The sequence below is a fragment of the Microchirus variegatus genome (genome assembly GCF_963457635.1).
Source record: "Microchirus variegatus genome assembly, chromosome: 14".
Classification (NCBI taxonomy): Eukaryota; Metazoa; Chordata; class Actinopteri; order Pleuronectiformes; family Soleidae; genus Microchirus; species Microchirus variegatus.
The window spans coordinates 24,624,155-24,735,494 of record NC_139815.1 but is presented as its reverse complement, the minus strand read 5'-3'; the positions used below and the strand labels follow the sequence as shown (position 1 = coordinate 24,735,494).

Sequence of the window (111,340 nt, the reverse complement as noted above, 5' to 3'; positions counted from 1 at the left end):
TCTGGAGGCAGTTTTTACTGTTTCTAAGAAGTTTTAAAGGTACATTCCCGTCTGTGTGTGTAGGCAAAGGACGTAAGTCATGTGGTTGTGACGTTACTCTGTGCAACTGAGTCACATATAATGAGGAGGGAGAGTGTTTTTATACATTTACTCAAGTTACTGTATTGGATACTTTTTTTGTGTATTTTGTATTTTTTAAGTACAATTTAAAATCAGGATTTTGTATTTTACTCGAGCACGTATTGACTCGTACGATTGTACTTAGTTACTTTATAAATCCTATCCGTTGCTGAGTGAAAATAAACATTCAAGCACAATGAAGACCTACAGGCAGAGGCGCAGTTTGTGAACAGGCAAGGCAGGGCCCCCCCGACACTCGGCGCCTGAGGGCTGTTTTTACTGAAATATGCATTGACCAGGCGCATCCCAGTCCCCCTTTAAAAAACAATGGGCGATTTGCAATGACATCTCAGTAGGAAACCTCCCTAAAGAGGCCCCACCTCACTTTAACCTGTGTGAAGTTATCGTTCTGCAAGTTGGAAAATGAAGAGGATTATTTGCAGTGTATTGCATATCTTTTTTTATTCAGTTTATATGTTGTTTTCAGTTATTTACAGTATTTTATTGTTCTATATATTTATATTGTTTTATAATGTGGGTTCTTTACAGTATAATGTATTTTTTTACTAAGTTTTTTAAAAGCTATTTACAGTATTTTATTGTTCTTTACATTTATAGTTTCACATACTTTTTAATTACAAGGTTTTTCCACGTTATTTCATTCATTTCGAAAAAATAAATACATTTTGAACTGATACATTTTTCGTTGGTGTCAGATTATTTATAACATAATGGTGATGAACATTGGTTGGAAGGAAGGGCCCCCTGGGAATTTTTCCTTAAGGCCCCTACAGGCTCTAGAATCGCCTCTGCCTACAGGGGGTAAATATACAGCAAAACCAGACGAATGATATAGTTTTAGATTTCTGACCCCTTGTCATATTTCTACTACCCTCACACCCCACGCAAAGTAACTAAGTAGCTTTTACTTAAAGTACATTTCAAATGAACTACTTTTTATTTCTACTTGAGTAATATTTCATCAAAGTATTGGTACTTTTACTTCCACCTCTGTATATATCAGCAGCATGAGCATGTGGACTTTTTAAAGCTCAAAAACCCTGACTTTAGTGAGAGAGTAACGGCCTCTTCAAATAGCACGATTTAATAAATGATGTTTAGGTTCAGAGGGGAAAAAAGGGCGATCTCGTATATCACATATGATCCATTATCATCCAATAAGTGACATCTTAGAACTTATCGAAAAGGATTCTAAGTGTCTTGTTCAAAGGAATCCAGGAACTGAACCGACAACAAAACCCAGAAGAAGCACAAACGTGCTTGTGGGGGAAACACAACGTTTTTCCTGCTCTGCAAAAAGCCGCCAGTGGCATTTGCATTTGCCAACGCCTGCTTTTTTTTAAAAAAGAAAATGCCTGCAGATATTTGGTGAGAGGTTTCAGGATGTTTTAAGTAAACACAAGTCATCAGTTGACTGTAAAACCTGCTGGTGACCACTAAAAACAGCGATCTCTATAAACTGTATGCACATACGTCCTGAAGACTTTTGAAAAGTCTGACATAGGGCGGAAACTATTTATTAATTATTAATTAATTAATTAATTTTTCTCGCTCTTACGTGACAATAAACGGGATATCTTTAGCGTTTGAACAAGACATTTGTGGAGGCTGTTGTTTGTGGTTGGGGAATTTCTGATCAACATTTACCACCATTTTCTGATCATTTATGTATTTGAGAAAATGACTGACAGATTACAGTCTTTAATGCAGGAGTCACTGAGTGTCTTGTCTGGTCAGGAGGGGGCGATGAAGAGGGAAAAAAAGTCCCAACTTTTGTGGGGAAAAAACAGCAATAATGATAATTCATAGAATTTCAAAATAAAAGTGTTCACTTTGATAGAATAGTTTGCAATAAAAATGTATTTATGATGTAAAAATGAACCCGTACATAAAAAAAATGACAGAAATAATTATGACTTAATATTAAGTGGAGGGTTGCATGAAATTGATTGAAATTGAAATTGAAATTGGCCTCTGCTTTAATGGAAATAATCAGTAGTCTGAAGTTACCTGTTCTTGCAACAAAGCATTTGCAACCCTTTACGAGGTTTATTTAAAGGTGCATTATGTAATAAATCAAAAGCAACTGGCGATAAAATCCTCCTAATATGTCACAGAGGAATAATGTTCATATAACAAACTGAACTCACCAATAACAGCAGTACAGCCAAAATATTCGCATTAAAAAAATCTTTTGCAGACTGCAAATCATGTTTATGTTTTGAAATCATGTTTTGGCGTCATGTGGCGCCACCTACCGCCGTCTACCAGTCATTGCAGTCAGTAGAGTTGCCAGTTACGTCTGAGCTACAACGGCGGAGAAAACGAAACCTAAAAAGACCTTGGTATTTTGAATTTGAGTGTAGTAACCGTTTTTGGCCACATTCTTACATATGGCGCCTTTAATAGATTTACATGAAGGACATACACCTCAAAAAAGCTCTGAATAGGATTAAAGAAAATCCCTGATAAATATTTACTTACCTCAAATAATGAAAATGTTCCGTGATCCTCAGGAGATGGAACCCAGCGCTTGTCACCATCGTCACGTTTTGAGCCGCTGCGATGTTTCTCTCTTCTGCTGAACACTTCAGCCACTAGAGGTTCCAATCCCAACTTCAGGCTTTGATTCATTTTGTCCTAAATTTAAACAACAACAACAACAGCCTCTCAGTAACAAACCACAGAGCTCGTCTTGAAGAAGCAACGTCTCCACTCGGTGACTATTTCAGTGTTTGTGTGTGTGTCAAAGCCTTTATTGTTGATTCACAGGGGAGACAAAGACACACATATTCATGGACATTTAGTCACTCACACACACAGAGAAACTGAATTAACAGTAAAATAACACACTCGCACACCTTGGTCTCTGAGGAATGCTTACTCTGAGGAGAACGTGAGGGGGGATTTGATGTTACTCATGATGTAACTATAAAAGGGAATCATAAATGTACAGTGAACAGTTTTAGTTGACACAGGATGGGAAATATAAAATGCGTAAATCGAGAGTTAAAAAAAAGGGATGTGCAGAGTTAGAACCCGCGAGGAAAAGAAAGCATTGCATCTTCTGCATCAGCCTCACAGTGCGTGTGTGTGTGTTCTTGTACTTGCAGCATACTGAGGACCAGTGAGGGTTTTTAACCAACAAAGTGAGGACATTTTGGCCGGTCCTCACTTTGTTTTCATTGAAATCACTTCCTTAGGTCGTACACATGCTATACTCAATTTGTCAAAAAAAAAAAAATCAAATTTTGGACGACATAGGATGTTTTTGTCAAATTTTTGGCCAAAAATTTTGGGTAAATTTTTTTTTTCAAATTTTGGGTCAAATTTTTTTTTTCAAATGTTGGGTCAAATTTTTTTTTCAAATTTTGGGTCAATTTTTTTATTTTTTATTTTGGGTCAAATTTTTTTTTCAAATTTTGGACAACATGACGTTTTTGTCAAATTTTTAACTAAACATTTTTGTTGATGTATGATGTTGTAAAATTTTGGACCAAAAATAAAAAAAATAAAAAAATAATCGAAAGAAAATGTCCAGCCCTTTTTGCTCTGGGGCTCCACCTGAAGACATTTTATGGTACTGCAACCAGTAGTTCTTTGTAGATGTCATTCATGAAGTAGATATTTGTAATTATGTTGATTTATAAAGTGGAAATGCTGGTCCTCAGTATGCAGTAAGTACAAGAATGCGTGTGTGTGTGTGTGTGTGTGTGTAGCAGAGTCAGCAGCTCAGCTCCTCGAAGCTGCCGCGTCAGTGTAGTTCATCTGTGAAGCTGCAGCTACCACTGTAGGTCAGCAGTGTGGGATTACTGTGTGTACTGTGCTGTGTGTGAGTGAGTGACGTAGCATTTATCTGGTATAGCATTGATAATAATCCCTGACAGATTATCAACTGTTTCACTCTTCCTTGCACATACCCTCATCATGATTTCCTTCCTTCCTTTAATCCCTTCTAAAATGTGCTTCCTTCGCGCTGTCATTCTTTCTTAATTTTGTTTCTATGATTTCCTTTCATCCTTTCATCTTCTTTCACGTCATGTAATCTGGATTGGCACTGATGATAATGCACTGATTAATGCATCCATCCGCCTCAGGTGTCCTCAGATTAGCAGTTCGACTGGAATTATAATGATAATAAATGCATTAGTTGAAAAAAAATAGTGTGATTCAGGTGAGAAATGTGTAGAAAAATCTGTTTTTCTTGCGTTTCTTCATGTGGTGTCACTGCAGGATGGAGCGAACATACCGACAGATTGAATGGGCAACGTTTCAGACAAACAGATTAACCACACTGAATCGCTCAAAAAGGTACAGACAGACAGACACACACACACAGAGAGAGAGAAAACACACCCAAAGACAGACAGACAGACAGACAGCAAGTAGAGAGACAGGACATCACAAGGAAACTGAGTCACACAGACGGAACAGAACATCAGTTGTTTTTTGGGGGTGGAGCAAATATGATCAGCAGCATTCCTATCCTCCTCCTGTCCTTCATATCAATATTACACACACACACATTCTTGTACTTGCTGCATACTGAGGACTGGGTTAAAAAATGCTGACAGAGTGTGAGGACCACCATTTCCACTTTATAAATCAACACAATTACAAATATCTACTTCGTGAATTACATCTATATAGAACTACTGGGTGCAGTACCATAACATGTCTGCAGGTAGAGGCCCAGAGCAAAAAGGGCTGGAAAACTTTTTAGATTTTTTAAAATTTTTGGTCCAAAATTTGACAAAAACATCATACTTGTACTGTCGACCAACATTAAAAAAAAAATTGACCAACAATTTTTGGTCCAAAATTTGACAAAAACGTCATACTATGCTATGTTGTCCAAAATGTGAAAAAAAAATTTACCTAAAATTTTTGGTCCAAAATTTGACAAAAACGTCATACTATACTATGTCGTCCAAAATGTAAAAAAAAAATTGACCAAACATTTTTGGTCCAAAATTTGACAAAATGTCATACTATACTATGTTGTCCAAAATTTTTAAAAAAAATTGACCCAAAATGTTTGGTCCAAAATTTGACAAAAACGTCATACTATACTATGTTGTCCAAAATTAAAAAAAAATATTGACCCAAAATTTTTGGTCCAAAATTTGACAAAAACGTCATACTATACTATGTGGTCCAAAATTAAAAAAAAATATTTACCCAAAATTTTTGGTCCAAAATTTGACAAAAACGTCATACTATACTATGTGGTCCAAAATTAAAAAAAAATATTGACCCAAAATTTTTGGTCCAAAATTTGACAAAAACGTCATACTATACTATTTCGTCCAAAATTAAAAAAATTTTTTTTACCCAAAATGTTTGGTCCAAAATTTGACAAAAACGTCATACTATACTATTTCGTCCAAAATTAAAAAAAAATTTTTTACCCAAAATGTTTGGTCCAAAATTTGACAAAAACATCATACTATACTATGTTGTCCAAAATTTGAAAAAAAAAAATACCCAAAATTTTTGGTCCAAAATTTGACAAAAACGTCATACTATACTATGTGGTCCAAAATTTAAAAAAAAAAATTACCCAAAATGTTTCTAACCTCTTACCTTAATTTTAACCCTTAAACCAAGGTTTAACCATCGAAAAAGGACTTTGAAGTTAGAAGACAGCCTAATAAAGACGTGTAACTCTCTATGACAGGGGTGTCAAACTGATTTTAGTTCAGCAGGCAGAACAATTTGATTACAAGTGAACCAGACCAGTAAAATAATAACATAATAATAACCTATAAAAAAATAACAACTCCCATGTTTTTCCCTTTGTTTTACATTTAATGAAATATCTTTTTTATATAATAAACAACCTGAAATATCTTGAGTTGCTTTACAACTTACAGATCACAGTGGATCTTTAAAGGCACAAAACATTTAGTCTGAAAATGTAGTAGTTTGTATAGTATACATTTTGACAAATTCATCCTGGGGACCGGATTGGACACTGGTGGGCCATTTCGGCCACTTGATACCCCTGCTATATGGGTTTGTACAATTATTTCTTTTGGGACACACCGTCCTTAATCCTCACCAGAGCCTCAGAAATCAGGTTCTGTTTGAGCAGGACCAGGTTTGGGTCCCAGGACAAGGTCAGTGTCGACACCACAAAGAGTTCAGAAAAGAGTTTAAAATAAACAAAAATATATTTAATCACTGCCATCTGAAATCAAATGTCAGCAAAACAGTTGAATGGAGTGACAGTAGTTTTTGTAAACACACACAGAAGCACAGCAACAACATCAAGAAGACAACAGCAATACAGTGTGTAGTGCGGCGACAGTTCCAGCTATAAAGGAAGATCTTTCTAACTGACAAATTATAAACATTTTCTTTAAGCGAGTCTTTTGATTTTGTTTGAATTAGATTCTTAAATCATTATGAAGGACGGAGGATTAATCCCTGGTAAGCAGTAAACTTTGAGGTATGCTTGATTTTCCATAAAGAAAACGACTGGTAAAGTTCCTTAGTGTCAGGTAAAAAATGCTTCACAAATTGACTTATTTCAGAAACAGGTGAAAGTAACTTTACTGTGATATATATATGTATATATATATACATATATATATAAAGGGAACTTTGGTTTAAAAAAGTATATATATTTTTCCCCATGATGTGACGTTACATCATCTGTTTCACTGCAGCTGTGACGAGGGCAGCACCCTTCATTCTGCCTTCCTCTGATGGGAGGAAGGTCACCAAACACTGAGGAGACAACACTCTGACCGTCTCCTGGACGACTCTCGAGAAACTAGGAACGACAAGAAGAAGAATTTATGCCTTTTAGAAAGTTCGTTCAAGACAAGGCAATGTACACGGACACTTTGAACACTTTGATTTTTTAAAAACAAGAAATAACTAAAAAAAATAACTTACTGTGGATGTAGTTTGTAGAGCTTCCCCTCTACCCCTACGGTGACGTCGAGGTGGTCCAGTCCTCGGTTTTCTCTGATTTTATCGACCACGGCTGAGATTCCTGCCCCGCACAGCTGAGCTGCCCGATGTGACACTGCTCCACATACCTAACAATGGAAATCAGTACCCTATCATTGTATTATCAATATTTTATGTAACTAAATGTAACCAAATATAATGTAAAATAAAGGTACCTACTCTGTAACATATTGCTTAATAACTTTCTGTATTAATTACTTATTCAATTTCACTCGTCGCATGATGCATATACCACGATACACTGCGATCTAGTGACGGTGCCGTCGCTTTGCGGGTAACGCAGTCGCCATGCATTGTGGGAAATGTAATTTATGGTCAACTCATGCCTTAAAGCAACATAGACCTATTTTAACACAGATTTTTAAAACCAATTAATCACTCGTGAGCCACATAAAATGACGTGGTGGGCCACATCTGGGCCCCCGGGCCTTGAGTTTGACACATGTACTTTAAGACAGAGTGGTGAAAATCAACCAAAGATGACTTCTTGAAACGTATATATATTTTGTACTTCACAGTCAAGGTACAACTGACACCGTAATTCAGCTCAAACATCATTTTATCTTTAAATTTTAAATAAAGTCCGTGTTCTTGACACGTGTACCAGGAAAAACCTGAGCACTGACTCGTGACGTACGAGTCTTTTCTTCTACAGTACCTCTTTCACGATGATGCTGTCATCACAGGTGGAGTCCAGGCCCAGACGCTGGAGAATAGATCTGACCTGCAGTAGAGCCAGACGGTCACTAGAGGGGGACAAAGGGAAAACAAAACGATGGTTTACAGATTGAATACTGTGGAGTTCACATCCTCAAAAAGTTAAAGGTCCTCACAAAGATGGTTACATCACACTGTTCCCTTACCTCTCTATTTGTGACAGATATTTGGTTTGGATGATTCCAGGTGTCTTTAGAGCGTCAGTGACGCGTCCTCTGAACAGCAAACCTCTCCTGGTTAAATCCAACAACGTGTGACGCACAACTTCACCTAAATACATACCACTGGTCAGCTTTTCAAACCTAAACACATACACACACACACAAACAATGTTGGTTTTTAGCCCACTTTGACATAATTGCATGATCACCCGAGTAAGATTTTTTTGGACATGAGCTTCCCTCACCTTTGTTTTTCAGGGTTGACTGAGTTTTGATCCACCTCCACATCAGAAGGAGTGACGATATCATCCAGAGAACCAGCCTCACCCAGACCTCCCCACTCTGTGTTTATACACATCCTCTCCACCGCAGCGCCCCCTGTTGTTTTCTCTTCTCTTTCTGTTCCACCTTCCTGTTGAGCGGAGACACAAATGAGGGCAATCATTAAATATGAGTTGGAAGAGTTCATTCATTCATTCATTCATTCATTTCCCCCACGTGTCCTCGGGCATCACCTCATGTCTCTCAGTCTTGATGTTCCTCAGTTCCTCCATGTAACAAACATTACTTCCAGCTCCTGTTAAAACAATCACACCGTTGCTTTTAATAAAACGTTACACGTATAGCATTTTCTATATTGTAAAATCAGTATATTGTTTGGTGTTTAGAAAGTAAATCCATTTTAAACTGTGACACAGTTGTGGTGTCAGACCACAAACCGGACCACAAATGCATTTTCAGAATGGTAAATACTATACTATACTATATTATTCTACATTTTGCTATACTATACAATAAAGTACATTCAATTCATGTAATTATGTGCCTCCAGATCAGCCAGTAGCAAAATGCAATAACTGGATTCCCACCAGTAGAGGGCAGCCAATATACTAACATTTACCTCCACCAAGAAGAGAACTGGAATTGTAATAATAATAAATAAATGCATTCGTTGAAAAAAAATAAACATCACAGCCGCAAAGATGTGTAATTCAGGTGAAAAATGTGTAGAAAAAAAAATGTTTTTCTTGTGGTGTGACTGTAGTATGGTAAATACTATACTATACTATAATATACTACATTTTACTATACTATACAATAAAGTACATTCAATTCATGTAATTATGTGCCTCCAGATCAGCCAGTAGCAAAATGCAATCGCAATAACTGGATTCCCACCAGTAGAGGGCAGCCAATATACTAACATTTACCTCCACCAAGAAGAGAACGTTGATACGTGATAGTTTGCTTGTGAGCAGCATAACTTGAAAAACAGGGATAATTTAAATGAAAGTTTCTGACAAAGTTGAACATGGCCCCGTGAATAAATAATCCAATTTTATCACGACATTATAATAATAATGGTAAATCTTGCAGAGTGAATGGTTGTTTGTCTCTATGTGGCCCTGGCCTGTGATGGACTAGTGACCTGTCCAGAGTGTTCCCCCTCTTTTTTGCCCTATGTCAACTGGGATTGGCACCGTGTGGAGGATAAAGTGGTAAAAGACAGGTGGATGGTTATTCTTCCAAACTGGTAGAGTGTTACTTACTGATGCTGTAGGAAACTGAGCATGAGTTTTTACCCTGAGAACTGTCTTTAATTTCCCCGTATTTACCACAGAGAGTGCGGTGAATGTGTCAGTTTCTCTTCAAGGCCACATACCAACAATCAGTCCAACTTCACACCGAGGGTCTTCGTAGGCGCAGCTCATCATGGTCCCGACTGTGTCGTTGACGACAGCGGCTACGTCCAACTCAAAGTCCTGTAAAAGGTTAAAGGTGTTCGGCACATAAGTCGTCAAAGGAAATAAAGTGGAATGTGAATGTTTTGTAGAGCAGCTGCATTGTCCTTGTTTACATAACAAAGGAAAAGAGTGTGGAATTATTCCAACACCACTCCATCCTGCTCTTTTGATTTTTTTTTTTTTTTTTTTTTACTTACGTTGCGTCTCTTAATGGCCTCCTGCAGCATTTTAACAACATCGTGTCCTTCACAGTCTGTGGCCTTGAAGCCTTTGGTCCAACACACCAATGTGCCCTGTACAGACACACACAACTCTCCTTAGTGTCATTCTACTTTTGTACATATGATAATTAAATAAAAACAAAGACATGTAAGACAGGTCCAAAGAAAAGAAAGGAGGAAAAAACAGACATAGAACTTTCAAAATATGACAGTGTCCAGATTGTAATTATTCCAGTGGTTTTCTCCACTTCTACAGAAAAAGATGTTTCATTGCCAGTTATTGAAAATTATTTAACCACTTCTGTATGTTCTGTGTACAAAATAAGTCCGTTGCATTCCCACAGGGAGCAATTTGGTGAAGTTCCGCCCTTTATTTATAATATTTCATCTGTATATCACTTACTATTGTCACATAAATTAAAGTCAATCAAGCCCAGGATCCACGTTTTGACACTTACTGCATCAATGGCCGTCTGCTTGCAGGGGAAAGGGAAGATAAATCCTGCAGGAAGTCCAAGGTTTTTAATCCCCATGTAATCCAGAAAGTCACCGACACACTCTGCAATGTGATCAAACAACTAGAAACACACACAGAGAGAGAAAGAGAGAATGGTTTGAATGGTTTGTTTGACAGCGTATTTCTCTCTATATATTATTATTCATACGTGCTGACAGTAAACGTGAGGCTCACCTCTGCTCCAGGTCCCTGCGTCGTCTCCGCTGGTATAGCGTAGATCTTGCTGTAGAGCTCTGCCTTTTGCAGACCGTTTTTAAAGTTCACCAGCAGAGCTTTGAAGTTGGCTCCTCTCAGATCGAGGGCAAGATATCTGCCGTGTTCTTGAAAAAAGAAAAAACGTTTAACGTGAACTTCCATAACGAACAGAGTTGTAAGTGTAATTCCAGGTGTTTTCTCTGACCTGTGCCGTCAGACGTGTGACACACAAAGGAAGGAAGCATCTTGAGTTCAGCGCCACCTTCTCTCCTCAGCCCGGCCTCCATCCCTGCTCTCATCCTGGCCTTCACCACCTGGAGCTGCTGGCAGCTCAGTCTGAAGGGAGACAGAGTCTCATCCACCTGGAGGTGGAAGTGGACACACAAGTGGTCAAATGTAACCCGTATTCATGGAGATAAGACGATCGGAGAAACACACACACTGAGCGTCTGTACCTTCTGCTTCTGCGATGCCAGTCTTTGGGCGACTGCCGTGACCAACGCTGCTCCTTTGCTGCTGCCACCGTTTGACAAGATGAATCGGACCTGACACTCGGGAAGTAAGCGCTTCAGCACTTTGTGAAGACGTTTCGGATACCTGGAATAGAACGTTCGTGATGTTCATTCGTTACGACCTCTATTGGTAACCTGCAGCAACTACACAACGTCTGACACGTGATGGAAGGACGATTTAGAATCAGTGTAACATTTAGCATTTAAGTTTATTGGCAGAAATTAAACAGAATACCATAAATACGTTTGTATAAGTGTACAATTGCTGCAAAATTTTAATATTTTTTCTGTTTTTGTAACTTTAGAATAAGCATTATGTGTGAGAAATCACCCACAGAGTATTATTATGTAATTTATAGGAATCTCAAAGTATTTTATCATGGGAAAATGATAATAATGAAAATTAATGATAATGATGGGTCACACAATTACTAGCAAATGTCAATAAATCAACATATCAGTTACTTTACGTTAAGGGTGTCGACTGCTTTTGGAGTAAAAGACAGTCCTGGTGAGTCTGAACAGTAAAAAAAAATTATTTATATTAGAGGATCTGTGCAAATTTCTGGTCTGTAGTGATTTTGGATAAAAAATAAAGTGATCTTTTGAAAATATTAATCTCTTTACTTCTCAAATAGATCTTTTCACCTTAAAAATGAAGCAGCTAAGCTAAAGTCCGTCATCATTCATTTCATTTGTACACCTGTCAGAATGTCTTTCATGAAAGTGTTCAGTAACTCACTGAGGGTGGGTCTTGTACACGGTTCCGTCCACGCCGACAGAGACCCGGAATGTCCTCAACTTGCGGTTTCGCTTGATTTGAGTCAAGATGGCCGCCAGACCTGCGGCCACCAGATTGGAGGACCTGAAGGACACGACGGTGGCGACGTGCTGAACGGCAACGCAGTCGTTTTGTGAAGGGGACAAGTTGAGACCCGTGAGGATGGATCTGGTGTTTTTCAAACCATTTTTGTTCCTGAGTAAGATGGACATTTATTATTATAATAATAATGATAATAATAATAATAATATGTTGTGTGGAAAAGGTAGAATGACACAAAGAGAAAGAGGACTCACTCCTCCATGGCTGTCACGTGTGCGGTGGTTATTTTTCCTTTGGTCTTCAGCGCATCAGAGACGTGTCCGTCAAACAATAGTGCCATTCTCGCCATCTTCAACAGCGCCAGTCTCACCAGCTCGCCCAGATACATCCCACTCACCATCTTCTCAAAGCTGCAATGAGGAGTTTGTTGCTTAAAGTAGACATAGTATACCCTATTTCACCAAGTTAACCTAGTTCCCTGGTGTCCTAATGAACATGTCTGTGACATGCTTTGGTCAAAACACCTTAAGAATGAAGCACCACAGCAGTTCAATCACCCTGCAAAAAACAGCCCTGTTCAGAACACTCTGTTTTGAGTGTCTGTCTCTTTAAATGCAAATGAGACACAGGAAACTACGTCAGCATCACTGAGGCTCCAGCAGCTAACAGCAGTTAGCGTTTGGAAAAGCCATCATTTGCCGACTCGAGCCGCCACATTGCCGTCGTATCCACCGGACACGTAAATCCTCTGACGCTGGAAGTTTGTGTAGAACTCTGTGCTGCACTGTGCAGCCAAGAATAGAACACTTCACAGACTTCCGCTCTTCCGGATACTATTGCCCTCGCCTGCACTCTCGCGTTTTTTAAGGGACAAAGCGGAGCTCCAGTAATGTCTCATTGTGACGTAACAATGAATACGGAAGTCAACATCACATGTTTTATCTCCTGTACTTGACTCGCTTATGTTTTTGGGGCCACAAAAACACGAGTGAGTCGTCTTTTTTCACACTTTGCCTACTCATAGGGCCTCCAGAGTCCCAAATATTAAAACGATTAAAAAGTGGATTTTGCATAATATGTCTCGACCTTTACACGCATCATCGTCACTATAAAAATTCCAATAGCTGCGCTCCTTACATCTGCCTCCCGGCGTTGTTGGAGGCTGCATCGACCTCCCTGTCATACTCGGTGATGAAATCCTTCAGAGCCCCGTCGTCTCCGAACGCTCCCCACTCTGTGTTCACGCACATCCTGCCCTCGTCTCCCTCCGCCAGGTCAATGTGACGCAGCTCCTCCATGTAGCACGCATTGGTGCCCGTGCCTGCACAGAGAAACACGGGTAGTGAACGGCAGTGTATAAACTTTCACCGGTTTCTTTTTTATACTACTCTCGGTGCTTAGTGCTTACCAACAATGAGTCCCACTTCACAGTGCCTGTCCTCAACGCCACAGGTCATCATGGTCGCCACGGTGTCATTAACCATCGCCAACACCTCTACGTTCATTCCCTACAGAGAGAGAGCGACATATATGTACCATTAGAGCTGCGACTAACGTCGTTAAATCGTTTGGTCCATAAAATGTCAAAAAACGTTGATCAGTGTTTGTCAAACCCCGGAAATGACGATGTTCTCGAACGTTCTTGTTTTTTGTCCACAAACCAAAATGATTCAGTTTGAATGATTTCTCTGTTATGTGGAGCAAAGAAACTATAGAAAATATTCACATTTAGGAAGCTAAAACAATCAGAAATCTTGTTTTACTGATGAAAAAAGCTTCTAACTGATTAATCGATGAATTGTTTCAGCTCTATGCCTCATTACAGGATAGTTTCCACTCTGACTTTTGTACCAAAACTGACAAGAATCCCTGGACGTATTCATTTACATCAAGTCATTTGGCAGACGCTGTTATCCATAGAGACTTACAATGATCAACCTGTCAAGGTTAGAATGTAAAAGGAAACATTTTATAAAAACGAGATATTGTTGTCCACATAGCAAATTATAATCCCTTCCTTCTGATGTCAAACTCAACATTTGTAAAAAAAAAAGGAATGGAGAGGAAATTTGCTTTGGAGAGCCTCAGCCCTGAGGCTTAAAATAGTTCCTACCCCAGTTCTGTCAATGGCTTCTCTGAGGGCCTGGACCACATCCTTCCCCAGAACGCCTCGAGCGCGGCAGTTTTTACTCCAACTCAACAACGATCCCTGCAAAAGAGAGGAGAGCGGAGGTTTTTTATGAAAGAAAATCTAAAAAATAAATGAAAGCGGAAACACACACAGCAGGTTCAGGTTCATGAAAACATGTAACGAGTGACATAAACCTTGCCGAGGCAGGATTGTTCACAGGGGAAAGAGAAAGTGAAGGCCAGAGGATGTTTCTTCTCCAAACTGATGTTCTTCTCGTGCAGGAAGTCCTTAAGAGACTCGGACACGTGGTCGAATAACTAAATAAAGCAAAGACAAGAACAATCTGAAGTGGATACAGCAGTGTTTCCCAAACTAATTATGTTTGGATTCAACATTTAAAAGGTGACAAAACCCATTTCACAATAAGACTAGATCAGAGTTGTATGACTATTTTCTTACCTCTGATCCTCTCCCCTCAAGTAGCCCCTTAGGTATGGGGTAAGTCTTCTCCTCCATCTCGACTTCTCCTCTCCTAATCCCCATTTCCTCTCTCACTTTAACATGGAGAACCTTAAACGTGGAGCCTCCGAGATCCAGAGTCAGAAACTGACCCTTTTCTGGAGGAGACAGGAGGACAGATATAGAAAATGCATTGCATCTGCATTGTACTGTACATGCACACTGCACAATGTATTATGTGCACTATATGGACAAAAGTTGTATATATATATATGTTAATTCATATGTGTAACCTGATCCATCAGGAGTGGAGCGGACGTGCGTCGGCAGCATCTTCACCACGGCGGCAGCGCTGCTTTGCGCCGAAAGACCCTTCTTCATTTCAGACAGGAAACGGGCCGAGATGTCCTTCAGCTGGTCGTCATGGAGACGCATGGCATGCAGAAATCTGTCCACCTGGAAATACATATGAACAAGTGAGATAAAAAAAAATGTTGTCTACATTACAAAGAATAGCTGCTCGAGATGCACAGTCACGCTCAGGTCTGATAGTATTGCTTGACAAATCCGGATTTGCATGATACAAATAATGGAACATTACTTCTATTCATAAAGACCAAACAGAGGTAGAATAATAGCAACAACAACAACATCACCTACAATTGCACACTGTGTAGCTTAAAGGATATTTATTTATTATATAAATGAATTAAATTTAAGTACATGTGACTCTGGTTTGAAGTCAATTTAAATATAAATGCCTCTGTGCTCAGCCAAATGATCACTGTGACGACATGTCCATGTCCATCGGGGCGTACGTGCATCAAAGCTGCCTGTCACTTTGTTTGTGTCAATATTTTGTACCCGTGTGTGTGTGTGTGTGTGCGCGCGTGCGAGAGAGGACAACGAGCGTGACATGATCATGAAAGTGTGTTAATCATTTTCCAGCCAAAGACAAAGGGTGACACAGTTAACTTCAGATTAAACGGACCTTGATCATGTTAGCACTGAGCTATCTTTATTTTAGTGTGTTTTACTGGTTTTATATTCTGTTTTTATTGTTTTATATCTTTTTGCAACAACAGAATAAACCCAAAATTAAACGTGGAATATCACGAAACTGCAGAATCGGCTTTTGAATAAATGACTATGAAGTTTAACACTGTAACACACCAGTCTTACCTTCTTGGTGGGATCCTCCTGGAGTTTGGAGAACAGGAAGGAGACGAGGTGAACAGCCAACATCTTGCTTGTAAAAACCACACCAACATTTAACAAAAACTGCTCCAAGCTGGTTCGTTAACCAGTTCGTATGTTTTTATGTTACGTTGCACAACACAGTGCATATAACTTGAATAAAGAAACCGTGTCCAGTTTGTACAGATGTTCAGATTCACAGAATGATCCCGTGTCGCTCCCAATCTGATTATTTTGTTGTTTGGCTGTGACTGACTGAGTCCACAGAGCAGAGACCAGCCTCTGTACTTACTCAATCATTAACAAGACAAATCCCCCGTTTACAATCGCCTCCTCCTCACAGCCATGCTGCCGTCTTCTTATTTTTCTGTCCCTATGTTCATTGTTTCTAACCAATATACTTTGGTTTCAATAGGTCCATATGGTTTAAGATCAAGACCAGTCAATAACACTGTCATATAAAGGCTGGGAGGGAGGTAATAAGGAAGGAAGGAAGGAAGGAACCATGCTGTACACTATGAAGGGCCCAATATGTGATAAAATTATGGATAATTTCCATTTTTAGAATGATCATAATAGGTAAAAAAATCATTAGAATTTTACAAGAGTGATTTGGAAAAATACACAAACATACAAAAGAGCTCGTTACTCAGGTTCCCTGAATTATAAAAAAAGGTTATTATTGTTCTTAGAACTTAGAATCCTCGTGATTAAGTTTGAAATGCGAGAACATCTTTCCTCTCATTCCAAAATCTCAAGATTTATAAGGATGTAATCAGAGATTCTTGTTTGTCACTTGAAAATATTCTCTAAACATATTGATCCTTGGCAACTTGAGCAATTTTTGGTTAGTTCTCTGCTTTTTAGTTTTTTTTTTTGGTTACAATTTCCTAAAAAGAGGATAAATATGATGGGAGAATATTATATCATTAGATTATTGTGTTGCCATTAGAAGAGTTCCTACACCTTTGTTGACATCAAATTCACAAACTTAGTGAAGGACCTGTGAGGGCCCTGTGTGCTGTATTTGTTCCTATCAAAGAAACATGTTATGTAAATAACTTTTTAGCTCTCCGTTACTTAAATTTTTTACTGAAAATCAACTCCTTTAAAATTAAAAAAGGATCATGCCAACTACTATTTACTAAAGGTGGTGACCCACCTTTACATGACACATTAAATGCTATGTCTGTTTATGTCACATAAATAAAGATAGTTAAAAGAACACGCGTTTCATGACTATTGTCATGGACTTTAATATACAAACAAGGAAAATATAGCATCTCATCTGTGTACAGACACACAGTCCAGTTTTTTTTCCGTTCACAGAGAATGGAATTGATTAGAGAGCAGTATTCACTGAATGCTTCATAATTGACCCAAATACACTCAATCTATTGTCTGATGTGCAACTGTGCATCTCACCTACGCAATGCACTGCTCACAGTAATGCTGCATTTTTCACAGTGTAGCACAGGACTGTGGTAAATCTGATAAAGGTCATGATTTCTACCTCAAAGATTCCAAGACAAATGGATGTATTCCTTGTTTCCTGATGGTTAATATTCATGATCGTTGGGGGGGATAGGGGAGAATTCATCACCAGATATCTGATTCACGGACCACATAGTTCAAAAGATCCTGAACGACTTCTTTATCCTCCATGTGAGGGTCGGGGGGGACGCTGGTGCCAATCCCAGCTGACATGGGGGCTTAAGGTGGGGTACAGTCAGTCCTTCACAGGGTCACAACCACACACCTACGGTCAATTGTCCAGTGTCCGATTTGCCTAATCCCCAAATCTGCATGTTTTTGGACGATGGGAGGAAGCTCAGTTTTAGCCTACTAAAATCAAGTGGAATGCAGACGGACATAAAGAGAACTGTTGTTGTTGTTGTTGACTCCAGCTCAAGCTACAAGCTTTTTATGGCCCAGGAAAGTTCCCAGACTTGCTTAAAATCCCAAATTATATCAAACAATCAGATATCGTCCAAGGCTTGTATTGGTTGTTGATCACCACGGGACCAGTTGAGAGTTTGTGCGACCATGAACGCGACTTCATATCTTCTTCTTTTTGCTTTTCCCTTTGTTGTTAATGTGATGCTGTTCTGTGTGATCCTGCTTCTGATCGTTGGACCACTCCCTCTGCAGCTGCCGCAGCAAATCTGGAGTCAGCAGCCCGTCTCTTACCAGGCGACCGGCGAGAGAAGTGTTCATCGTCTCGCCTTTCTGTCCACTCGGTCCTCTCTGTCCACTTTGACCTCTGCTGCCGGTCAAATCGTAACTAGCAGCAGTTCCGCTTTTGACGGCGGCTTGGCCCGGAGCGACCGTGTCAGTGGCCTTGATGAGACGAGTGATGTTTCGGACGCCCTGTTCGATGATGCCGTCGAGCTCCTGCTGGATTTGTCGAACCAAGGCGGTTTCTGGAAACATGTCCATGAAACGGTAGCTGCAGAGGGAACAGCAGCAATTAGAGTGGGAGGTGGTCTTTCACAGAGATGCAAATAGTAAAACACCTTGAAGTAAATACTGATTTTTGAAATTCCCCTTTTCTACTGTCCAGATTCACAACTCTTGTTTGGCTGTTTTGAACTCCACTCATCACATCAAGCTACTTTTCTTATTTACCAGCCTGTTCTTCTTCCCCTCACCTCTGACTGCGTTTGTCTCACACAAACGTACATTAGAATCCACTGATGTGATTGGCTTGTCCAAGTGTCGTCGTGTTATGATTTAAAGGGCATCTTTTTAGTCTGAATTTGCCGAATTTCGGTGTAAAACCTAGAAAAATATTTTGAGTTCTGACTTTAAACGTTTAAATAAAGTTAGAACTCAAATATTTTTTTCCTGTGTGGCCCTAATCCTCTTCCATATGAAATAAATACTGCATGTGCAGTCAAAATTTGGAAATTCCAATGATTTATTAGATTTTCTTTTAGGTCCAAGTCTAGATAGGACACCAGCTGGTGGTCCACCACATAATGACATCTGGTGTAGCGAATGAAGATTATTTATTACACACTTTTTTTAAATCACATTCTTTCCTGGACTAAAATGCAAAAGTAAATGAACTATAAGAAGCCAAAGAAAATCATTTGTGAGGCCAGTGTGAACTTGACTTTGGACGAGCAAAACTTAAACGCTTCATATTTGAAGTCCAAGCAAACATTTGTACCAATTTTTAAAAACAAACCACAAAGACAGAAACACATTTTTGTAGCGTCACGGTGACCTTTGACTAACAAAGTCTACACAATTCATCTGTGGAAGTTTGTATAAAGTTTTGTATAAAGACGCTGTGCGCGTCCAAGTGTGTGTGTGTGTGTGTGCGTGCAGTGCGAACGAGGTTGCGCTTAAGTTTAGGACGGGGGTGGGGGACATAACACAAGCGCTACACAAACGAAGACGGCATCACACCCAGTCAGGATCACTGTACTTCACTCTGGTGGACACCTAACGAGCGCAGGTTCAAAAACCTGAGCCGTCTGGCGAGTGGCGATGCGTTTCAACGGAGAGTCCGGTTTTTTTTTCGCCCCTCATATTTATTACCGCTGTTCTGATGGTCAATAATGGACATTACAGCCATGTTTTTGAGCCTAAAATGAAGTAGTACAGTGTAGAATAATTCCCACCCCCGCATTGTTGCCGTTACTGCTGCTGTAAAAAAAATAAATAAATAAAAAAATAAAAAATTCGACACGTGGACCTCGACAATCGACTCTCTAAAAATGTGTGAAATTCCCAACCCTACTCATGAGTCCAATTAAAAATGTGTACCAAATTGGACAGAATATATCAGCATTGCAGGTTTTCTTTATATACCATCATCATGAAAACGGAAGGGATGGACAAAACCCAGAAACATAAAGCATCCAAATGCAGAGACATAAAAAAAAGAGCTTAAAGACAGTGGAATGACCAAACTATTACCTTAACCATAGGTAAAGGTCCAACACGTCATGAACCGCTTCCAAGTGAACCAGGTCTTTGATGTTTTTGGGTTGAGCCAGAGGCCAGCTGATGTGGCGACGGATCCAGTCAAAAGTCAGCGGCTCGTCGCGACTGAACTGACGTGCAAACTGACATGAGAAATAAAAGCTGTAAGTGGTGGGCAGTTTACAACACTGGACAATGCTGAATCCTATAAAATTATTAAAGAAAACCTGTTGTTTTTCATATATTTATCATCATTTCGCAATTCTACCATTAAAATGAATGTGAGAAAGTTAGTATATGTAAAAATCATCATTTATATCACAACACTACAAACAGCAACAACAGTTCACAACCCTGAACGACAAAGGTGCCTTACTGACGAGCATTTTATCATAAGCTATCTCATTTTATGTGTTATATAACCATAAAGTAAGATAATGTTTTTTTTAATCCCTCCCTTACCCTCTCATAAACTGACCTAATAAAGGAAAGTAGTGTGTCCCAAAGATAACAACATATTCAATGTTCTCTTTGCTTTAAACCTTACTTCCTTTAATCTCATCAGCTTCCTGTCCCTTGTTCACTTCCACTCCTCCTTACCTTGAGGAAGGAGGTGCAAACGAACGTTTGCTTCTTGTTGATGGGAGCGGTGCAGAAGACGTAGCGTGACCTCAGGTTGAGCGGGATGTGCTGAATCATGTCAGCCAGAAACTTGAAGTCGTCGATGTTGCAGACGAAATACAGACCGTCCACTTGAGACAGGCTGACAAATATGTCCTGAGAAAAAGACACAAACGGAGGAGTTTTTCTGGATGAGAAGATGGAAAAAGAACTATTCATGTGACCCGCCCTCACTGTCACTTGGTGCTTTTGTTGAAAAAAATCACTTTGAGGGTCAGAAAAGCCATCAAGTCGTTGACTGTAGATCAATCTTTGTCGTCACACTTTTACAGGTACATGAAAATATGACTTTACTCACAACAAGATTGGAGAGTGTAGCATCAGGCAGATGATACGCAAACATCTCCAGCTGCTCTGCTGTGGGATGAAGACCGGCAGTCTGAGAGAAAAGAGGAGAGATACTGTAAGTCCTGGTCAGGACTAGTAGTCCTCATGGAGACCAAAACCTCAAAAGTCCTAGTGAGGTGGAAACTGATTTTTGAGGAATCGATTAAGTCTGTGTGTGTGTGTGTGTGTGTGTGTGTGTGTGTGTGTGTGTGTGTGTGTGTGTGTGTGTGTGTGTGTGTGTGTGTGTGTGTGTGTGTGTGTGTTCTTGTACTTGCGGCATACTGAGGACCAGTGAGCAACAAAGTGAGGTCATTTTTACGGAGTGAGGACATTTTGGCCGGTCCTCACTTTGTTTTCATTGAAATCACTTCCTTAGGTTGTAAACATGCTATACTCAATTTGTCAAAAATAAATAAATTACAATTTTGGACGACATAGTATAGTATGACGTTTTTGTCAAATTTTGGGTCAAAAATTTTGGCTCAAATTTTTTTTTCCAAATTTTGGACGACATAATATAGTATGATGTTTTTGTCAAATTTTGGGTCCAAAATTTTTGGTCCAAAATTCTGGGTCAAATTTTTTTTTTCAAATTTTGGACAACATAATATAGTATGACGTTTGTGTCAAATTTTGGACCAAAGATTTTGGGTCAATTTTTTTTTTTTAATTTTGTCGACATGGTATAAGTATGATGTTTTTTGTAAAATTTTGGACCAAAAATAATAATAAAAAATAAAAATAAAAAAAGTTTTCCAGCCCTTTTTGCTCTGGGGCTCCACCTGCAGACATTTTATGGTACTGCAACCAGTAGTTCTTTGTAGATGTCATTCATGAAGTAGATATTTGTAATTGTGTTGATTTATAAAGTGGAAATGCTGGTCCTCACTTTGTCAGCAACCCAGTCCTCAGTATGCAGCAAGTACAAGAATGTGTGTGTGTGTGTGTGTGAATGTGCATGCGTGTGTGAATGTGCATTACCTTTATGGGGTCAACAGAGTGGCTGAGTATTTCCTTTAGGACAGGCAGATCATCTCTGTGCATAGTGGTAACTTCTCCTTCTTTAAACTTGGATGAGAACCTGCAACAGCAAAAAAAAAAAAAATCAGGAAAATAAATCTTACATGACTTCTTTGTCATTTTAACTGACCTCAGTTCAACATTACACTAATTTTGAGTCTGTTTTTCTATCGACAAGTCAGTGACCATCAAAATGACTGCGAAGCTGTAATTTCAAAAGATCCGGGGTGAAAGAATTAGCGACATCTTATGGTGGGACTGCAGATTGCAGCAAAATGGAGGACTCCACTGCTCACACCTCCCTTTCCCAAGCAGATCGGGGAACTACGGTGGCATTCTTCGTGGTTTGCGTGGGAAGCTTCTGCTTGAAATTACAGAACACGCGATCTGGCTGGTGTGTCCATTCTAGCTGCTGTAGACCAGGCCTTGCATAAAATATATATTTACGTAATAGCTCATTCTACAACAAATTAGACTATACAGTTACACAAACACTAGGCGTAGTATATGCAGTCCCTGCTAATAAATCCTCCGCAAAGTTACACACAACTGAGCAGACTGACCTCCCAGCTCGACCAGATATCTGCAGAGCCTGTGACGTGCTGATGGTCTCCATCTGTTTCTCCCCTTTCTCATTAATACTGGGCTTCATCAGACTGTTGAAGATGATTCGTTTTATACTCCTAGAGGGGAAAAGCGGAAGCCACGCAGACCATTGACCATTAAAATGAAATAGTGAAATATTATAGAATGTTACTGTTGGAAAAAAAAAGAGACCCTGTTGTTATTAATACGATGTGTATGATGGTACTTACAGGTTGAGGCCCATTCCAATGGCATCTGTAGCAACCATGATCTTACAGGGGTCATCGGGGTCATTGAACTTCTTGGCTTGAGACAGTTTGGTGCCTGTTAACACATTAATTCTCTGTTAATCAGCAGAGTCATATACTCAATGTGTCTGACATGTTTTACTGTATTTGAATTCTTTTGAATTAAACCCCTCAAAATGTTTCAATACATTTTAAATATGTTTTTAAATATAAAAAAAAACCTCCAGGTTTACAATAATCAACTAATGATATGATATAGTATATTCAACATTGGGGTGACAGTTGGTGTTGATTGGCTGAATGTTCTGAATCGATTGCTTTTCCTTGGCATCACACATGTTTATTCAGTTTTTAAACAAAGACCTTTTTTTTAATATTGGGATGTGAATTTGGTCTCCCAAATTAGAGAAAATACTGTAAATGATTTCATTACAAATAAATAAATCTTGAATTTTTAACTCAAGTTTTGGAAAACACAGAAAAATAAATGTATCACTGATAATTAAACATCAAAAATTAACGTAATCAACGTATTGAGTTGAATTCCAAGGAAAAAACCCATTTGGGACCAAACATTTCAAAGGCTTTTTAAAATCTGGTGAGACAGCTTCACTTCAATATACCCATCTTTTTATACTTTTAGTCATAATAAGGACATGTCTCAAGCCATTCCCCTATGCCAAAGAGGCATACAGTATTCACATCTATGGTCACCACACAGAAGAGTCCAACTGGGATTTAAACTGAGTCCCATCATTCTGCGAGGCACCGTTGCTAAACCACCTTACGAGGAGCAGGATGTGAAATTTTGTCAAAAACCTTTCAATCAATTACTCACTCACTCACCTGGAGGTAGGCTCCCATAAATCACAGCACACTCCAGTCCTCTGGCCTCAATCTGTCTGCTTATGGAGTAGATGTCATTTTTGCTGAAGCAGACAATACAATCTCCCGGTCTCAGGTTGTCTAACGACTCCACGGCCTGATCCAAGATCGAGAACGGAGTCAAACGCTCGTAGGTGTGCACCTTAACAGGAAAGAAGGGACAAAGAGAGTTAAGTGGACATTGCATATTTGATGTCTGAGCAAAAAGAGCTGGACAACAGCCTCACCTCCACCTCCTCTCCAGTGGTGAACATCAGCTCTTTGACAAAGTCTATAGCTGCAGGTTCTCCACATATGTGGATCTCCTCTGCACAGAGACCTACACAAATACACAGGGGGGGAAAAAGAGTTCAGTTCAATAAAAGTGTGTTTTGTTGGCACAGCAAAAACAAAAAATATAATTAAAACAAAATTTAATTAGGACAACACAATACAACTAAACTGAACTTAAAACGATCCCAATCAAATTTCAAGTTTATAAAAAACGTCAATAAAGTGCAATAAGAATTGTACTTTATATCTTATAATATAATATTGTGCAAAGTGGTAGCATTGTTTGTACAAAAGAATATTGTAATTCAAAAGAAATTATATTAAAAAAAAAAAAAAAAAAATTAGAGCAGAGTGTTTCCTATCAAACAACCTTTTATTCACAGATATTTACAAAAAAAAAAAAAAGAGTATTACAAACCCAGTAGTGCTCTGGTCCAGGCCCAGCCTCGTGCAGGATCTCTGATCATCTGAATCTCGTCAATTACAGCCACTTCGTCTGAAGGAGGAAATCAAATCAAATCTGTGGTTAATCACGGGGGTGATGTTCAAAATAATAATAATAAAAAGCTATTTCATTATCTCGCTACACACTGGTGCCCCTGTTGTGTGTTACGTTTTACTCACAGGGTGTATTGACACTGCACATCTCAATGGTGCAGGCCACGTGATCAGAAGCTCGACCCTCCGCGTTAACAAACGTCCTCTCCTCTCCTGTGACCAAGTCACATGGCACACCCTGGGAAGTACACACACACACACACACACACACACCCATTAGATACAAACATTACAAGAAGAAAACAACAGAGTGCTCCATAACGTCGTGTTGCAATTGTGATTTATTGTGATTTTATTATAAGTATTGTGATTCAATACTATCAATATTTTTCTTTTCCTCTGATCACAACCTGATGCCGACTCTTGGGCGTTGCTTAGGCAATCAGATTTGCAGCAGCACTTTCTTCAACATTCTTCGTACAGTATAAACACTATCCCTCCTCTTCACATGCACAACCATCACAACCTTGATTCTCATACTTTATCTCCAAAGCTCTCAACCGGAGCTATTTCTCAAACATGCTCGTTCTAATCGTGTCCATCCTGGTCACTCCCAACAAAAATCTCAGCATCTTCAGCTCTGCCACCTCCAGCTCCCCCTCCTGTCTTTTAGACAGTGCCACTGTCTCCAAGCCACACATCACAGCAGGTCTTGTAGACCTTCACTTTCACTTTTGCTGCTCTTCTTCTGTCACACATCACCCACTCCAGCACCCAGCCTGTACTCTTCTTCTTCACATCTCTAGTGCACTGTCCATTGCTTTGGATGGTTGACCCCATGCAACAGTACCACCTATAACATGTAAAAGATCATGATCAGATGATACTCACAGCATTATTGCTCTTCTCAAAGATCTCGTGGGCCAGAAGTTTCAGTGGACCACAGTAGACTCCAGATTTAGCAGCCAGGTATCGCTGGATGGCATGATAGGTTTTTCCACTGTTTGTGGGACCGGCATGAAAAATCACTTTCCTCTCTATGACACGGGCCTCAGGATACCTAATAAACAAAACAGAGGGACAGAGACAGAATAGAGTGTGAAACTCAGAACAAATGCAACCATTTAAATGACTGGAGTAATTATACAAACCAGTTGGCAGGGACTCTGAGGTCGGAGATCTTTCTCAGGTCATCCATACAGTCCAGCATGGGAAAGATTTGCTTGGCATGGCGCATAAAGTATGGGTAGATGTCATCTATGTGACCTAAAGAGCAGCAGAAAATAAAATAAATAAGTAAACTGTACTGTGATAAGTTACTACTACATATGAACTCTTTCTTACAGAAACTCTGTGCACTGCTCCACAAATTCCTCTGAAGGTGCCCTCACAAAATCCTCTACTCCTGCCATGATAACAGACGTGCAAAGACAAACTCACCAAGGAAACGAAAAAGAAGACACGATTATGGCCTCAATCCCAGCGGATGAACCCCCCCTAACTGCCTATCCATTTCTACCTAAACTCAACCCTAGTCTTCAGGGGATACTGATGGCGGGTACTTACGCACTTTCTACCACTAGTGTGACCAAGCGACCAGCAAGCTGGCAACCCGTCCGCACTATGGACGTGCTCCCGAGACAATCGCTCTAACCACTTTCACCCCACACTACAGTGGCACCACGAAACCCAAAGGGGAAACGCGCTTATCCTGCCGGGGAGACACCACACTGATTGCGAAAACCGAGGCCAACACGCAACTTCTCCCTGTATCCTCCTACACAAACACACTCACGTCTATCACAGCCACATACTTAGCCCAAAACAATTCCTCTCGTACAATCCTCACCTACGAGCGTTCCGACGGGGAATCCCTCACGGAACCCCCAGAATGACGTCACAGCAATCAACGCGCGAACATCAAACAAAGCGCTTCGCAAACATCAGTCATCAATCTCCGCAGAAGCAACATTACGCAACAACTTACACCAATAGGACGAGCCCCCATTTGTTATGGTCTGGCTCACAAGACCACAACAAAAACGACCAAGGGAGGACGGAGGAACGATAATTAAAGATATAATTTATTTACAACTAATAGAATGTGCAACATAACCATGACCAAACAGAAACCAAACGAAAAAAGGAAACGGTGGCTCGGACGGAGCTTCGCTGGCGGCAGGCAGAGAGAGACCGAGCAGACTGCAACCCTCTAATATAGACACAGGTCACAGGTGTTTCCCATCAGGGTACCGCCCCGCCATCAGCCACTGCAGGGGGGGAAGGGAGAATACAGAAGGAGAACACCTAGACCGGCCTGGGCCGTCACACCAGTTTCAGGGTCTGATCCATTTTAAGCACATTCTGCCAGGAAATTTGACTTAATGATCAAAGCGAAGATTTATGTAGCTTTCAGTTCATTAGGAGTTTACAAACTCCTGAACTAGCAACTGGACATACATTTTCCTTCTTGACAAAAGCCACAAAAATGTGGTTTGTTGAAAGAGAAGTTGTTTTTTTTGCACATCGATTATCTGTTTTGTGACGCACTTTATCGAGGCTGGGGAAGCAAAATACATACAGGAAAAGTATGAGAACCTCTGATGTGATAAAAAAAAAAATGAGAAACCTGCGCCGCAGCAGATGTCGCTGAAGATGATGTGCAGATCAGCAGGGAGTCCTGTCACTTCCAGGGCATATTTTCTGAAACTGATGAAGGCCTGGTGAAAGAGGCGAGCTGTGTACACACACACAAAATCATACTGTAAAGACCTAAACTTACCATAATTTGTATTATGACGGCTTAGTCTGCTAACAGGACAAATTGTGCTACACTGCTAGTTCTCTTCTGTCAACAAAAGTTGCACAAACAATGCAGTGAAAACAATGAAATGATCAGCAGCTGGTGTGACAGTTTGTTTGTTTTTTTACGCACCATCCAGGCCTTGATCTGATGCCAGCTTCTGCATCTCCTTCCTCTTGTAAAAGCGGTTCAAAATTTTCAGTAGATCATCTGAATCAAAGAGACACAGAGAAACTATTATTAACAAGTAACAACAACAACAAAGCATAATGCCCCCTTTAAGCATGTTCTGCTTAAATGGTAGAATAAAAACAATTTGAGGGAAGACTACAAAATATAAAATAAAGCAACTACAACGTTAAAAGTTATATAAAAGTTATTTGACAACCAAAACTAGCACGAGAAACAATCGACATTGTTTGTGTATATATTTATACCTTAAACGATACGTACACCGCGTTTGGTGATATCGCGATGACAATTTATTTACTGTTCCGATTACCGTTCTGATTATTTGAAAGTGAATGTTCTGACCTTTGTTGAGCTGCTGGGTCAGTTCTGCTCCCACACTACCATCCAGTGCGAGGTCTGTCTTCAGAGACACGGGGACAAACAGAGACGTGTCCGGGGCTTTGGGAGGAGAATGGTCGGATGAGATATTTCTGCTACAAACCACCACAGAACCAGCCGGACGTTGTCCTCGTAACAAACCAGAGCCAGCAGACACATGACAGCTTCCAGCAGCAGCCCTGATGCAAGGAGTCCGGTGTTGAAAGTGTCGCTGAAGCCGGGAAAACAGAGGTAAACACCGGTTTACAGACATGCTTAAACCCCCAGTGGTGGCCCCGTCTCTCGGTTACAAGCAAACACGCCCTAGTGTCGCACCATACCGCTCCACGGAACAAAAATGTACGGGTTATTACTACAACTTCAGCTGAGGAGGTCAACCATGAATGTGTCTTCCTGCTAACACAACGTGGAAAAGGACCAGTAGCCGCCGTGTGGCTGCCCGTTAATGTGCCGGTCATAAATTCAAACAGAAAATAGCTTTTGTTCAAAACGTAACCAGAAACAAGCACTTCTATGATTAATTAAAAGTCAGCACTTTGTAGGGGATCAAACGTTGGGGCTAGAATTAATGACACCACGAGAAGACATTTCAATTTAACTATTTATAAACAGGGAAAACCAAAGACGTTGCAATAGCTTAGCGCGAAGATCGTACGAACGACAAGATGACTGCTCCGAGAATGTCGCTCGTTCGAGCTCCACTTTTGTGACGTCTGAAATTAGTGTACGGTTTTACTTCTTAGAAATAAATGATATTGACTACAATATATGTTTGTCAGGCCAAACTGTCAACACTGAAGTGATACTGTCAACAAGCAACAACAACAACAAAAAGAAAACAGAGCCAGTCCAAGACATAAGTGAACTAAGCAGCAGCTGCTTGATGCTTAGTCTGCTGTAAACCAAATTATATATACTATTCTAATATTTGAAAGAAATCTAAATATCTTTGGATACATGTATACATATGAATAGTGTTAACCATGTTATTTGTTTATATTTTGTAGTTGAAGAAGTTTTTCAAAGCCAAGCCTATTAAACTGGTTTACTAGTTTGCATCCAAATGCAACGTCTGCTGTTGTACTTTGTTTTTAATTCATGTACAGTAACCCCACACTTTGTGATTGGAAGTGCAAATTAAAAACTAGACCATTGTTTGCGATTTTACCACCATCTAATGTTAAAAAGTAACACTGGTTAGGAGTAAATAACATTATATGGTGGAAGGGGGTCCCCAGCTTAGGGCCCCATTAAGGTTTCGGTAAGCCCTGAGAAAACTGAAAATCAACAAGTTTGAGGCAAAGAATAAGCTGAATGTATCAAAGTTAAAGTGGTAGCATTACAACGTGTGGAAATGTTTCATCTGGTGTAGATTTTTTTTTTTTTAGCCTATTGTGATTGAGTAATAATATACAAGTTAATCTATGACCCTTCTCTCCACAAATGGGAAAATAATATGAAAATGCTGGACACAGACATATGACCTCTTCTGAACATGTTTTTCCTTAAAATGACAGTTTCACAAGATATTCAGTATAAATTTGCTTTATTCACTATTTGCTTAAGCTCTATATTTGGGTTCGGTGTATATATACACATTTCTCTCTCATACATACAAAGACACACACACAAACACACAGGTGATGTGATAAGAATTCATAAAGAATAACATGCAATAGAGAAGGAGATGGCCGGGAGAGTTTTGGCATGTAAGTGTTTCTTCATTAACTCGTAACTTTTTCTTCTTTTTTTCTGTAAGTACACCAAATAATCTCCACCTGTGCAGTTTGGAGAAAGGCAGAAAATATCAAGATTGCATCTCACAGGCAGAGAGATACAACGCATTACTAGCAAATAAATTACAATTTCCAGACAAAAGGACGAGGAAGACCAGTCAGCATTTGCATGGAATAGCAAAGACAGTAAATCCGAGCGCTCGGACATTTAAGAAATCAAACGCATAACACGGCAGCATGATGAAACAAACAAAAAAAAAAGCTCGAGTCAAATTAAAATAGGTAGCGACATATACATGACAGTATCATTTCTATTACAGACGAGAGATCTGAGGCGACGTCTTCTTTTAGTGATGTTTCATTTCAGCTTCCATGCCGATTTGTACAAAGTTTATTGAAAGGAAAAAAAAAAACGTGCAAACCTGACGCACAGATTAGAGCCGGCAGCACACAGGACCGGGTAACATCACTGCACTGTGTGTGTGTGTGAGTGTGTGAGAGAGTGAGACCTAAACTGCTGGTCTGAGCATCACAGTGGCAGATGATAGGATTTTTACAGTATGTCAATGTCTTCCAGTGCGTTCAACAGCAGACGTGAGCCGTTTGTTTACATGAGGATTCTACATCTAACCAAAACCAACAGGTAAAAGAAGTAAACCGTGTTTAAAAAAAAAACAAGATGACAGTGACCTGAACAGAGGATGTACAGTGAGCCAACATCATTTCATTGTTCCATTAAATCAGTGAAAATTGCATTCAAAGTTTGTAAACCAGCCTGAATATGAGAACTTTGACTCACACAAATTACACATCAATGTTTTTGTTTTTGTTTTTTGTTTTTTTAAATATATATATATCCCAGCTTTCTTCCTCAGAGGTCAGCAGAAATTCATAATTTCATTTCAGGGAACTCAAAGCACTGAAATGTCATTCCTGCTCTTTCCACACAACGTTTTTAGGTATTTCTCGTGAGCAAACGCGAAGATAACTTTGGAGGACAAACAATATATCTATTATTTATAACAAAATAGCACCTTAACTCTAACCATTGTCATGATAAATTAATAATTTCAGTCATATTTTAATAAAAATGTTTGCCAAGTGTTGATATCTTGTAGGTTTTAATTCTCACCCCAAAAAAAATGATTTGTCATATCTCTATCCATTTTAATTCCTAACAATATTATGAAATGAACAATGTCGACATTATGCCTGTGTTGAGTAGTGTTGCATTAAGAAAGAAAAAGTAATTTTAGGTTGTTAAGGTTGTTTCTTGCGTGAAACTCAAGTTGACATTTTACTTGAAATGAGCAGTTTCCAGACTGAGGAACACTTGGGAACGGCTGCACGGACAAATGAAAAAGCACAGTGTGTAACAACAGAGAGTAGCTGTGACTCAAAGCTTATCCTGTCATCCGTCTTTTCTTTGACGATGATTCCCCCACTACTTTTCTTTAGTAACTCGTTATCCCACACAGATTTTAAAAACCAAAATGTCCAGGAAAGTATTAACCGTAAAGAAGCTCCTGTTTCTGGGTACATCCATAGAGGTTGTGGTGGTGGTGGTGGTGATGGTGGTAGAGCCGTCTCTTCTTTTCCATCTCTGCTCCCGTTTAATTACACATTCAGCAAGCTGAGATTGTACGGCTTCACTTGTGTGTGTCTGAGTGTGTGTTATCAATTTGAGACGCTCAAATCAAACAGGCTAAGTTGGTTTGCTCTGCACAGACTTGTGCGCCACAGACGTATGTGTTTCAGTCTTGGGGGGGGGGAGGGGGGGGAGAGAGAGTGATGGTGGCTGAACAGCTGTTATCAGAAGCTGTAAAGTGAAAAGGAAGGACAGGGTGGTGTTGTATCTGAGGGGTACGTTATAGTGTATTCATGTATAGTGACATTTCTCAGTCCAGGAAGATAGTGGGGGGGTAGCTCTCACACTTCTGGCTGTTCTGCTATGAAGAGTTGGGGGGTTTGTCTATGTGTAGTTAAGAGTTTATAGCGTCACCCTCACATCTCTGGCTGCTCAGCGTTAACCGGCTGGGTTCGGGGCTCGGGCGACTCGTAGCGCTGATGGAAGTTTCTTTTCCGCAGCTTCTCCGGGGCTTTTCTCCACAAAACAATCTCCTACACACACAGGGATCACAGGGGTGAACGCAAGAGAAAAGGACAATTAAGAATCTGGAGGTAGACGAATCAGGAAGTGATAAAGATGTCATCGGTCTCACATATATTAATGTGGCTAGAAGGAACAATGCATGTGGCCAATTTAACTGTTCGGCAGCAGTGTCTCATCTCAACAGCTTTAATTGATATTAAAGAGTTTAAACCTTAGTTTCAACGAGGGCTGCAAAGAACGATCATTTTCATAACCTATTAATACTTTCTCAATTAATAGATTAGTTGTTTGGGCCATAGTTATCCAGTTTTAATGGTTTCTTTGTTATTATATGGAGCAAAGATAGCAGAACATTTAGTGGTTCATTAACTGCTGTAGGAGGATTTATTGGCAGATATTCTAAAGTCAGAAAAAGTGTTTCGAACCTTTCTGTTATGCTAAGGCCACCGTATTTCCCTGGCCTGTTTGAAAAGCAGTGATGAGCAGAGGAGTTTGTTGCACTCTGCAGTCCTACCATTAGGTGTCACTAATTCCCGTTTCACAGAATTCACAGAATTTGACTCCAAAAATCGATTATTTCTAGTAAAGGCAACATTATTTCAAAGATTTAGCAAACAAGACTATCAACATATCGATACAGTAGGAAATCTGAGCAAACACACAGATCTTGGTGTAAAAATATTACTTCTACTTGTGCGAGTGTGTTACCTGTTGTTTAAAGTATCTTCTGTCCTCTTCATCCACCAGCACCAGATTGAGGAAGAAGCGCACAGAGAATTTCTTGTTGACGTCCCTCATAGTGGGCGTTAAGTCATATCCTGGGAGAAAACAGAAGGTTTAATGGGGCTGTGGCTCAAAGCTTGAGAAGAAAAGTGCCTATTTAGGGAAAGCGGGAAACCGACACCACTGTTGATGAAGAAAGAGAGAAGAGCTCTTACCAGCCAGGAACAGTCTGATGGGGATTGACTCTCCTTTAACCGGAGCTCCATCCATGATCTCATATTTTGCAACCGTCTCTGTCTCAGTGGCAGTGCTGGGACCTAAAAAGGACGACATTATTTAGGTGAAGAGGCTGGAATAAGTTCAAGTGGAGCAAAACTGAAAAAATGGCTCATCAGCCTCATTCACACACACCACACAGTTTTCAATAGTTAGTTTTTACACATGTTGCCCTGGATTCTTACCGATGCCCGTTATCTCCTTCTTGATGAGCTGTAGTTCCATGTGCTGGATCTTGATCCTGACCAGCAGGAAGTAGATTTTCCCAACAATTACGTCTTTAAGGTGGTATCTAGCAAAGAGAAACGCGAAGAGAAGCTGAACGGCAGGTCTTATTTGGACTGAATTTTTTCTGCACTTTCGATACTTGAAAAGTTGAACGTTAAAAACCGATCTCACTTGGATTTATTGTACTCAAACTCGATGTGAAGACAGTCTTCTATGCCGACCTCCATCTTGATTGAGTTGTTGACATCTGGGTAGGTGGCTAACTGGTGGACAATTAACTCATATTCTTTCACTAAGTCGGACAGACGGCGGACTATTGTCACCCTGAGGAAATACCTGCAAGAACACGAGCGAGACAAAAACAGTCAATACAATAACAATGATAACAGTCTTGACCTTATTGCTGTTCATTAAATTGTATTCAGTTTACTGTTGTTTATTTAAATTCTATCAGAATTGGGGTTATTTATAACCCCAATAATAATAAAAATAAGACTTTACTTTAATTGTTCATTAATAGATTGATTATTTTATTGGCTTATTGTAAAAGCTGTGAAAGTCAAGTGTCCAGTCCATAGCAAAAACACCAGATCAGTTAAAAATATTCAGCCTATTAACAGATTACTTTATTAATTTGGCTCATTTATAAGAAAGTGCATTTAATATGTGTCAACCCAAATGTATAATTTAGGCATTTACTTGTGAATACATGTGATCGAAATAAACTAACTAATCGACGGTTGGTTGATTGATTGATTATGAAAATAACTGTTAGTTGTAGCCCTAAAATAACAAATGCATTTCCTGGAAAACAAGGCAGTCCTGCAACCGCTCAGTGCCATGAGACTGAACTTGGTCTAATATTGAATTTCTTTGCCCACCCAGTCATACATTATGTATAATAAATACACCCCCGTGTGACTGGAAACAGAAGCTGCAGCTTGCCTCGTGCGGAGCTATACCTTAGCCTGACGTTGGCTCCAGTGTACGACTCGTAGGGCTTCTCCACCTGCATGAACTCAAAGTCGTAGCTTCTGTTCTGAGCGAGCTCTCCGGGTAAAGCCAACTCTTTCACGAGGTCCACAAACTCATGGGTGTTGCTCTTATCGGAGAACAACTCTGAAATAAAGCAGAGATGAAGAACTTAAAGAGATGAAGCAGGAAACAGGGTGGTTGTTTTACTCCTTTAAAAGCTGTATATACACAGAGTGTTTCATGGGATCAGCTCTCCTATAGCAGGCTGCACATGATGACCACATGCTCTGCTAAACCTTTTTGTCACATGAGAAAATCCGACCGTCCTAAAGCTGCTAAAAATCCTTCCATTAGCATTGAATGCACTTGCTTCAGAAATGTATATTACACATAATAAAACCAACCAAAAAAACAACGGAAGATGTTTAAGAGATGACTTTAATCATGCTCACCTATCTGTCCGACAAACTCGATGCGGATGCCCTGATGTTCGAGTCGTTTTCCTCCCTGCTTCACATTTAGATTCACCTGCACAGAAAGTATTTGATGCCTTTAAGTGAGATTCGTCACAGATTTGACATTAGAACCACTGTGTGTGCCAAGTTACTGCATATCAATATTGAAAGAAAAAATGTAATCCTTATTTTGGGAGTAAATAGCACCATATTAAAGACATCTAAATGCTCACAAAGCCTTGTTGACTTCCAATGTTTTTATATAATGCCATTTCAAAAATGAAAACAATCTCCGACTACAAGAGAGCTACATATTATCATCTCCGTTCATATTATATAACGAGCCAGAAAAAATACAAATCATGTGACCAAAGCTACACAACAAGTAGTTTAGGCCTGTAATTTGTTGTTCTTGTTGTTCATTTACGACTGGAATTTGATACTGGTGTTAGTCATCCATTTCCAGAAGTGGGTCAATTTAAGGCAGTGTGAAGACTCAAGGAAATCTGTGAATGATAAGCCCTTATCAGGAACCAATGCTGGATGTCTGTGTTGTTGTGCATCGAAAGGTCTCAGTTTGTTCCTATCCAGAAGCAAACACAATCCTGGAGTTTTCAAAAATCAAACTAAAGTAACTTTTTTTATGGGCTTATATATAGTTCAATTAGCCACTACATAAAATATGGCACCAACACCATGTTCCAAATATCAAGGATCCCTATACTGAAGCCATTGTTTATTAATAATGTGAGCTTACCTTGCCAGACACAGACTCTCCATCATAGAACAGGTAGTGTTTTTCCACTTTCCCGTCTTCCGTCTTCAACTCGGCCGTCTTTCTGCTCTCTGCATCGTTCAGCAGTACATCTATCTCACATACCGGCCCAAATAAACCTCCCAGGAAACTCTGGAAAACAGAATTACATCAGTAAACACACACACAGGTCACGTGAAAAAGCCTGTTTCAAAACTGTTAGATAACTAACAAAGCTTTAATGTGTTTTGTAAAATGATACAATAAATATTTTCATATTAATCTCTAAAACAAATACCTAAAAGTTCATGTTCACCCTTGTTGGAGATGCTTTGAGTCAAGTGACTTTATTTATACCCGTGGACAGATTTGTTTAGCAATTTTCAGACAGAAGCATCCTTTGGCGCTTTACACACAATCGACTTGATGAACATAATTTGAAAACATTGTAAAACTACATCAAAAGAGGGAGTTGTAGGTACACGTGAAAGAAGCTGAAAAGTCAAGGAGATTTTTGGGCTATTGACAAAGCGATTAATCAATTATCAAAAGTGGAAATTAATTTGGTAATTGTTCAATAATCAGCCCTAATACGTCCCATCCCTGGTCACGTGTGGGTGTGCCAATCACAGTCCAACGTAAGACCTATCAAAACCTCTGTAAGCTTTCACTGTCTCTGCACAGAGAGGAAGAGAACATCTGCTATTTCCACACACTAATTCAACAATCAATCACAGCTGGACAGCAACTATTCTCCCCACAAGCTCCCTCATTCACTCACTCACACACACACAAGCTCCATCATGCAGGAGCAGCAAATCTGGAGAATATTGCTCAGTCATGGAGTTGTCAGGAGAGACCCATCACCAGCTGGACACGTGCAAAAGATGCTTTAATTGACAACATCCTACGGCTATTTTCAGTCACACTGCTGGCTCGTGGCACAAATCTGTGACTCATTTCTTTTCTTTCCCTTCTTCGTGACAGTGTGAACCACACAAGTCATATGATCTTTTCCCAATTTTGATTGTGGGGATTCTAGATTTCTTCGGAAATCGCAAAGGCATAATATCTTTGCCCACTATAATGGTTGTTTGGACATCAGGATGCACACAACAAGATTTGCCGATATCACTAATTTAGAGCTGAAACGATTAATCGATTACTAAATTAATCGGCAACTATTTTGATAATCGATAATCGGTTTGAAGCTTTTTTCATGATTAAAACAAGATTTCAGATTGTTTTAGCTTCTTAAATGTGAATATTTTCTTGCTCCACATAACAAAGAAATCATTAAAACTGAATCATTTTGTTTTGTGGACAAAACAAGACATTCAAGAACATCGTCATTTCAGGTTTGACAAACACTGATCAGCGTTTTTTAACATTTTCTGACATTTTATGGACCAACCGATTCATCGATTAATCGAGAAAATAATCAACAGATTAATCGATTACGGAAATAATCGTTAGTTGCAGCTCTACACTAATTACTGTTTTATTTTTACATGTATTTATTTTGTCTAATGACAAATACATATCTACATCTGCTGCAACATGAGGCAAAAATATTCTGTTAGCATAAATACAGTAAATATCGGTATTGGTACATATCAGAAGAAGCACTGTTTTGTTGGTTTTAATTTTTTCTCTCTCTCCATCTGTGAAAAAGTTGACATTTGATAAAAGCTATTTATAGACAAAACTGTTTAATCTACATACAGTGAATGTGTCTCGATCTCCTGTCTCTGCATTTTGAGGTGTACTTTCATATTTTTATTTATAAATATAAGAAATCACAAAACAAGGTAGGTATATTATACAGTCATCACAATATGAAACTCTGGCAAATAAGTTTTTTTCACAACAATTTATTGAAAAAGCATTAAAGACCAAATTGAATTTGCTGTTCACACTATTTCATATGAAACTGTCCCAAATCAGAACGGAAAGATCCGATTCCAGATCCGATTCCAGCTTCTTAGGCTTGTGTCTCTTGTGGAAAACAAACGTAACGAGTCACAGTAACGCTGCCTCACACTCACTAGTCAAGTTTTTTTAAATCAATGCGTTTCATTTGAAGCCAAGCTGCATGTCCTTTAATCCTTAAATCACTTCTGAAAACCAAGATCTGTTGCTCTTGCAACTTTACTAAAACATTACACCGCGCTAACAAGCAACGTTAGCAAAACAACGTAGAATTATCTCCCGTGTTCCATCAACACGAACATGTTACTTATGTAAATTATGGCCTCACTTTTATTTAGTGGCGCACTGTTAGTAACCGCGAGCACAGCTGTTCGGCGGCTCAACAGTCAAAACACACCCGCAAAAAAAACACGGAGCACGGCCTCGCACAACGTTAGTTACTGGTGCTAACTCCAGCGAGCCTGTTAGCCTTTCCCCTGACAGCTGTGAACGTGGAGCGGCTCCTGTCCGCCAACGCTGTCACGCAAACTAAAATAAACAAAAATAAACACAGCCATTTACTTTTGTCGAGTCAGAAAAGACTCGTGGTTGTTTGTTTAGTTTTCCACTCACCATCTCGGCCGTCGGGACAGTTGAAGCTAACAGCTAGCTTCGCTCCGAGTAGCTTGTCTGACCGAACATGAACCAGGAGGTAGTAGCGAGGCTTCAGCGTCATGTGACCCGGGTCATGTGCGCGAAGGGTGGGGTAGTGTGTGTAAGGGGCTGGGCCCGGCCGGACGGAGCTAAACCCATGGCGCATCATCACCATAATCAAACTATTTCCTCACTTGATTTAGCCGATCACGAGACAGAAAATATAATATATATATATATTATATATAATATAATATATAATATATGCAGCTGTTTGGGGGCCCCTGATAACCAAGGGCCCCCCAATATTTTATCATTAATGCAATCCAATTCACCTTAGGGCCCCATAAAGGCTTGGGCCGGCCCCTGTTTACAAGTACATTTGTATAAAATGCTTGTAAACATATTCACAAACGTGCAAAGTTCAACGGCCAACACCAACAATGATATATTAGAATAAAGAACCAAATATATTCTAATAATAAGTGTCACTCCTCCTCCTCCTACTACTACTACTACTACTACTTATAATAATATATTTTGGCAATATGCAAACACTATAAGCCAAATACATTATGAATGAGTCTGACATCATAGTCTGGGACAAGCCAATGCAAACAGTAAGTCAACAGACAAGAAGACAAGGACAATAATCTGTCTGTTTGTCTCTGTATAAAAAGATCTACTGGAAATTCAGAGAATCTTGGTCACCTCCCAGAACCAACAGGGTGATCATACATCCAGACCATTTTCAAAAGGCCTGAAGCTCAGCACTGCCCTCTGGCGGAAAGATATCACTAGTGCAGTTTATTTTGTTTGTTCTTATTTTTTTTTATTCTTCATTTTTGTTGTCTCGGTTCTGCTGCTGTCCTAGAAAAACACATTATTTATGTATTGTTGGATAAACACTGCAATACAGAAAACACTTTCCATTTTTCCTTCAAAAACCTTTTAGTTCCAGAAGAAGCAAACCAAAAAAAACACAAAAGTCTGTTCAGACCCAACAAGTCGCCCGGATGACTAATAAAATATTATTGACAATTTACAACAATCGATAACAGCGAACGCAGGATGAATACTGTTGTAAATCTTTATTAAAAGAAGTCTTATAAACCAGACAACACTGAGCATGTTGAAATGAGTACATGTGCACGATAGATATTTTTCTTTTTTTGCATATGTTCCAGCTCACAGTGGTTAATCCTGAGGGGTTTGGGTTTTTTACAAGACACCTCCTGTTGAACTTTTGCAGACCAGGAAGTTCCCGAGACAGGTCTGCAAAACACTAACCTGATGTTAAGTGTCTCCATGTTTGAGCCAAAAGAGATCAGATAATATAAACAAGTCTGCATAGATTGAGCGATACATTGATAAAGGTGTCATCTTATTGCACTGGTATTACAATCATTTAAAAAATTATATCTCAAATTTTATATTTAAAAAAAAAAACATATCCCAATTTACAAAAGAAAGACATAGGCCACTGTCCACTGAAACTGTACGGGACACAACACAGTATGTCTCATTTACTTTACTTTTGGCAGATGCTTTTTATATTGTGAACCGGTGCAGCGCTGAGAATAATACAGAATTACATTTAGCCTTGAAGAGTCTCTGCCCAGCCAAGTTTTCCCACCACCAGGTGGTGACGCAATCCGTGCTTTTGCGAATTGAATGGACAAGATTGAGATAAAAATGGATGCTCTCCTTGTGTGTGTGTGTGTGTGTGTGTGTGGGTGAGCAGGAGTCGGGGGGGCCTACAGCTGCAGAAGGTCGTCTTCTCTCAGTTCCTGCTCTGCTGGTTTTGCCGCACCGGCCATGGACCTGAGCCACCACCGTCTCAGGTCCTTCCTATTCACACCTGCAGAAGAACAGAAGCAGAAGAACACAGACACGTCAGGACGACATGGGGGTAAAGAAAAGAGGGAGCCTGGATTTAAACGGAGGAAGAGGGGAATATAAACCCACCTTTGTTTAGATCCTTGTCTGTCACGGTCCACGACTCCCCAGAGCCTATGTCACTTTCAGTGGCCACGGAACCCTGATCTTCAATGAATGGACCTTCAAATCCAGAGCCTTCATAATCTCCAGAACTTTCAGGTGACTCCCCCTCTTCACCAGCCATTATCACGTCCTCCTCCTCTTCCTCCTCTTCCTCCTCTATTGGTGCACGTTCGTCCTCCACAGGCTCTGCCTCTCTGGAAACAGAAGGAGACAAAGATTTTAAGAGTTTAACAGATCATGTCTGTAAGGCTGCAACCCTGGATTATTTTCATTGTCAATTCACTTGTTGCTTATTTGGTTTATTTTTTAAGTTATTTGGTGCATATCTGTGCAGAAAAATGTTGGTTTGTGTCTTGTTTTGTCAAAAAAAAAATCAAGGATATTCTATTTACTGTCATCGAGAAGCAAAGAAACCATAACATATTTATAATTAAGAAGCTGAAATCAGGAGTTTTACCTCTCTCTCTCTCAAATGAATGAATGTATTAATCTAAAGAAGTAGTGCATAACTTTAGGTGATTTTTGTTGTTAATGTTATTATTCTGTCTCTGAAACAATATTAATGTTTGCTGCATCCTTCATGTGAAAACTGTCTCTGTCAAACAATACTATATATCAGACTGGACTGAGGGAGCGTTTGTGTGTATACACCAGTAGCTCAGGGGTGGGCAGGTACAAGCATTTGAACTTTATATTTAAAAGTTATGAACGACAGTAGGATTTATTTTCTGTGTAATTTCAACGTCTGATAGGTTCACCTCTTTCTCTCCACCTCCAGACCTTTAAAATACAAGTGTTAACCTTGTCTAGACTTGATCAAGAATTTACAGACACAGCATTGGCTCAACCAGACAATAATATTATTCAGCTTTTCTTTTCTTTTTTTTTTATCTTTCTATCAGGGATAACTGGAATACAAATAAATCAAGTTTTATTTACACGTTACCGTGTAACGTGGAATTTCTCATACATCACACCAGTGTGGCACATAGTTCACCACAGAACAATAGACCAGAAGTAGCAGACCACCGGGCGTCACAGCCCTCTTCCGCTTAACGCTTCCCTCTGGCTTCCTGTTGGAGCTGCAAAAGCTGCTGCTGCTGCTGCTGCTGCTGTCGTGGTGTTTTTAAAAAAAGCTCAAGGCGATGTAGGAGCCCAGATATAAGGATTATCTTCCTTTTCGCAGCTACCCATTCCACTACGTCACCCAACATCCTCACATGTCAGCTTTCTGCCATTATAACACCCTTGCTAATTGTATATTAAAGCTTTATATCAGTACAAATATCTCTATAGATAGATAGATAGATAGATAGATAGATAGATAGATAGATAGATAGATAGATAGATAGATAGATAGATAGATAGATAGATAGATAGATAGATAGATAGATAGATAGATAGATAGATAGATAGATAGATAGATAGATAGATAGATAGAAGCTTAACACATTCAAGTGAATCAGTGTGACTTCATTAAAAGGCACACAATCTGATCGTTGCTGATTGGAGATCTTTGGTTTTGGTTCTACAATTTTTCTTAGAAAAACACGGTCATTATCTGATGTGAGACTTAAGAGGAACTCTCAAAGAGGAAGCTGAAGGTTAAGACCAAGAGTGTGAAACACGCCATCTCAGCAGCCACGCACTCGGCAAACGCACATACTCGTGTTCCATTTTATAAACTAAATTAAACGATTCCCCGCGTGTGACCGTGTGTGTGTGTGCGTGGGTTTTCTCCGGGTTCTCCAGTTTCCTCCCACAGTCCAAAATTAGGCAAATTGGACGCTCTAAATTGACGGTGAGTGCGAGAGTGGATTGTTATTTCTCTCTATATGTGGCCCTGCGATGGACTATAGTTCAAACATAACAAAAAGTCGAATCCCTTCACAATTCTCGCCTCCTACTGAAGAAGAGTTGGACGTGACGTTGATGGTTACGTTTGATCACAGGCAAACGGAAACTGTTCACAGCTGAGGCTAAATGTGGTGCATATGTGGTGCGTAATGCAGTTTCCGAGTGGGTTACGCTTAGTACGGTCAAGGACAGACAAAAAACCCCCCAAAAACATTTAGTAGAATTCAACAACAGTGGAGCAAAGGCTGCCATAACTGCTGCTTAGACATCCAGTTACTTAAACTACAGAAGTTCATATATGAACAACGAGAAAAAGACGAATACACTTTAATGTGTCAGTTTTGCACCTGATTGCATAACTAAATGTGGCTCAGCAACTTGATTTAACGCTCAAAGCTGCTTGTTTCTGAGAATTTCTTTGCAAAATATATTGCAAATGAATCATTAAACATGAATAATTCATATTCATAGAGGACAGCATACGCTTGAAAATAATAAAGCTGCTGTTAGTGAGGTGACAAATTACCGAAAATATAAATTTCTAAAAGCAACAGTGTGCAATGTATGGTCAGGGGAAAACACATTTGCAGAATTTTCCCAACGTTTTAGTTCAAATCTAAGTGTATATACTTCAAATGGAAGTCTTACAGATATGGCTGTAAATTTACTCAATCTCATCACGATTTATATTGGGATTTTGGAAAAAAAAAACGTGTTCAGACCACAAGCAGAAAGTTTGAGAAACTGATGCAGAACACAATAAGAAAAAAAACAAAAAAAAAAGAATGTGGCAGAAACATCACCAGCGCGTCACACAACGAGAAAATATGCACACCCTCGTTTGAGTCCGCTCTTCTCGACGCAATAATCTGAGCTGAATTATCCCACGTTTTCAGTGCACTGTGCTTCCAGAGAGCACTTTAACACTGAAGCGGTCGCTTTATCTTCAATGCACAGATGCACACACACACACAGTGACAATAATAGGAAATGAGCGTCAGTGAACGTGTTGATACGAATGCCCCCCAAAGTATCATTATTCTGCTCTTTCAAGTCAATCTTGTTTTTAGTTTATTTTCCTAATTTTCTCACCATACTTCCTTGTATTAAAGGTGAAGTAAGTAGTTTATAGTGACATCTAGAGGAGTGGCTGAAATTTACAGCAAAGAACTGCTCCTCTGCTCACCCCCTCCCTTCCCTGAGCGCTACGGTGTCCTCAGCCGGTCAAATGTCGTCCTCGTCGTCTTTCTCCGTGTCAGCAGATGAGGTTCGTGAGGTGAGGGAGAGGGCGGAGCTACCGCGGCCGTAGCAGACGAAGCGGAGAGAGAGGAGGCGGGACTTCAGCTACAAGTAAAGAGACGCTTGATTTGTTCTCTCGCGTTTGTCCTTACAGGCTCCGGTAGAAACATGGCGTCTCTCTGCTAACAGTGGCTATGCAACCACGGCCCGCGACCATGTTATTTTAAATGACTTTTTGAAACACTACGAAAATGAAACAAAGAATATTATACAGCGACTAGACAATGCAGGAGCACATAATATGTATAAAAAAGTCGATTTTGTGTTATATAAACCCATAAATACTACATATTGTCCCTTTAAATGCTTATAACACACAGAGAAGTTGAGTAAAATAAAACTGAAATAATCTACATACATCTTTAAATTTAGACGGGGATTTTTTTTTTTATCACAGAGGGATTTTTTTTCAACTCACACTGACTGACTCAAAGTCAAAATACTGGGAAGTGAAAATGGCCACAGATCGACTATCCACTGCTTTCATTTTCATATACTCCGATGCAAAAAAACACCACAAACTCCTCACGTCTCTCTACCCTCCCTGTCCTCTCTCTCTCTCTCTCGTCGTCTATTTTGGCTTTTCTTGGCCACCTACCTCACACTTACACATTCTCTCTAAAAAAAAAACACAAACCCGGGGCGAGAGAGAGGGAGAGATGCTGCGTCGACTTGATTTGTGTCAGCCAAAAACTCAGAGATTCCGAAATCTGCATGTCTATATTTAACCTCTGCACTTATCTGACGGCAGTAGACGGCGTCGCTGCTGTCACAGAGGCAAAGCCTCTTTTGTTTTTTTCCCAGACATCAGAGTGAACTCTCTGCTACCAGGACGCAAATAAACCATCATCCCCGTCCCCGAGCGACACAACCGCTTTAGCGACGCTCACGACACGTGAATACTAACAGATATTGTGCAGTTGAAGCCGGCAGCTTGGCCGGTAGATCTGGACTCCACGCCATCAATGGGGTTTGGTGAGTCACGCAGTTCGCCCGGTCGCCCTCGGGGTTACATCTCACAAACTGGTACTTAGCAGTGCTTGGTGCTCCTGGAGAAAAGAGCCAGAAGAGAAAAGTTGTTTTAAATTAGTTACATTTGAGCAACAAGACATTTCAGTTATGGACAGTTTTCTTGGGCAACATCTGGATCAGTTCAGTGTGCAATTTGTTTTTTGGGGGCTGTACGAGTTCCACGTTCAGGGTGTTACTGAGGATTACAACATTACAGTGTTCTGCAACAGAGTAATGAAACACCCAGTCTCGTGACAGGAACCCAAAGCCCTTCTCTCAACACAGTGATTCATTAAAAACTTCATCATGGAGCTGAAATGATTTAAGCCTTAAGTAAAAAAAAACAACCCACAAATCCATGGTAACCATCTGATTATGGGATTTTAATGATTTATGTTGTCTCAAAGTGTGGCCTGCGGACCCCTAGTGGGTCCTGAGGGTACTGCAGGTGATTTACACGCTTGTTTGTGATAAATACGATGGATCGAAAATTATTTTTAGAATTGGCTGCGATAGTTTTGGGAATAATCTGTTATAGATTAACCCGATGAGCCACATCAATGAAACTGGTAACTAAGTTTTATGATCAGTTTATATCTGTGTCATCACGTTATAAAAAGAGCTCTGACATTTATACCTTACTGCATATTCAACTTTCAACACTTTTCGTTATTGGTTTTGAGGCAAAGTCAAAACAGCCAAAAAAAAACAGTCTCAACGTTACATTAATCAAACTTGATACAATCTAAATCTCAAATTGTTGCCTCTTGGAAAATCTTCAACAAACCGATGACACGTGTTATAATGTTACAGAAGTCACTTTATTAAACCCCCGATTAAAAGAAAAGTAGGCAGGGGTTTTTTTCTTTGATGGAACAGCACATCTTCACTTCCTCCACGCTCTGTTTCACCTACATCTGTCAAGTCACGGGAGATTTGACCAGTTCAGAGCGTGTTCCACTACTGTGCACAAACACAGAGCTCAAAGGAAAAAAGAGTCTAAAAGAGACAATAAACGCAATAAACTCAAAGTCAATATTGGAAGAGAGTTTCAGAGGTGGAGAAAAAACTGTGTCCAACACTTTTCCAGCTATGTTGCCTACTGTAGCTTTAATATGTGTCATTTGGAAACTTTAAAAAAAGATGTCAGATGTCAACATTTATTTGCTGTTTGTTTTTGCGCATATGAAATGCACTTTGTGAGCTCTCACTCTGTGTTTATTATGCTCTCTGATGTTGCTAATAACCGTTAAGTCCCTGCTCTGTTGTCTTTTAAAACGACGTAGCTCGACTCAGGCGGCACTTAGGCCCCGAGCTGAATTCTCCCCAAAGGGACATTTAAGTTTATTTGGTTGAGTGAGTGACTTTGATTTCAGTGTCCTGTGTATTTATAGACTTCTGTAACTCTCAGTGTTAAAGTCCATGTATGATTTGACACCTGAATTAAGTTAACCCTTTAAAGGTACTGCTCAACCGTTTGGTCGAACAATAATTTAAGTCGCTACATCTCGTTGAAAAATGGATCAAGCTGAACTCACTAACACTTAATGTCACTTAAGTTCTGAATGTTGTACTTTATGAATTATGCAAACCAGGTTTATTATGAACAGACGTCTCTACCGTTTGGTAGAGGCCTGTATCTGTAATAATGTAGGGTCTAATTAAAATATAAATAATTCATTAATTAAATAAATAAATATTAATTGTCGTTATTGTTATCATAAGGAAATATTTTTTCCTTAGCTTTTTTCTTGGTGAGTACCTTAAAGGGTTAAGGTTGTTTTAAAATGACGGTCCAAGTGATTCAACCCTACAGTAAACTATGAAAATATATTGTTTGAAAAAAAAATTTTTATTTAATAGTTTATTAGTTTAAATATAAACATTGTAATGAGTTAAAATGAACACATCACAGACGAAGATCTCTAGGTTAATTTGCAATCTGTTTCCCTTGTGAGGCTTTTCTATACGTCACTGTGTCAGTAAAACATTTACATATATAAACACATCAAAGAGCAGGTGTGTATATATATATATATATAAGTACATATTTCACAGTCCGTGATCACAAATTTGGTTTTGTTTCAGCCAGTTTTTCATTTCTGTTGTTATAGGGCATTCCAATCAAAAAAATGAAAAATAAAAGTTGTCACATTATGAAGTTTTTGTTTTTTGTTTTTTTAAATAATTCTACTGTAAAAAAAACAACAACAACAACAACACTACAATTAGAATATATCACAGTTGGCTTTCGAATTCCATTCCAAATGTTATTGTGGAGTTTCCCCACCTTTCTCTATTAATAACAAGCATGACGACACTGTTGTACTTTGTGTCGTGGTGAAAGTTGAAGAAAAATCCCTCTTTCATGTACAAGGACAAAAAAAAACCACATCGAAACTTAACTCAGGAAACTGAAACACTGTTGATGTCTTTCCTCTGGTAAAAAAACAAAAAAAAAAAAACGAACCAAACCGACAGACAGACATTTTCCACCTCCTCCTTTACAACACAATCTAATCTGTATAAGTGTTATCATAATAACGATTATGTGTAATTATTCTTAAAGACTTAGTGCAGGCTGTCACAGGTGAGGAGGAGGATGTCGATGTCCCATCATCATCATCATCATCATCATCATCCTCACCAGCCCGAGGACAGAGAAACCTGACGTCCACAAAAAATGAGTCACACAAGTGTCGGTAATCACCATCTTGTGCTGACACACACTCAAATGTCAGCGGAGGTAGAGGAACACAAAAACCTTATTTTTGACAGCAGCTCTGTAAGGATCTCCTCACTGGAGTGACTTTGTAAACACTTTACTTGATCTTCATTATTCCCAAACAACAACAACAACAACAACAACAACAACACGACACGAGACTGTGTCAAAGTTACGCACAGACAGACCGAAGACGCACAAAGTGCACACATACCTTTCCCGTTATGTAAGGCGAGGCAGGAGATAACGAGGAGCAGGAGCAGTTTCATCCTCCGACGAGTCTTTGTTTACGAATATTGGCGAAGATTAAACGTCTTTTCTCTGTGTGTGTGTGTGTGTGTGTGTAGTGTGATGTTGTGCGCGCGCTGAAGAGTCAGTAACAGAGTAACGCGTGAAGTGTCTTTTAAGTCAAAGTGCTGAAGGAGCTCAGCCCCTCTGACTGACTGCGTCATTGTTTCCTGCAGCAGCAGCAGCAGCAGCAGACTTCTTCTTCTTCTTCTGCTGCTGCTGCTGCTGAACACCAACACACTATCACTGGAAACTTTTGCATTAGCCCACCACACACACACACACACACACAATATCAGATTTCATGTTTGCGTAACACACTGCACAGCACACTGCAGCCGAGGAAATACCAGAAGATTCAAAAACTGTCTTTGTGGTGAGATCGACCGAGGAAGAAGTAGAGGCGATATATTATACAAATATTTATCACACATAATGGCAGTAGTCTTGTAGAAAGTACCTAAAAGTACAAGTGTCTTACCAGAAAATGTCACTTTTTTTTATAATAAGTTAAAGTCTTAAAGTATATGACATTTGCTTTACACTTAAAGGGACACTGTGTAGTATTCTGTGTAGTAAAATCCACTTTTTTATACATATTATGTGCTCCTGCATTGTCTAGTCGTTGTATAATAGTTTTTGTTTCATTTTCGTAGTGTTTCAAAAAGTCATGTAAAATAACACGGTCTCGGGCCGCGGTTGCATAGCCACTGTTAGCAGCGAGACGCCATGTTTCTACCGGAGCCTGTAAGGACAAACGGGAGAGAACAAAACAAGCGTCTCTTTACTTGTAGCGGAAGTCCCGCCTCCTCTCTCTCTGCTTCGTCTGCTACGGCCGTGGTAGCTCGCCCTCTCCCTCGCCTCAAAATGTTGGGTCAAATTTTGGACCAAAAATTGTGGGTCAAATTTTGGACCCACAATTTTGGGTCAAATTTTGGACCAAACATTTTGGGTCAAATTTTGGACCAAAAATTGTGGGTCAAATTTTGGACCAAAAATGTTGGGTCAAATTTTGGACGACAGTATAGTATGAAGTTTTTGTCAAATTTTTGTACCAAAATTTTTTTGTCAAAGATTTTTTCAAATTTTGGACGACATTGTATAGTATGATATTTTTGTCAAATTTTGGACAAAAAATGTTGGGTCAAATTTTTGTCAAATTTTGGACCAAAAATATTGGATCAAATTTTTTTTCATTTGTAATTGTGTTGATTTATAAACCCAGTCCTCAGTATGCAGCAACTTCATTGATCCCCTCAGGACAAGTCATTTGCAGTTCAGCCATAACAATTTAACAAAAGTCTGTACCAACGGATTGACAGACAGTGAAGTAATGACTGGGATTAAAAGTGTTCAAAATGACATGTATCTGAGTTCAGCAGCCTCATAGCTCAAGGAATAAAATCATTCAAAAAGTGATTTGCTTCACACACACCTGGGTGCATGGCATCATACCAGCGACCTGAAGGCATCACCTCAAACTCATCAGCCACAGTGTGCTGACGATGGAGATTTGAAGGTTTTTTATTGGGTTAGAATTGGGTTTTAGGTTGGGATTAGGGTCAGGCATTTAGTTGTGATAGATAAGATTAAGGTAATTATGTCTGAGTGAGTTTGCTCACTACAAATGCTGCCCAAACGTGTGTGTGTGTGTGTTTCTGTGGTGTAATGTAAGACTGCTGGTAAACACATGCTGAGACACTTCAAGTGTCGACATGTACTGTACTCTCTTGGTCTTGAAGCCTCGGGCAGCTGAAGCACATCATTAAGATCAACTGCAGTGATAATGCTTTTTAGATATTAGTCCGGATGCTGCTGCTGCTGCTGCTGGTCTGCTGAGGAAGACGGATTAAAAAAATGTCGCTAAAATTCGATGACTTGATGTCACGCATACATGCATGTGATTGTAAGGAAGTTTAAACGACGGGCTGGATATTTGAAGAAAGGGGGGAAGTCTGCGAGGGAATGCCCTACAACCAGATATACTTTCTGGTTAAATAGTTCAAATATAAAACTATATTCTGCTCCAAAACTCGTAGATAGCATCAATGCACTACCCTTAAAATATTTTTTTCTTGTGTTTTATGTCCCCTTTATGTCCAGAAGGTCTTCTTCCCTGACTCTGATGAGGAAAAGAGAGTATTCACCCCTGTTATGTTTAAGTTTTTTTGCATCCAGTGTACCTGATCCATGTATCATAAACATACACTGCTTTTCCTTTGAGGGCAGGCAGGACACTGGGTAAATCCTGGACAGGTCAACAGTCTATACAGAAACAAACAATCGTCCACATTATTCACACAATAGCACCCGTCGTCGTGGCCGTTCAGTATATTCTCACTTCCTGTTTGGATTCAGGAAGAACCCAGAAGACCATGGCCATTATATATATATATATAATCTACAGTCACTAAGTTCAGTGCTCTTTTACATTTATTTTGTTCCATATGTGTGTTGAAAAAAAAAAAGAGCTGTACCCCAAAGGAAACCACAACCACCACCGTGTTGTGTGTGTGGCCTTTTTTCTCGCTGTATGACCTCTCAGCGTATGTGTGTGTGATGTTGTTTACACAGTCACATTAAGGGTTACAAAAATGAAAGTCCCCATTACTTAAATTACTACATGTTTTAAAGTTAGGTTATGGTTCGGGTTCGTGGTTAGGATTAGGCCAGTAGTCTCCCCCGGAAATGAATGTAAGTCAATGTAATGTCCTCTGAAGTCATGGAAACCAGTGTGTGTGTGTGTGTGTGTGTGTGTGTGTGTGTGTGTGTGTGTGTGTGTGTGTGTGTGTGTGTGTGTGTGTGTGTGTGTGTGTGTGTGAGTGTGTGGAGGCGGGGTTGGGCAGACTAATGTGTCATTTCCTGAAGGATGATGAGGATGATGATAGGAACTGATGTTTTACCACTTCCACAGAATTATTATGATACACTGTGTCTATACTCAATCTCTCTCTCTCTCTCTCTCTCTCTCTATAATCTGACTTTAAAAAAGTAAAAAAAACATGAAAATTATGACGATTAGAGAGAAATAGAGAAAGAGACAGAAGCGGAAACATAGTAAGAAAAATAGACACAGACGGTATTCAGACTACAGAGTAAATGAACCAGAACATAACAACACAATATTTGATGCAGCGCTGCCAGTAACACACACACTCACGCACGCACGTACACACACACAGCAAGTGACATATTTATGCTACATACTGAATGTTGTTACAGTCGTTACTTCACTGGTCTCCTCCACACTACAATTAAAACACATTTTAAGCGTTTAAAGAGAAATTTAATGTGCTTTAAATTTAGGCACAATTTAAATCAATTTAAGGGGCAAAAAATGACAAAACGGCAATTTAAGATGACAATGGCAACCCAGCTCACGCTGTAAATTGTGACAAGAGCGAGCAAGTGCATGAAATAGCATTCCATTCCTGACTATTTTTACAGCCAGTTCTGTAAAACCAGATGGTAACACAAAAGGTATAGGTTTAATACATAAAATAGTCACATCTTCTGTTTATGCACGTGTTATTTAACATATCGCAGTATCTCTATATGTTTATCCATCTGTTTAAAAAAAAAAAGAAGTAATTTTTTTGTCTGTCCGGTTGGTGTCCATTCTCATGCCTGTGGGATTACGTGGGTTTGTCGTCTATTGTCTGAGAAACCACAGTTTACGGCAGTATAGTGTGAGAGAGACGGAGCAGATTTTCACACAGAAAGAGAGACAATAAACACACAAACACTCGCACAAACAACATGTGTGCAAACAACAAAATAGAATAATCTTACCAGTCTGGGCCAGTCTTTGTATTTACTATATTACCAGAAAATAAAAGTATTTTTCCGATATAAAATGTACTACTGTAGAAGTAAAAGTAAAAGTAAAGGGTTAGAATTGAACGACAGTAGCTCAGTGGTAGTGTGAGTGACTTTTCTTTCAACTGGAAGGTGTGGGTTTGATTCCTGTCCTTGGGCAAGACATTTAACCCCAACGCTGCTGCTGGCAGCTGTGTCGACAGTGTGTGAAGGAGTATGAATTTGATGACGTCTGATAGAAAATGTGCTGTACAGAACGAGTGAGAGTGAATGGGGTGAATGGCAAAACTGTGGTGTAAAGCAGCTAGAAAAGCTTCCTTATAAAGGGGTCGTACCTATGTTCCCCGGGTCCTATGTTCCCCGTTTTTCCCAAAAAAGGTCCACTAATTGAAAATATTCAATTAGGGGTAATCCTCAAACACAAAAAGACTGAGTTTTTGGTGAATAATCTCATTATTATCACAAAATTTTACATACACAAATATCGATATGCCAAATCCCCCCCCCTTCTTAAGAATGAACTTTCCCTGTTACAAAAAATAGTCCCCAGGCAATTAAACTGTATATACGTTTTTAGCAGAATTTAACCTTTCATAAACCCCTTGTATGTAATTGTTTTTGTATTTACTGGTCTTTTTTACTTTTATGTTATTTATTTACTTATTTATTTTCTATTCTGTTTGTTTGTTTGTTTTTTCTTTTCTTTTTTTATCTCTCTATTTTGCCCTTATTTCTTTCCTTATTCTTGAATATGTTATATGTCTGATTTAGACTTTGAGATTGTCACTGTCAGAATTCCTCTTATTGGTTCCTCATAGGAGGTGTGATGTACTGTGGAGATATGTAGAATGTTGTCGTTTTGTAGGAAAGTTTGTCGTCATCCTTGTTTTGTTAATAAAGCATTTAAAGGTGAAGTAAATAGTTTATAGTGCCATCTAGAGGAGGGGCTGAAATTTACTGCTCACCCCCTCCCTTCCCTGAGCGCTACGGTGTCCTCAGCAGGTCAAATGTCGTCCTCGTCGTCTTTCTCCGTGTCAGCAGATGAGGTTCGTGAGGCGAGGGAGAGGGCGGAGCTACCGCGGCCGTAGCAGACGAAGAGGAGAGAGTGGAGGCGGGACTTCAGCTACAAGTAAAGAGACGCTTGATTTGTTCTCTCGCATTTGTCCTTACAGGCTCCGGTAGAAACATGGCGTCTCGCTGCTAACAGTGGCTATGCAACCGCGGCCCGCGACCATGTTATTTTACACGACTTTTTGAAACACTACGAAAATGAAACAAAAACTATTATACAGCGACTAGACAACGCAGGAGCACATAATATGTATAAAAAAAAGTAGATTTTGGGTTATATAAACCCATAAATACTACACAGTGTCCCTTTAAAAACCAAAAAAAAAAAAAAAAAAGTATGTGACAGGGGAACATAGGACCCTTTTTTATGAAAAAGGGTCCTATGTTCCCCGGTCACATACAAAGCGGGGAACATAGGTACGGTCCCCTTATAACCATTAGTAACGCTTCTTTTTCTTCTATTTTTATTTGGTAGTAACGAGTAACAAAGTTAGTTATGGGAAATGTAGTGGAGTAAAAGTAAAAAGTTGCTCGAAATAACAAAGTAAAGTACTTACGTACTGGGTAACAACGTACTTAGCTATAGCTATTAAGCTAACTCTGGTGTAGACATGGTTCCCTGTCAACTAATCTGTTACATTATTATAACCCAGGTCTGTTCAAAGACCTAAAAGAGGAACGAGGCTCGTCATAGACACAGTGGAGCAGTGACTCATAACCACAATAATTTGCTGTCATCGCTTTTTCTTTTCGAGAATCATGGGTTTAAGATCGGTTGCGCAAGCTAGGTCGTTTGATCATCTCACAAACATGGAGACAAGCTAACCCTTTTACTAATACGGGAGGAGGTTGTTAGAGATAATTATGAAGCCCGTAATGCTAATGATTAGTTTAAACAGAAACATGATGATTTAGTTATGTTTCCATCACAGCCATTTAAACACAAATTAGCACACAGGTGTTGATAATGACATTAATTTAGCCTGTAAAAATCAGCTTTTTCCCCTGTGCTATTGTATCCCTTTATTGTTATTAAAGCATGTATATTATTTATTATATCATATTTTTGAATTATGGTGTCATGAATAGAAAACACCTAAGACATGCAGGACAGTGGCTCCTCAGGACCAGAGGCGCAGCTTGTGAACAGGCAAGGCAGGCAACTGCTTGGGGCCCCGAGCTGATAGGGGGCCCCCCCGACACTTGGAGCCCGAGGGCTGATTTTACTGAAATATGCAGTGACCAGGCGCATCCCAGTCCCCCTTTAAAAAACTATGGGCGATTTGCAATGACATCTCGGTAGTAAACGCCCCTTAAAGGGGCCCCACCTCACGTTAACCTGTGTGAAGTTATCGTTCTGCAAGTTGGAAAATGAAGAGGATTATTTGCAGTGTAATGCATATCTTTTTTTACTCAGTTTATATATGTTTTTTTCAGTTATTTACAGTATATATTTATATTGTGTTTATATAATGTGGGTTCTTTACAGTATAATGGTTTTTTTTTACTTTATATAGTTTTTTAAAAGCTTTTACAATATTTTATTGTTCTTTACATTTATATTTTCACATACTTTTTAATTACAAGGTTTTTCCACGTTATTTCATTCATTTCCAAAAAAAAATATATTTTGAACTCATACATTTTTTTTCGTTGGTGTCATATTATTTGTAACATAATGGTGATGAACGCTGGTTGGAAGGAAGGGCCCCCTGGGAATTTTTGCTTAGGGCCCCTACAGACTCTAGAATCGCCTTTGCTCAGGACCAGGAGTGAGAAAAACCTGGTCTAGACACAGAAGAAGCTGTAGCTGTAGCTTTAAACCAGGAGACGATGTCATCAGGTGGTATCCAACTTTTGATCGGGCGTTTCGACCCCGAACCACAACGCCCTCAAGTTGGCAGTGATGGCCAGTGAGTGCCCACCCTCTCCTGGTCCCCAGCTTAACTCCTCCTTCTTATTCCAAAGCCAACACCCAGGCCTCACCCAGCCTATACGGACAGCTGCCTTACTCTCCCTCCCTGTTATTCCCAGAGCTGAGAGCAAGTTCCAGACTGTGCTTATATTTAAGTTTAGTTGAGACACACGGATGTCAAATATGAAGAGCCATAAAATGACTGTGAGTCTTCATGTCTGTTGTGTGTGTGTGTGGGTGTGTGTTTTCCAGTAAACCTGGGCATATTAGTTTGCAGCGCATCAGTGCCGAGCACGTTTGGACAAGCAGCAGAAAGGTTACTGACTGAGGCTGAGGGCACAAATTAAAGCAGGAATAACAGGTTTTTTTTTCCTTTGCACAGGCCACAAACACACTTATACAATAAACTGTCGCACAGAAGCCATTTATTTTATTTAACCATTATTTCACAAGGTAAATACCCATTGAGATCAAGATCTCTTTGAAGCACGTGTTACTAAATCACGTTAACGACGGTGCCGTCCTGTTCATGTAAGTGAGGACAACGTGAATATTTACACCTGTGATTTTGCCACGGTGACCTCTCAAAAATAAGAACAAGATGGTGCAGATGGTGTTACAGTGGATAGCATTGTTACCTCACAGCATGGAGGTCACCAGGTTGGATCCTGGACCGACTGAGCGCACTTCCTGTTCAGAGTTTTTATCTCTGGGTTCTCCAGTTTCGTGCCACTGTCCAAAAACATGCAGAGGTTATTTGGACCCTCTAAATGACCTCATAATACAGTGTATGAGGGGTGAACCTCACCTTTCATCTATTGGATTAATTTAGGGCCCATGTGACCCTGATGTCAAGGGTAAAGCCGTAAAAAAAATTAATGAATAAGAAAAAGATTTACACTAAGTAACTTGGTTACCACCTCAAAATAGTAATAGTACTTTATGTAGCACATACCTTTCAAAACAAAATTATTCTACTATAGTAAAAATAAAAACATGGTAATATAAAAGGTAACAGCGATAAAATAGAATAAACCGAGCCACTATTTCGATTGGTCACTTAGAGAATGGAGTCTCTTTTTTTCCACCCCACGCGACACCTGAACCTCTGTCCTCGTGAGTTTGGTGAGCAGGAAGGAAAACCGCAATCAGACTCAGCAGGTTACAGTAACGCTGCACTGAGGTCAGCTAAAAAGACTGGAGAGTCATCAAACATCTGCTGCCATTGCTACGCGTTCGCCACAGCAACGACAAAACAAAACATCCACTCACGTAACTCGCATGGTGTTGCTGTAATGAAGCCATCTTCGTTTAATGTTTGAGCAAATTTGTGTTCGCAAGTAATTTCATTAAGTTCTCGCAGAAAGAAAATGTACTGCAATTAAGGCTAAATTAAGAATATGGCGACACTTTTAAGTGCACACTATTAGCATGAGTTAAGCATTAGTTACCAAGAATGGTTTAGTTTGTGTGACCTGTTTTTGTGCTAATAAACAAATATTATAGTTGGATAACAAACGTGGAGGGAGGATGATTCATGAGGTGTGATGAGCCCTCTGTATAAACCATCACTATACTTTTCATCCGTTGGCCATTATATCTGTAATCTGTATGTCCATGACGAGATTACCAATAAATTGTGTGGATTTTGTCGTTGAAGGCGATGTTAGGAAGGCTGTGATGACGAACTTAACGGATCAGAAAAGCGGACCTACACCAGTTTCAAGCGTCGGTATTTCATCAGAGAGGAAACTTCAGAGTGAGCTTCAGTGACATGACCTCATTCTGCATCAGCCCACGCATCTGTTCTCCATCGTAAACGCTTCCCGTAACGAAAACAACAAAGTTTCTAATTCTTCTAATAAAATCTTCTTAATAAAATGTGAAATCAAATACCTCACATGGACAGAGACAAGATGCTTATACTAACATGTGCCTTTATTTTTTGTCACTAATGTGTACATGAACCTCATGTGCAGTGTTAACACTTTAGTATAAATGCACGGGGAAAGATGTAGAGATAATATGCAGCTTCTACAAGGCCTCACCACAAGATTTAGTTTTAATGGACACAATTTGACAGTGTTTTTGTATGCATTAAGCAGTTTAATAGCCCGGAAAAAACAAGCTCTTCAACTCATCTTGGGACCAGACTGAGTTATATTTAGACTTTTACTCACAGACTCAGTCATTAAATCCACTTCTGTTAAAGAAAAAAGACTGAGGACCATTTCCAGAACAAAGTTTGTCACTGCAATTGAAAAAACAACAACAACAACACATATCAGTACAAGTGTATATATTACTCCATTGGTTTAATATCATTACATACATTATCTGCTGTACATTTAACAGGATGACAGTGCAACTTCTGAAAGGCAGAAAGAAAAGGAGGATCAGCTACAATCAAAGCAACCTGTACAAAATGACTACTATCAGAGTATTGTTATTAGGATGGATTAAACATTTGCTTTTTTTTTTAACCGGAGACATTTTTAACTGAATATATTTTCTGTCCTAGTAAAAGGTCGATTGACCACATTTTACTATACAAAGGCAAGCACGTAGACATTAGTGAGTGATTTCTTTTAGTGTGGCCTTGTAAAGGCAGCATGCTCACTGGAAGAACAACATGAAGCCACCGCGATACAATACAGGAGGAGGCATGAAAGTGTCCTTGGACGAAAAGGTGGCACAAACGGACGACGACGACGAAGGGTACGTCAGTGAACAACGGCGTCGTTGTCCGTGTTGTTGGTGGCCATCCTCGCTTTGAGGCGGTTGATTTTGAGAGGCAGAAGTCCGACCATCTCCTTACTCAGCTCCAGCTCCGTCTCCATGGTGGCCGACGCCTCGGGGTGAGCCTCACAATAGTCCACCACGTATCTACGTCACAGGTGCAAAGTCAAAAATATGGTCAACACAAATGGACAACAATGCAGCACAGGCAGCATTTAGAGAAAAGAGCACGTCCTCATGTTTTAGCTGATAAGTTTAGGGTCACTTAGAAATGTCCTTATTTTTGAAGGAAAAACACTTTTTTTCAATGAATATAACTAATAATTAAATGAATCAGAAATACACTCTATACATTGTTAATGTGGTAAACGACTATTCTAGCTGCAAATGTCTGGTTTTTAATGGAATATGTACATAGTTGTATAGAGGCCCATTTCCAGTGTTCTAATGGTACATTGTGTTTGCTAATCGCGTTAGAAGATTATTGGATGATTAGAAAACCCTTGAAAACCCTTGTGCACAGCTGAAAAATTGTTTTTCTATCATTATTTCTCATCTTGTCAATGTTTTGACTATATGTTATATTCATTTTGCAACTCTTTAGATGAAAAAAAAAGTATGACTTTTAATGGAAAACACCAAAAAATTGTATAGGTGACAAACTTTCGAACAGTAGTGTACATTCTGGTCCATCCGAGTATACTAGGTTTCTTTGTTTCACGGACTATCCAGCCTTCTTTTACCGTTTTGTTAAGGTGTTGAAGTTCAATAACTCCTGGCACCTTATTCTGTATCTTGGTTACTTGGCACCTGGTACACATGTCTGGCTGTGAATGCTGCTAAAGGGTTGTTTATGTGATGTACTGTATGCTTTTATTGTCTGCTTAATTCAACCTAGTGGGACCCAAGGAGTTGTTAGCATTTAACACTCTATATTTTATCTGTCTCTTAATACCTATCACTGTAATCCTACATATTCAATATGCTATGCCAGGGTTTCTCACTCCTGGTACTGGGGGAGCCACTGTGCTGCATGTTTTAGGTGTTTCCCTGCTCAAACACACCTGATTCGAATACTCAGGTTGTGTTTGGAGCAGGGGAAAATCAGAATCATGCAGGACAGTGGCTCCCCCAGGACCAGGACTGAGAAACCCTGTGCTACGCATACAGTTTTTGGATGTATATAAAAAAAACAAGAATAAGAAACATAAATATTTGTCATACTTGTAGTTTTCTAGAGAGTTGTTGATGTTCTCGAGCTGAACAGAGGGTGAAGAGCTGATCAGTCGGCTGTGTAGCCGCCCCACTCTGAAGCGAGCCACCAGAGCTGGTCTAAGCACCTCCTCCTCCAGGTGCTCCGGGATTTTCCCGTCTGGAGAACGTAGAGAGTCCAGGAACATCTGGAAGTACCTGGAGAGAAAGAGGAGCACAGCTCACGCACTGATCCACACTGACAGAAACTCCACACACACACACACACACACACAGTAAAATAGACTCACTTTGCAGAAGCAGAGCAGAGGTGGTTGAACTTCTTAATGGTGTGGCTATCGAGTGACTGTGCGTCTGCTTGTCTGTTCGCCAGCGTCAGTTTCAGGTCCATCATTTCACTGTAGGTCTCTGCCAGCTCAAACATCATCTGTCTGCGGATCATTAGGTAGTACTGAGAGTTCAAGTCTACAGAGAAGAAAGTGTCAGAGTTTAAATCACGTGTTGGGTAAATGATAGCATATGTTAATCACACAGAAAGAGCCCGGCACCTTGGCAGACTGGCTCGAGCATGTCGACTCTTCGTTTGTGCATCTTGCAGCGTCGCTCCAGATCCTCTTCAAAGAAAGCTAGAGACCTGAAGAGGGAGCTGTGATCCTGCAAGATCTCTATGTGGTCCGTCACGTAACCGTCCATCACAAAGTATTCCTTGGCCTGCGAGAGAAAATGACAGTTTTCAGAGCACATACATCTCAGCTTCATCTTATAAGAGTTAAAAATGTCAGTAGCTGTTTTTTAATAAGGACAAAAGGTGCAAAATGTGAATTTTTCAACTATGTCGATCAACGTTCAGGGAAACATCAGCACAACACATGATGAAAAGGGAAAATGTGTCTTGTGCAATGACCTGCGAGGGGAACAAAGGAATATTCTGGAGGTTTTTTTTAGGCAAACACAGGATACACATCTCATAAATATGTTTGTGTGGGTGTATAATTGGTATAAAAACACAATTTATCTATTTAATGGTTCACTTGACAGGTTTCAGACTTTGCAGGTGACTTACAGAGGTGCCAACTTTGACGTTCATTAGAATTTTTGTCATTGGCTGTAAATAGAATATGTGTCAAATCTGACATGACTACCATGTGCTTTGTGGTGAAACTGTGTCACGACTTCTGACGCTCTGGTTCTGTGGAGGATTCTGCTCGTAACTGTGCTTTCATCACTATGAATGACCTGTATAATTGAATCTGCGTGTGTGTGTGTGTGTGTGTGTGTGTACCTGCGTGACATTATTCTGTCCCACCAGAAACACAGCTCTGGCCTCAGTGAAGTCCAATGTAAACAAACACTGCACCTGGAAAACAAAGCAACCATTTTGAGATCACTTGGGTCTGTATTTATTTACACAATGGCGCCATCTAGTGATACAGCAATCTGGATCCTTCATTTTACTGCCAGTTAGGACCGCATCAATCATAAAGGTGACACTTTAAGGTTACAGTGCATTATCAGTAATGGAGAACAGTTCTACTTCTGAAATAGAACCGTTCCATGTCAAGCAAGCGTGTAAAATATTCTCTAACAGAGCTGTACAGTTAATCGCAAAACAAAACCGTAATATGACGAGAGCTACATCAAAACACAGCCAGATAAAAGGTAAAATGTGTGTGAAAAAGCATTTTGCAGGAATTGACTGAACCTAAAGTCTTGCTCTTAAACTGAGAAAAAAAGTTTTGTTCGTTGATGATGATAAAAAATTACACAAAAGATAAATTATGAACCATACTGATGTACAACACAGCACAGTGCACCGACCTTTTCTTCCACACTAGCGATGGAGTCAAATGTGTCCTCGGAGCCAAACAGCAGAGCGTTTTTCCTGCCCTTCTCTTCCTCCTCCTCCTCGCGTCTTCTTGCTCTCTTCAGCTCTTCTTGACGATCCGTATCAAGCTCCCCGATGTTGTCCTGGTTAAAAACACAGGTTCACGCACATTTCAGGACAGGACACACACCAAGTATGTACTCGGGTGCAGATATACAGATGATCTCAATGGCTACACATGCACAACAAGGTTAACAGTGGCTATCATTGTTCATAAGACTGGAGTGCAAGTCACATGACTTGTGCTCAAGTCATGAGTCAAATGATAAAAATAAAACCCTGCAGGCATGAACACACACACACACACAACTTCTGTCATGCTGTACCTCCAGTACTTTCTTTGCATCCTGCAGGAGGTTGAGACAGTATTTGATCCAGCATCTTGCGATCTCAGCTCTCTGCTGTCTGAGCTTTTCCCTACGCTCACTCTCTAGCTCACCTAAAGAGTATAAGACATTGAGGTGAGTCAGGAGAGATTGGGAGGGATTACAGCAACAACAACTTATATACAGTGGCAAGAAAATTAATGTTTAAAGTTTGCCTTAAAATCTGGTCAGATTACAGACAACTAATGGGTTAATTAAGAAATAATTGGCTTTATTAAGATGTGGTTTGCAGTAGGGATGGGACTTTTTTGTCGACAAATCGATCGACAATCGACACGTGCGCACCTCGAAAAAAATAAAATAAAAAAAAGTTGACCAACGAGGTTAAAGAAGCCGTGCACGAAAAGGTGAGCCTGTTGTCCAGGGTCCCTGCGCTCTCACGTGATGGTAGGCGCATTGAGGAGGACGAATCACCGGCCCGTTTTTGTGAATGGAATAGGTGAGGACGGGTCGGTAAGGTGTGTGTGTGTGCGTGCATGCAGTGCGATCGAGCTTGCGCTAACGTTTAGGACGGGGGTGGGGGTCACAACAATAAGCCGTCTACACAAATTAAGAGACAGCATCTCACCCAGTCAAGATCCTGCACTCTGCTGGACACAACAAGCACAGGTTCATAAACCTGAGCTGTCTGGCGACACACCTGTGCTTTTTTTTAACCCCTCATTTTTTATTATCGCTGCTTTGATTGTCAATAATGGACATTACAGGTATGTTTTTGAGCCTAAAACGACGTAGTACACTGTAGAACAGTTTCCGACCCCGCATTGCTGCAGGTGTGAAAAAAAAAAAAAACGACAAAAAATCGACTCTCAAAATGTCTGAAATTCCCATCCCTAGTTTGCAGCTCTGTTTAAAATATTTGGACAGACACTTACTTTCCTGTGCTGCAGCCTCAGAAGGAACCTCTCCTGCCAAACCGGATATGACGGTAGCTGCTGACAGGCAATGTCTGCCCAACATGAATTGGCCCTTGAAAAAAAAGAAGGACACACCTCAGCTGACTCGTTTGTTTTTACAACTTTTGGTAAAACTAATTAACATGCAAGGAAAAACACCTATCATCTGTGTTGGTTGTCATTGTTTTTACTGTATTTGAATTAAATAGTAGGCCTACCTTAGTGATATAATACTGTGATAGTGTAGCAGCATTCAGTGCCCACTCCATCGGACTGAACTGATTCAACTGTAACTGTCTCTGCAGCGTGCTGTGACAATAGGTGGCGGAACGCTCGTTTTGACCTTCAAGTTGAAGTAAAATAGTAATTACCACAAAATAATGCATTATATCAACATAAAAATCTGGATTTTATTGGATAAAAAAAAAAGATAAATGTCAAAATATGTTATGCATAAGCTTTATAATACTGGGACTGTAAAAAATGACACATCAGACTTACCAAGGTTTTTGTAGATTTGAGCAAGGTAATACATGGTATGTGTGTAAGCCAACTCAAACCTGGCAATTACAAAAGAAAATATGGCAGGAAGTGAGAAAGTGGGGTAAGTGGTATATGTGGAAACAAAACGTAGTAAAAAGGACATTATTCAGGTAGAATATCATATGAAACATGTATCCATGTCTGCATGTGGGCAATAGAGGTTAGAGGATACCTTTTGTTCCTTTCCTGATGTGTCAGCAGGTTCTCCTCAGTCGTAAAGTATTCTGTCATATCAGTGGGAGGAGTCCCATCCTGGGGAAAAAAAACAGAAAACAAAACACTACAGTTTAAGATGAAGATAAAGAGCATGTGGTCAGTCCACATCTCAGATGCAGCCATGTTGGCTCCTCGGTCCTTGATTGTTGTTTGCTTGACTGTGGTCACTGTCAAGTTGTCTTCTGAACGCCGCTGTTAAGCTGTCACTACAAACACTTAAAGGGGAAATAAGTAGTTTATAGTGCCATCTAGAGGAGAGGCTGAAATTTACAACAAAGAACTGCTCCTCTGCTCACCCCCTCCCTTCCCTGAGCGCTACAGTATCCGCAGCTGGTCAAATGTCGTCCTCGTTGTCTTTCTCCGTGTCAGCAGATGAGGTTCGTGAGGTGAGGGAGAGGGCGAGCTACCGCGGCCGTAGCAGACAAAGCGGAGAGAGAGGAGGCGGGACTTCCGCTACAAGTAAAGAGACGCTTGTTTTGTTCTCTCGCGTTTGTCCTTACAGGCTCCGGTAGAAACATGGCGTCTCGCTGCTAACAGTGGCTATGCAACCGCGGTCCGCGGTCATGTTATTTAACATGACTTTTTGAAACACTACGAAAATGAAACAAAAACTATTATACAGCGACTAGACAATGCAGGAGCACATAATATGTATAAAAAAAGTGGATTTTGGGTAATATAAACCCATAAATACTACATATTGTACCTTAAATACAACGGACATGCTGGCTCGCTTTCATCTTTACAAATCTACAATCAAATTAATGACAAGTGAATGTATAATTAATTTGATCAGGAAATCAACTTTACCTCCTTTATGTAACGTTGGTAAAGGGCTTCTGCTGTTTCTAGGAAACCCTGAGCCGTCTCTGTCTCGTCCAGGGACGCCCACAAGATGCCCAACTGGTTCTGATAACACACACACACACACACACACACACACATCTTGATTTGGAAAGTCGCATCTTCTCTATATATTATGGGCCACTTCATTAAGAACACAGGTTCAACTGCTTAATAACGCCATTATCAAATTGGAGAGTATTTCCAGGTGGATCATGAGCCACGTCACAAAGACCAAACCATCTCAAGGTAGTTTCTTGAAGATGATAAAGAGCTCGCTGTATTCAAATGACCTCCACAGTCATCATCACACCTCAATGAAGCATCACTGGGATGTAGTGGCACAGGAGATTCACATCACTGAGGTGCAGGTGACCAATATGGACCAAACTCTCTGGGGATGGTTTCCAGAATGTACCTAATAATTGGGGTACAGCAATGTGTACCTAATAAAGTGGCCCTTACATGTAAATAGTCAGTTACTGGAAGAGAGACTCATCACGTGAGTCACATGACATCAACACTATTATAAGATCAATCTGGTAAAACAGCTAACCATGGAAATAGCTAGTTGTTGGTAAACACATCCACAGTTAAATGTTTTTAAAAACATTATAGTTATTTACCCTAACATGGATAAACAGTGACACATTCTCGGGGGAGGCGCTGCATTTCTCCAGCAGCTTCATGGAGTTCATCAGATGCTCCTGTCCGGCAGACAGCTCCTCCGTGTCGACATGGTTGACGCCCAAATAGTACTCCACTGCCCCGAGTTTAGCGGCCCGCAGCCCGGCTGCCGAGTCGCCGCTGAAGCCCCGACCGCACTCGTCCCCTCTCTGTCCGTCCACCGGCTCCTCTGGCGGCCGCTGGTCCGCGCTCTCCTCCCTGCTCTCCTCCTCACCTTCGGCGGCATCAAAACACTTGAGCGAGGAGTATATCTCCCTAAGGAGCTCCCTGGCCTTGTATTTGGAGCGGAACGGCTCATTTTCGGGGTCATTTCGTGACTCTACCTCGGTGAGATTTTGGGCGTTGGTGAATTTGTCGCAGATAGCTCTCCACTCATCACTGTTGATCGACGCCATGTTGGTCTTGCCTTCTTTTTCGTGCGGACGAAACGGGGTCGTTCTAACTGCACGACTGCATTACTGCCACCTGCTGGAGTTAAACAGCTATTGCAGTCAAAAAAAGTCACCCACAACACAACAAATTACATTGTAAATACAGTATTTTGCAGTTTATTGGTTACACAGCCACAACTTATGTGGTGTAATGAGACACTGCAGATATTATACTGAATCTTATTTTTCAGCACGATGTCCCATTCATATATAATGCATTATCATTATTATTATTATTATGATAAATGTGTCCCAAGCCTGTCCCTGCATGGGAAGAGTGTGGTACCAGGATGAAATGACTGAGGTTTTTTTCCCCCTACTATTCACCGTATTGTTTTTCTATTTTGTTGGTTCTGTACAGCACTAAAACCAGCAAAGTTGAAGGACAGTGCCATCCTATAATCACATATTTTGTTTTCTAAAAATGTGTCCCGTCTGTCACGGTGAGTCGCAAAAAAATCCACAGATCACTTCAAAATCAGCGCTGCTTTAACGTCACTTTCAACATCAGTTGACCTGCTTTATGGTAATAAAAAGGCAGTACAATGTCACTTTGTGTTACATGGAACCAATAGCAAATCATCTCATCCCTCCCATTAATAATTGACATACAAGTTTAAAGCGCATGTTTATATGAAACTTTAAAAAAAGAAAACATTGACGTCGAGTGAGTTTGACGTTTGTGTTTTTAAGGTTGAATTTTTTTTATTTTTTTTTTTTAAACTTCATGTTCATTTAGGTGTATGGCAACCTGTCGAATGTAAACGCAGAGCAGTGACCTCTTTAAAACATCGCTATGGTGAAACATCGGACATGTTACATGTTACAAGATCCCACGATCATGACCTCATATGAAAAACCACACGTCCAATCGCTGCACTGGGTTCAAGTTGGTTATTGCCAGTTTATTATAACAAACCAAGATAATCAAATTTTCAAACAGGAAAGGAATAATGTGAAGTTTAACAGTGACAATAAATTAATGTGAACAACACACAGTGTGTTTAGTCAGCACTGAAAGTATAAGCTCATCTCTCGCAGGCCTGTAGGATTATAAGCTCGGCCGATCCAGTCCAATTACACAGATTTACACAGCACACGTCTTTGCCACATAAAACAAACTCAGTAGTTATTCATTATGATTTTAAAAAATTGGTTGAAAAATCCTGATTCCTCATACACACTTTTCAATATATATCGTGCTCCAGGGAACAACAAACATAAAGCCTTGTGTGGGGTCAGTGTTTCAGTAAAGGTTAATGAATAAAAGTCCACATTCTAAGCCTGGGGACAGTAATAAAGATGTTAATACTCATGATTGGTGACTATTGACAATTTTTTTTGCCTACTTTGAAAATGTTTAATGTTGCCAAGTTCATTCAAAATGCAAATCATGTAGTAATTGTGAGGCTGGTTAGCTCAGAGTACTTTCACCTACATCATTTTTTGTGCGTCTCGCTGAATGTTACATTCATTAAAATAAATCACAGCAGTTGACCTTAAATCACTGAAGAAAACATCTGCTTTAAATCTGTCTGTACAATAAAAAGTGACTAAAACTTCATGAGAATGATTCATTGTGGTGATGTCGAGGCATAAGTGCCAGGGTTTCAATGATTAGATAAAACATTGATGGTTTAGTTGGCTTTTTTTTTTATCAACAGCATGGTGCAACTTTGCAGTGTATATGTTGTTCTCCATCATCTTCTCGCCGTCACTGAGATCCCACCTTCTTCTCGATGCTGAAATAATACAGAAACGGTCAGAATTCACACACACACAAGTCTGTCTTATCTTGTGTAAAATATAAAGTTATTTGCACTTTTCAAAACAATGTGATTTTCATTTAAAAAAAACAAAACAACAACAAAAAACTCAAAGCAATAAAAGACAAGAGAGGGAGTTCCAAAACTTGATGTTTGGGGTAAAAACTAAAAGATCTCCACCTGAAGATCTCAGGTTAAGTCTTGATATTATTATATATATTATAATATTTTTTATTATTATCATTTTATTACTCACAGACAATTAATTTTGGTAAATGTGTAAAAACACTGTGACAAATGTGTAACTTATTGATTGAGTCAGTGAATCAAACTGCAAGAATCAGGGCCAGCAACTGTAAACTGTGTTGAAGAACTTTGAACTGCGAACAGAAGATTTCTTTCCTGTCAAGAGCAGCATTGCACCTCTCTTGTACTGCAGTGTTAAAATAAAGTGCGAATTTGGACATTTTAACCCTAACTAACAGAGAACATGCAAGACAGAAAGACAATGATGTGACACAAAGCATGTGTAACGATTCTTGAAGTGAATCTTGAGAGGATAGCTGACACTTTTAATAATATCACTAAGTTTTCTATTTTGAAAAATCACACAAAACACCAGTTTGTGTTACTTGTGTGCAGTTTATTTTTGTTACTGCTGGGAAAAAAGCCAGCTTGTCTAAGCTTTTATTTATGCAAGTTATTTTTTTTTGTACAGTAAGTAAGTTTTTATTTGTTTTGAATGAGTAAATATTAACTTTTGTCTTAAGTTTGCCTTTGTGTGATCACATTATCACATCATCTTATACAAACTGTATTGTTTTGATGCCATAACACACTATGCATTGTATCAATTTTCGAAGCGAGAGTCGCTTGAATCGAGAATCAGTTGAATCTAATCGGTTGAATAGAGAATCGGTTTTGAATCAAATCGTGACCCTAAGAATTGGAATCGAATCGAACCGCGAGCCACCCAAATATTCACATCCCTGACATTAAGCATGGGTGAGACAAGTGGTTCATTATAATGTACACCCACCACGTTTACAGTGATAACAAAATAACAGATGAGAGAATGTGACTTACTTATGTTTGAGGAGACGACTTCCCTGTATTAGCTGTGCAGACTCATTGGTCAAATGACAGGCAAAAAGTAGCCAGTTGCGTGGCTGCACCTTGTAGGCAAACCTCATGAAGACCAGTGAATAGCAGCACAGAGCTGAGAGGGAGAAAAAAAAAAGAGACCTTAAGCAACAAAAACTTAACCCACCATTAATTGTGAACGCTTCTTACCACTTTTCAAACATGCAAAATGAACAGCTAATCTTAATTAGCCATTAAAAAAAAGGATACAGTTGTAGAGGAAATGGTCCTCTATAAACAAGCTTTAAGTTACACATAGATAAAAGGACAAAACCACAACCCTAACAAGATGAATGAGACAATGACGTGTGTAATTGTGTGCAGAGTATTTGTGTTTCTATGGATGAGTCTGTTTGTCTTACCAAAGGTCATCCTGCCACTGATAATTTCCGGGCTCTTCTTCATATCTGCGATGGCAGCTATGGGGAGACCCCAATTTGCTACAGGACCCCAGAAATGCTGAATACACACACACACAAAGTAGAATGTTATATTACTGGATATTCATTTCATATAAAACCAGTATAGACAAACCAAACAAGTATAATTAATCCCAATGGTAGAAAGGCATCACAGTAAAGAGTTGAAAGTGACAAGTGAACCCAGGTTAATAAGTATGGATGCATTACAATTAACAACAGCATGAAGTTAAAGTCTAAGGATGGAGATCGGCGTCACAGCTGAGATATGAAAAGGACATGAACTCAGTTTGATAGGTATGGATATATATTACAATTAACCACAGCACAAGAATGAGGGTAGACAAGATAAGAGTAACAGACAGCAATACAAACACAAACCGACAGACATGTGAAGGGACACCAATAATGTGTGCTTACCGTGCTGTTGGATTTGTTTTTTCAGGGCCACAGAAAGTAGAAAAGAAAAAGGTATTGATGAATCGTTTTGATATTAACAAGAACACACAAGACAATACTGCCACTTTAAACAGGTCACATGTCTGTTTCAGGAAATCCAAAATCACAAGAGAACTACTAGTTTGGTGCCATTTAGTTGCTCTGTTGCTTAACTAGGTTATGATGAATAAAGTCACAATGTAGTCTCTCTACTATATATTAATAAACTAATACTTGTTTATGTAGTATGGCAATCAAGGTAGTAAAGGATGTTTAGAGTAGCAGGGGATGATCAATGCACTGCATAATACTCATATGAAAATACATTTTCTAGTGTTGTACTGAAGTATGTGTTAAGATGTACCCAGTTTAAACTCTGCTTTTCCAGCCAAAACACATGCATGTGATACTGTGTTGTTGTTTTTTAAACTCCTCATATGTTCAGATGAGGGTTACTGTGTACAAGAACCAGAGGATGGTGTTTGTACTAGCAACAGATTGAAAGTAAAGGCTAAAATATGTGTCTGTGATGCAAGGGGTGTTTTCTATTAACATGGACCCTGGCATGAGTACCACAGTGAGCATATATTTAGTCATAAATAAATTAAAACAAACAAGGTAAGCTATTAGTTTGAGGGCTGCAGTGATTATTAGACAATTAAAATAAAATATAATACATATATATAAATTTAAAATAACAATTGAAACAAGGTTTCTGATTTTTCAGCTTCTTAAATGTAAAAATGGCCTGGTTTAATTTATCCATTTAAGAAGGAAATCATTAAAATTGAAAAATATTGGTTTTGTAAGCTCGTCTACATTCTCACTGAGCTTCATAAACTGGAGTGACAAGTTCTACAGAAGAAAAATAAACACGACAGTCCTTTTAAGCTGAAAGAAAAAAATATAAAATCCCAAATACAACAAACTATATGCACAAATGAAATATATGAATGTTTTAGCTCTACAATTCAGCTGGCTGCGGAATATTATTCAACTAAACAGAACATTTCTGTTTAGTTGAACATTTCCCAAACTAGAATATTAACACTTAGTTGGCTAATGAACATTAGCACGCGCAGCATTCGGTAACAATACAGTTTCTGAATCTATTAGTTTGAGGGCTGCAGTGATTATTAGACAATTAAAATAAAATATAATATATATATAAAAATTAAAAATAACAACTGAAACAAGGTTTCTGATTTTTCAGCTTCTTAAATGTGAAAATGGCCTGGTTTAATTTATCCATTTAAGAAGGAAATCATTAAAATTGAAAAATATTGGTTTTGTAAGCTCGTCTACATTCTCACTGAGCTTCATAAACTGGAGTGACAAGTTCTACAGAAGAAAAATAAACACGACAGTCCTTTTAAGCTGAAAGAAAAAAATATAAAATCCCAAATACAACAAACTATATGCACAAATGAAATATATGAATGTTTTAGCTCTACAATTCAGCTGGCTGCGGAATATAACTAACAGTGACAAATTAGTGTATTTTGGTTGGCTGTTTGTCTACTTGGTTTTGTCTTGTATGTTGAGTGTGTATGAGAGTGGACCACTTTTTCGAGTCCATAATAAAGATTATTAATATAATTCAACTAAACAGAACATTTCCCAAACTAGAATATTAACACTTAGTTGGCTAATGAACATTAGCATGCGCAGCATTCGGTAACAATACAGTATCTGAATCTGGCAGATTTTTCAACAAACCTCATCAAATAATCCCGGAAATCTTTGCTCTTGATGTGGTCGAGAGCTTTCCGAGCAAGAACCCCAGCCATTTCCGAAGCTGTGTGTCTGTGTTTTAGCCCGAAAGAAGTAAACCCTGGTGCGGTGAAGGGCGACTGAAGACTCGGCTCACAGAGGACGACGACTACGGTCAAATTTCCACACACCAAAACAGAGACGCTTTACGACACTGTCGCGACGAAACGGCTCAGACGGCAGCATAGATCTGAGCAGATGAGGTAAAGTTGTTCTTAAAAGCAAGCTGTGTTCAAAAGGGGTTGAGTCCTTTGATGAGAAATTATTCAAGGATACGTTAAATTATACATCTAGCTACACACACACACCACAAAGCACGGTGTTATCGGTGTATAACTCACGGAAGTTTATATTGTTGACAACACGTTTACTGCATGGTCTGCTGTGTGGTGTCGGTCTATCGCTTCTATGTCTATGTCTGCTTCGAGAACAGGCGTCCGCGCGCCTTGCTGCGCGTTCCTTTCCACCCGCGTGCCCGAGGGTTAGCCTGCGTGTCTACGCTGAAGGATTCCATCAAGAGAGAGAAATGCCATCAAAAATCATATTTGACACCGAGGATCAAATCATGGAGGAGAACGTGGACACTGTTATCGAGGCTAAACCCTTAAAGGTGAGTGGACCGGCACGTTTCCGCCCGGAAAACACTGAAAAGTACAAGGGAAGCCCGTGAGTGGCGCGCCGACATGTTCGACAACATGTGGCTTTAAATTGCTAACCGGACACCGAGGCTAATAAACCAACTAACTGTCAGCACACCAGTATATATGAGTTCGTGTGGACTTATAACAGTAAAACGGCGTTGACGTAAATAAATTGATTGCTTAAGATGTTACACGTATGAACGATATGAGTATGTCATCACAGTTGTTGTAATGTTAGCACACGTTGACTCGAGTTTGGCTAGCTGTGGGTCACGTGGCTTATACACGTGTGGCGGAGTAGATCTGTACACAACATGGATGAGCGAGCTGACGGTGTAAAATATCGTGCTCACGTGTATGTCTCTGCGCTGCTGTTGTCGCGACTTGATGACGTGCTTTACAGCTGTACTCGTCAGCTGTGTCAACCATCACAATAGTCAAAGTTTATGTTTTTAGTGTGCGCGTCTTTCGGCTGCTCCCTCTACTTTCTACTGTAAACTATCGGTATTCAGGGAGACTGCTTTTTATGTCGCTATACTACTTAATGTAACTATTACTTTTTAATTATAATATCTTTTGAATCTGGTTTAGGGTGTAATTAACTTAGTTTTTGTGTCCATTTTTTTATTTCTTACACTTACAGCCTTGTCAAAAGATTGATTATTATTCCATTACTAAATTTTATTGTTCATTGTTTTGAAATTCGATTACTTGGTTGGAGTGTATTGTCTGAATGTAACCTTTATTATGACACTCAAATGCAGTATGGTATTTAAACATGTAAACCTTGTACTAAGATTAAAATAGAATACACATTTGATTAGAGCTGAAACGATTAATCGATGAAATTAATCGTGAAGTGAATCATTTTGGTTTGTGGACAAAACAAGACATTCAAGAACATCATCGTTTCCAGGTGTGACAAACACTGATCTTTTTTTTTTCTTTTTACATTTTCTGACATTTTATGGACCAACAGGTTCATCGATTAATCGAGAAAATAATCAATAGATTAATTGATTATGAAAATAATTGTTAGTTGCAGCTCTACATTTGATATGTTTATGTGAGAAACTGATTTAAATAGAAAGGATTCTTGTGGGTTGAGTAACTCCTGTATCTGGTTGTACTAAAACACATTTGCCTTTTTTTTAAAGATCAAGACCAAGAAGTCAAAGAAGATAAAGTTGGAGGACCAGGCAGAGCACGAAGACCAGGCACAGCAGGAGGAACCAGTCTGTGAACCCCCAGCACCCAAGAAGAAAAAGAAAAAAGACAAGCTGGTAGCGGACCAAGTGAACGGCCACTCAGATGAGGCCACAGACTTAAATGGAAACAGTAATGGTATTGAAACACCAAAGAAGAAGAAGAACAGTGATGGAGACACAGAGGTTGCTATTAAACCCAAACACAGTCAAATGGTGTTAAATGGTTAATTCATTTAATTTGCTCCTATAAATATAAATGTCCTTTTCTCTTCGTCCCAACACTTTTTTTGGGGTTTAGAAGAAAAAGAAGCAAAAGAAAGCAACCACAGAGGCAGAAACCACAGAGGCAGAAACCAACGGACATTCCACGCCAAACACCCCTGCTCAGACGCCCATCCAGACACCAGCACAGTCCAGCGAAGAGTCGGCCAGTGACAGCGAGAAAGAAACGGTACAACTCATGATTGTGTGAATGTTTTTTAATGTGTGTATATAAAAGGAAACTGGCACAGTGCAGAGATTTCTCAATTGGCTTCTCAATTTGAAGTTTATATCTCTCATTGCTGCCCACTTGTGGTCTTTTAGTGTTATTCACTGATAAAGAGATGAAAATCTATGCTTGTTTGCGGTTTTTAATTTTCTTTGGTGGACTCTCTGTTGGACAGTTGTTGGTGAAGTACTCAGTCATTCAAAAACTGTTTTTATGTGTTTAGGTGGAGACTCCAGAGCAGAAGGAAGGAGCCTTCTCCAACTTCAGGATCTCTCAGGTCACCATTGATAAACTTAAAGGTAAACATCATATTTACATCTCAATAAAGTACATTTGTTCCTCAGGTGTTCAGTTGTTTTTGTCTCAGGTTTAGCACTGTGCTGCAGAACTGCGCTAAATAACATCTTAACCACCAGGTGTCTGTCTTTCCTTCCCCCTCCTCGCTCTCTCTGACTGCCTCAGCTCGGGGAGTCTCTTTCCTGTTTGACATTCAGGTGAAGTGTTTCGATCACGTGTACGATGGAGAAGATGTGATCGCCCAAGCTCGAACAGGAACGGGAAAGACTTTCTCGTTTGCCGTCCCCTTGGTGGAGAAGCTCCAGGGTTCATTGGAGCCGAACGTCAGAGGCAGAGCTCCCAAGGTAAACACACTGTGTGTTTGCTGCGTAGTGAGGACACACATAGACATAATGCAGTCCCTAGCCCCTTAACAGAACCTTAACCATCACAACGAAATGCCTAAAACTGTGTCTTAACCCTGAAAAGGGTATTTTAAGGGGTTACAGAACGAGTGGACCAGCCAAAATGTTTTTTGGTCCTCACAAATATACACATACAAGTTTAGTTTAGTACTATTAATGGCACCAAAAAGCATCTTGTCCAATTACTATTTATGTTAGAGTGCTTTCACGCCTACAGCATTTGGTGCGCACCAAACGTGTTTGGTCCCTTGGTTCGGTTCGTTTGTGTAGGTGTGAATGTAATCTCAGTACTTGGGTGCGCACCAAATCAACCGGTCCGAGAGCTGACTGAAGGGGCAATCGAACTATAGGTATGAAAGCGCCCTTATACCGAGCTTTATGTCTCTCTGTAGGTCCTTGTGTTGACTCCAACCAGAGAGTTGGCGATCCAGGTTGCTAAGGACTTCAAAGACGTCGCAAAGAAACTAGCCATCACCTGTTTCTATGGAGGCACCTCATACATCCCACAGCGTAAGTCTGTGCAAAAGCACCATGGAAGTAGTTGTAGAACCATGGAAATTGTGTCCAGTACTTTATTGTTATTACAGTGCAAGAAAATCAAATTTTCTGTCATTTCCACGTGATTTGTTTGCAATTTTTTATTTTAAACAGCATATACCTCGATATTAATAATGGCTCTCACCACTCTTGTCCTGTCTAGTCGATGCTATCCGTAATGGTATTGATATTTTGGTTGGAACCCCCGGTCGCGTCAAAGACCACGTCCAGAACAATAAACTTGACCTGACTAAAGTCAAACACGTGGTTCTGGATGAAGTGGACCAAATGTTGGACATGGGGTTTGCCGAACAGGTTGAAGAAATATTGTCCTTATCATACAAGAAAGGTAAACTCAATGTGTGTGTGTGTGAAAATAAAGCTTTACCGTGGTTATTGTCGATTATTTAGTTATGCTACACATGCTTTGTTTGCCTTTTAATGTGAGTTGTGAGTATGATGAAGCTCTGGAATTCAGGATTATGCTTGTTGAACTGATTCGGGTGATGGATGTGAAAGTTTTGAAAAAGTCAAGATGTTTTGTGCACCATCCCATTTCAGATGATGAATCAAATCCCCAGACCCTGCTGTTCTCAGCCACCTGCCCTCCCTGGGTCTACGAGGTGGCCAAGAAATACATGAGACCGTCATGCAAACACATCGACCTGATTGGCAAGAAAACACAGAAAGCTGCAACGACTGTGGAAGTAAGTTATGTGTATATGTGAGAGCCGATTGGTCTAATTTTGTTTTTAGTTAGAATCGAAAAACTTTGTTTGGATTGCACCATTTTTTTTCAAACTTGCCAGCAAGCTGGGACAATTTAAGTAATTAAGACTGAGTGAGTGAATGAATGAATGAAAATGAATTTACATATATCTTTATCAGGAAAGCACAAGTTAATTTGTTATAAAAATATATTTATCATCTTTAACACCAGTGGCATTCTGATTAAGTAAAAGTCAAAGTCTCCCAGCAGGATTAATTAACACGTCTCTCGTTGTTTATCTCCTCCTTTCCCTCTCTATCCTTCTGTGTTGCATCACTCCCTGTCTATCTCATTGTCTCGTCTGCCTGTCCTTTATTCCCGAAGCATCTGGCCATCACTTGCCACTGGTCACAGCGCACAGCCGTGTTGGGCGACGTAATCCAGGTTTACAGCGGCAGCCACGGCAGAACCATTGTGTTCTGCGAGACAAAGAAAGAAGCCAACGAGCTGGCCTTGAATGCATCCATCAAACAGGTACACACACACGTTTTATCAATAGCCAGCTCACACGGTACATTTAATATTCTTTATGTATAAAAAGAAGTACTCTTCCCAAGATGTTGAATTTTTGACTGATTTTGTGAAACTGAGCTGTTATATTATATCAAACCCCACAGTCTTGCACCAGCATTAAACAGTGGAGAAAAAGAGAACAACTAATGCTTATGCTAACTCCACTCACACAAAACAAAGCTATTTTATCTTATATCAACATAAAAATGCAATGTGTCCAATAAGCCTTGTCTAGTATCCGCTGTATTACTGACACACGTGTGCGAGTGTTTTGGTATAAGCGTTAAAAGAGTGTCTACATAAAAGTATTACCATGTTTATTTTTGTTTTGCCATCACCACGTTCACAACTGCCACTAGCTCAGAGGGTTACATTTACACATGCAAATAAAACACTTTAAACGCAGATGGTGCGCACGTTAATTAATAACGCTGTTCATTCTCAACTGTTCTGTTTTTATACCTCGTCTATCACGCCGTTTGACACTCCTTTCATAAGCCTCCACCTTACCAGATTTTGAATCCTACACCTGAAATACTGAGCCCTCTGCAGCTTTCCTCTGTCTCATTATCTGTTTGCCAATTATGAAACTTGACTGAATCCAATTACTGAAAGGTTTTACCATATGTTATATGGATTGAGGGCTTGTGAATGAATATATATATATATAGGTCCTGACAGATGTTTTGTGTTTCTGTTTGCTAATTTTGTTGCAGACCGTATTTGTCAAATGCTTTTCATTACTTTGTTCGTTCATTCATCTTCTTTGTTTGTGTATTTCCAGAGTGCACAGTCCCTCCACGGTGATATTCCCCAGAAACAGAGAGAAACGACGCTGAAGGGCTTCAGGAACGGGTCTTTTGAGGTTCTGGTTGCCACCAACGTTGCAGCCCGTGGGTTGGACATTCCTGAAGTGGATCTGGTCGTCCAGTGTTCTCCACCCAAGGTGTGACACGTTATCAGTCATAAATCAAGATTTTATAACTTGCGCAATGCTTGAATATCTTATGATTGTAAGGCACAGATTCCACATACATTTCTTAACATTTTCCTCCTGCTGTTGCTAGGATGTGGAGTCATACATCCACCGTTCAGGTCGTACAGGCCGAGCCGGCAGGACTGGAGTCTGCATCTGTTTCTACCAGAGGAAAGAAGAGGATCAGCTGCGCTACGTCGAAAACAAAGCGGTATGTGATGTGTCCTCTTTGAATTAAGTAAAAAGAGAAGTACGTAGTGAGGAAAACATAAATGGTTTAGTCTTAAGAGCTGGTAGGTGACAAAAAAAATCAGCACTTATGTACAAGGACATACAGAAAGAAGGACTAATTCAACACTCTTCAATAACTACATTACTGTGCAAATCTCTCAACACATCCAGAAAATTAGATTTAAAATAAAGTTTTCAGAAAAAAGTAGTAGGAGTAATCGAATAATCGTTGCAGATCAACTTTCAGTCACATCATTCCAATCCAAATGCACATGAATTTGACAGACGTACAAACGACAAAGCTGGTGGTGCCCTGGTTCTTTTGCACAGTTAACCAGGAAATGGCAATTTGTGAAACACAAACTTTTTATTTTGTGCTCATCCAGGGTATCACATTCAGACGAGTTGGCGTCCCCACCGCCAATGACATCATCAAGTCATCAAGCAAAGACGCCGTCAGGTGGGTTATTCTGGAAAGTGAGCGGACTTGGAAACAGTGGCTCCACAGAGATTCTGCTCATTGTGTCGAGTGGTTGTCGAGATGATCCGTCTTTCTTGTGTCCAGGTTTCTGGACTCTATTCCCGTCACAGCTATTGGATACTTCAAAGCATCAGCTGAGAAGCTGATTGCAGAGAGGGGAGCTGTTGATGCATTAGCTGCAGCGCTGGCTCATATATCTGGAGCCACGAATCTGGAGCAGAGGTCACTGCTGAACTCTGATGCTGTAAGTTATACTTGCACACATTTAACACATTTTTCCGTTTACAGGGACATGACACAGCTTCTTAGCCAGATTTAGCTATATGCTAATTTACATTTGTAGTCAATAGGCAGAAAAGGGAGGGTAACATCTCCACTAACCACTGCTCACTTTGACATGTTTTTATTTTTCTGTAAACGACAGCTCTCTGTCCGCCCATGTAGAGCTGCATGTGGTGTTAATCACAGCAGCTGCAGCTGTGCTCCCCTGCTGCCCTGCAGGGTTATGACAAACAAACAACAGGATTATTCAGAAAGCACACAGCCAACCCCTAGATACACAGGATCCCACCTGACATGTATTCCTGTTATGAACTTGTCATTTGTTGGTTTAGCTTCATTGATTTATAACCCTAATTCCTCGTAACTTATTAAATTTCTATTTCTGTCTCTATTTCTAGGGTTACGCAACGATACAGTTGGTGTGTTCTCAGGAGATGCACAATATGGGCTATGCTTGGAAATCGATCAAAGAGCAACTTGGTGATGAGTATGATAACCTCATCCAGAGAATGACCTTCCTCAAGGGCAAAAAGGTATGAACACAGACATAAATATACAGGGTTCCTACGCAGTATGGAATATCATTTGAGTCATTTTCAGGTCTTTGTAATTCCCAATGTTTGTGTTGTTTCCAGACAATTGGCTCACTTTCTAAAATAAAATATGAATATATACAAATCAAAACAAGTTACTAACGCAACATAGCCTACCTGTACATGATACTAAAGCTGGCTGTAGAATTGTCCGGTTACCATAGTTCATTGCGATTGTCATTTATTAATTTTTTTTCCAAACGCGTCGTCGAACCAGCTACCTATTGTCGGCAGCGAGGGTGTTAACGCATGACGCATTTCCATGACAACTGACCGGAAAAAAACGCGTGTGACGTCATGTTTACGTGACTCCCGATTGTTAAAATTAGTCTTTAAAGTAACGTTAAACTTTAAAAACAGAGGCACACATGCGCAGTACGCGGGTACGCTGGTTATTTGTAGCGCTGCTCTTTTCGTTTAATAAAAAAAACGCTCCAGTTTGACTGAAGGTGCGCTAACGGGGGCTAACTTAACAGTGCCTGGACTCATGACATGACGTCATGCACATCTTTTTCCGGTCAGTCGTCATGAAAATGCGTCAACCTGTGGATGTTTATTTACTTCACCTGAAATACTTCCATAAGTCACTGCTCTTATGATCAGGAAGATGGTTTAGCTTGTTTGTTTCCATTTTACATCAAAACATTAAACTTCCCTCTCATTTTTCCGATGGGTCAAGCGGGCGTTTGAAAAGGTTCTGCACTCTCGCCACCCTCAGCCAGACCATGGAGTAATAACTTCAGATGTGTGCTTGTAGGCTGTTTAATTTGAACATTTTTTTAAGGTTTGCGTTTGCCCCGTTGTGTGCATAGTACTTGAGAGCAGGGGCCGTACGCCACAAAGCATTTTGGTTCAAATCATCAGCCCGTGAAGGTTGTTAATGGCAATAATAGTGACTTACCCAAAGTGAGCCCTCCAGAGTGCTGCGATAATTATAGGAGTTGGAAAATGGGAAAAAATAAATCTGAAAACCAGTGGTAAATTAAAATGATCCTGTGAAATGTCTTTAGTTTAGAAATGCGGTTTCTCTACTAAAGAAAAAATAATAATCGTCTGCAATTTAACAGAAAAATATCTCCCGGCAAGAAATGAAACCTTTGTGTGGGGGCGAAGTGTACCTGTTGTGGCTGTTTTTCTGAGCGCACAGCAGGATCAAAGACTGACTCTCCTTTGAGTGGGACAGAGACGCTCACCTTTTTCATCCTTATGTTTTCAACAGGGAGTTTGTTTTGATGTCCCAGCTGACAAAGTCAAAGAGGTTCAGGTGAGTGAAAATCTGAAGAAAAAAAATATGTGGTCTGTCTGTGTCCTCCAGGATTAAATCAGTGAAAAAGAATAACGCAACATAAAATACAAAATATTTTGACGCTTTTCCCTCTGTTTCCCCTCAACTCTATCCGTCTACAGGAGAACTGGACAGACGGACGCCGTTGGGAACTGACTGTAGCCACAGAACTCCCCGAGCTGGAGGAGAAGCAGTTCAATAACCGTGGTGACAGAGGCTTTGGCGGCGGCGGCGGCTTCCGATCAGGAGGCTTCAGAGGTGGAAGGGGCCGTGGTTTCGGCGGGAGCGGTGGCCGCAGCAACGGGTTCCGCAGCGGTGGTGGCGGCGGCGGGCGTGGCGGTGGCGGCCGCGGCTTTGGCAGCAGAGGAGGACAAAAACGAAGCTTCAGCCAAGCTTTCGATTACTGAAGCGTCGATCAACCTGTGGACTGATAAGACTGTGTCACCCTTGTGGGGATGACAGCTGTTTTTATTGGCAGACAGTGACGAGGCGTTATATGTAACCGGTGGAAATCTCTATGATCGTACAGGAAATATTTACAGGTTCAATGCGTATGACATGATGTTTCAAATAGCTTCTTTGAATTTGGTTTATTTCCAAGTAGCCACATACTAAAGGGTTTAAGATCTGAAGTTCCATGGACTATATATAAACACAGTACCGCTGGAAGCCATTTTGTAATGCCTGATGTGTTTCTCTGATGCAACACGTTGGATAAAACTCATGAAATGACTTGTTTTTAAACATTTTCTGCTTCATAAAGTAGTAGAGAATTTAATATTTTGGCTAATCCACCGATGGATCAAAATCTGGTAGTATATGAACATGTTATTCATTGAGTTTTTGACAAAGTAATGCATTGGTTTTTTTTTTATCATGGGTGTTTTGGGGAACAGTGGCAGCGAGTTTTTGCTCGTAATCTTAAGGCGCACCGTCGTGCACTTTACTGCAGATGCTGTGGGAGACAGTGTAGTCTCTGCTCTGCTTCCACAGACGACAGTGATCAAAGAGGTTTTAAACCTCACTGCAGCCTCACCCTCAGCTGAAACCTCTCCCCAAAATGTTTTTGGATGATTGCTTTGCAATTGCCTTCTATTTAATATCTGCGTCTTACCACTTCCATTCATTTGAATGAAATGAATTCTTCATTAAAAGGTCAACTCAGATTGTCTTTGTTTATTTTGAAGGAGTGCGAGACAAACATTTATACATTAACAATGCTTTCTTGTGTACAGTACATTTAAGTAACACTGCTTTTATTGGAAGAGGAATGAGTCAAATTCTTTGGTTTAATTCAGACATGGAGAGGGCAAAAACTTTCCTATGAGCAGCTTTAAAAAATAACCTTTTCCTAATAATTGTGTTGGGTCAGACTTGTAATAGGGGGAACAGAGCATCTTTAATTCCTACTTTAAATATGAACTTCTGTCTGTGTTTGGTGTGCAGACAGGAATGAGTGGGACATGGAAATGAAGGGCAGCTGTGTCAAACCATAAAAACTCAATTTAACATCCAACTGACCTTCAGTTATACCGCTACTTTATTTACACAAAGAGATTATCCACACTTTAGTTGGAACTGTTTCAGTGATCCCAGGCAAACATTCTCTTCTTTGTAAAGTGCATTTTTCTACAGTTATGACATGTAGTTACACTGAACATCCTAAACACGACATTAAAATAAAGATAACATTAGTTTAACTTACAGTATAATAAATATGAAATTTGACAGATACTCAAGTTCAAATACAGCATTTCCTGGCGGAAACATTCAAGTACTGTACATGCATCTTTTCTAAAATCTGATTTCACACGCATGCAATAAAAGACAAAAAAAAAAGTTTTTCAATAAACTTTCAAAGGACTTCTACGTGTAAGTTGTTAAATTAGTGATTCTCTAAACCATTCAGCTTCTCCCGCTGATGTCGGTGTTCAGCCTCTGTTGGGTTTCACTTGCTAAAGTTGGTCATCAATGGAAAAAATCATCACCGGTTATAGTAATGTTCTCCATAATGAGGCCTTCATCCTCCTCCTCCTAGAAGACAGAAACACACACAGTCAAAATCTTTTGAAGATGGCACCAGAGAACAACAACAACAAAGTTTATTTACAAGATCACTGCAGTTGTACACGAACAATAGATTTTGCATGTTAAATTTGAAATGTGTACCAGTATAAAACATTTACATTTACACTAACATTTTTTGCGACTCTCAATGTTTCTGTCTCACTGTGTTTTTTTTTGTTTTTTTTTTATAAATAAATACATCTTGCTTTTATTGGTGTGGTTTGTAGCACTAGAGTGATGAAGGTGTTTGCTTGAAGAAGGGGGAGGGGGGGGGGGGTCAACGACATGTGTTGTTGGTTGTGTAAATTAATAAAAGTACAAACAAACTCATAAATTAACTTTGTGCCGCCTCACAACAAGCTGTACCAATCTCTCTCATTCAATTGCCAACGTAGGTGGCTCCTTATATCCCCTCTAGCCACACCCTTATTGGACTAAACCAATGCATGAGGTGAGGTAGGTAAACTGAAACAAACAGAACTCAACAAACTACACCCTAAAACAAAACAGAAGTAAATGTTAAACTATACTATGACAATAAACACGAATTATTGAGGAAAATACGACCCCACTGTCTGCCTTTGTGTCAAAATCACAACACGCACATTTTTAGCCTGAATAATGGGCTCAGCTAACCAAAAACAGGTAGTTACGATGCCTTCACGTGCTATCGGAATTATGGTAAACACGAGTTCCCCACGTGCAAAATGCGCACGAAATCGTGATAAATGGGAGATCATTTTGATACACGAGCTCCCTAGTGGAGATAAAACCTTTGATGTTTAACGATGGCAGAGAGTTAGACGACATTTAACCACGAATTGTAAACAATGCTTTAATTATAATCATTTAATTCATAATAATTATTATATTGTTTTACCCAAGAAGCGTGTGTCTCACAACAAAAAAGTACTTGAACGTAACGCACTACGTCGTTCCGATTCTACGAAGGCCGCAATTCCGTTAGCATGTGAAAGCAACATTAGCTTCATTAGCGTCGATTGCTATTAGCGGTTAAAAAGTTCGGAGGGAGTAGTTTTTTACATCGGCAAATATCTGGAAAAAAAGGTGTCGCTGTGCCGGTTGACCGTCTAAAACACACGGTTAGAACACGGATGGTTCCCTGAGGTTCCCTGAGGCTCCTGGACATGATGGACAGGCGGTAATTAGGTGAGTTAAACACACCTGGTCACCTCCACCTGCTGCTCACTGTGTGGTTTTTACCACCGTTATAAACGCAAGTGTACCGCTGTGGCTAGGTTTTATAGCTACTTGCTTTTCATTTATTATCATTCCTCAACCTCCCTTTGTAAAGTTTATTTGCTCAAATCTCTGTTGAGCTTCTGCCAAAATGGTTCACTGCCAGCCTTTGCAGAAGTCTGGTAGCTGTATGCTTTTACACCTGCTTGTATCACCTTATTGCTTTTCTTTGAGGTTGTGCTGTATAATGTGGGTTATTTGGTTTTGATAACTACCTTGATAAAGAGCACTGTCGAATGCCACCTCTTTCATGGTGGTGAAGTTGCTTATTTATTTTTTTTTATAAGTGACACACTGCCAACATTTTTTTTATTTATAAGAGCTAGTCACAAACGAGTTAGAATTTTGACTTTTTTCTTTGAATTTTGAATTTTTCTCAAAATTCTGACATTTCCTTTATCAGAATTCTGACATCAATCTCAGAATTCTGACTTTTTTTCCTTTAGAATTCTGACTTTAAAAAAAAAATGCGGCCTCAGTACTCTTCCGTACTTATTTATCACTTTCCTCGAAAGTCGTGACATCAAGGAAATATTTGAAGGAATATTTCGATGAGGAAACGGTTATTACATTCAAATTCAAAATACCGAGGTTTTTTTAGGTTTCGTTTTCTGACGTAACCGGCAACCCGTGGTTGCTTGGCAGCTGAGACTCTACTGACGGCAATGATTGGTAGCCAAAACGTGATTTCAAAACATAAACATGATTTTCGGTCTGCAAAATATTTTTTTTAATGCAAATATTTTGGCTGTATTGTTGTTGTTGGTGAGTTCAGTTTGTTATATGAACATTATTCCTGAGTCTCTGTGACATATTTTTATGGCCAGTTACTTTAGATTTATTACATAATGCACCTTTAAAATAAGAACATCAGCAAGCGTTATTCAGACGACAGTAAGTGTAGATATCATTTCATGTGCAGTTTCCTGGCGTAGGTGATTTTTCTCTTCTGTTTCTTGAAGTGTGATGAAGAACTGCTGACCTAACAAAACATAAATCTAGGCCATATTATGTCGCTTTATTTATTTAGTGTATAGTGGCCGATGTTAGCAATGTTCAATCATTCCAAAACCAAGCTGGTGGAGGCTAAACACTTTTTCTTAGTGGCTCTACCGATCTTTTTTTTATACACGCTACACATTATCTAATGTTCATACTCGTGCTTATAAAGAAGAAAATAACACATTAGAAAAATAATTTTGTAAACCACTAAATCTTTTACACATATTTTTTCTTATTATGGGGCAGTGTCCCTACATTGATGAATGAATGTGTGAATAAAGTGTTCAGTGGTAAGATGGGAAGCATTGAAGATACTTTCCTGTATCATTTATCAACCTTTTCTAATCATTGCAGTGTGCTTTCATACTTCTTTATCATGTCACTCGCATCATGTTTAAATAGCTAATATTTTTTACCTCAATTTCCCACAAATTGTGCATGAAACCTGAGCATATGGAATTTCTTGCCGGCTGTGGTTGGCTGCTTTGTTTCAATCCCATAGTGTTTGAGTTTTTTTTTTAGTTTATGCTCCACTCTTTCTGTTTTAACGATGACCGTGTCTTAATGTTTTCAGTCACTGATTAGCATGTCATCTGTGGAGGATTCAGTTAAAGGTGAACTATCTGCAGGTGAACGTGTGTATACAGTACATGCAACTGTGTGTTGTTACTTACTTCGTCTTCGGGTTTGTAGTCCTTCTCTTTGCTGCGATAGGACACGACATGGATCAGAGTGTAGACCCTGCAAATGGATACGCAGTTGTTTTTAAGTCGCAGGGAATGTTATTATAATCATTTATTATCAGAATCCCTCTTTTCAGTTGGTATTCCCTTGACACTGAATCAGAATCATCTGGTGTTTTCAAGCAGTGTGTCTGTCAATTTCGAGTCGGATTGTTATGCTGCAGAAAAGTAAAAACTCAAAGCAATGGGATTTAACTAGCGACACCATGACGTACCTGTGATACAACATAGCCAGGAACTGGAGAATGAGCAGAATGGCAAAAGACAACAGGAACATCAAACTGAGAGGCTCTACCTGTCAACACACAAAGTGACAGTACTGAGGGTGTTAACTGGTGGTGGTTACAGAAGCGCTGGACAATGAAAGTGTGTCAAAATCCTCGTAACTATCACACGCATATAGGACTGTATCCGTCTGCTCCTACCTTGAGTACCTCCCCAGATTGAGTCCCATTTGGGTAGAATTTTGGGATCTTGATGCTGATGACATCACTTCCAATGGCCTGCAGGAAGAAGGTAGCTACCACCCACAGCACGTTGAAAATGAAATATAGGAAGACGGCCTACAGAAAGTATACAGAGAATGTAAAACGTCTTCTAAACTGCTTGTACATAGATATTAAGAAGTCAAGTTGCACGTAATTGTAACTGTAAAAGTGAAAAGTGTGTGCCTTCAAAAAGGACAAAAATAAAAATTTCCTTTGAGCCTTTGCATAAAAAACCAACAAACCAACCAACTGGGATTAAAACGACAACATACAGTCACATGACATGGCAGCAACCCAATGTATTCAGGCGTGTAGACATGGCCACGAATAGGGAAGAAAGGTGACTTCAGTGACTTTAAATGCGACATGGCATTTCACAACCAACCATCCCCTGGGAAGAAATATCCAGTGAGCTGCAGTTCTCTGGGAAGGATTGCTTTGGAGCCAGAGGTCAGAGAATTGCCAGTCAGATTCAAAGGAAGTGCAATATGTCCCACATTCATCTTACTCAGGCTCTGTTTGTCTCTGTTTTTCTGTCATCCACAACTTTGTGTTTAAGTTTTTACGATGTATTTCATCTGCTATGTTGACATCTGCGCTATGTCTACAAACTTCCCCAGTGTTTCAGCACAGAGGAAATCTAGCTTGAGACAAAAACAACAATCCAGTGGTTACACTCTTTTGAACTGATTGGCGTCTTTGAGCCATGACTCTGTGACCACCGGTGTTATTCTCAGTTTCTTGTCACAGTGCCTGCTCTTTCATTATTGCCGTTTCTTGTTGTTCGTAGTGTTTTCTGAAACTAAACACCTGCACACACAAAGTGTACGTTGATGCTCACGTGGCACAGAATGTGTTTCTACGTTGGTTACTATGTATTTGACTGTTGTTTGTCTGTGAGCACCTTAAATCGAAATGTAAAGGACGGATTTAGATGGAATGTTCTGGGAATGTTGGTTATGTATTTACAGTGTGTTGTCACTCAAAAGAAAACTTTTCATGAGCCCAGAGAAACAACTTGTGTGGAGCAAAAAAAACATTGCACTATTATTTATAAGCCATATCACCTTTAAGCTTGACAGAGATATTGAACGGATTTATATCATGATGATATTTTCCCATAACACCCAGTCCCAGTACTTTCTCTCATTTTCAAATGAAACTTACTTTATTTATGAAATTTTAGTTTTTTTCAGCTTTTGTTTGTTTTAAAGTAATATTTTACTTATTTTATTGTTGTTGTTGCATGTGGACCCCCCCCAGTGATTGGCTTGAGAATGGTCAAAGTCTGCCGCACAGCAGTAAAGACAGTAAAGCAGTAAGAGTAAATCTGACCTTGTTGCGCAGTGACTTCAGCTCTCTGGTGACCTCTTCTTCGTGTGCTTTGTTGTTCTCAATAGGCTTCAAGTAGCGCTTGATTAATTTGTTCCAAAAGTCTTCCTCACCCTAAACGCAAACATTCATGTGGGGAAAAATCAAGTTTAGGATCGATTTGAAATAAAGGGCAGATGGTAAGTGCGCGTGTCACTTGTTAATCTTATCAGCTAGAGATAGAGATAATATTTAATGGTGGTCATTGTCTTAAGTAAAAGAATGCCAACATTACATGTACACATGGTAAGATGTTGCTAAGACTCCTTAACCTCAGACATGTCAGGTGTTGCATTATATTTATTTGATTCAACAATGATTTTCAGCTTTATAACTGACCTAAACTAACTCCAGCTAGGTTTTTTTGTACTAATATCTTTCAGACTTTGTGGCTGAATCAGCATCTTACCTCATCTAGTCTTTCCACCTGAGGAGCCATGAGTGTTTTCCCAATTTCTCTCATTATTTTGTTCTCTAGCTGCTTCATTTTGTTGTTCTTGAGGATACGGCGAGCCTGTGAGACAGAGTCAGTTACTCGGTGGTGGGGTATGATTTTTTTCAGGTGAACTACAATGACATCATGAAATCGATATAGCTTGATTTAAGAGCAACACATGATTAGAACATCTGTGATTATCACCCGCTCTGTTAGTGCATATTCTAACTCCGCCAGCTGGTTTTTTGTCAGAATATCTTCAGGCCCCACTCCGTTGAGCAGTGTATTTAGAGTTTCTGTTAAACACGTGACCAACTCCTCACGCACGTCATCGCATCTATCGCTGGGGAGCGCACATCTGAGGAGAACAATACAGGAAGCGGTAAGCATACGGATGCAGTGCAGTGTTAACAACATGGCAAAGACCCACGTACAACATTAAAAAATGTATACAAACATTAGTGTAGGCCTGCAACGATTAATCGATCACTAAATCAATGAGTGCTTTTATTTTTTTATTCTCAAAACAAGCTCCCTAGTTTTTAAGCCTCTGAAATGTGAAACTATTCTGGTGTCCTTGCTTCATATAACAAAGACATCATTACAACGGAATAGTTCCGTTTTGTAGACAAAACAAGGCACTTGAGAGCATTTTGAGGTTTGAGAGACGCCAATCAAAGTTTTTCAACACTTTCTAACCTTTTATGGCACAAACGCTGACTCGGTTAATTGAGAATGTAACTGACGGATTAAGAGTTTATGAAAACAAGTGTTAGTTGCCGCCCCACATCCCTGATAAAACATAAACGTATTGCAATTTACCGTATATGCTCTACTAGATTTCTTTTTATGTTCCCAAAGGTCAGCTTCTTCAAAAACAGATCCTTCACGGGGCTAACCCAGTCTGCAGGTACACACAGTAACATCATTATAGAGCACTTTGCACTTCACATAATTAAATTAAAGCAGTAAATGGTACAAAATTTAGAATCTATACGCATTTACAGTCTCTCACCACTGACTGGACGTTCCTCTGGTATAGACTCATCGTCATCGTAGTCCTCGTCATATTCACCCAGCGATGTGCTCCTTCTGTTGCCGCTGCTCACGTACACATGTTTTTTTTTTAATGATTTGAGAGTACTGTGTATTCCACAATTCTATTAAATCAAAATGTTCTTGTTGCTTCTATTTGGACAGAGGGTCATTTAAAGCTGTAGTGTGTAACTTTGTTGGGTTGGTGTCACGTTTATAAAATCAGCTGATGCAGATGAAATTTAATACCATGCAACTTTTTGGGAAAAAAAGCAGAGGATCAATCGCTTAGAGGATGAAGGTTAATAAGTAAATAAGGCTACAACTCTCCTTGGAGATGGTGAGAAATAGTTCTGCTGCTTCTCTGTGTCAAAGAATCATTCTGCCAGTATCGTGTTAGACTGTTTGCATATGTTAATGCTGCAGCCTTGGTCATTTATCTGCCAAACATTAATACACAGCCTGTATAAAACCGAGGAAGCAACGAAGGTTTTGCACTTTTTTAGGTTGGAAATAATCAAAAAAATCAAAGTCAAACTAGAAAAGCACTCTGAGAGCACAGGCCTCAGCCAAGGCGGAGTCAGTCCCCCACAAAATGGTGATTAAAAATAGAATAGTGATAGCGTCTACGGATCACGTCCAAAATGTAATCACTTGTTCCTGGTCCCATTGCAGACATTTCCTGAAAATTTCATCCAAATCCGTACATGACTTTTCGAGCTATGTTGCTAACAGACAGGCAGACAAACAAACAAACAAACAAACTCCGCCGAGGTCAATTAACAAATCAAGATATACTATTAAAAGCTGCTTAAATTGTTAATATGGACAAAAAAAACAATTGTTATGAATTGAAAAAATAATAAAATTTCAAAAACGGAAAAGTTTCAGGAGTGAATGCTTCTGCTATTATGTTTATGTCTACACAGATACCACTGTATACACACAAACGCTCCCTCATCGGGGCCTGAATCACAGCTTACAAATTATGCTGCATCGTGTTTGTTTACAAAGACCAAACGGAAGCAGAATCATAACACGGTCAATAACGAATCCCCAAAGATTGCGCACTACAGCTTTAAATCTAAGCAAGTAGGTATCTTTTTGAGTTAGAAACCTAAATGTATTACAGTCAAAGATTGGGAGAAACATGATACCTGTCAATGGAGTCTATGTCCATGTCTTTTACTGTCATGCTCTTCAGTTTGTCGTCAGTCACAAGTTTCTTAGATTCTTCTACAGTTTCCTCCTTAGTGTGAAGAACCTGAATCTCTGGAGTTTCTTCGTGGTTGGTAAAGGCAATCATTGTCTGCGCTTTCTGGCCTGTGATCTGTTGAAACATCGGATGCTCCGTTTCCTGAGTTATCTGTAAGGCGACAGGATAAAATCAGTTTTCCCGCCATGTATTCGTCCTCCTGAAAGCTAAACGGTGCCTGATTGGCATCACTTGTACCTGTATCTTCATGTCCCAGCAGCAGAGTTTACAGTTTCTGTCACACATGACATTTTTGTTCTTTTTTTGTTCTCCACCTCCCCTGACACAAAAGAAAGAGGGATGGTCAAAAATCTGGCAAACTTTAAAAAAAATAAGCAGTGAATTATCGGGGATGCAGATTGATATAAAAGGGGTAACAATATCTCTTATCTTTAAGATGATTAGGGTTAGGGTTAACTTAATCGACAGGAATTATGTATGTTTTATATTTGTACAATATTATTTGCAGGTTGATACTCTCGAAGATGGTAATACCATCTTATTTCCCATGTCATTTCTAGCTTTGTAAAAACAATAGGGCTGAAACAATAACTTGATTAATCGATTGCTGAATTACTCGTCAACTATTTTGACAATCGTTTCATTGTAGTGTCTTTTTAAAGAATTTAAACAAGTTTTGAGATTTTTCAGCATCTTAAATGTGAATTATTTCTGGTTTCTTTGTACCGTACAATAAAGAAACCATTAAATCTGAATCATTATGGTATTGGTATGGTATGGTATGATATATATTTCCAGGTTTGGGAAACACCGATCAAAATTTTCTGGACCTCGATTAATCGAGAAAATAACCATGAAAACAATTGTTAGTTGCAACCCTTAAAAACCCAATGGTGATATTGTGGCAATAAGGAGACAGTAATAACATAGTATAGTATGAGTTACCTTACAGGGTAACCGTTTTTTGAAGAGAATTACTATAGGATACCATCAGTGTGTTAATCTAAAAATCAATTTGAAGGGGCAGGCCGTGATAAGCACCTTGTTTCATCCTGCTCCCTCTCGAACAAAGTTGTATATTGGTTTTCTCCGGTAAACACCTATTTTCTCTCTTATGTGTTAATCCTTCACTGTTTGCCATTGTTTTAATGTTGTTTGAGATGAATGGAGGAAAAAAAAGAGAAAATAAATTGAAAACTGTATTCTTTATAGGAGCACATCATCACTGTTACTGCTAGTACCACTCAGAGGAAATCTTCCACTTCTCCTCTGGGTTATCTTTACTGTCACAACTAACGCCGCCATTAGTGCTGAGACCTGAAGCCATTAAATCGGCAAAGAGAGAGGTTTGAGTTTATTGATTGGATTCCTATGTCGAGGGATTTGCGGCTGCATTTTAATATCGTCCTAAATTAAAGTAAAAATAATTAGAAAAAAGATTGTTTTACAGCCAAAAGCACCGCCCCTCCCTTTTTAATAACAATTACTTGTTGGATTCCCTTGTGCCCCAGGTGACGACGTGCATGTTAACCAAAGAGTAGATGGTCAGTAGGAGATATCCACTGGGGATACAGATGAAATACATCAAACCATACACGATCACGCCTGTGGAAGAATGTAATAACACAGCATTAACTTACATAACATTACGAAACATTAAACAGCAACCAAATTAACAGTATGTTAATATATGATCCTACCAAACTCCTCTGGGTGTAGTATAGCCGTCACCACGTACATGATTGCCATAGAGACCAAAAACACACCAGTCGGGGTCAGGAAAGTGCCCTCAACCACCATGTCGCCTAACAAAATGGGAAGATGATTTGTGCCAATAATACATTTGAGGGTTTGGAATAAATTCACTACAAGATTTAAAAGCTAAATAAATGACTCACCGATAATGGAGAACAAGGACGCAGTCATGAGGAATGCATACACGACGCTCATCAAAGCAGCGATGGTTATTTGAGTGTTGGATTTAGCCATGAAACAGACGAGGATGTAGAACATGGGAGGAATGCTTGCGATGGCGATGGCTATTGTCCCTTCCAATTTGAGGACAAACTGGAAGGAACCTGTCGGAGAGAGAGAGGGATGACGGTGGGACAGATAACAGACGTGCAGCAGGGAAATTGATGGAAGTTAAACGGTGATCTGCAGGATTAAAAAGGCATGTGATTATCTTCAAGTTTGGTGTGTGTTCGCAGATGGACCACAGCGTACCTTTTGTTTTAACTAGAGCTGCAACTGACGATTATTTTCATAATTGATTGATCTGTCAATTATTTTCATGATGAATTGATTAATTGTTCTCAAAATCATTCAGTTTTAATGATTTCTTTGTTATATGGAGCAAAGAAGCCTGAAAATATTCACATTTAATGAGCTAAAACAATCAGAAATCTTGTTTTAATCGTGGAAAAAAAGGTACAAACATTAATCGTTTATCAAATAGTTGACGATTAATTTAACAATCGATTAATAATTGATTAATCAATTAACTGATTTAGCTCTAGTTGTAACAAATAATTATTTAAGTCACTAGAACTGCTGATGGTTGTGTGTGAAAATTCAGACCAGTCTGTCTGACAACAATGAGCAAGCCAAATTCAAGGTCACTTAAATCACCTTTCTTCTCCATTCCGATGTTTGATTTGAACTTCAGTAGGTTTTTTTTGACCATGTCTTGGATGCCTTAATGCACAGTTGCTGCCAGGTGATTGGGGCGATGAGATATTTCTGTTAACAAGCAGTTAAACGGGTACCTAATAAAGTGACCAGTGAGGTATTATGAAATCCGGTTGTAATCTTTCAAGATGACATCTATTTCAGTGAGGTGAAAGTTGCACTGAGCCTCTGCAATTCTTGTTATTAAATTTAAAACTAAAAATACAAGATTGAGTCCATGCACAGCTGAGCTTTGGCTTCTGCCACATGATTAAATTAGTTCTGAAAAATCAGAAATTGAGAACCAAAGTCATACAATATGAGCGCTGCACATTTTGCCAACCTACCCAGTGGAATACAGCATGAATTGAGTCAGAACACAGTACACCAGTAAGTGTAATTCACAGATAAACCTCATATTTGAATGAAAGTCGGTGGAATTGTTTGCACTTTGGGCAAATCTAGTTATATTGCTTTGCTACATGTTCCAAATGTGAGAGCTGTGTGGGTGGATTATACAAGATTAATATCTTCAGTCTTTCTATTTTGGATACATACTGTTTTTCCATATGACTCAGCTGGAGCTCATTACACAACCCGACACCCAACAATACTGATATTGTATTATCGTATTGTAAGATTTTATCAAAGCTCTGTTGGATACGTGTCATATAGTGTTGTAAATGGTTGTTACCAGAGTACATTGGGGCCAAAACAGCTTTCTGAAGCAACTCGCATGTTCTCATGTACTCAAGATAAGATAAGAATGACGGGAAAATGAATCAATCTTCTCTAATCTACAAATTACTCAATTAGTAATTGTATAACTGACACTGCAACGCCATAGGGAAGGAGCTGATTTAAAACTCAACAGATGTATTCAGTTGTGAATGCAGGTAATGCAAGATGCCATCAATAAAATTATAAAAATAAAATTTCTTGTAGTTTACAAAGTGTGAAAGATCATTGTGATCTCACTGAGGTAAATAATATACAGTCCTTACAGACCCATAAAAAGTATGATAAGGGCAATCGGTTAACAAGAGAAGACATGTTAAAGATGTTAAAAATAAAACCTTAAAATTGATCCGATCTCTAATGACCATCATTAAGGAAGAGTTGGTGGAGACATAAACTGAAACCTACTTGCTATCATGAGAGTCACAGATGCTGGACCAAGGATTGAGGAACCAACTGCAAACATCTGATAGTAGATGTAAAACCTGGAGATGGATGTGTTTTTCTTCACCGTCTCTTGACCACTGCAAATTAAGTCACAACCACAAAAGGGTGAATATGCAGTAAAGTGGTATAGTGTTTCAAATGTCATGTTAGAGTAGTAAACTGCTGATTGGGGAAAATACTCTGAAACCCCTGAAATGACAGCAGGTGATGAAGAAATACTTATACTGCATATCGGTCATTATAGCATTGTTAAAATTACAAATCTAATGGTGGCCTTAACAAGTTTTGCACAGTGCTGCATACTCTGAGGATCTTGTGGCACTAATAGGCTTAATCAGTGCTGTGTTTACTTATTTTCCATTAACGTGAATGTGACAAACGTTTATTTATATTTAAATGTTACACACCACAGCTTTAAATTCACTGCATAACATGTTACTGGGGCTAACCTGTGCAGGAGGTCCAGTGTGTTGGCCAGCGTAGAGGGTCCCCATCGTCTCCGCTGGTTGTAAAACTCTTTGAACTCCTGCGGTGAGTTGGTGTATGCATCGGACGCGGCATTGTATTCGACGCGCCAACCTTGCTGCAGTAACAGGGTACACAGCCAACGATCCTCCCCTAGAAAAAGACGAACAATGTGAATGTGAATGGCCAAAGATTAGACAAAATTAGAAAAGGAATTCAAAAAACTGTCTCAATTTGTGTGCCAACCTTGGTCATACTGCACATATTGTGCGGCTCTCGTTGCAGTTGTTGTGTATCTCTTTAAAACATTGTCATCCATTAAAGCCGACCCTCTGAACAGACTAAAGCAACCTGGACTGCACAGCACGCAGCCAAACACATGCTCAGAAGTCTTCTGGAGCCAGTGGCCTACTGCATACTCAAACTTCTGGTACCACACCATGGGGCCTGGGATGGTCAGCAGACATGATGGTGAGCAGAGGGAGTAATGGAGGAAAAACAGACAGGGGTGAAAAAAGTAGACTCTGTGATCTCCAGTGAAAATACACATTTGTTTGATTTGAATTATCCCAGGTTCCTCTTTCTAGTTTCTGTCTCTCTCGGCTTGTGTGTGATTACGTGATGGACTGCAGGTGATTGCTGGTAACGTGTGCATGAATCTTTATGTGAATGTGCTTCAATTTTGTGGGCAGACGGTTCCCAACACCCCAGGTCTGTCTTGATTGGGCTCATGCTTAGAATGTGAAGTGTGACCTTGGCATAAAATATACTTCTCTTAAAACACTCTCAGCCAGACTGCCAGCAGATGACTCTTCTTTAAAATGGTTTATTTTCTGTGTTGCTGGTGGTTTCTTGAGAGTTCAGGAAAGGTAGTCTCCTCGTTCTCCTCATAGTAGCCCCAGGTTCTCCTCTAGGCCTGGATATAACACTCTGCTAGGTTGTGGAAGCTGATGTTTGAATGTCAGTGTGATGGTCTGTTTCATACTGTATGCTGGGACATTTTTCCCAGCCCCACCCGACCTTTTTATATTAACGTCATACAACCACTTTACTTATTGTATTTGTAATCTTAAAGGCATCTGTCACAGAAAATGGACAGAGGATCTTTTATTATTTCCACACAAAATAGGAATTACCATGTCAGATTGTCCCAACTGAGTCATGTATGAATAGTATTTGCAAAGTAGATATGGGAAAAAAAAATTGTGATTTAATTTTGGTTTCCAAATGGATAAGTGAAGAGATGAGGTTGTTATTCCTGTTTTGTTACTCTGTAATGGCCCCATGTAAAGAGGTTTAGTGCCATAAAATAATGTTAAACCAATAAAAAGAAAAGTTGAAGATTGAAAGTGGCTGTTCTTACCCATTCCAGTTGGATGGATTCTACCACACGCTGCTCCTACATTCTCATACATCCTCAACCTGTAAATGAAAATAATTATTAATCATAAAGTTTAGAGAAAATACAGAATAGCTGTTAATTCATAATAAAACCTGACTGACAAACTTACACAATGATACCATTTCCTTTCAAGCAGTTGTGTTGGCAATTAATGTTGGAAAATGGTGAGTTCTTTGTTCTGTGCTATGTTATTACATCCAACAAGGAGGTTATGCTTTTGGAATGCGTTTGTCTGACTGTGAGCAGCATCATTTAAAAAGTAAAGGACAGGTTTGGACCACATTTTCTGGACATGTAGGCTATTTCTAATTAATAATGTAGTGAGTGTTAGTGGAGTGTAATGACACTGTGGTAAAGTGAGCAGCCTTGGTTGAGGTTTTAGCTTTCTCTAGTTTGGTCAATTTGCCAGTCACTGACCTGTCTACCAGCAGAATCACAGCTTTGGGCTGGAAGTCTGTGTCTCCATCCAGAGCCAGGAGATACGTGTTGTTATCCGAAACGAATCTTCTTTTGTCATCATTGTTATTCTTGGGCACAAGGAAGCTCTCGCCGTCAGCAGAGATCAAATTGGATTTACATGGTTTACTGTGGTCCTGGCGGCAAAACAAAACAAAACCAATATTTTACTTTTATACTGTTGAACAACAAAGACTGAAGGAAAAACAATACTTACCAGGATCCTCGGAGGGTTCTTGACAATGTAGCCTTTCCAGCCAAGTAGATAATACAGATACATTATCTGAAAGTGATATAGAATATGAAGACCAGCTGTTAAGAACATGGGTACAAGCTATGAGTAATGCATTATACAATGATATCCACAAGTCGCATCATAATCCCTCCCAGGAGTAATAAATAAATAAATGACCGACTTAGCTCCATATCAGTTTTTAATGTGTTGAGATCTTAGTCTGTCATACCAATCACTTATTAAAAACCATGAAAAGATTTTCTTCTAAGGAACAACTGCTCATTATTTTCGCTGTTTTTATGACAGCCATAGACTTTGTGGGTATATTCTGATTGGACAATCCTGCGTGTGAAACACTTTTATGCACAAGTACTTGAATATTAAGACACAAAAAGCACCATTGATGCTCCATACCTGTGACCATCTTTTCTTGTTCCTGATGAGACTCTTGTCCTTGAGGTGAATAAAAAGCATGTTGCCGTCAGGCATAACGACCGTCAGCCTGCCACCATAGGGAGTCTCGATGATTGACACATCATCTGGCTCTTTGTTGGTAAACACCCTTAAACGATTTGATTTATAGATAGATTAGGTTATGAATGTAGTTCTATAGATGGTAATAGATATATAGTGAATAGGTAAATCTCACCTGTAAACCTCTACGACCACGTTTATTAAGTCCTCAACATAAGAATTCACCAGCCTTTTCTCTGTGGCCTTTTCAGTCATGAAGGCATCGTCTACATAAATGTGACACTCAAAATCAAAACAGTCGTTATGTTTCTCCTTTGGATCGCCACGATAGCGGTCCAACCTGGAACCATAAAAGAGAGTCATGATGCTATAGAAGTTGACTATTTTGCAGGCAAAATTACAAATGACAAATATGTTAATATAATAACAACTTTAATATTTTGCATTTTCTCCTTGTACTAAACAAATTAATTTGAAATGTAACTGACACATTTACACATGGGGTAGTTCAGATTTTTTGACTTTGCTGTCGGCTGTCACCAAGAAATAGGCTGACAAAGGGCAGATGCTCGCTCTCACTTCCAAACATGGTTTCCAGGGGGGATTTAAGCCACCTAACAAGGGCTCACTCTTGCCTACTTTTATTTTAAGAATATGTGTTTCACCTTATCTTACTGCCAGACAGACTTTTGTGGCTAGAAAATGTAGTATAAAGTCCACTCTCCCCTGTCCATAGAGAAAATCTGTGTCCACTGAGGATCCTCATTTGGCAAGTTTGTGTCACTCAAGTAAATCCAGATAAAATATTTCAAACACACAATTCACAGAATAACTCAGGTGAACTTGCTGATTTAGGCGGCAGCAGTGGATCTACAACTCGGGTGTGCTGTGGTGGAAAATTGCTGATTTTCTCCATGGACTTTGGTAAGGGGAAAGTATGCAGTTGACAAAGCAAAACAAACTTAATTTTCCAGTTGTAAAAGGCTGTCTAAAGGTGAGACAAAGCAGTAAACCTATTGAGATATTGTATGTGGTTGACATAAGCAGATATTATTAGATACGTGGCTAAAATCTCTTTGTTTTTCTTGTGTCCCTGCTGGCAGCCATGCTTTCAGTGAGGGCAAGCATCCATGTCTCTGGATGATTCTTGGTTCAGAGAAGTCACTAGTGACTGTGTCAGTAACTCATACAGCCACACTTGAAAAAAAACCTTCAAGTATCACTTTAAAATAAGGCAAAACCTGTGTTCAACAGTGGAGGTCAGTGAGACCAAGATTGTCAGCTGTTGTTAAGTAGCTCTTAATTGAGCAAAAATAACAACAGTTGCTGTGTATGTCAGAGTGGTATCTGGAGTGATTTGTATCGCAAACCTGAACATGGAGGTGAGAATGGCCAGCATTTCATCATACGTCTCATGCCACATGGTGGCACACAGATAGATGACGGAGTTCTGCATCTCATCATTGCTGTAGAGGAGAGTAGAGAGGAGAGAGGAGACAGAGAGAGGGGGATGATGTGGTTTGAAACTCTTCATGTGGTGAACCTACAACTCCCTACCGTCTAGGAAACACATTGGAGGCTTGGACTTGTTGAAGTACTGATTGTGCCAAATGACCTTTACACAGTTGTTGACTCTCTTTACCTCTCGTTGATCTGGGCACGTGACACCTTCATCTTGGTGTTGAGCAGCAGTGACAGGTCAATGAAAGCGGATTCATAGAGACGGCGAACAAAGAGCTGAGAGGTTCGCTCTATGCGCTGCACCTAAGGCGGGGCAAAAGGTACAGGCGTTTAGGTCTTTGGTCTGATTGGTCTGAAATTACTAGAGGATAAAACAATGAAAATGAATACAACTGCATTTTTTTGTGACAACCATGTGCTATGATCTGTAATATGGTTATTGTTGTGGGAGTCTCAGAAAGGGATATATATTTTATACAGTGTGGGTGTAAATTATATTATAATGAGCTTAACTCAAGCAAGTCCCAGTCGCCCACAGCCAACTACTGAAGAATATGAGTTTTGTGGAGATAGAAAGTGTGTGTGTGTGTGTTCTTGTATTTGTTACACTCTTAAAAATAAGGGTTCCAAGATGGTCCTTCTACAAGAACCATTTGCTTCTCAAAAACCCTTTCCCGAAGAAAGGGTTTTTCAATGGTTCTTGGTAACACTAATGGTTCCAGTAAGAACCATTTTCATCCAGAGAACCCTTTAAAACCCCTTTCTGAATAAAGGCTTTTAAAAGGGTTCTTGGTGGAACCTTTATAAAAGGGTTCTACCTGGAGCCAAAAAGGTATATGGTTCTACTTGGCACTTTTATTTCTAAGAGTGTACCTCTTTAGGACCTTTTCTGACATAAACACTGACCAAACCCTGGGCCTAATGAGGCAGAAACTAATTTCTGAGGAACTTGTTTAAAGTTAGGCTATAGTATGTTTTTTTTTTTTTTACTGATACCTTGATCTTCCATACGTAGTAGGTACAGGAAACGAAACCTAGCCACATACACACTCCCTCCATTGCCAGCATTGAAAAAGGCCACTGCAAGTAGTAGCTGTCAAACAGTTCAGAAAACTTTTGGTTAAATCATAAACATGTACAATTAGGGCTGCAACTAACAACTAACTAAAACAAACTATTTTCTCGAGTAATCGTTTGGTCCATATAATGTCATAAAATGTTGATCAGTGTTTTCTCAAACCTGGAAATTATAATGTTCTCAAATGTCTTGTTTTGTCCACAAACCAAAATGTTATATGGAGCAAAGGAACCAGAAAATAGTCACATTTAAGAAGCTGAAAAAATCAATACACTTGTTTTAATTATGGAAAAAAAACTTCAAACTGATTAATTGATTATCAAAATAGATGATGATTAATCTAGTAATCGATTAATAATGATTAATCGAATAGTTGTTTCAGTCCTGCTCTGCCGTTCAATAGTTTGGGGTCACTTCCTTATTCTTCACTTTTTTTCAATGAATGTAACATTAAATAATCATAAATACACTCTATACATTGTTAATGTGGTAAACGACTATTCTAGCTGCAAGCATCTGTTTTTTTTAATGGAATATGTACATAGGTGTATGGAGGCCCATTTATCTCCAGTGTTCTAATAGTACATTGTGTTCGCTAATCGCGTTAGAAGGCTATTGGATGATTAGAAAACCCTTGAAAACCCTTGTGTAATTATTCAAGCACAGCTGAAAACAGTTTTGTTGGTTCTTTGACGAAAGCAAGGTTTGAAGGGCAAAAATATTATTTTGAAGAAAATCATTATTTCTAATCATGTTAATGTCTTGACTATATTTTCTATTCATTTTGCAACTCTTTTGATGAATAAACGTGTGACTTTTAATGGAAAACTTGGATTAATTGTATAGGTGACCCCAAACTTTTGAACAGAAGTGTATGTAATGTGCATGGAGTGAGTGTACATTTTATAGGGCTGCAATTATTTCAGTGTTTTTTATTTTATAAAATAAGAACATGTTCTTTGATTTCAGCTTCTCAAATGTTTGGTTTCTTCTCCTTCATGAGAATAAACAAATCATGATGATCGATCAACATTTTACAAAATTTTCTTGTTGCATTTTATAACATGCTTTCAACTTTTGAGAAAATACTCGACAGCTTAATTGATAGTAAACGTTTAATAGCTACAGTTAGCAGAAAGGCACTTTCACACTTTTACCTGTTCAGTGAAGTATGACAAATGCTTCTGGAAATCTCCAGTATGACCACCGGTGTTGTGTCCTTGCGACTTAGGGAGACCAAGCTTTCACAAAACTCTGGAGTAGAGACAAACCTAAATTTTAGGACACTTTCCCTGTGTAGACATGCTTTTTGCAGCTATGTCTCAAATCAAATGTTATACATGTATTGTAAACATTAGAATCAAAGGCATAATGTCTTTTATACAATTCAGTAAAATTTTATATTTTGGGTGAATACGAAAAAAAACCCATACCCATGATGCTCCCATGCGCTGCGCCTTCCAATTCTTCCACCTCGATTATGAAAAGTATCATTCCCAACAGCAGCACTACAGGACATGTGCAGCATACTGGCACTGCAAAACTCATCTTGACTGCATGAATCTTACAGGCCACCACCCCGAACCAGTAGCAGGCTGCTGAACAGAAGGCCTGAGACAGGAGGAGAAGGGGGTTGTATTTATTATATAAGTACTTTTAGGCTCTCCAAATTAAAATGTTCTTATGTTGTTCAGCACCTATAAAATGATCCTGTCATAGCACATCTCTCACATTGACATTTATTTTAACTACTTCCTTATACCTACCTGTAAGGCAAATAGCCCCAGTCCTGTTTGCTGTAATTTCCAGTCATTTTCGTGCAAATTAAAGTCTGACCAGACAATGGACTTCTGAATCAGCCAGTGATATACCAGGTACACTCCTCCTGCAATAGAATAAACTGTATCACTGTCTGACCTAATGTGATTTTGAAGTTATAAAATGTGTCTTTGCGTCCTTTGCACTCCTACTTCACCTTTGACTTCACAGTTTTGTTCGCTCTCACATACCTAACACAACAATTCTGTTTATTCTCCACTGTGAATTTTGGAAAAATGATTTGGTTTGACAGAGCCATAGATTTTTAATCATGTGCATATATATGAATATTGATGGATTTATAATTACCAATCACAATTATCCTCAGAACACTGCTGATGACAAACACAAAGTCCCTGAAACCGTCCAGTTCTGACAGTTTATCCTGTGAGAACAAAGAAGGAAGTCGGGGGGGGAAGGTCAAGTCTTCATTTTTGTTATATTTTTTGTGGCCTCACAGGCATTTCAATAATGGGGAACATTGGGGTCATTGGGGAACATGAGCATATTATTTCATTCAGTGAACAAGGCAAATCCGAGTTGTTGCCATTACGGTATAATAAAACACATTTTTACTCTACCTGCATGCGGTTCGTAGCTTGCGCCGGATTTTCCCACCAGCACAGGGAGATGAGCAGTGACGAGATAATTCCTATCCCGATATAGAAAAAGCAGTCGGGGCTTTGTCTCTCCACATATAAAGATACACGAACGTGGTAGTCGAGGATCAGCAGACCGTAACCTGTTTGCGAGTTAATGGACTCGTTAGATAGTAACTGGCTGAGTTACTGTTGGCGAGTTGTTAAATCTTTGAAAAAGAGTCGACCAACAAAACAGTGGGTCTCGACTTTAAAAAAGCACCAGGTTTACTACGTAAATGTAAAATTTGTCCGTCAAATGGCCAAACTAGTCGCATTAAAGCATTACCTGCAACTGTGAAAATGAGGGAGCATATTGGGAATATAATTTTCCACTTTTCTCTCTGTAGTCTGAAGGCAATCTGCATGATGGCAGAGATTATGCAGACTCCACCACTGATGAAAAGATTAGTCAACACGTCAAACTGAGGCATAACGACCAGCACCAGGACTGAAGTACCAAGAGATACCAGGCACTCAATAGCACAGATCTGAAAAACAAAAACAAAAAAACACACACACAATTATGCCTTTTTAACTTTAAATACAATTTAAATTGTCAAAACAAATGAACAGTGGCCAAAACAAAACCCCACATTAAGTTTTTAAACTCTTAGTCCAGCATTGGGCCTAAAACTTATTTTTTCCAATGTGAAATGTATATATTAATACTGGTCTTTGTAAGAATCATATTAAGCCTCTTTTTGTAAAGACGAATAACTCAATTACATGCACAGGTTACGTAAGAGATGCTAATTGCACACATTTATTAGTTATTGCTAGCACACATTTATTAGTTATTATTCCAGGAATTTTCATAGTTGGAAACTTCATCTACCTCGAACTTTTATTATGAGGTAGATGATATTTGATCTATGGTGTTAAAGTTCAACAAGCAACTATTAAATCACAATGTATTTCTAGCTTACTCATAAACCAGATGTGCTAAATGTAAGCTAGCTAGCTAGCACCAGGATAAGCTAGCTTCTTTAATGAAATGCTGCTAGCTAGCGTACATTTAGCACCGCAATAGCTACCAGTGTGGAGCTATTTCACATGAGCTAAAGTTGGAAGAGATGGAATGATGGAAAGCTCAACAAATGCGGCAGACAAGAGCTCTACTCCAGGGGAATTATCACAAATTCCCAGTTAATTATTATGAATTCCCATAAATTCCCATAGTTCCTGTGGAAAGTTTCCAATTTGGAATATTTCCAAAATTCCCAAACAAAAGTTTTCACGGAAGGTTTTTTGAAATTTGCCGCAAATTTGCGAGTTCCACTCATCTTCCAACAGAATCTAAATATTTTGCTATTACTCCCTGTCGACGTTCAACCATTTCATATGAGAAGAGTGCATAAAAACGTACAAACGACATGGTCTTCATGTTGGGTTTTACGAAGCTCTTGAAGGTACATCTCCACAGTGATTTTATGAACATCAGGAAGTTTGGGAAAACCAAGCAGAAAACCAGCATCAGTGTGTAGAATTGCTTTTCCTTTGGGCTGCGCAGGGATGTTTTACTGCAGAGTGTTGACATGACCAAGAAAGATCCCTGATAAGACAGAAAAATTAAGTTACAAGAACATCACCGGTACATTTTTGTTCTTTCACATACAGTTGTGTTTTTCTTATGTCTGATATTAGGAATATACCCCTAAAAAGCCTCTGCATTTTCTTTGCCCAAGTAGTTTTTGTGGTAAATAATTGTCGAGCATTACTTCCGTTTACTGAAAAGTCGGGATTTACCGCCAACTGCTTCCGTCTTTAAACTATTACTGCAGGTTAAAGGCTCTGAAAGCGTGCGAGTAGCGTATTGACACAGATTTAACTGGCTTTTATAGCAGCGATAGCAGCAAATGTTTGCCATGTTCTCATGCGAGCATTAACAGTAGAGCCATACAGCCAGTCCGGTTGTAGTCACAACCTTCGTTTACTGTACACCTGCAGTGTGCAATGAATACTCATCACCCATGATTAAATGGGGGAAGTTTGGGGAACAAAACAAAAGTAAGCTTAATCTTTTTGAGACGTGTGCGCGTGCACCCGTGTGCGTGTTAACAGACACAGGATGGAATTGGTTGTCTTGTGACTGACTGGCAATAAGAGAGTGATTCAACACCAAGAAGGTTGAAGCAGAATGATTAAAAACTGAGAGGGATGACACACACATTTACCCCTGAGTTAAAGACTGACGGAGAAAATGTAGATAGAGAAAGAGAACAGAACTGGAGAGGTGTAATACAACTAGATTAGATACTTTTTTATTGTCACTGTATGAGTATACAACGATACGCGGGTGCACTGTCACGATACGGACTCATGAATTGAATAAGTAATAAATGTAAACATTCACACTTTCCACTCATTCAACCCACAATCATTCATTCAGTGTTTCAACGTTTGCATTAGAGAGAGGCAAAATGTCATTTTAACTTTTTAACTGTAAAAACATGAAGTTGTACTGTATTGTCTCATGCTCAAGTTCAGTGTGATTATGGCTCTGACAAGGAGAGCTGCTGGTACAAAGGGATCAAGTAAAGTAAGCACATCATAAATTAGAGCAATATTGTTCATGCTGCTTTATCTAGGCAGGTAGACGCAGATAAGATTGTATTGTATTTTTAAACTATCAAAGTTCTCAAGTTTAAATGCTAGGACTGTCGGTGTTAACGATATTTATGTGGTTTACTTTTTCCCCGTCTTAAGACTTAATAAATTAAGTTTATTATTGTTGTTGTTGTTATTATTATTACTGTTCTATCACAATTAGTGTTGTTTATCTCTGAAGGAGACATTGTGCCGTTTTGACAATTTTAGTCTCTTGGTACTTGGTACAGAAATAATCGAAAAGTTCTTAAAGTATGTAAGTTCCTTTGCATTGATTAGATTCCCGATCATGATACACTGTTGAGCGTTGCTATATGGACTTTAAAAAAAACTGTTGTAAATTGCAAATTAATACAATGAATGAATGAACATGAATATGCAATTGATTAAAATTAACTATTGAACTTCTGCGGTTAAAGACGCTTCATTGTTTGACAGGCCGTATAAAATATTTCACAAATCATTGCACCAAACAATTTCTATTTTGATAGCATCTTCTTATGATCAATGTTATAGACCCTTTATTTAGTTCATCCCCCTAAAAATAGAAAGGGGTAGGAAGCGTCATTCATGTATTTTAGAGTGCGTGTGTGTGTGCATGTGTGTGGAAGGAAAGAGCTGCAGTGACAGACATTCATCAAAGAACACCCAAAGAACCAAGATGTCATAGAACTGAAAGATGCTGTTTAAAGAATGAGTGATCATCAATGCAAAGCACTTTCAAGCAAAATTGCACTTCATGCAAAATAAATGTTATATATATATATATAATACATCAAATTACAGACAGACATACAAAACTGAAACAGAATAATAAAAAAGGATTTTGCGCACCTGAAACAAAAGCCTAACACTAATTGAACCCGATGAAGGCTTGTGAGAGAAATGACTGCACCTTGACTTTTATCAAAGATGATCAAAGGGAGTTTTGGTGCGTTTGCAAAGTGAGCTTCAAAATCCATATCCAACTGAAAAGTGCTCGAGGCTCCTAAAATCAGAGCCAGGGATTTCAAAGCGAGGATTCTCCCATTACGTCTCAACACTGCAAATAAATATAAACACAGTTGGATAGATGGATATCGGATAATCCTACCTTAGCCATGACCGCACTTGTCAAGACGGCCAACCCCACAATAAAAGCCACCAGATACTGGGCCACTTGAAAACATCCTCTGCCCTTTTCCTTCTCGGCACCCACTGGGTTCAGCTGGAATGGATCCCATGTATCCCTGAAATGTACACATGGACACGCCCGTATTGACATATTACATTTACTCAACAAAAATATAAATGCACAAACTTGAAATGGTGAACAAAAATAGAATGTCATGACATTTGCTCAGATTCTTGATGCATTTGTTTATGGAATGATTGGTTTTGCTCAAACCCAGTAGTCCAAGTGTCACTTGGCCACTCCTATTGACTACAATTATTTCAAGTATTTCAACTCACGAGAGTCATGGAGCATGGCAGGAGTGGTGGTCAATACGCATGACCAGTACACAGACACTCATTATGGTCTGGTCAATTAAAGGGCACACCAAAATGTGGACTTTTGTCACTTGTCAATATGCCACAGATGCCACAAATCATGAGGGAGAGTGCCAGTGCTGGGTTGAGCGTTACAGCTGTGGCACAGCACACAACTGAATGACGCCGTATTCACCAGACATGTCACCTATCGAACACCTTTGGGATGTTCTGGATATTTGCGATATGGTTGGCTTTATGGGGATGTTTAGCAATCAGATGTGTCAGCGGTGTCACCACCTCGCAAGCCAGCTGTCAATCACACGAGTGTCTAGTCACGTATACTTATTTCTTGAGAATGGAATGTACTCTTGTTTACAAAATTGACATCATGTGCTATTGAAGAAGAACCCCAAACTATTATAAACTATAAATCAAGTGAAAACAGAGGCTCTATTTCCCATAGACTACCATAGAGTCCTCTCCTAGTGGCTTTTCAGTATTTTTTATGTTTTATGTTTTTTTGTGCTCTCATATCACACTTTCTTCAGTGCTCTGCGTGGCCCACATCTACCCAGTCAGCTTCTTCTATTTTTTTTCACAAATTGGTGGGAAAGTCCGTTTCGAGCGCTGTATTTTCTCTCGATTAAATTACTAATATTTTGTGCAAGTGTATTAATTATCACGTCTCTTGAGTGAGAATGACAGTATATATATTGATGTATGAATATTTTGTCCCACCCCTGATATGATAATGAAATCACTTGTCACTGCCACGATCGAGAGCAGGTCATTAGCATGACGGACATCGACATATGACGAGGGATTCTGACCTAAGAGATCGCAGAAAAACTGTGAGCGCCTCTGTCTCCGCAGTGCGTCTTCACAGACCCTGCGCTGTAAACCAAACTCGTGACACATCTGAGTGTCAATCATCCTCTGCCATGCCCCACTGCCATGATTAAATTTGATTGATTAAAGTGCCGAATAATTGCAGGGGGGTGTGGGTTCTCTGCCCGGAATTGATAACAATATCTGATCTTTGACTTTGCCACAACAACCATCAGATGTCATTGGATATGAATACCAAATACTGCCGTGCAAATTCTATAATCATTTATCAAAACGCATTATGTTGTTGTGTGATGCTTTCTAGCTTTCTTGGGCTGTGCAGATATTACCTGCCTTACAGGTGATTTTAAAGGGAACAATATTTTTTCCCTTTAAAATCCCCCTTTTTTAAAAGTTTTGTTTTCCTTCTAATCAAATGAAGAATAGCAGCACTTTAATGCAATGAATTGTTTGAAAAAAAAAAAGGACTCTCGGAGCAGCTACTATTGACTGTAATGGTGCGTTTAACATAATAAATAGCAGCAGTTTACTCTCAACAGTGGTCAGTGGATCTGTGGATTATGATATAAACCACAGCAATATATAGAAACTCAGCAGCACACTAGGGAAATTATGTTTCCTCAAATTGTAAATTATATCAAATATAAACCTGGCAAACAATACTTAATATGCAATATATCACTGGGCAAACAAGATATTGATTATATCATTACTAATTTCCATCCTGAGCCTGATGATGATAATAATAAGCAACTAGAGAAAGCACTCAGAGAGCAAACCACTGCCAAGGCAAACAGTGTCAATACACTCCACTAATCCTGCAAGGCTTTTGAAAAGAATCCCGATCCATCCAGATCCATGTTTGGATCGACACCAAAATCTCATCATGTCTTACTAGGGCCAAAATGTTATCTAAATCCATTATGTTGATCACAGATAGACAAACAAACACATAAGCAGGGCTGAAAACATAACCTTGGCTGACGATATGATGAACAAGCCAAGTGGAACGGGTGCCTAATTCAAAGCTGTATGTGTTAAATATACAGTAACTGCATCACTACTAACACAAGTCGGGTGCCAAAATAAGATTTGATGGAAGGATACCTTTTGTCTTGGTCGTTTTGTTTAATACAAATTGTTATAAAATCATGAAATCAATTCGCTCTATCTGTCTGAACCAGGTCATTCTATAGGCAATCTATACAATTTCTAGCAACCTTTGGTATACTTCCAGTATTATCTCAATACATACGGGCCGACGTATTCGGTGTTATGAAGAAAAAGGTAGATTTGGTGTGTTCCACTCCAATAACAGTTCTGTCAACAATTTGTCAAAAAGCTGCAAAATTACAATAAAAGTAGACGACAGAGAAAAACCTACCACCTCGAACCAAGAATTGATAAGACATGCATTGGTTCAGTGGACGGTGCCATTCACAATGTTTAATTCTAGCTCATTATTCTTTTTTATTTACTATTAAATGAAGCAGAAGCAATAGAACACGGCCTTGACTCTGTGTAAAGATGCATTTTTACCTGTGTCTTTCATCTCTTTTCTCGCCTCGCTGTTTCAGTATCTCCATCTTTTATTATTCCTCCGCTTCAGCCTGAAAATTTCCCCCTCTGCGTCGAGTCATACGGGAACCTAAAATTAGGCCGTCTTTAATATGCATAATAAGTGCAATGCAGATATGAATTCAAATATATGAAAGTAGAGAACGTGTACCTTGATATTTAGATAATTCGATGATTTTTCTTCGGTTAGATCGTCGTCTTCCAAATCTTCAGCATCCCACTGCGTCAGTGGTGTCTCTGGCTTCTGTTCAAGTCAAAAAGTCACAAAATTTACTTCCAACTCGGATGACGGCAAACTTTGAATCTGCGGCAAGTTCCAAACACCCGTGGTGAAGAGGGTGTTCCAATCAAAAATCAGGAACATAAATTTAAATATCCAATATTCAGTCCTTGGCTTTGAATCAACTTTGACAGTTGCCGTCAGTCTGTCAGCACCTTTTGTTGTTTCGTCTATTTTATGTGTGTTATCGCTGGAGTCGCCCCTGACGGTCAGGTTCTGCCCTCTCAGGTGTGAGAATGTTCCTGTCGTCGTAGTTTATCTAAGGCGTACAAACCAGGAAGAAGTGCATGCATGTGGATTTAGTCTTTATTCTTGAAAAATGGTCTGTTTTTTTTTTTTATGAGGGGCAATAAAAAGGTACAAGGATCATTTTCTTGGACGAGAGCACACACTCGCACGCACTGCCGTGTTTTTAGTTCAAGTCAAACGTAGCTTAGTGTTCTGTATAGATGTTAACCTTTGACATGAGATTGCTCTCTTAAATATGGCCCCTATGGTGACCAGTGTAGGGTTTTTGATTTTATTTTTATTTACGTGTATTCATACAGTAAATTTTATTACTGTGATATTTTGTGTCGAGGTCGGTGAGCAGTGACCCAACAGAGGCATTCTTATCTCACTTGGTTTATTGTCATAAAGCATGTGTCTTATCTGGAGCTTTATCAGCTCCATGTAAACTAGTGCTTCAATAAAGAGTAATCCAAATCCAAATCACATTTCACACTTACTGTGATATAAAGGGGCTTCTTTTTTTGCGTTATCCTTAGTTTTTTTTTTTATTGGAATCATGCATTGGTCATAACTTAAGGCACATTTTTATAAACTTTCACGCATTCAGTAAAACATAAATCCAAGTGACTCAAATAGTGAATCATTTTTCATTAATACAAAATGCTATGTAATCTATCTAATCTAATCTCTATTATCAGTCTAATTGAGCAGGTCTCTTCTCCATCACTGATTATCTTTTAATACACCTAACATGTGAATAGTTCCAAATGAACTATGTACAATGATTCTTATTCAAGGCTTTATTGTTATTAGTTTGTGCAAAATGACCATCTTGTGGACAAATACAGATTTGGTCTATCTTTTACCACTAGGTGTCAGTACAGGGCTTTGACAGCAGCCAATGTCATTTGTGTGTGTGTGTGTCTGTCCTTGTATTTGTTACTTCTTTAGGACCTTAATTGTGGCATAAACACTGACGTTATGAGGACCAGTAGTCCATAAGAGGACCAAAATCTATATTTGTGAGGACATATTGTCTGGTCCTCATAACTTTTCGAGAGTTAAGAGTTGGAGCAGTTGAGTCAGGATTAGACTAAGGGTTAAGGTTAGGTATTTCTTGTACATTTCATCATCGCCTGTGTCTTTTTTATGATGTGTACCCTTACACAAGAATTGTTTGCTTAACATTTTGGAAGCCGTGTGTGTGTGTGTGTGTTCTTGTACTTGCGGCATACTGAGGACCAGTGAGGGTTTTTAACTGTTTTAAGATGACATTTTTACGGAGTGAGGACATTTTGGTCGGTCCTCACTTTGTTTTCATTGAAATCACTTCCTTAGGTTGCTATAACATGCTATACTCTGTTTGTAAAAAAAAAAAAAAAAAATTCAAATTTTGGACGACATAGTATATAGTATGACTTTTTTTGTCAAATTTTGGACCAAACATTTTGCATCAAATTTTTTTTCAAATTTTGGACCAAACATTTTGGGTCCAATTTTTTTTTTCAAATTTTGTACCAAAAATTTTGCGTCAATTCTTTTTAAAATTTTGGACCAAACATTTTGGGTCAAATTTTTTTTTTAACAATTTGGACCAAAAATTTTGCGTCAATTTTTTTTTCACATTTTGGACCAAACATTTTGGGTCCAACTTTTTTTTTTCAAATTTTGGACCAAACATTTTGGGTCCAATTTTTTTTTTCAAATTTTGGACCAAAAATTTTGCGTCAATTTCTTTTGCACATTTTGGACCAAACATTTTGGGTCCAATTTTTTTTTTCAAATTTTGGACCAAAAATGTTGCGTCAATTTTTTTTTTCAAATTTTGGACCAAACATTTTGCGTCAATTTTTTTTTCAAATTTTGGACCAAACATTTTGGGTCCAATTTTTTTTTTCAAATTTTGGACCAAAAATGTTGCGTCCTTTTTTTTTCAAATTTTGGACCAAACATTTTGGGTCCAATTTTTTTTTTCAAATTTTGGACCAAAAAATTTGCGTCAATTTTTTTTTCAAATTTTGCGTGCGTGCGTGCGTGTGTGTGCACAGCAGACTATCCATCAGGTTGTGGACTTTCATTAAGATGCTCGGTCAGTGTAAATAAGCTGTCCATATGGTCAACATGGCAGTAGTATTCACCCCCCCTTCCCCACCCCCCCAACACACACCTTCAGGTGGTTGAGTTTCAAAACGGTCCCACAAGAATAACGCACAGCAACTAGAGTAATATGAAACGGAGAGCACATTCCCTTTGTTCAATTTAAGTATAAGCAATGCAATTTGCACGCTATGACATAGCAGAAAAAATCTTGTTAAAGGAGGTGAGAAGGGCTACCATACCTTCATAAGTCATGCAAGACAAGAGTTTGGCACCTATTCTCAGTTGCACTGATCTCATTCTTACAGTCCTGCTCCACGGATATTGAGGATTATTGTTCTTATCAACGTTTCGTCCCAAAGTGCAGTCGTACTTCTGTTCACAGCTGACGCCTCTTAGATCCGCAGGTGCCCGTTGCTAGCTCTGATTTGGACGGACTGTAATGCACTTTGCCAAGCTCTAATTAGTTGCCATATGGGCTGTGTGCTGAGAATACGTACCTGCTCTAGGTACACATGGAGAGGCTGTGTTTACGCTCACTATTAATCGGCTGTTCAGAGGCTGTAAAATAGCAAGAGGAGTAGGCTCATAAATGAAATGTGTAATTTGAAGTCCCTCGACTGGCTCAGGGTCTGACATCTATTGTGAGCTGTGATTGTGTTTGATTGCCAAAATATACAGTTTTGAGTTAGATTAATTTTATTGCTAACAAAATGGTTCCTTCCATTACAGTCATTATAATCCAACTTAAAGCTGTGGTAGGCAGGATGTCTGACCCGAGACCCTCCTTCCAGATGAATGCGAACAGATGCTGTGTTAGATGACCTGAGGCTGTATCTCCATGCCTGAAATGCTCCACGTCACCAAACCTAAAAGGTTTCACTACCCATCTCAAAAACATCTACTAGAGAATAAGTAAAACATGCATTGGAGATGCATTTGAAAGACGACTGGAAGCAGAGAGAAACTTGAAAACGGATGCAAATGTGGCAAATTTACTTCTGGACAGGGAAGCAATTGTTGCTCGTAGCAGAGACACTTTCTATTTCATTCTTCACCTGTTGCTGACATGTGGAAATTAACCAAATAGTTTAAATGTTATAAAACATAGAGTGATACAGTTTTGTGTACGCATGTTGTAAGTAATTTGTTTCCCTATTTCAGTAACTTCCTGTCAACCAATCGGGATTTGCAGGACTGCCTGGATTTATATTGATTTTATGGCTGCAGTTTTGGCCATAAAAATTTATTCTGCCTATTTTTTCAAGATAACTTTCACTTTTGATATCTGGCAGTTATTCAGCCATTTGGGAATGGGTTGATGAGAAGATTTGACGGTCGTTCTACAGAAGTCCTGAGGGCAACCGCATGACAAGTATCCGTCCATCCATCTTCTACCGCTTCATCCTCCACATGAGGGTCGTGCAGGGGTGCTGTGCCAATGTCAACTGACTTGGGGCGAAAGGCTGAGTACACCCTGGACAGATCGCCTGTCCATAGTTTTTGAATTTTCTAGGCATTAAAGTGTACTGTTTCTATTCTGTTATTAATTTTATTTTTTTTAGATTTCCTGTTACATAAGACTACAGACAGCTGCTTCCAACTCACTACTCAACCTACTCACCTACAGTACAGAGACTGACAGACAGTGAAATGATGGACAGTTGAAGTAAATTCAGTGCTGGTATAAAAAAAAAACATCCAGCAAGACAACATTGAAATATAGTTTTTTACGAGCAGTCAATGAACCCAACCGTGTCTCAAAAAAAAAATACAGGAAAAGACACACATTCAAGTTTGTGAGAGACAGATCCAGTGAATCCACTTTTCATGTTGAACTGTGAATACTCACTGCACCTTGGTTCATTATCCACTTGATAAATTTGTAGCAACTGATGGAGAAGAAATAAACATTCAGCTCGTGACTGTTACAGCAGATATGTTCAGTCGATGAAACCAGAGTAGACTGCGCTACCATTGATCAGGATGAATGAGCGGGAGTATAGCTGATGAGTTCATTAAGGAAACATGAAGTCAAAATCAGAGAGCTTTTGAATATGATGCGTTGGCCTTGAGGGGAACTGATCTGCTGTTAATTGTACTGAAAGTACAGCCTGAGGCAGGCCTTAACCCCCACAATACACATATATAGATACACAAACATTGTTTATTAATCTTCTGGCACATTAACACATTATATAATATAAATCGTAATAAAATATATTTTTCTGCCCATACAGTGATTTAATACCACAGTGTACTTGTTACTTCAACTTTTACTTAATCTTGAATTATCTGGCAGCAATGATTATTATCAATATCAATTTATTTCAATCCTTCAGTCTGGGAATATATGCGCATATCTGGCAGTTATTCAACCGTTTAGGAATTACGGTACTGAGAAACTGACTTCACAAATGTGTGACGCGCTGGTGAATCTGTCGTTCTGAGGAAGTCTTGAGGGCTACTGTAATGACAAGTATATGGGCGCAAATCTCTCTGATTTCCGGTTTCCATCTGTTCTACCACTGTTATCCTCCACATCAGTGTCACGGAGAGTCACACCCTGGACCGATCGCCAATCCATTGTTTTTGAATTTTCTAAATGACACAAATGTTTAGGAGTTAGGGTAATGCGAAATACGCCGGCCAAATTCTGTCTGCGACAAAGGGATGGTAACACAAGGGTTAAGAGCTGGTAAAGAAAATAATGAACTAAACTGCATAATAAAAGAATAAAAAAAACTGTTCCTTTACCAGTAAACACACCTAGCTCAGTTTCCTCTAAGTTGAAATCTTCTATTTTATGTGCAATGTATTTGATAGAGGTTGCAGGCTTGGGAGGAGAATGCAGTGGATACTTGCAGTGAGATTTCAGTAAATGATGATTGATTTTTATACCGAGTGCAGCTCAACACTTGGCAACTTGGTTCACCAAATGAGTCTGTAGTGGCAGAAATATTCGGCGTGCATGTGATCAATCTCAGAGACACTTGGCTATTGTAAGATAAAAGTAAGAATAGATTTTTTTGGGGGGAGGGGGGTTCGGTTCAGATTACTTTTTATCTAATCTGTGCATGTGGATGCAGATGAAGGGGAAAAAGCACACAGTAGATGCATTCTGGTTCATGTGTTCTGCTACACGGACAAAAACTACCAGTTTTTTTACATTCAAAATTTGCACCCCATCCATGC

The 111,340-nt window shown here is 39.3% G+C and overlaps 8 protein-coding genes across 10 annotated transcripts; 1 reads left to right on the top strand and 7 right to left on the bottom strand.

Moving 5' to 3' along the window:
• Positions 1–6,792: 6,792 nt before the first annotated feature.
• On the bottom strand, positions 6,793–15,851 carry LOC310936547 (hexokinase HKDC1-like; the record flags this gene model as incomplete). Its single annotated transcript, XM_083900620.1, has 21 exons — positions 6,793–6,922; positions 7,048–7,193; positions 7,784–7,871; positions 7,989–8,144; positions 8,249–8,415; positions 8,519–8,580; positions 9,667–9,766; positions 9,946–10,041; positions 10,428–10,547; positions 10,661–10,806; positions 10,887–11,043; positions 11,137–11,278; positions 11,936–12,169; positions 12,271–12,426; positions 13,154–13,337; positions 13,425–13,524; positions 14,130–14,225; positions 14,342–14,464; positions 14,607–14,764; positions 14,900–15,062; positions 15,789–15,851. 21 exons carry the CDS (start codon positions 15,849–15,851, stop codon positions 6,793–6,795), a joined length of 2,787 nt encoding a protein of 928 aa, XP_083756746.1.
• A 1,554-nt stretch (positions 15,852–17,405) lies between these two features.
• Positions 17,406–27,882, bottom strand: supv3l1 (SUV3-like helicase; the record flags this gene model as incomplete). Its single annotated transcript, XM_083901094.1, has 16 exons — positions 17,406–18,252; positions 19,734–19,882; positions 20,340–20,516; positions 20,719–20,799; positions 21,729–21,828; positions 22,331–22,450; positions 22,583–22,676; positions 23,447–23,627; positions 23,713–23,804; positions 24,177–24,254; positions 24,383–24,494; positions 25,148–25,316; positions 25,408–25,522; positions 26,886–26,993; positions 27,192–27,269; positions 27,594–27,882. The coding sequence occupies 16 exons, from the start codon at positions 27,880–27,882 to the stop codon at positions 17,862–17,864; spliced, it is 2,334 nt and encodes a 777-aa protein (XP_083757220.1). The 3' UTR covers positions 17,406–17,861.
• A 1,312-nt stretch (positions 27,883–29,194) lies between these two features.
• On the bottom strand, positions 29,195–37,525 carry vps26a (VPS26, retromer complex component A). The gene is made up of 9 exons (XM_083901219.1): positions 37,434–37,525; positions 34,893–35,042; positions 34,133–34,208; positions 33,668–33,824; positions 32,877–33,041; positions 32,663–32,769; positions 32,417–32,518; positions 32,187–32,296; positions 29,195–31,486 (listed from the first exon to the last, which is right to left on the bottom strand). Exons 1-9 carry the CDS (start codon positions 37,434–37,436, stop codon positions 31,370–31,372), a joined length of 987 nt encoding a protein of 328 aa, XP_083757345.1. The 5' UTR covers positions 37,437–37,525; the 3' UTR covers positions 29,195–31,369.
• A 1,005-nt stretch (positions 37,526–38,530) lies between these two features.
• Positions 38,531–46,816, bottom strand: srgn (serglycin). Its single transcript, XM_083900998.1, has 4 exons — positions 46,565–46,816; positions 43,522–43,663; positions 39,423–39,652; positions 38,531–39,315 (listed from the first exon to the last, which is right to left on the bottom strand). Exons 1-4 carry the CDS (start codon positions 46,617–46,619, stop codon positions 39,212–39,214), a joined length of 531 nt encoding a protein of 176 aa, XP_083757124.1. The 5' UTR covers positions 46,620–46,816; the 3' UTR covers positions 38,531–39,211.
• An 8,703-nt stretch (positions 46,817–55,519) lies between these two features.
• kifbp (kinesin family binding protein) lies at positions 55,520–63,248 on the bottom strand. 2 transcript variants are annotated; one of them, XR_014593004.1, is made up of 14 exons: positions 62,790–63,245; positions 62,131–62,229; positions 61,277–61,356; positions 61,063–61,121; positions 60,780–60,904; positions 60,541–60,634; positions 59,606–59,718; positions 59,213–59,362; positions 58,677–58,751; positions 57,943–58,105; positions 57,685–57,859; positions 57,407–57,592; positions 56,064–56,329; positions 55,520–55,814 (listed from the first exon to the last, which is right to left on the bottom strand). XR_014593004.1 is itself a non-coding variant. In XM_083900680.1 (13 exons), the coding sequence occupies exons 1-13, from the start codon at positions 63,243–63,245 to the stop codon at positions 56,167–56,169; spliced, it is 1,938 nt and encodes a 645-aa protein (XP_083756806.1). In that variant the 5' UTR covers positions 63,246–63,248; the 3' UTR covers positions 55,520–56,166. The 2 variants fall into 2 exon arrangements, 1 of the variants encoding a protein (XP_083756806.1); XM_083900680.1 differs by having other exon boundaries at positions 55,520–56,329; positions 62,790–63,248.
• A 912-nt stretch (positions 63,249–64,160) lies between these two features.
• mpc1 (mitochondrial pyruvate carrier 1) lies at positions 64,161–68,916 on the bottom strand. Its single transcript, XM_083901255.1, has 4 exons — positions 68,763–68,916; positions 66,553–66,649; positions 66,134–66,266; positions 64,161–65,023 (listed from the first exon to the last, which is right to left on the bottom strand). The coding sequence occupies exons 1-4, from the start codon at positions 68,835–68,837 to the stop codon at positions 64,996–64,998; spliced, it is 333 nt and encodes a 110-aa protein (XP_083757381.1). The 5' UTR covers positions 68,838–68,916; the 3' UTR covers positions 64,161–64,995.
• A 376-nt stretch (positions 68,917–69,292) lies between these two features.
• On the top strand, positions 69,293–78,693 carry ddx21 (DEAD (Asp-Glu-Ala-Asp) box helicase 21). 2 transcript variants are annotated; one of them, XM_083900654.1, is made up of 16 exons: positions 69,293–69,430; positions 70,619–70,852; positions 70,971–71,120; positions 71,383–71,458; positions 71,622–71,800; positions 72,253–72,370; positions 72,561–72,746; positions 72,959–73,104; positions 73,491–73,640; positions 74,464–74,625; positions 74,747–74,866; positions 75,273–75,346; positions 75,452–75,611; positions 76,048–76,182; positions 77,462–77,506; positions 77,650–78,693. In XM_083900654.1, exons 1-16 carry the CDS (start codon positions 69,347–69,349, stop codon positions 77,932–77,934), a joined length of 2,304 nt encoding a protein of 767 aa, XP_083756780.1. In that variant the 5' UTR covers positions 69,293–69,346; the 3' UTR covers positions 77,935–78,693. The 2 variants fall into 2 exon arrangements, with proteins under 2 accessions (XP_083756780.1, XP_083756779.1); XM_083900653.1 differs by having other exon boundaries at positions 70,968–71,120.
• An 802-nt stretch (positions 78,694–79,495) lies between these two features.
• chs1 (chitin synthase 1) lies at positions 79,496–105,545 on the bottom strand (the record flags this gene model as incomplete). Its single annotated transcript, XM_083900619.1, has 34 exons — positions 79,496–79,561; positions 82,531–82,597; positions 82,815–82,894; positions 83,025–83,162; positions 84,423–84,533; positions 84,868–84,972; positions 85,099–85,252; positions 85,717–85,798; positions 85,910–85,995; positions 87,087–87,295; positions 87,383–87,464; positions 88,633–88,750; positions 88,846–88,950; positions 89,044–89,223; positions 90,962–91,077; positions 91,450–91,618; positions 91,712–91,912; positions 92,829–92,887; positions 93,285–93,460; positions 93,541–93,606; positions 93,973–94,120; positions 94,208–94,372; positions 95,403–95,498; positions 95,675–95,796; positions 96,490–96,586; positions 97,729–97,825; positions 98,005–98,182; positions 98,338–98,456; positions 98,699–98,774; positions 98,971–99,131; positions 99,317–99,518; positions 100,397–100,582; positions 102,731–102,866; positions 105,499–105,545. The coding sequence occupies 34 exons, from the start codon at positions 105,543–105,545 to the stop codon at positions 79,496–79,498; spliced, it is 4,200 nt and encodes a 1,399-aa protein (XP_083756745.1).
• Positions 105,546–111,340: the final 5,795 nt, after the last annotated feature.

What these genes read in the sequence shown, in the direction of transcription:
- vps26a (XM_083901219.1), bottom strand. An exon ending in TTTGAGTACAATAAATCCAA is followed by an intron (nt 32,770 to 32,876) that starts GTGAGATCGGTT and finishes TCTCTTTGCTAG; the next exon opens with ATACCACCTTAAAGACGTAA. An exon ending in CATCAGACTGTTCCTGGCTG is followed by an intron (nt 32,297 to 32,416) that starts GTAAGAGCTCTT and finishes GTTTTCTCCCAG; the next exon opens with GATATGACTTAACGCCCACT.
- srgn (XM_083900998.1), bottom strand. Translation starts at nt 46,619, where the DNA reads ATGAAACTGCTCCTGCTCCTCGTTATCTCCTGCCTCGCCTTACATAAC. An exon ending in GCTTCAACTGCACAATATCT is followed by an intron (nt 39,653 to 43,521) that starts GTTAGTATTCAC and finishes TTCTGTTTCCAG; the next exon opens with AGAGGCAGAGCCTGTGGAGG. An exon ending in AGACAAGGATCTAAACAAAG is followed by an intron (nt 39,316 to 39,422) that starts GTGGGTTTATAT and finishes GTTCTTCTGCAG; the next exon opens with GTGTGAATAGGAAGGACCTG.
- kifbp (XM_083900680.1), bottom strand. Translation starts at nt 63,245, where the DNA reads ATGGCGTCGATCAACAGTGATGAGTGGAGAGCTATCTGCGACAAATTC. An exon ending in TCAAATCTACAAAAACCTTG is followed by an intron (nt 60,905 to 61,062) that starts GTAAGTCTGATG and finishes TTCAACTTGAAG; the next exon opens with GTCAAAACGAGCGTTCCGCC. An exon ending in AACTCTCTAGAAAACTACAA is followed by an intron (nt 56,330 to 57,406) that starts GTATGACAAATA and finishes CCTGTGACGTAG; the next exon opens with ATACGTGGTGGACTATTGTG.
- mpc1 (XM_083901255.1), bottom strand. Translation starts at nt 68,837, where the DNA reads ATGGCTGGGGTTCTTGCTCGGAAAGCTCTCGACCACATCAAGAGCAAA. An exon ending in GGGATTATTTGATGAGGTTT is followed by an intron (nt 66,650 to 68,762) that starts GTTGAAAAATCT and finishes GTGTGTATTCAG; the next exon opens with CATTTCTGGGGTCCTGTAGC. An exon ending in CAGTGGCAGGATGACCTTTG is followed by an intron (nt 66,267 to 66,552) that starts GTAAGACAAACA and finishes TCTCCCTCTCAG; the next exon opens with CTCTGTGCTGCTATTCACTG.
- ddx21 (XM_083900653.1), top strand. Translation starts at nt 69,347, where the DNA reads ATGCCATCAAAAATCATATTTGACACCGAGGATCAAATCATGGAGGAG. An exon ending in TGAATGCATCCATCAAACAG is followed by an intron (nt 73,641 to 74,463) that starts GTACACACACAC and finishes GTGTATTTCCAG; the next exon opens with AGTGCACAGTCCCTCCACGG. An exon ending in TCCAGTGTTCTCCACCCAAG is followed by an intron (nt 74,626 to 74,746) that starts GTGTGACACGTT and finishes TGCTGTTGCTAG; the next exon opens with GATGTGGAGTCATACATCCA.